This window comes from Hyperolius riggenbachi, chromosome 2 (genome assembly GCF_040937935.1).
Source record: "Hyperolius riggenbachi isolate aHypRig1 chromosome 2, aHypRig1.pri, whole genome shotgun sequence".
In the NCBI taxonomy this organism is placed as follows: Eukaryota; Metazoa; Chordata; class Amphibia; order Anura; family Hyperoliidae; genus Hyperolius; species Hyperolius riggenbachi.
Window position 1 is genome coordinate 250,576,283 of NC_090647.1, and position 144,179 is coordinate 250,720,461.

The window sequence follows — 144,179 nt, forward strand, 5'->3', positions numbered from 1 at the left end:
AATCGATTTCAGCATGAAACTGATCACCGCCCCTCCCCGCCAGCTATACATTACCTGCTCCGGCCGGCGCAACTCCCCCAGTCTCCACTGTCGTCTTCTCCGCGCTGGTCTCCAGGTCCAGCTGGTTGGCTTCACTGAACTTCCTGCCGGGGCAGTGATCGAATCTGCTGTATATCGGTGGGAAAACCAGGATTAGTTCCTGGTAATTCTATTTTTACTAACACTCCAGGACAGTGACTTTGAGATAGGGCTCCACCCCCAGGAACAGGAAACGCCTGCGTGAGCTCACTATAACTTTGTTCCCCTGGTATCCCACCTCAGTTGTGTTGAATGACCGGAACCTTGTATATAGGATACCTTACTTTTATCTTCACCCACATCAAAATTATCTGCTTATGGGCGGGAACTAGGACTGTCCTGGAGGGTTAGTAAAAATAGAATTACCAGGAACTAATCCTGGAGGGTTAGATGAAAAAAACCAGGACAGTGACTTTGAGAGATGATAACTAAGTATCACCCACCTTAGGGAGGGACCACAGCTTGCGGGACCTTTCTTCCAAAGGATTGGTCTCCTGCTGACATCAAATCCAACCGATAGGGTTTGATGAACGTATTCATGTTCTTCCAGTTTGCAGATGTCTGATGCTGATCCCGGCGAGGGCACCGATCGGCTGCAGGGGGCTGAGGGAAGCCCCAGGTGAGTTCATCTCATTTTTTTTCCCATGGATTTAGGTTCACTTTAAGGACCGCGGTGCTAAACCCACCTAAAGACCAGGCCATTTTTCCTAAATTGGGCCACTGCAGCTTTAAGGGCCGGCTGCAGGGCTGCACAACTCAGCACACAAGTGATCACCCTCCCCCCATTTTCTCCCCACCAACAGAGCTCTCTGTTGATGGGGTCTGATCGCTCTAGTTTATTTTTTTTATTATAAATATTTAGGTTGTTTTATTTAAAAAAGTGTATTTTTTTAATGTATTTTCCCTCCCTCCCCCAGCCAGCCAATCATTGTGATCGGCTGTGATAAGCTTCAGCCTATCACCAACGATCGCTTCTGTGTCATACGGCTGTCCCAAGTACAGCGCTGTCTTAGATCGCAGTGCTGTACAGGTATACTAGACGGCAGTTTCGCCGTCTAACAGTCTCCAAGTGGCGATCGCCGCTGGGAGACTGAAGGCGGAGCAGAGTTTCGCCTTCCAAGCGGAGATGTGCGCGTATTAGCACGTGCGCTCTCCTGCTAACCCCATAGGCCGTTCACGCCAATCAGCGTGGAGCGGTCCTAGAGCTGCCGCCACGTTCACGGCGTGGAACGGCTGGCAAGAAATTAACAAGTTACTGCTGTATCAAAGCACCACAGCTGAAGTGTCAAAAATGTCAGGAACCTTAAAGGGTAAAAACTGTGGAACACGAACTGGTAAAAAAAAAAAAAAAAAGCGTAGTTACACATTCACTAAAAATCTATAGAGCCTGTCCACCTCTTGGCCTGTAACTGCTTGTAGGAATTATTGGGTGCATGCCTTTTAAAGTAAATGTATTAGCAAACAACGGGTACAATAAAGCTTTGTTGAATTCTGCTCACATGTATTGAAAAGCAGTGACATTTTAGCATAGCCGTCGACATTGAAGAAAAAACAACTTCTGTGAAGTTCAGTAGTATTTATAGCTCTGATGTGCTCTTAGAACCTAAACTAGAATGGTGAAAACTCTACATGCATTTTTCTAGGCCTTAGGATAAGAAGTAGCAGTAAAGATCTCCTTGACGTCACAGCACTTATATACACTTTATTTTACAGCATACATGTCAAACTCTGGCCCACGGGCCAAATAGTCGCCGAGAGTCATCAAATTTGGCCATCAAGTGGTTTTCACACTTGGTGCATTATGTTTAGCCCACTGTAGATCACTAGGGAAAAGATATGGGGAGGGAGGGGGAAAGCAGTAGACATTAGGGAACGGTATAGGGGAGTCACTAGACACCAGGAAAATGTATAAAGGGAGGAAAGTGACCACCAGACATTTTGGTTGGCCCATGTCTTAGTCCCAGCGTTCAGTTTTGACCCACTTTGTAATTCAGTTTAATACCCATTTTACAGCATCCAAAGCACATTGAGACAATAGTTATCAAGCTCATACTTTTGTATTCTGTATATTTTATTTTTTTTACAAAGGCACATGACCAAAACAAAAGTACATTCTATACAAGGTTAAAACTGGTAGAAATCCATTGACCTAAATAAAGCCAATCAGTGCACCAAATGCGTGATCCATAAACCTGTGCTGCTGGTCCCATAATGTACAGTCTCCATAAATATCCATTATACACATCCTTGGAGTTAAAAGTTCACATGACTTCGTATAGTATTTATTTCTTTCACCATTTCTTGAATAAGTTCAGCCCTAAAATAAGAAGTAAGTGAGAATATAAATAGAATATATAAATAAATGTGCACCCAATATACCAATCAAAACAGAAATGCCATATACAACAGTAGCCTGCAACAACTTTGGGACCAAGGATGTTACAATGACGTCCTCTGTGGCTGCCTGCTGCTGACGGGATGTAACTAATGTCCTTGAACTCCTGCCGCTCCCGATGCGATCACACTCGAACGGGGAGATTAAAGGGAACCTTAACTGAGAGAGATATGGATGTTTCCTTTTAATACCAGTTGCCTTGCAGTCCTGCTGATCTCTCTGGATGCAGCAGTGGCTGAATCACAACCCTGAAACAAGCATGCAGCTAATCCAGTCTGACTTCAGTAAGAGTACCTGATCTGCATGCTTGTTGAGGGGCTGTGGCTAAAAAGTATTAGACACAGGATCAGCAGGAGATCAGGCAACTGGTATTATTTTAAAAGGAAAAATCCATATCCTTCTCAGTTTAGGTTCCCTTTAAGCTGTCATATAACAGCCAACATCTCCCCAGCCATGGAGATTAGCTCCTGATCACGTACGATCGCCACCGATCATAGTAATTACTGAAGTAGCAGCGGCGACAGAAGTTTTTTGGTCAGATTTAATTTTTAAAGATTAATGTAGTTTTATATATCCAAGACAGTTTCTGGGGGTAAGGTGAGGTTTCCATCTGCACAGATAATCTAATTTGTGCACGTTTCCCAGGGCTCCCTACACAAGTACAATTATAACTTGAGGGGGGGAAAGAGACTCAGATACTTACATACCAAATGAATGATCCAGAGGCTTCTCAAGTCCTCATCGACTCCACCATTGCTAGCTGGAACCCTCTTCTTTGCAGCTGCGCTTCATCCTTGTATGAGAACGGCCACATTGCAGACCAGTAGGGATCATGCCTGCGCAGTACACTCCACACCACGTGCAAGTGATTCACAGCGACGCTCACGCAGGTGCTGTAGAGGACGACCTGGCAGGGTCGGCCTCTGCACCTTCGGGGACTGGGAGCCAGCGGCTGACAGCAGAGCTGCGGCGAGGGACATAGCTGCTGCTAGGGGCTGGAGGATGCTCCAGATAAGTAGGTGTCTTTTTCCAGCTCGGATATTACCTTTGTTGCTGGACATGGCCATCCATATATGAGATCCTACAAGCCCCTGAACTGGCCATCCATTACTGGCGGTAACAATCTCTAAAGCCTCATATATACACCAAACTGAACTTACCTTAGACGTTCCATTAAGCGATTTAAGAAAAAAAACTACCCAGCTCATTGGTCCCCTCCTTACTCTACCTAAGAGAAGCTGCTCCACCAAGAACTGCACAACTGTCTACCCTGCCCACATTGCAAAGGTACACGTCACTCAAGTGATGACAAGTGCTTAGGCTATAGAAGCTTGTGACCAGAACGGTCCATTTTCGATCCCTAAAGTTGACAGTTATAGTGTAGTGTATGTACCTTAAATTGTAACTGTCGGGCATACAATCAATTCTTTATTTTTATCTGGTAAACAAGTAATAAGGATGCTAACCAGGCAATTCAAAAGTTAAAAATCACTATTATTTTTAATCTCCATAAATCATAATTCCCCAGTTTCCCTGGCTCTTATTTGGTACATCTGCTGCACAAAGGAAGTTGCAGGGCATGCTGGGTTTTCTTTTTTCGTTCTTACTTTCCTCCCCTTTTCCCCTCAGGCATAACTAATGCAGCCTGATTGGCTGAAGCCTCTTTCCCTCCCGGGTGCTCCTCCCACACCTCTGTTCCTCTCCAGTTAGACAATTTCTCTCATGCTGAGAAAATCACTCAGAGCTAGGTGGGAGTGTCTGAAGACAGAGGAGGGTGGGCAATGAATACACAATCAGGCAGAGGAGAGTAAGGGAGGAAATTACATCAGGATTGGCTTCAAAATAGACAGTTGATTATTTTTTTTTTTACTATAGAAAAAAATCACTAAAATCAAAATGTGGACAGTGCAGTACATATGTTATGTAAGTAGAGCAAGTATTTATCTACTTATATAGATGTGTTTTTTTCTGAGGCAGTATGGCTGACAGCTCCTCTTTAAATCTTATCTTTAAAGAGTACCAGAGCTAGCATAAATGGAGGAATTGAAACTTACCCGGGGCTTCCTCCAACCCCACAAGCACGTGCGAGTACCTCGCCGGCGTCCAGACTGAACGTGACTGAGCCAGTTACCGCGGCTGAATGGCAGACCGCGGGAGGACAGCAAGGGACTGGAGGAAGCCCAAGTAAGTATGAATTCTTTCATTTATGCCAGCTCTGGTTTACTTTAACGGACATTTGTAATGAGAGGGATATGGAGGCTGCCATAGTTAGAGACACTGAAGCGAAAAAAAAATTATATGATTTGTATGTGTAGTACAGCTAAGAAATAAAACATTAAGATCAGATACATCAGTCTAATGGTTTCCAGTACAGTAAAGGTAGCCATACACTGGTCGATTTGCCATTAGATCGACCAGCTGACAGATCCCTATCTGATCGAATCTGATCAGAGAGGGATCGTATGGCTGCCTTTACTGCAAACAGATTGTGAATCGATTTCAGCCTGAAACCGATCACAATCTGTGGAGCCGCCGCTGCCGCCTGCCATGCATTACCTGACGCTGGTTCCCGGGCGTCTTCTCCACGCTGCACCCGCTCCATCCCGGCGCTTCCTGTGTCACTCCGTGACCAGGAAGTTCAAATAGAGCGCTCTCTATTTGAACTTCCTGGTCACTGCAGTGACAGGAAGCGCCGGGGTGGAGCGGGTGCAGCGCGGAGAAGATGCGGAGAAGACGCCCGGGAGCCAGCGTCAGGTAATGTATACCTGATCGGATCGGCCACCGCTAGCGACGCGCTCCCTACCCGCGGGCGAGCGAGGGTAATTTCCCGCACGGCGGGTGCGTTTAGTGCGAACGATTGGCAGCAGATTCGATCCCAGGATCGAATCTGCTGTCGAAACGGCCGCGAATCGGGCCAGTGTATGGCCACCTGAAGAGTTGAGAAACTCCAGTTGTTATCTCTATGCAAACAAGCCATTAAGCTCTCTGACTAAGTTAGTCCTGGAGAGGGCTGTTATCTGACTTTTGCGCAAAAAAAGTGGAATCAGCGCATTACCAGGCCGCCTCTGAATGGCCCCAGCTCAGAGATGCGCTGAGCCCCCCCAGAAACTGCAAACGCACCTTGAACCCAAACAGAGGCTCTGCATATACACCAAAGGAAACCTATTAAGTGGGAGCAGCTGACCAGAAATAAATCAATCAAACATAGCAAAGAAATGAACAGCGCTACTTAAAAACAGATGAGTGCTTACCTGCAAAAAAGTGCACACCCCACTCATGGGATTCAAATACACAATGAGCATACACATGACCTGTCTACCACTTGGAGGATGTTAGTTTCACTAACAATTTGCAATTTGTTAGGTACTTGTCCCTCCCACTGTCGTAGAAGTCTTTCCTCCATGGGAGGGGACCTAACACTAACTAAAACCTACCTGTGCATATGCATAGCCTGGGCGCGCTACCAGTAAAATTGAGAATTGCGCAAAAAAAGTGGAATCAGCGCATCACCAGGCCGCCTCTGAATGGCCCCAGCTCAGAGATGCGCTGAGCCCCCCCAGAAACTGCAAACGCACCTTGAACCCAAACAGAGGCTCTGCATATACACCAAAGGAAAACTATTAAGTGGGAGCAGCTGACCAGAAATAAATCAAATCAAAGAAATGAACAGCGCTACTTAAAAACAGATGAGTGCTTACCTGCAAAAAAGTGCACACCCCACTCATGGGATTCAAATACACAATGGGCTCTATTCTCAAAGAGCCAAAAGTACCGCAAAATTTTACCGGTAAATTCCCGCCAGCGGTAAACTCCGCATTTTTTTAGCATTCACTAACATTTTCCGCATGTTTGCCGCATGCGGGAAAAAAGATGCGGAAACAGCCATTATTCATGCGGGAATCATGCGGTAAAAAGGTCGGATGAAAAAGTGTTTAAAAAAAAAAGTTAAAGTCCAGCAAGCACAGCCTTTAAGCCTCCACACTTCATTAAAGTCAATGGGATTCGGAATATATCACCTACTACTTGTAGGTGATAAAAAAAATCGGTAATTAACGACGAAATGATGCGCCTGAACATTTTTGAGAATTGATCTTTTATTGCGGAAAATACCGACTTTTGCGGAAAGTTCTCCGCATGAATCCCGCACTTTTACCACACTTTTTCCGCATGCGGGAAAAACATGCGGAAAATTTAGAGAATGCAAACTTGACGGTATTTTGGGTGCAAACTTCCCGCATGTACTTTACCGCATGCGGGAAGTCTTTGAGAATAGAGCCCAATGAGCATACACATGACCTGTCTACCACTTGGAGGATGTTAGTTTCACTAACAATTTGCAATTTGTTAGGTACTTGTCCCTCCCACTGTCGAAGAAGTCTTTCCTCCATGGGAGGGGACCTAACACTAACTAAATTCTACCTATGCATATGCATAGCCTGGGCGCGCTACCAGTAAAATTGAGAATTGCGCAAAAAAAGTGGAATCAGCGCATCACCAGGCCGCCTCTGAATGGCCCCAGCTCAGAGATGCGCTGAGCCCCCCCAGAAACTGCAAACGCACCTTGAACCCAAACAGAGGCTCTGCATATACACCAAAGGAAAACTATTAAGTGGGAGCAGCTGACCAGAAATAAATCAATCAAACATAGCAAAGAAATGAACAGCGCTACTTAAAAACAGATGAGTGCTTACCTGCAAAAAAGTGCACACCCCACTCATGGGATTCAAATACACAATGAGCATACACATGACCTGTCTACCACTTGGAGGATGTTAGTTTCACTAACAATTTGCTCAGCTGGGGCCATTCAGAGGCGGCCTGGTGATGCGCTGATTCCACTTTTTTTGCGCAATTCTCAATTTTACTGGTAGCGCGCCCAGGCTATGCATATGCATAGGTAGAATTTAGTTAGTGTTAGGTCCCCTCCCATGGAGGAAAGACTTCTTCGACAGTGGGAGGGACAAGTACCTAACAAATTGCAAATTGTTAGTGAAACTAACATCCTCCAAGTGGTAGACAGGTCATGTGTATGCTCATTGTGTATTTGAATCCCATGAGTGGGGTGTGCACTTTTTTGCAGGTAAGCACTCATCTGTTTTTAAGTAGCGCTGTTCATTTCTTTGCTATGTTATCTGACTTTTATTATCTCAACTGTAAGTGAACTGTTTACTTTTTCTCTGCTAGAGGAGAGGTCATTACTTCACAGACTGCTCTGAAAGAATCATTTTGAATGCTGAGTGTTGTGTAATCTGCATATATTATAGAATAATGCAATGTTAGAAAAGAACACTATATACCTGAAAATAAAAGTATGAGAATATTTTCTTTGCTGCTAATCTTCTAGTAATTATTCATAGTACACAACCAATTCACTATATCATATTTTTTTTTCGCTTCAGTGTCTCTTTAATTCCTTTTAAACAATACCGGTTGCCTGGCTATCCTGCTGATCCTCTGCCTCATACTTTTAGCTATAGACCCTGAACAAGTATGCAGCGTTTCTCATTTTATTGTCAGATCTGACAAGTTTATCTGCATGCTTATTTCTTGTTTGATTCAGACACTACTGCAGCCAAATAGACAAGCAGAACCGCCAGGCAACTGGTATTGTTTAAAAGGAAGTAAATATGGCAGCCTACAGATCCCTCTTGTAACAGTTGTCCTTTAACCTTCCTAGCGGTAAGCCCGAGCTGAGCTCAGGCTATGCCGCGCAGGAAGATATCTCAGCCCCTGGTGGGGCGATTTGTGCCATTTAAAGTGCTGTGCGCGCAGCTAGCACTTTGCTAGCCGCGCGCACAGCTTGATCGCCGCCGCTCTGCGGCGATCGCCCGCTCGCAGCGGCAGAAGAGGCCCCCCCCGCCAGAGCCCTGCGCTGCCCGGACCAATGAGTTCCGGGCAGCGCTATGGGCTGGATCGGAGGCGTCTGACGTCAGGACGTCGGCTGCCGTCCATGACGTCATTCCGATCGTCGCCATGGCGACAGGAGTAGCCAAACAGGGGAGCACGTTATATACGCGTTCCCCTGTTTGCTATTGATGCCGGCGACGATCCCACTAGAGGGACACATGCGCCCTCTAGTGGTGTTTCATGTAGCTACCACTCTGGTAGCTTTACATGAAACACAAAACAATAAAAAAATAAAAAAAAGGATTTTTGCTTATTTGGCAAAAAAAATTAACCGCCAGGGAGGTTAAAGTAATTCAGTTTACCTTAAAGGGGCACTACAGTGAAAAATTTAAAATATGTGCAAACAGACAAATAAGTATGTTTTTTCCAGAGTAAAATGAGCCATAAATTACTTTTCTCCTATGTTGCTGTCACTTATAGTAGGTAGTAGAAATCTGACAGAAGTGACAGGTTTTGGACTAGTCTATCTCTTCATAGGGGATTATCAGCAAGGCTTTTCTTCTTTGTAAAGATATTCCCTAAAAAGGATTTAAACAATGCTGCTGGCCAGCTTCCCTGCTTGCTACACTTGCTACTGTTTTTTGGCAGTTGGACAGAGCAACTGCCATTCACTAGGTGCTTTTGAAAATAAATAAATCCCTGAGAATACCCTATGAAGAGATGGACTAGTCCAAAACCTGTCGCTTCTGTCAGATTTCTACTACCTACTGTAGGTGAAAGCAACATAGTAGAAAAGTAATTTATGACTCATTTTACTCTGGAAAAAACGTACTTATTTGTCTAGGTTTGCACATATTTTACATTTCACAATTTTTCACCATAATGCAAAAACATTTAATTTAGACTTATTTCACCTTTTCTAAAAGTTTAAATCACGGGCTACTACAGTTGCATTGTCTGTCTGTAATTCTGAATCTGTTACCCTGATATGTTTTAATGAACTATGAAGCACCATCTTCACATATAATATCACCCGGATTTCCTACAGCTCTGGTCTAATTATCAGATCAAGCAAAAATGACTCATATACAGAGAAAAAAAGCCTAGCTCAAGCGACTCCAGTGATCTACTTCTCATCCACACCCTAAAGTGCAACTTCACTTCAGTTATAAAAAAAGAAAAAATACCTGTTATACAGGTTATTTTGTAACTTCATACTATTAAAAAATATTAAAAAATTGTCTTTTTCATTTGCAGCCTGATACAATTTTCTAACACTGTCTGGGAACTGGGCAATGCTTGCCTTCGGTTGTTTTTCAACCAGTGTTCCGCGGCACACTAGTGTGCCGCGGAACGTTGCCTGGTGTGCCGTCCTCTTCTCCCCCTCCCGCCCGTGCCGCCGCTGTTATTAGCATAGCAGCGGCCGCTCTCCCCTCTCCGGCGCCTGTATATTCTAGCAGCGTATCTCCGGCTGCTCTGTCTGTGTGATGCGGAAGGAGGGAGGGCTCGGTTCCCATAGTAACGGCGATACATATCGCCGTTACAGGAAGCCGCTGCCCGGATGCTTCCTTCCGCATCACACAGACAGAGCAGCCGGAGATACGCTGCTAGAATATACACGCGCTGGAGAGGGGAGAGCGGCAGCTGTTAAGGTAATAACAGCGTTGGCCGTGGGGACGGGCGGGAGGCACTATACTGGCTATCCTGGGGCACTATTCTGGGGCACTATACTAGCTATACTGGGGCACTATTCTGGCTATACTGGGGCACTATACTGGGGTACTATTCTGGCTATACTGGGGCACTATACTAGCTATACTTGGGCACTATACTGGGGCACTATACTAGCTATACTGGGGGGCTATACTGGGGCACTATACTAGCTATACTGGGGCACTATACTAGCTATACTGGGGCACTATACTGGGGTACTATTCTGGCTATACTGGGGCACTATACTAGCTATACTTGGGCACTATACTGGGGCACTATACTAGCTATACTGGGGGGCTATACTGGGGCACTATGCTGGCTATACTGGGGCACTATACTAGCTATACTGGGGCACTATACTAGCTATACTGGGGCACTATACTGGGGCACTATACTAGCTATACTGGGGGGCTATACTGGGGCACTATGCTAGCTATACTGGGGCACTATACTGGGGTACTATTCTGGCTATACTGGGGCACTATACTAGCTATACTTGGGCACTATACTGGGGCACTATACTAGCTATACTGGGGGGCTATACTGGGGCACTATGCTAGCTATACTGGGGCACTATACTAGCTATACTGGGGGGCTATACTGGGGCACTATGCTAGCTATACTGGGGCACTATACTAGCTATACTGGGGGGCTATACTGGGGCACTATGCTGGCTATACTGGGGCACTATTCTGGCTATACTGGGGCACTATTCTGGCTATACTGGGGCACTATACTGGCTATACTGGGGCACTATACTGGCTATACTGGGGCACTATACTGGGGGGCTATACTGGGGCACTATACTAGCTATACTGGGGGGCTATACTGGGGCACTATGCTGGCTATACTGGGGCACTATACTAGCTATACTGGGGCACTATGCTGGCTATACTGGGGCACTATGCTGGCTATACTGGGGCACTATTCTGGCTATACTGGGGCACTATTCTGGCTATACTGGGGCACTATGCTGGCTATACTGGGGCACTATGCTGGCTATACTGGGGCACTATTCTGGCTATACTGGGGCACTATACTGGCTATACTGGGGCACTATACTGGCTATACTGGGGCACTATTCTGGCTATACTGGGGCACTATACTAGCTATACTGGGGCACTATGCTGGCTATACTGGGGCACTATGCTGGCTATACTGGGGCACTATTCTGGCTATACTGGGGCACTATACTAGCTATACTGGGGCACTATGCTGGCTATACTGGGGCACTATGCTGGCTATACTGGGGCACTATGCTGGCTATACTGGGGCACTATGCTGGCTATACTGGGGCACTATGCTGGCTATACTGGGGCACTATACTGGCTATACTGAGGCAACTAAACTCCCTACACTGGGGCAACTATGTTAGCTATGCAGCCGCAACTCCGCCCGTCGTCATCGCCGCCGCCCCCCCCCCCCCGGTCAGGCAGTGTTCCCCGGGCCGGAAAAGGTTGGGAACCACTGGTCTAGAAACATACACTGCCCTGGATAGCAGGAAGTGACTTTGGCCTCAATTCACTAAGATCATGCTGGAGATAATAAGGCAAGAGAAAACTTACCTCCACTAGTAAGAGTTATCTTATCTCTTAATTCCTTACGTTACCTCTTCTGTAGTTAATTTACCTCCTCTGTAGTTATTTTCACACGCAGTTAATGAACAGCCTGTCTTTAACTCTGGAGTTATTTTAAGGATTAAAGAGTTAACTTAAAGACAGAAGAGTTAACTTTAGGTTTGCCTGAGGTAAAATGTTTCCTGAATACTACTACATGCCTTATCACCATGGTAACAACTCTAGAAGAGTTATTAAAGACAGGAGATAAGCTTAGTGAATTAAGGCCAATGTCTGTTTCATGAAGCCACAGGAAAGTGAGGGATGTTGCAGCAAAGGCACTGACCAGACATCTGAACAGAGGAACACTGGCACAGGTGTGGGACATCTTGGGTCATTACAGCTGCATGAATTACTTCTATGCAGAACCACCAACCATGAGAACATAATCCTTTTTTTTTTTTTACAACTACACAATAAGAAAAATAAATCCAGCTAATGTATGTATTCTCTTATCACCTACATTTGGTGTCCATAGTCAAAAACAGGAAAAGGGGGCGCAGGAACCCTTGTGGAAAAAAGGGCGCCGCCAGAGGCACCCATTATAAGAGGTGCAAATTGTGGCAAAGGGAAATATGGGCAACAGATAAAATCGTGGGCACCGAGGCATACCAATATGCAACTTGCGGCATTATATAGTGGGCGCAAATCGCGGCTTTGAGTTTGGGGGTGTAAAGCATCGGCAGAGGGAGGTCTTGGGGTTAGGCATCGGCAGAGGGAGGTCTTGGGGTTATATGTGTGACATTAATAAACTAGCAATGGTTTTCTACATAAATAATTTCACTGAATAACTAGTTTACAGCAAGAATAAAATGGTTTGTAGTATTATAATTTCAACTGTATGTACTTACTGTCCCTTTAACACAGTCTGGATGGTCTTTTTCTGGTAATCACTGAGCGTTAGGTTTGATGCCCTTGGATTTTTCCCCTTTTCCATCTGCTTCTCCTGATAAGCTAGTTTCATTCTGATCTGTATTGAAATGGAAACAAACGTTCTTTAAGTAAATAATTAATGTTCAGCTACAGTTGCAATCATGGAGAAACAATGTACAGACCTGCTTTATTGCATTAGCCAGGTGGTGCAGCTGTTCAGACATTGCCTGCAGTTCTTTCTTCATGTCTCGCTCACTGTCTGATAAAACCCGGAGTCGCGTTCGGAAGCTGCGCAGTACTGCCTGCATCCTAATAAAACACGTTACCAAATGTTTAATTCGCCTCAAAATGATCAATATGATGATGTGGCTGATAAACAGAAACACTTTTAAAAAAAAGGAGCAGTCTGGTGCAATATCCCAGTACAACCAGCTGAGGACTTGTATGACAACAATCCAGGGAAGAAGGCAAGGGATGACATTCAAAATATGGCCTTTGCTCAATTAGGGGGAAAAAAAAAAAAAAAAGGAAATGATCGTTCATTGTCATGTCATTACCACATCATCCATAGTGCTGTACCAAATAAATACAAGACATGGTTGCATGATTTAACCCCTTAAGTACCAGCGGTCTCTGTCCCTGCCCCCTTAAGGACCAGAGATCGCTGGTACAATGACAACGGAATACAGACGAATCGCCGCATATACCCGCCGCAACCACTATCACCGCCGCACGCTGGGATCCTTAGGACATCCACTCTGCTGTCTCTATGACGCCAGAGTCATGTGAGTCTGTCAGGAGCCGCTTTCATTAGCTCCTGATCATGTCTATCAATGTAAGCCTATGGGAGTTGCTTACATTGATAGACACAGCCAGAAGCCAATGAAATCGGCTCCTGACCGGCTCACAGGGCTCTGCCGTCATAGCAACGGCAGAGCAAGTAAGCTGCGACGGGACACGGCGAGGATTTAGCGGTGAGATCGGTGGGAGTGACGAAGACGGCGGATGCGCGCCGTGGCGGTGATTGAAATCTACGCCCTGCCAGCCAGATAACCACCAAAACAGGGCATAGATTTCAATCACCTTGGTCTTTAAAGCGGATCCAAGATGAAAAACTAACTGTAACAAGTAACTTGTCTATTTATCCTATCTACAGTTAAGATAGTTTACACAGCAAATCTAGCTGCAAACAGCTTCACTAGAATATGATTATTTCTTCCTGTGATACAATGACAGCCGGCTTGTTGTTTGTAAACTCAGCCTGTGTACTCAGCCTGTGAAAAAAACCTAATCCACCCTCCTCCTCCCTTCTGCCTCTGAAATCTCTGGCTAGTAATACCTCCCCCTCATCCTGCCCAGACTGAGCTCCCATGAGCCCTTGCTACTGTCTGAAAATGCCTCGGCTCTCTGAAAACCTGTGGGCGAGGCTTGTTTAGTTTATAGGGAATTAGAGTATTAAAACAAAAAAAGTATTTGGCTTGAGGAATGCCCTATAAACAATAGGAGAGGAACACAGTTAAGCAATGAGTAAAAGTTCATCTCGGATCCACTTTTAGTTAAAGGGGCTATACAACATAAATGTGTCAGTAACCAATAAGGTTGTATAGAAATAATTTTAGATACATGTGACTGCAGGGAGGCATGAAACTATTCAGACTCTGTTTACTGCAGCCTCATGCTAAATAACGGTTTATAAATAAAGTTGAATAACGTGAACATATTACGAAGACATAACCGCATTAAAGGACATCCGAGGTGAGAATAAACTAATGAGAAACAATTGTATCTGTCCTGAGCATACTTTTGCTAGGGGCCTGATCGCACCAGGGGGTGTTACCAACCACCCTAATCTTCTTGTTGGACATTTAACCACTTCCCGACCGCCGTATGTACAATTGGCGGCCGGGAAGTGCACCCCGCAAGGACCGCCGTATTGACAATTGGCGGCGGTCCTTGTAGGGGCATGGGCGGAGCGATCGCGTCATCAGTGACGCGATCCTCCGCCTCCGCCTGGCGCCGCTCACCCGCCGCAACATCCCGCCGGCTATACGGAAGTGCCGGCGGGATGTTAACCCCGCGATCGCCGCATACAAAGTGTATAATACACTTTGTAATGTTTACAAAGTGTATTATACAGGCTGCCTCCTGCCCTGGTGGTCCCAGTGTCCAAGGGACCACCAGGGCAGGCTGCAGCCACCCTAGTCTGCACCAAAGCACACTGATTTCTCCCCCCCCCCTGCCCCAGATCGCCCACAGCACCCATCAGACCCCCCCTGCCCACCCCCCAGACCCCTGTTTGCACCCAATCACCCCCCTAATCACCCATCAATCATTCCCTGTCACTATCTGTCAACGCTATTTTTTTTTTATCCCCTACCCTGCTCCTTGCCCCCTCCTGATCACCCCCCACCCCTCAGATTCTCCCCAGACCACCACCCCTGTTTACTGTATGCATCTATCCCCCTGATCACCTGTCAATCACCCGTCAATCACCCCCTGTCACTGCCACCCATCAGCCAGCCCCTAACCTGCCCCTTGCGGGCAATCTGATCACCCCCCCACACCAATAGATCGCCCGCAGATCCGACATCAGATCACCTCCCAAATCCATTGTTTACATCTATTCTCTCCTCTAAACACCCACTAATTACCCATCAATCACCCATCAATCACCCCCTATCACCACCTGTCACTTTTACCTATCAGATCAGACCCTAATCTGCCCCTTGCGGGCACCCAATCACCCGCCCACACGCTCAGATTGCCCTCTGACCCCCCCTTATCAATTCACCAGTGCATTAATTACATCTGTTCTTCCCTGTAATAACCCACTGATCACCTGTCAATCACCTGCCAATCACCTATCACCCATCAATCACCCCCTGTCACTGCCACCCAACAATCAGCCCCTAACCTGCCCCTTGCGGGCAATCTGATCACCCACCCACACCATTAGATCGCCCGCAAACCCGCCGTCAGATTACCTCCCAAATGTATTGTTTACATCTGTTATCTTCTCTAAACACCCACTAATTACCCATCAATCACCCATCAATCACCCCCTATCACCACCTGTCACTGTTACCTATCAGATCAGACCCTAATCTGCCCCTTGCGGGCACCCAATCACCCGCCCACACGCTCAGATTGCCCTCAGACCCCCCCTTATCAATTCGCCAGTGCATTAATTACATCTGTCCTTCCCTGTAGTAACCCACTGATCACCTGTCAATCACCTGCCAATCACCTATCACCCATCAATCACCCCCTGTTACTGCCACCCAACAATCAGCCCCTAACCTGCCCCTTGCGGGCAATCTGATCACCCACCCACACCAATAGATCGCCCGCAGATCCGACATCAGATCACCACCCAAGCGCAGCGTTTACATCTATTCTCTCCTCTAAACACCCACTAATTACCCATCAATCACCCCCTATCACCACCTGTCACTGTTACCCATCAGATCAGACCCTAATCTTCCCCTTGCGGGCACCCAATCGCCCGCCTACACGCTCAGATTGCCCTCAGACCCCCCCTTATCAATTCGCCAGTGCAATATTTACATCTGTTCTCCCCTGTAATAACCCACTGATTACCTGTCAATCACCTATCAATCACCCCCTGTCACTGCCACTCATCAATCACCCCCTGTCACTGCCACCCATCAATCACCCGCTGTCACTGCCACCCATCAATCAGCCCCTAACCTGCCCCTTGCGGGCAAACTGATCACCCACCCACACCAATAGATCGCCCGCAGATCCGACATCAGATCACCACCCAAGCGCAGTGTTTCCATCTATTCTCTACCCTAAACACCCACTAATTACCCATCAATCACCCCCTGTCACTGCTACCTATCAGATTAGACCCCTATCTGCCCCTAGGGCACTCAATCACCCGCCCACACCCTCAGAATGCCCTCAGACCCCAGCCCTGATCACCTCGCCAGTGCATTGCTTGCATCTATTCCCCCCTCTAATCACACCTTGAGACACCCATCAATCACCTCCTGTCACCCCCTAGCACACCTACCCATCAGATCAGGCCCCAATTTGCCCCGTGTGGGCTCCTGATCACTCGGCCAATCCCTCAGATCCCCCTCAGACCCCCTTGCGATCACCTCCCCAGTGCATTGATTGCATCTATTTTCCCCTCTGACCACCCCCTGAGACACCCATCAATCACCTCCTGTCACCCCCCTAGCACTCCTATCCATCAGATCAGGCCCAATACAACCTGTCATCTAAAAGGCCACCCTGCTTATGACCGGTTCCACAAAATTCGCCCCCTCATAGACCACCTGTCATCAAAATTTGCAGATGCTTATACCCCTGAACAGTCATTTTGAGACATTTGGTTTCCAGACTACTCACGGTTTTGGGCCTGTAAAATGCCAGGGCGGTATAGGAACCCCACAAGTGACCCCATTTTAGAAAAAAAGACACCCCAAGGTATTCTGTTAGGTGTATGACGAGTTCATAGAAGATTTTATTTTTTGTCAAAAGTTAGCGGAAATTAATTTTTATTGTTTTTTTTTCACAAAGTGTCATTTTTCACTAACTTGTGACAAAAAATAAAATCTTCTATGAACTCGCCATACACCTAACGGAATACCTTGGGGTGTCTTCTTTCTAAAATGGGGTCACTTGTGGGGTTCCTATACTGCCCTGGCATTTTAGGGGCCCTAAACCGCGAGGAGTAGTCTAGAAAACAAATGCTTCAAAATGACCTGTGAATAGGACGTTGGGCCCCTTAGCGCACCTAGGCTGCAAAAAATTGTCACACATGTGGTACCGCCGTACTCAGGAAAAGTAGTATAATGTGTTTTGGGGTGTATTTTTACACATACCCATGCTGGATGGGAGAAATTTCTATGTAAATGGACAATTGTGTGTAAAAAAATCAAACAATTGTCATTTACAGAGATATTTCTCCCACTTAGCATGGGTATGTGTAAAAATACACCCCAAAACGCATTATACTACTTCTCCTGAGTACGGCGGTACCACATGTGTGGCACTTTTTTACACCATAAGTATGCTAAGGGGCCCAAAGTCCAATGAGTACCTTTAGGATTTCACAGGTCATTTTGCGACATTTGGTTTCAAGACTACTCCTCACGGTTTAGGGCCCCTAAAATGCCAGGGCAGTATAGGAACCCCACAAATGACCCCATTCTAGAAAGAAGACACCCAAAGGTATTCCATACGGAGTATGGTGAGTTCATAGAAGATTTTATTTTTTGTCACAAGTTAGCGGAAAATGACACTTTGTGAAAAAAAACTATTAAAATCAATTTCCGCTAACTTGTGACAAAAAAATAAAAACTTCTATGAACTCACCATACTCCTAACGGAATACCTTGGGGTGTCTTCTTTCTAAAATGGGGTCATTAGTGGGGTTCCTATACTGCCCTGGCATTTTAGGGGCCCTAAACCGTGAGGAGTAGTCTTGAAACAAAAATGACCTGTGAAATCCTAAAGGTACTCATTGGACTTTGGGCCCCTTAGTGCAGTTAGGGTGCAAAAAAGTGCCACACATGTGGTATCGCCGTACTCGGGAGAAGTAGTATAATGTGTTTTGGGGTGTATTTTTACACATACCCATGCTGGGTGGGAGAAATACCTCTGTAAATGACAATCTTTTGATTTTTTTATACACAATTGTCCATTTACAGAGGTATTTCTCCCACCCAGCATGGGTATGTGTAAAAATACACCCCAAAACACATTGTACTACTTCTCCCGAGTATGGCGATACCACATGTGTGGCACTTTTTTGCACCCTAACTGCGCTAAAGGGCCCAAAGTCCAATGAGTACCTTTAGAATTTCACAGGTCATTTTGAGAAATTTCGTTTCAAGACTACTCCTCACGGTTTAGGGCCCCTAAAATGCCAGGGCAGTATAGGAACCCCACAAATGACCCCATTTTAGAAAGAAGACACCCCAAGGTATTCCGTTAGGCGTATGGTGAGTTCATAGAAGATTTTATTTTTTGTCAAAAGTTAGCGGAAATTGATTTTAATTGTGTTTTTTCACAAAGTGTCATTTTCCGCTAACTTTTGACAAAAAATAAAATCTTCTATGAACTCACCATACTCCTAACGGAATACCTTGGGGTGTCTTTCTAAAATGGGGTCATTTGTGGGGTTCCTATACTGCCCTGGCATTTTAGGGGCCCTAAACCGTAAAGAGTAGTCTTAAAACGTAATTTCTCAAAATGACCTGTGAAATTCTAAAGGTACTCATTGGACTTTGGGCCCTTTAGCGCAGTTAGGGTGCAAAAAAGTGCCACACATGTGGTATCGCCGTACTCAGGAGAAGTAGTATAATGTGTTTTGTGGTGTATTTTTACACATACCCATGCTGAGTGGGAGAAAGATCTCTGTAAATGGACAATTGTGTGTAAAAAAAATTAACAAATTGTCATTTACAGAGATATTTCTCCCACCCAGCATGGGTATGTGTAAAAATACACCCCAAAACACATTATACTACTTCTCCTGAGTACGGCAATACCACATGTGTGGCACTTTTTTGCAGCCTAACTGCGCTAAGGGGTCCAAAGTCCAATGAGCACCTTTAGGCTTTACAGGGGTGCTTACAATTTAGCACCCCCCAAAATGTCAGGACAGTAAACACACCCCACAAATGACCCCATTTTGGAAAGTAGACCCTTCAAGGTATTCAGAGAGGGGCATGGTGAGTCCGTGGCAGATTTCATTTTTTTTTGTCGCAAGTTAGAAGAAATGGAAACTTTTTTTTTTTTTTTTTTTTCACAAAGTGTCATTTTCCGCTTACTTGTGACAAAAAATAATATCTTCTATGAACTCACTATGCCTCTCAGTGAATACTTTGGGATGTCTTCTTTCCAAAATGGGGTCATTTGGGGGGTATTTATACTATCCTGGAATTCTAGCCCCTCATGAAACATGACAGAGGGTCAGAAAAGTCAGAGATGCTTGAAAATGGGAAAATTCACTTTTTGCACCATAGTTTGTAAACGCTATAACTTTTACCCAAACCAATAAATATTACACTGAATGGGTTTTTTTTAATCAAAAACATGTTTGTCCACATTTTTCGCGCTGCATGTATACAGAAATTTTACTTTATTTGAAAACTGTCAGCACAGAAAGTCAAAAAAAATCATTTTTTTGCCAAAATTCATGTCTTTTTTGCTGAATATAATAAAAAGTAAAAATCGCAGGAGCAATCAAATAGCACCAAAAGAATGCTTTATTAGTGACAAGAAAAGGAGCCAAAATTCATTTAGGTGGTAGGTTGTATGAGCGAGCAAAAAACCGTGAAAGCTGCAGTGGTCTGAATGGAAAAAAAGTGGCCGGTCCTTAAGGGGTAGAAAGCCCTAGGTCCTCAAGTGGTTAATATAATCGCACTTAAAATGAGGAGGGTGGGATGAAACCTCAAAAAGCCCAAGATCCTCCATTGGAAACATCTCAGGAGTATCAGAAAAACTCTAGTGGAAAAGGGGTATTATAGCGACAATATTTTATTTGGCAATAAAGGTGCATCGGTGTTCTCATTAGCCCTAATTTGCAAAACAATACACCTTCATGGCATGCATATATAAAAAGCTAAGTCCCTGATGTAACAATATATCTATTCTCTTTTAAATTCCATAACTTTTTTTTTTTTAGTGGGCAAATAAAATAGTGTAGTTCACTATTATACATGTTCACTAGAATCACAGCTTTCTATACAAAAACAAGTGAAAGACATGCATGGTACACACAATGCAATTTTCTGACAGTTTTACTGTCAGATCGATTATTTCCAACATGTCTGATCTGATTTCCGATCGATTTTTCATAGAAGAGAACAGAAAATCGGAAATCAGATCAGACTTGTTGGAAATAAATCGTTCTGACAGTAAATCTGTCAGAAAATTGCATTGTGTGTACCTAGCATTCGATACTCACGGACTGAGCGCTACTTCTACATTCTAAACAATATTATATTCTTCCAAATGCAACCATATTTACAGAACAGAACCTGCCTACAATAAACTATACATAGATATGCAACCTGTATATCAAAGTTGTCTTTTATACCAACCTGTTGATAAGAGCTTCCTGTTTGTCTTTAGCCTCTTCATATTTCTCAGCAAGGCGTTCAGCTGTTTCTTTAAGGCTTTGTCTAAAAATGTAAAAATATTGTTATATAGCCCCACACAATTCCAGACAATTAATTTAGGTTTCCCATTAAACCCCCAGAATTACAATAGTAAATAAAATGATGACTATCTCAAGAAAAAAAAAGTCACACAAGTCTGCCACTGCCGTCTGCAAAGAAGCCTCCTCTGTAGCAATAAGAATTAGTCTGATTACTGTCACTGAGCACGCTATTCTGGGGCCTAAATCATCGACGCAGCTTTGAGCTGAAATTAGCTGTCTCGCCAGGAACGTTCCTGCCAAATTAACATTAGTCAGATTCATCAGCAACAGCTGCAGAACACAAAAGCTCCATAAGGGCTGGAACCCACAGGAGCGCTTTTGGCAGCGTTTTGGCAGCACTGCGATACGCTAGCAGTTTGCCAAAACGCTGGGCTAATGTTAATGGATGGGGCAACTTCCACAGGAGCGTTTGCGTTTCTCAGAAACGCAAACGCAGGACATGCAGCATTTTGGGAGCGTTAGCGCTTCAATGTAAAGTATTGAACTGCTAGCGGAAACGCTCAGCAAAACCTAAACTGAGCGGTTTTGCTAGCATTTTGCGGTTCAGCACACTAACAAAATGAAAAATAATTCACAGGACCAATCAGGATAAAAACGCAAAACGCTAGGCACCCGCTGGGGAAAAAAATACAATGTTGCAAAACACGACCAAAAACGTGCATGAATCCGCTTGCAAACCGCTCAGACAAAACGCTAGCGGTTGCGTTTTGCGTTTGCGGTTTTCAGTGGGTTCCAGGCCTAAGAGAGCAGAGGGTTAAAAGGAAGGTCCAAGCAAAATAAAAAAAATGAGTTTCACTTACCTGGGGCTTCTACCAGCCCCATGCAGCAATCCTGTGCCCTCGTAGTCACTCACTGCTTGTCCAGTCCCCCGCTGGCAGCTTGCCAACCTCGGAGGTCGGCGGGCCGCATTGCGTACATTTTTACGCATTCCCGCTAGTGCAGGAACATTAACACATACATTTTTTACGCATTGAACCAGTAATGCGTAAAAATGTATGTGTTAATGTTCCTGCACTAGCGGGAATGCGTAAAAATGTACGCAATGCGGCCCGCCAACCTCCGAGGCCGGCAAGCTGCCAGCGGGGGATTGGAGCAGCAGTGAGTGACTACGAGGGCACAGGATTGCTGCATGGGGCTGGTAGAAGTCCCAGGTAAGTGAAACTCATTTTTTTTATTTTGCTTGGACCTTCCCTTTAAGAGAATCTAGCAAGGCTGCAATTTATCCGTGTCCTTAGGAATTCAGGTGAATTGGCCTAGAGGTCTTCTTTAACATTTCTCTTCACTCAACAGCCTGCTGAACTCAAAAGGCCCGGAGACTGGGTAAGGAATGGTAGCTATACTAATGCCTTTCCAGCATACACATTGAGCACACACTGCTTTATCAGAGGACTGGTGGAGGTGGGCTGAGACAGCACTGCCGATAGGACCAGAAAAATTGCATTTTTAACTATATATGGTATACAAATGAGCAGAAAATGTGAGCAAACATGTTAAAGCTATCTGACAAAAATTAAATGACAGACTATGATCCAAGCAGCAAAAAAAGTTAACTGCTGCTAGATTTAACACCTTTCACTTGTGGAAAGACATGCTAATCTGCAACATCCATCGATGCCTGTAGCTTGATTTTTTTTATAACAGTTCAGCCTTATCAGGTTTCTGTTTGTTCAAAGCACTATGATACAAGTGAATGCAACATTGTGACAATACATTAGTGCTCAACATAGAAAATAACTTACCGATCTTCTTTACAGTGGCGCAAATCCTCCATCTGTTTCTCTTTCTGTACCATTAGTAACTTCACTCTAAACAAAAATTTTGCCAATGCAAAATTCTCCATCAGTATCCAAGTTTTTTAATCCAAAGAGATGGCGTTTAGCTAATCATAGTATAAAATAGATTTAGCAAGCTCTAAAAAAAAAAAAAAAAAACAACTAGTAATCACCGTCTTTGGATCTCTTCCCTTGCCAGATCCTGTTTGAGCACATACTCCTCTCGGTACACCTGAATTGCTCTACTCAGTAACTGCAGACATTCCTCAGGTGGAGGAGAAGAATCCTTGTTTGATGACCTATAAAAAGTAAGAATTGGACATGGTTATGTTGTGTTTGTCTCAGTGTTGAGACAAATGTTAGACCTAACCAAGAAGTAACAGAAGACTTCTACCAATGGAAAGTTACCTGCTTGTAAATGTCAATTCAGACATATCTGCCACAAACTGGCTAGTTTTCAAAGTCTACCAAGGTTATACATTTCTTTCAATAGACTACAGGTAGCCATACACATGGATCTTCTTTCAGTTCCTTGCAGATTTGATTCATCTGCTGGGAATCTATTCTCCAAAATGTCAGATTGATTGATTTTTTTTTATCGATTTTGACACCAAAAAAATAAATAAAATATTGGTTGAAAATAGACAGCATGGAAAATTTAAAACAAATCAGGGGCAAGAGCATTGGCAGATGGATGACCTGTAGCTTTGCACTACATCAAACAGTGCAACTCTGCAGTTTGATCGATTTTCAATAGATTCCCTGCTGGGATTTATAGGAAATTGATGTGCAGTGTATGGTAGGAATGGATTCCTTCTAAATGAATTCTTTTCAGAAAGGAATCAATCGTCTTGGAACATTTGCTGGAAATCTATAAGTGTTTGGCCATCTTAAGAGACTTAGATTTGCATACACAGGCCTCAATTCACGGAGCATTATCAAACGTTTATCAAACACTTTATCAAACGTTTGATAATTTACCTCATGGGTAAAATCTCATTTTGAATTCACTAAGGTGTTATATATTTGTTGAACGTTTTATCGGTAAAACATTCGATAAATATATAACACCTTAGTGAATTTGAAATGAGATTTTACCCATGAGGTAAATTATCAAACGTTTGATAAAGTGTTTGATAAACGTTTGATAATGCTCCGTGAATTTAGGCCACAGTGTCTAGAGTCTTTATTTTCCACACATCTAGTATAAACTGTGCAACTTTTAGGAAAAAGCTACAGAGAATCAAGTTTCAATCCTGCACAGTATGTGGATAAGGTATGTCCAAATCTTTATAACTGAAAAATCCTTTATCCCACTGGAGAGATTACATCTAAAAATGTCAAGGACAAAGTCGATGCAGACGTAGTGAGATGTGGGTGTCAAAAACACCCTCTAGTGAGAAGATACAGAGACAAAATTGGAAGCCCAATGGTGTAATACGTCAAAAACAATTGAACGTAATAAGAGTAAGACACTACTCACAAAGGTGGGTTGCAGAGGGGCAACTGACCACAGGAAGCAGGTGGAGACAACAAACCCGACTCCACTCGGGGTGGTCCCTAGGGACCTGGATGCAGTCGCTCTCCTTGGTAAAAGGGGACAGATGTTCACCGTGGTCTGTCTCCACCCCTCAGACGGATGAGGTAAGGGGGTAGGATTGCACAATAAGGGTATAAGAGGCGCCCTGGTGTGATATAAAAGCATCTAAAAGCAGTTTAAAACGGGAAATAAAATTTGAGGTAGTAAGCTACCTCAAATTTATTTCCCAGTTTTAAACTGCTTTTAGATGCTTTTATATCACACCAGGGCGCCTCTTATACCCTTATTGTACTTTCTTAAAGAGAACAAGAAGAAGAATATGGAGGCTGCCATCTTCATTCTCTTACAAACAATGCTAGCTGCCTGACTTCTGTGCTGATGCTCTGTCTCTATTACTTTAATGCTGGCCATACACTAGTCGATTATAGGAGAATAAATTGACCAATCTAATCTTAGAATCAATTCAAAATAACTTAATCGATCGAACATGAATAGATTTTTTGCCCATACACTAGGGTCGATTTTTGTTCCATTTTTCCACCTTTAATCAATCAGAGGCTATTTTTGATCACAAAATAAGCACCCTAATCAAACGACGATCAAATACATAATGAAAAGATCTCGATTCTTTGAGTTTAAAGGTGGTCTGGAGCCACCTTGTGGCAGTTTTCTATAGATCATATAATGGTTGATTAGGTTTGCTAGGTTTTTCTCTAGGCATTCCAGTTTCTGCCACATCCTAAAAACACACTGATAAGTTCTCTCCCAAAACCTGAAGAGAAGTCTCTGTAGGGATATTGGACTGGCTGTGGTAATGATTAACCACTTGAGGACCACAGTCTTTTCGCCCCTTAAGGACCAGAGCCTTTTTTTCCATTCAGACCACTGCAGCTTTCACGGTTTATTGCTCGGTCATACAACCTACCACCTAAATGAATTTTACCTCCTTTTCTTGTTACTAATACAGCTTTCTTTTGGTGCTATTTGATTGCTGCTGCGAGTTTTACTTTTTATTATATTCATCAAAAAAGACATGAATTTTGTCAAAAAAATGACTAACTTTCTGTGCTGACATTTTTCAAATAAAGTAAAATGTCCTATACATTTGAGCGCGAAAGTTATTCTGCTACATGTCTTTGATAAGATAAAAAAAAACATTCAGTGTATATTTATTGGTTTGGGTAAAAGTTATAGCGTTTACGAACTATGGTGCCAAAAGTGAATTTTCCCATTTTGAAGCATCTCTGCCTTTTCTGAGTACCTGTCATGTTTCATGAGGTGCTAAAATTCCAGGATAGTATAAATACCCCCCAAATGACCCCATTTTGGAAAAGAAGACATCCCAAAGTATTCAGTGAGAGGCATGGTGAGTTCATAGAAGATTTTATTTTTTGTCACAAGTTAGCGGAAAATGACACTTTGTGACAAAAAAAAAAAAAGTTTCCATTTCTTCTAACTTGCGACAAAAAAAAAATTAAATCTGCCACGGACTCACTATGCTCCTCTCTGAATACCTTGAAGTGTCTACTTTCCAAGATGGGGTAATTTGTGGGGTGTGTTCACAGTCCTGGCATTTTGGGGGGTGCCTAATTGTAAGCACCCCTGTAAAGCCTAAGATGTTCATTGGACTTTGGACCCCTTAGCGCAGTTAGGCTGCAAAAAGTGCCACACATGTGGTATTGCCGTACTCAGGAGAAGTAGTATAATGTGTTTTGGGGTGTATTTTTACACATACCCATGCTGGGTGGGAGAAATATCTCCCTGTAAATTACAATTATTTTTTTTTTTTTTTTTTTACACACACAATTATACATTTACAGAGATATTTCTCCCACTCAGCATGGGTATGTGTAAAAATACACCCCAAAACACATTATGCTACTTCTCCTGAGTACGGCGGTACCACATGTGTGGCACTTTTTTGCACCCTAACTGCGCTAAGGGGCCCAAAGTCCAATGAGTACCTTTAGGATTTCACAGGTCATTTTGCGACATTTGGTTTCAAGACTACTCCTCACGGTTTAGGGCCCCTAAAATGCCAGGACAGTATAGGAACCCCACAAGTGACCCCATTTTAGAAAGAAGACACCCCAAGGTATTCCGTTAGGAGTATGGTGAGTTCATAGAAGATTTTTTTTTTTTTTTTTTTGTCACAAGTTAGCGGAAATTGATTTTAATTGTGTTTTTTCACAAAGTGTCATTTTCCGCTAACTTGTGACAAAAAATAAAATCTTCTATGAACTCACCATACTCCTAACGGAATACCTTTGGGTGTCTTCTTTCTAAAATGGGGTCATTTGTGGGGTTCCTATACTGCCCTGGCATTTTAGGGGCCCTAAACCGTGAGGAGAAGTCTTGAAACCAAATGTCGCAAAATGACCCGTGAAATCCTAAAGGTACTCATTGGACTTTGGGCCCCTTAGCGCAGTTAGGGTGTAAAAAAGTGCCACACGTGGTACCGCCGTACTCAGGAGAAGTAGTATAAAGTGTTTTGTGGTGTATTTTTACATATAACCATGCTGGGTGGGAGAAATATCTCTGTAAATGACTTTTTTTTTTTTTTTTTTTTTTTACACACAATTGTCCATTTACAGAGAGATTTCTCCCACCCAGCATGGGTATGTGTAAAAATACACCACAAAACACATTATACTACTTCTCCTGAGTACGGCGATACCACGTGTGACACTTTTTTGCAGCCAGGGTGCGCTAAGGGGCCCAACGTCCTATTCACAGGTCATTTTGAGGCATTTGTTTTCTAGACTACTCCTCACGGTTTAGGGCCCCTAAAATTCCAGGGCAGTATAGGAACCCCACAAGTGACCCCCATTTTGGAAAGAAGACACCCCAAGGTATTCCGTTAGGTGTATGGTGAGTTCATAGAAGATTTTATTTTTTGTCACAAGTTAGTGAAAAATGACACTTTGTGAAAAAAACAATACAAATCAATTTCCGCTAGTTCTTCTATGAACTTGTCATACACCTAACAGAATACCTTGGGGTGTCTTTTTTCTAAAATGGGGTCACTTGTGGGGTTTCTATACTGCCCTGGCATTTTACGGGCCCAAAACCGTGAGTAGTCTGGAAACCAAATTTCTCAAAATGACTGTTCAGGGGTATAAGCATCTGCAAATTTTGATGACAGGTGGTCTATGAGGGGGCAAATTTTGTGGAACCGGTCAAAAGCAGGGTGGCCCCTTAGATGACAGGTTGTATTGGGCCTGATCTGATGGATAGGAGTGCTAGGGGGGTGACAGGAGGTGATTGATGGGTGTCTCAGGGGGTGGTTAGAGGGGAAAATAGATGCAATCAATGCACTGGGGAGGTGATCGGAAGGGGTCTGAGGGGAGTCTGAGGGTTTGGCCGAGTGATCAAGAGCCCACACGGGGCAAATTAGGGCCTGATCTGATGGGTAGGTGTGCTAGGGGGTGACAGGTGGTGATTGATGGGTGTCTCAAGGTGTGATTAGAGGGGGGAAATAGATGCAAGCAATGCACTGGCGAGGTGATCAGGGCTGGGGTCTGAGGGCGTTCTGAGGGTGTGGGCGGGTGATTGGGTGCCCTAGGGGCAGATAGGGGTCTAATCTGATGGGTAGCAGTGACAGGGGCTGATTGATGGGTGATCAGTGGGTGATTAGATGGCAGAACAGATGTAAACAATGCACTTTGGAGGTGATCTGAGGGTAGGACTGGGGCAATCTGATGGTGTGGGTGGGTGATCAGATTGCCCGCAAGGGGCAAGTTATAGGCTGATTGATGGGTGGCAGTGACAGGGGGTGATTGATGGGTGGCAGTGACAGGGGGTGATTGATGGGCGATTGACAGGTGATCAGTGGGTTATTACAGGGAAGAACAGATGTAAATATTGCACTGGCAAACTGATAAGGGGGGGTCTGAGGGCAATCTGAGCGCGTGGGGCGGGTGATTAAGTGCCCTAGGGGCAGATTAGGGTCTGATCTGATGGGTAACAGTGAAAGGTGGTGATAGGGGGTGATTGATGGACAATTAGTGGGTGTTTAGGGTAGAGAACAGCTGTAAACACTGCACTTGGGAGGTGATCTGATGTCGGTGTGGGTGGGTGATCAGATTGCCCGCAAGGGGCAGGTTAGGGGCTGATTGATGGGTGGCAGTGACAGGGGGTGATTAATGGGTGATTGACAGGTGATTGGCAGGTGATCAGGGGGGATAGATGCATTTAGTACACGGGGGGAGGGGGGGAATCAGGAGGGAGCAGGGGGCAGTTTAGGGTTAAAAAAAAAAAAATTAGCGTTGACAGAAAGTGATTGATGGGTGATTAGGGGGGTGATTGGGTGCTAAAAGTGGTCTGGGGGGTGGGCAAGGGGGGGGTCTGAGGGGTGCTGTAGGCGATCAGGGGGCAGGGGGGGGGGGGGGAATCAGTGTGCTTGGGTGCAGACTAGGGTGGCTGCAGCCTGCCCTGGTGGTCCCTCGGACACTGGGACCACCACGGCAGGAGGCAGCCAGTGTAAAAGGCTTTGTATACATTACAAAGCCTTTTATACACTGTACGTGCAGCGATCCGGGTGCTAGTAACCCGCCGGCGCTTCCGAACGGCCGGCGGGTTACAGTGCGAGGGGGCGGAGCCAGTCGCCGGCGGCTGATCACGCCACGAATGACGCGGCTGATCGCGTCATGAATGACGCGATCGCCGCATAACCATGCCTGCCGCCACCTCCGCCGATGGGCGTATTGTGGTCGTTTAGGCCCAGTCTTTGCCGCCGCCCATCGGCTGGAGGCGGTCGGCAAGTGGTTAAGGGGCCCATACACCTAACGATTTTCCCGCCGATACACAGCCGTTACGATCACAGTGATCGAAACGGCTGTGAAATCGCCGCGCACACCGCTGACAGAACGATGGATTTCCGTCCAAAATCCATAGTTCCCGTTGACTCCCGTCGATCCATCCGTGCAGAAGATTTTTTTCGAGCGCCGGCGGGTCAGGAGTGCGTCGATAGCGGCGTTCGAATGCCCGACGCAATACAGCAGGTATACATTACCTGCTCCGCCGGCGCAAGTCCCGCTGTTTCCACTGCTCCGTCTCCGCGCTGGTCTGGTCTTCGGCATGCTTCACTTCTTCCTGCACGAAGTTTAAACAGTAGAGCGCCCTCTACTGTTTAAACTTCCTGCCGGGCAGGAAGAAGTGAAGCATGCCGGAGACCAGACCAGCGCGGAGACGGAGCAGCGTTGTCCAGGGGACTCGCGCCGGCGGAGCAGGTAATGTATGCGGGGCAGGGAGCGGCGGCAGCACCACCACCACCACCAAAGATTGTGAACGGTTTCAGGCTGAAATCGGTTCACAATCTGTTTGCAGTACAGGTGGCCATACGATCCCTCTCTGATCAGATTCGATCAAGGAGGGATCTATCTGTTGGTCGAATCTGATGGCAAATCGACCAGTGTATGGCCACCTTTAGACTGTAAACCCCTCTGGTAAACAGTTAGCAGCATGACCTTGTAAGTACTGCAGATGTCAGCAATGTCTAAATAAAAATTTTAAGAGATGCTCATTTTCCAACTGTCTTCCTAATAAAATGCAACCTGAAATTGAATGCCCACACATAAGCTGAAATTATTTATGAATGCCCCCCCCCAAGACTGCACAGGCTTTTGCTATAGACTTATTTCTGCGAGACAACTGTAACTTAATACCTTTATGCATTTGTGTAAACAACAGTTGTCAGATTCATAATTCATGAAGTCTGACATCAGACCCCTTTTGCCCCAGATACACTAGGTACTTTGGTTCATACGCTATGACACTGCCCTAAATTGTTCCAATCCTGGTCTCAGGTTTTACATTTACTGTATTCTATCCAACTATTCATATTGTCAGAGATAAACTGAATTGCATTCTGGGATGCTTTACACTGAAGATTTACATCGCTGTACTCAGATGGCAGTCGCTAGGGCTCTTTTTCATGCCAGAAAAGTTATTCTTCACTGGAAGTTCCCCACTCTAAAATTGTGGCTTAGACTCACTTAGCTCAATAAATAAATAAATAAAAAAAAAATAAAAAAATAAAAATGGGAAAACTGGTTAATCTCCACCGGAAACCCCACTCTCAATTTGATAAGATTTGGGGGCTATGGTTAGACACCAGGGACATTCTTGATTTTGATATGGTTAAAGATCCGCTGGGTTTATAGTCTATGGTCCCTATGACTCAGACTTATATGGCAATTTGATTTGACTGGCTATACTGAGTAAGCTATATCTGCTTTACAAACGTATGCTTTATCTCTGTAACCCTAATAGGTGTCCGATTATATTAATGTATGCAGCGCTTTAAGGTTTTTCCCCATAATGATTTTTGTGACTTTTTTTTTAATAAAGGCTTTCCCATTTAAAAAAATATATTGTCAAGACACGGATTGCATATAAACAAACTTCTGTCATTCTTTAATCTCAAAACAAATAAACCTACCAAAAGTACTAGAACAGAATATCTGCACTTACTTCAGTAAGGAAGGGTTAGCAGTGTTATGGCTCAGAATGCCTCGGATATGGTTTTCAAAGGACCCCTTCACATCTGCCAGGACATGGGGTATAGACTCTGAAACACTGTGCTCTACCTGAGGACATATCAGTGGGGGTGAAGGCTGACGGAGAGTTGTTCTGCAAAACAAAGAAAAAAAACAAAAAAAAAACAACAACAAATTTCAGCATAAAGAATTAGAAGAAACATTAGCACAAACCCAATAGGTAGCTGCGTGTCTTAGGCCATCAATTTTCCATAATGTTTTTGTATAGCATTGTCTAACCACTTCCTGCAAAACATACATTTAAGGTCCGTACACACGCCGGACTGGAGGCAACGACGGGTTCGTCATCACCTCCCGCTGGGTGGGCGTTCCAGCGACAGTCCGGCGTGTGTACAGTCTGTCTGCAGACTAATACGGCTGTTTGAGCGATCCGCCTGGCGGATCGCTCAGAAACAGCCGTATCAGTGCGCCGACCAGGGCTGTGGAGTCGGTCCAAAAATCCACCGACTCCGACTCCTCAGTTTAGGATTCCACCGACTCCGACTCTGACTCCACGACTCCGACTCCTCTAATTTGCATATTACAATTTTGTTGATTAAAAGTATGTAACATGAAATTCGTCTCTTAACTGCCAACGCTTAGGAATTTTACAAGACAACTGAAGTGAGAAGGATATGTAGACTACTATATTTATTCCCTTTAGACTAAAACTAGTCCTTGGTAAGAGTACATGTAAAAGGTACAAACCGGAACAAAGAACATCTATCAGGCCCTAGGCAATGTAAGTGTGGGTACATGTAAGAATGATGTGCAGGTACTCTGCATGATGAATGATGTGCAGGTACTCTGCAGGGGAATGAGGATTCCCTGCAGCTCTGTGGGGAGTGCATATGTAGAGTATAGTACTACTGTGTAACAAAGTAAACCTGAGACAGATGAAATTAAAGTTTTATACATACCTGGGGCTTCCTCCAGCCGCCTTCAGGATAATCAGTCCCTCGTTGTCCTCCTCCACCACCTGGATCTTCTGCTATGAGTCCAGGTACTTGAGCCAGTCAGGTGTAGTGCGCATGCACACACTCCGCCGCCAGGAGCATACTACACCTGTGCAGCACTATTGCGCAGGTGCAGAATGTTCCTGGCTGTGGGAGCGGCATGCGGCCGGACAGCGCTGACTGGCTGAATTACCAGGACTCATAGCAGAAGATCCGGGTGGTGGAGGACAGCGAGGCACTGATTAGCCTGAAGGGGGCTGGAGGAAGCCCCAGGTATGTATAAAACTTTACTTTTCATCCGTCTCAGTTACTCTTTAATTTGTAGTCACCAAACCAAATTTTAATAACATATCAAATTATTTGATTTCATCAGCAAAGGGAGTGCATACATTTGCATAAATCAGCATCAATGCAGAATTATTTCCATCTCGTTGACCATCTCTATTAGTGACACAGCTACACATCAGGCTTTATTCTTACAGCATAGATGTTATTTAGTATATATAAGAGATTCCTGTGTACACATCATATATACAGTCACAATCAGATATGTATATCTGACCTTAAAAATACGGGGACTGCTTTATTGAAGCAGCACAAGTAACTAATTTTGATTGGTTTATTTCATTTTTGTGGACTAAGCACAGCTATTACTGTATATATACTGTATATATACATTATTTTTAATGACTATTATCTGAGAAATAGAACATTATCATATTTTCTATTTTAATTACAGTTACAAATTCATTAGGAGTCGGTGCATTTTTTCCCGACTCCGACTCCAGGCACCCAAAATTGCCCGACTCCACGACTCCGACTCCACAGCCCTGGCGCCGACAGACTGTACACATGCCGGACTATCGCTGGAACGCCCACCCAGCAGGAGGTGACGACGAACCAGTCGTTGCCTCCAGTCCGGCGTGTGTACGGATCTTTATAAATGTCCTTGGGATAAACATCTTTTGTGAATATTATATCTTTCTGAACAAAACACTTTATTACTTTGCTGCCGATTTGGATACATTTAAACATTGATAAATATTGAATGTTGATTATTACAGATGCAGTGTTATCGGCTAAACACTGCATCATCATAAACTATGTAATTTTATAGCTGCTGATGCTGTGAACAATTATTTAGTTGGTACAGTGCACTGCGACTGACAGTGTTTGTTCAAATACCAGGCATCCAATTACTGTTACCTTTTGGAACTTTTTGGAACTGGTTAAGAATTTTTTTTTTTTTCTGATGTCACAATAGCCACGTTTTGATTTTAGTTTTAACATGTTACAGTTGTTTTATTAAAAGGGAATTCTTTGTTCAGTATGTACCTCTATGAGAATTCATTTTCTCTGGTTAGAGATTAGAGGATTTCTTGATTTTCCCTCATCACCATAGAAATATATCCCCCATGGTGGGTGGGTGCGTGGGTGTGTGTGGCTTAGTAAATCACAGTATAAAATGATACAGAGTCTGCAAAGTGCACTTATCTAGTTTTATCATATTTAAATGAAATATACATACACCAATGGTCGGGTGATGCACTCAAATTCACTAGTGATACATATCATAGCTGTCCCAAGAGAAAGATCAGAAATGATCCAAAATCCTTGAATGGGAGCCGGAAGCCTGGAGGATAAAGAGAGGGAAAAGAAAAAAAAAAAAAATAAGCGTCTTCACTCGATACAAACTCAGACTGATTTGTTGATTTGTACTGTCCTTACATACATGTGAAATAGAAAGCAGAGGATTGTCACTAGTAGAATATCGGTATAATGACCAATATTCTACCATTTACTTGCAATAGTTAAAATATCTGTAATCTTCTAAGCCTACTCTCACACAGAACCCTCCTACTGATGCCCCCTCCCAGTGGTGCCTTTTTCTCCAAATGCTGGTGCCTAACCCTTAACCCTCCATCATCCTGTGGCGCCTGACCCTTAAACCTTCCCACCACAAACTAAATTTTCGACAAATATGTAGCCTTAAATGTTACTATGACCACTGAAATGCACAACCAGCTCTCTACCCCACTTTTCATTCAAGTGGAGTAGAGATTACATAACCTAGCTGGAAAGTAAAACAGCAGCTGACATCAATGAGGTCTTCCAAACAAACTTTCCAGCCCTCCAGATACCCCAAGCACAAATCTTAAAAAATAGCAGTACCCTCACTTTTCTTGGATGGGCAGGATCTCAGTCATAATGATGAACATGGTTCCATGCCTACACTCTTTTCCAGCCCCTGACAGCGTTTACACCCACATCTTTTCTTAAAAGAGTGCAGATAATCTTCAATAGATCTATCTGGAAGGGGAGACCACTGAGACCCCATAGACAAATCCTATTTAGACTCCTAGACTCCGACTCTTCTAATCTGCAAATTACAAATTTGTTGATTGAAAGTATGTAACATAAAATGCATCTCTTACCCGTTCACATCACAGAACGCAGGCGCGTTCCGTTCAGAACACAACGCACAGGAACGCACATCATGTGCGTCTCTGTGCGTTGCGTGGCTGATCCCATTCACTGAAAGTGAATGGGACAGCCACGCGTTTTTACAAAAAATGCGTGCAGCATGCGTTCCCGGACCGCACAGGTCCGGAACGCATGCAGTGTGAACATCAGACATTGCACTCTATGCAATGTCTGATGTCGTGCGTGTCGGCCACCTGCACGCGTTTCCAAAACGCGACTGGAAACGCGTGCAGTGTGAACGGGGCCTTAGGAGTTTTAAAATACAACTGAAGTGAGAAGGATAAGGAGGCTGCCATATTTATTCCCTTTTAAACAATACCAGTTACCTGGCTGGCCGGCTGATCTTCTGCCTCTAATACTTTAGTCATAGACTAAAACTAGTCCTTGGTAGAGTACTTGTAGAAGACAGGAACAAAGAACATCTATCAGGCCCTAGGCAATGTAACTGTGGGTACATGTAAGAGTGATGTGCAGGTACTCTGCAGGAGAATGAGGCTATTCTTCCTCTATTACACATTCTTCATGCACAATCTGAAACAGGTTTCTGGGTAATAGACAACACCTCTGTGTTCAATGTGCACAACATTTTCAGTGGATTCCATGCAGCTCTGTGGGGAGTGCATATGTAGAGTATAGTATTACTGTGCAACAAAGTAAACCTGAGACAGATGAAATTAAAGTTTTATACATACATGGGGCTTCCTACAGCCCCCTTCAGACTAATCAGTCCCTCGCTGATCTTCTGCTATGGGTCCAAGTACTTGAGCCAGTCGGGCGTAGTGCGCATGCACACACTGCACTGCTGGGAGCGTATTACACCTGCGCAGCACTATTGCGCGGGTGCAGAATGTTCCTGGCTGTGGGAGCGGCACACGGCCGAACTGCGCTGACTGGCTGAATAACAGGGACTCCTAGCATAAAATTAAGGAGGCGGAGGAGGACAGCGACTGGATTAGCATGAAGGGGGCTGGAGGAAGCCCCAGGAATGTATAAAATAAAAAAAATTAAAAAAACACTTTTCTTTTCATCCGTCTCAGGTACCCTTTAATTCGTAGTCATCAAACCAAATTTTAACAACATATCAAAATTGATTTCATAAGCAAAGGGAGTGCATAAATTTGCATAAACCAGCACCAGCGCAGAATTATTTCCATCTCATTGACCATCTCTATTAGTGACACAGCTACACATCAGGCTTTATTCTTACAGCATAGATGTTATTTCGTATATATTTATATATATATATATATGAGATTCCTGTGTACACATATATACTGTAGTCACAATCAGATATGTATATCTGACTTTAAAAATAGGGGGACTGTTTTATTGAAGCAGCACAAGTAACAATTTTTTGATTGGTTTATTTCATTTTTGTGGGCTAAGCACAGCTATTACTGTATTTATAAATTCTTTATGATGACTATTACTTGAGAAAGAGCATTTTCTACTTTATTTACAGTTTAAATTCATTAGGAGTCGGAGCCGGTGCATTTTCTCCCGACTCCGACTCCAGGTACCCAAAAATTGCCCCGACTCAGACTCCTTGACTAGGACTCCACAGTCCTGCCTTGCTGCTGTACTTATGGCAATAATCTACGGGCATAGACACTACGAGACTAAACAATGGGTTGGGGTAGGCAAGCAATGACTCTCTGCCCCTTGGTAAATCTGCCCTGATCGTCTCATGACCCTGGTTGAACGCTAGCCTAGCCCTCAATGCACTAAAAAAGTCTTAGCTAAAGGACGTTAACCAGCCAACCCTGGCCATTGCCACATTAGACCAACCCTCTGCTTACTCCCCTGGCTACCGATAAAATGGATAATTCTGTTTAAAGGGACTCCGAGCAGTGCAGAAACTATGGAAAGATGCATATCATTTTAAAGCTCTCTTTCTCCTCTTTCGAATGATATATAAACCGCCGCCCTACACCTTTTAGTTTTCGCGATCGAAATTGCTGCGGCCGCAATTTCGATCGCGAAAATAGAGAAATCTAAAAACTATACAGTCTGGGCCTTGGATAGCTGAAGTATTTGTTGCAACTGCATCACCCCCCCACAATTTTAGGTCAAAAGGATCTAATAACTTGGTCATCCCAGAGTCCACCTCAAAACTTTTGGATAGAACCTTCTGTCATGCTGCCCCTACACTTCGGAACGTTCTGTCACAGCCAAACAAGACATCTCCATCCCTGGTAGCATTTAGGTCCAAACTGAAAAGCCACCTGTTTAGTTTGACATTTATGCCCATTTCCTTTGTAAAATGGTGCAGCCTGCAAACCCTGTATTGATCTGAGACATCAATGTGCTTTGAATCCTATGGGAGAAAAGCGCTTTACAAATGTTATTGTATGACGCAAGAAAGTGGGAAGAGGTTTTTCCCATGGCCCTTGCCACTGTTACCAACATTATATAACTTAAACTAGAAACAAGCACTCAGGGGATTTAAATCACAATAGTAGTCACAAAATAACTTTTTTCCCCCTAAACGCACAATTACAATATAACTTTTATTAGTTATTTAAAAGTAAGGCCAACGAACAAGCAGCATTATACAGACACAATGCAGAGTGAGGTGGGGAGTCAAAACCCTCTGTATGGACACCAGTTTGTCTGTACCGGCAGCCGTTTAGGCCAGATACTTTTTGTCTAGCCTGGTCCTTTCATATAGGGTTTAGCGTTTCAGAGCCCAGATATAAAAAAGCTACTCGTAATGAGAACACATGAGACTTGGGCGCAGCCGGCGCCAATATAGGCCATAATAGGAAGTACGGCTATAGCAGCGCACAGGGAGTAACTTCGGCGTCATCAGAAGACGGAGCTGAAGTTACTTTTAAAACAAATTAATTCGGCTTCCAGCAATTGCTGGAAGCCAAATTATTTCATTCCCCACCATCCATGGCGGCCTGGAGGGGGAATAGTATTTAACACGGCCAGGAACTTGTGCAGCAGCAGGATCAGCCATATACCGGCTGTATCCTGCGCCCAAGTCTCCTGCATGTAGCATCTCACCAGGACTTTAGCGATATGGTGAGCAGCTAATTATGAACACAAGATCAGTAATTCATATGCATCAGAAACCAATGGAATGAGTTGACAACACAGGTCTAGAACAGTCTGCAGATTGTAAACCTGCAGGCACCTTATGCAGACTAACTTTTACACCAGTATGAAATCCAGGAAACTTCATTCTTTAAATGGAGATAAAACTACTTCAGGTTTTGTTTAAAAGATAGTCTACAACCCAAAAAAATGAGACTGACAGATGCAGCTATGCTACAACTTATCCTAAGAAAAAAAAAGTGATTTAAAGTGATTTAGGAATAACTTCAGTGGTAGGATAAGTGCAATTACCTGCATGGCAGGGGCTTAGTACACAGGATATGTTCCACTAGGCACTTTTGTTCTGTTGCCAGTTCCGGCAAACTATCTTTGTCTTCCTCACCTGCAAACAATTGCATGAGGTTAGCAACATCAAATACATAAAATGGGGACTAAAATGTCTAGCATAATAGTATAGTATTAGGATTAGAATATACCTGCAGCAAGAAAATTGTCCAGCTTACTGAGCCAGGTCAGGCCTACACTGTGAACACCTGCCATGTGTGTGCAATGATATCTTGCTGGGCAGATCGGGTCTGAAAATCACAAGTAGTCCATTAGTTAAGTAAAGGCATGCATTATGTTATCAAACTACCTCTATATTACATTAATAGAAAGTAGTCTTGCCTCTGTGAAGTTTAATAGGACATGAGAAGTCTAAATCTAGAGTGCCTTCATCTTCTGTTGCTGTTATCTTCAAAGCTAGCTCCAGTTCGACGCATTCAAAAACATGCAAAGAGGGAATGGGCTCACTGTCTGCGCTCCAGGCCTTATGAAACTGCAAAAAAGGAATTAGGGTAAGACTACTAGAATACACGCAAAGACAGCCATTACCCAATACAACTAAATGAAAGCAAGATTACATGCATGAAACCAGTAAGATATTCAGCTATACCTTTCAGCATTTACCTCTATCCAAACCCTCCTCAAAAGTTTGTTGATCCAATCAAAAAGAAGTGCATTGGATCGGTCCAATAACAAGTTGCTTACAATCTACATCAAATATGTATATTGGATTATTTGCATATAATTGATCATCTACTTCTCACCCACCAGATACGAAGGTGATGTTCTGAGCGGGTGCTCAAACTTTCTACAGTCAATTTATTATAAGATAAAAAAAAAAAAAAAAAAACTGCGGCCAGCTGAAGTTAACCTTTATACAGGGCTGTGGAGTCGGTCCAAAAATCCACCGACTCCGACTCCTCAGTTTAGGATTCCACCGACTCAGACTCCTCTAATTTGCATATTACAATTTTGTTGATTAAAAGTATGTAACATGAAATTTGTCTCTTAACTGCCAACGCTTAGGCTAGGTCCACACTAGACACGTTGCAGGACGGACACTGCAGTCCGGATCCGGGGAAGATTAGGGGAAGTACCCACCGTACTGCAAACTGATGAAAGTGCATCAGTTTTGTATCAGTTTCCGTTCAGGTTTTTCCCTGACAGAAAACGTCTCTATCATTAGGAAGGAGTGGGAGGATTTTTTGGGCCAATCATAAAGCTCAGGCTATCCGTTTTCACATCCGTTTTTTGCCTGTGGAGCTGGAGATGCGTTTTCTCATTGTTTTTACTACCCCTGCGTGTATCCGTGGTCCTGATCCGTTGCGTGAAAATGCAGCAGGTCCGGACCTTCCGTTCAGGTTTTGAAAACGGATCCCCGCAAACGCAGACGGATCCGTTTTTTACTTGGGTGAGGCTGGCTGCTATTTTAAACATTAGTATCCGGGACTTCGTTTTTCATCAGGTTTGAAAAACGCAGCCACGGATACGTTTCCGGACCTAGTGTGGACGCAGCCTTAGGAATTTTACAAGACAACTGAAGTGAGAAGGATATGTAGACTACTATATTTATTCCATTTAGACTAAAACTAGTCCTTGGTAAGAGTACTTGTAAAAGGTACAGGCCGGAACAAAGAACATCTATCAGGCCCTAGGCAATGTAACTGTGGGTACATGTAAGAGTGATGTGCAGGTACACTGCAGGGGAATGAGGAGATTCTTCCTCTATTACACATTCTTCATGTACAATCTGAACAAGGTTTATGGGTGATAGACAACACCTCTGTGTTCAATGTGCACAGCATTCTCAGTGGATTCCCTGCAGCTCTGTAGAGAGTGCATATGTAGAGTATAGTACTACTGTGTAACAAAGTAAACCTGAGACAGATAAAATTAAAGTTTTATACATACCTGGGGCTTCCTCCAGCCGCCTTCAGGATAATCAGTCCCTCGTTGTCCTCCTCCACCACCTGGATCTTCTGCTATGAGTCCAGGTACTTGAGCCAGTCGGGCGTAGTGCGCATGCACACACTCCGCCGCCAGGAGCATACTACACCTGTGCAGCAGTATTGCGCAGGTGCAGAATGTTCCTGGCTGTGGGAGCGGCATGCGGCCGGACAGCGCTGACTGGCTGAACTACCAGGACTCATGGCAGAAGATCCGGGTGGTGGAGGACAGCGAGGGACTGATTAGCCTGAAGGGGGCTGGAGGAAGCCCCAGGTATGTATAAAACTTTACTTTTCATCCGTCTCAGGTACCCTTTAATTTGTAGTCACCAAACCAAATTTTAACATATCAATTTATTTAATTTCATCAGCAAAGGGAGTGCATACATTTGCATAAATCAGCATCAGTGCAGAATTATTTCCATCTCATTGACCATCTCTATTAGTGACACGGCTACACATCAGGCTTTATACTTACAGCATAGATGTTATTTAGTATATATAAGAGATTCCTGTGTACACATCATATATACAGTCACAATCAGATATGTATATCTGACCTTAAAAATACGGGGACTGCTTTATTGAAGCAGCACAAGTAACTAATTTTGATTGGTTTATTTCATTTTTGTGGACTAAGCACAGCTATTACTGTATATATACTGTATATATACATTATTTTTAATGACTATTATCTGAGAAATAGAACATTATCATATTTTCTATTTTAATTACAGTTACAAATTCATTAGGAGTCGGAGTCGGTGCATTTTTTCCCGACTCTGACTCCAGGCACCCAAAATTGCCCGACTCCGACTCCACGACTCCGACTCCAACTCCACAGCCCTGCCTTTATACCGTATATACTATGACCTGGATAGATGGGAACCTTCACAATACTTGTCTAGTTCTGCTAAATGTAATTTGAACTCTGATGTTTATTCTAACACCACTACCAAAAGTTTGCATGTTCTAGTTTTGTTTGTGTGGCTTTCTTGGCAATACTTCAATGTTTTTACACTACCTATAATGGCAGAATTCAGTTAGCCAATCAGTACTGACAAAAGACAAGCAGATGTTCTAAACAAATCAGAATTTTTCCCAAATATTTCTACCAGTGGTAAGTTAACAATGGTACAAAATGTATCTAGAAGACAGCAGTTATGAGATCCACTGCATTTCCACTTACTGTTTGTTCATCATCTTCTTCACCCTCTAACACCATGCAGTGATACAACAGCCCAGATTCAGTGGCTATAACAAGGATGTTGGGTATACAGGGTAAGCATAGCACTGCACAAGCATCATAGCCGTAGTTATCGTCTGCAGCTGGGTGCATCGGAAGTGGGCCCAGGAGTTTGCCAACACTTTTGCTGCTAAAAAAAAATAAATTTGGGATTGCCACATTGCCAGACAACACTATTTAGAACTGTAGGAACATGCAAGTAAAAAGCGGTGTATGGCACTCTATAGGAGTGATCACACTCATAGTGTACTACTTGTGATGAGTAACTGTAAATTACGAGCTCCAAGTTAGTAGTGCGCCCTGGATCGCACTTGAGCAAGTGTCTGAGGATGGTAAAGGTAGTTTGGATGCACTGACCCTGACAGCAGTTTATTCTGCAGGAGAAAGAGCCCTTTTCCACTATAAAATGCGATCGCGATTGCGATTGCAATTGCGATCGCAATCGCGTTTCAATTTCCACCATGCGATTGCGATTGAGCTACTATACTCATTATAGTCCAGCTCAATCGCATACAAAACGCGGCAGGACGACGATTGCGCTTTGACCAAAATCGCTTCGCAATCGGATCGCACTAATGGAAATTGCTGCTGCAGTTTCCATTAGTTTAATGTACCTTGCGATTTGCGATCAGAAGCAAATCGCAAATCGCAGGCTAGTGGAAAAAGGCCCTAAAAGGCTCCTTACATACAGATTCTACTACCTGTTTTTATGCCATTCACAGAATATATAATTCCTGCAAATATTTTCGGAATCTGTGATTAATACAGAACACCCTCAATCCTCATTATAAAAAAAAAAAAAAAAAAAAAAAAAAAGGCCTGTAGGTATTATTTTAAGAAGTGACTGTGGGTGATGGTTGCTGACATGCTCAGTTTTGATTTATATTAAATAAGTAAAATCCCTATTTCATGGGCAACTGACATCCAAGTTAAAAGAATGTCACTAGCAAGTCACTCACAAATCCTCTATGGGAGTCAATAGTGGTCATCTGTACCATCAGCACATCATCAGTGAATAAAACCTCATCCCTCTCCCAATGGCCTGGGAATAAACAGGCATAACCAGGAGCCCACACTGCCCCTACAAAAATAAATACACTGGTGGATTTTTTTATTTTTTTTTTTTACAAGGGCCAATTTATAAAAGCAGCAAAAAAATAAATAAATAAATATGGCTGTTATTAAGGTTACCCGAAAGGACATAAGTCTCTAATGTATAATTAGTAATGGAAAAGGTAAAGACAGGTTTACCTGTTTTGAAGATTGATGTACATAACAAAAGTTTCTCCATTTTCATAAAGTATGTACAGGGGATATGCCACCTCTCCTTTTCCCTGAAACGCATTTCCTTTAGAAAGTGCAACCAAGGGACCAAAGTCACAGGCAACAGCTGTTTCACCAAGAGATGCTTTGTAAGATTTTCTGAAACCACAAGATATCTCTGTCATTCAAGTTAGTAAAGACAGCTTTGCTATAAATGGCAAATAAATACATGTTATTTATGTATTATTGATATACAGAGTATATAGCTTTGTCACTAACTGTACCCTCAGAGGAGCTCATAATCTAATCCTTACCATAAGTCATACATCATTCATAGTCCTAGGTCAAATCTGGGGAAGTCAATTAAAGTTAATGTTTAAGGGAAATAATTAACGATAAACACCATTAAAAAGTTGAATGTCTGCAAGCACCAAGGTCAGGATTTAATTTCCGAAGTCATTAAATATTAGGCACCAAATTGTCTATCTTTGCATAAAATTAGTGAGATTATACACTGGTATCAGGGGTGTAACTATAACCTTCGCAGTCCCCTCGACCAGCCTGATGGGGGCCCAGCCAGGGGTTGCCTAGCGCTTGGCAGCATTATAAAAGGGGGGGGGGGATATCAGGGCAGACGTGAGCGGGCCAGCGATGTGCAGGCACATGTTTTTTACGGCAGAGCAGAGGCCCAGTCAGGCGCATAAACAGTCATGATAATCCTTGGCTGCCCTGGCACCCGCCTGTCTAGCCAATCAGGATTCTCCTGGTACTGCTGGAGTCACTTGTAGCAGCACCAGGGAGCCAGTCATCACCCAGATTAATTAAATCTCCTACAACATAGCATCTTTCAAGCCACAGGAGATCAGCTGTTTCAATCCCCCCTCCTGCTGCAACAATGCCCTGCCCCTAGCCCCCACTCAAGGAAGGAGGAAAGCGCTGCAGGTTTGAGGAAGGTACAGAGCCGGGGCTGTGCACTGCCTGGCCATAGGAGCACCGCCTCCTGGAAAGGAAGAGAGGACAGTGGGAAGTAGGCCTGAACGATTTCAGGAAAAGATTGAGTTGCACGATTTTTGTCAGAAATTGAGTTTTCGATTCTGTACACGATTTTTGCTATACAACAATGGATCAGATCGCTCCGACCATCCAGTCGCTCTCTACCTTGCGGGGGACAGTCTGCGACAATTACTATTACTGCGTGCCCCTCTCTGCCTGTCCCATGTGTGCTGCTGGTTAGAGAATGATAGTGACCGACGCTGAAAATGTCACCTCGCTGCTGCTGGCTGGACAGCTTCTACTAATCACCCAACCACTGGCTATTTCACACAACTGTTACACTCATCATCTCCCCTCAGCACTGATAGGTTACATGTGGAGTCACTGCTGTCATGCCACACAGTACTGAGCAGTGTATAGATAAGAAGGCAGCTAGATATATGTATATGATTTATACCCCTACCTCTACATAATATATCTAGCTGCCTTCCTATCTATACACTGCTCAGTACTGTGTGGCATGACAGCAGTGATTTCCCATGTAACCCATCAGTGCTGAGGGGAGATGATGAGTGTAATAGTTGTCTGAAGCAGTGGTTGGGTGATTAGTAGAAGCTGTCCAGCCAGCAGCAGCGAGGTGACATTTTCAGCGTCGGTCACTATCATTCTCTAACCAGCAGCACACATGGGACAGGCAGAGAGGGGCATGTAGTAATAGTAATTGTCGCAGACTGTCCCCCGCCAGGTAGAGAGATCGGACAGAAGTTTTAGTTACTGCGTTAATCGCTCCCTAGGCAGCACCGCGCCTCCGAATCTTTTCATCTTCCGGGGGTAGGGGCGGGACCAGCCTTCCTTCCCCCGTCTTCCCATTCACCAGCCTGACTGTCATCCTGAGAGGGGAGGGGGCATGGTCTTCCTCTCCAGCGCCTACAGGGGAAAGTTTCTGTTTTGTTTACACACTGAGGAGGGAGCAGAGTAATGTACCAGCGGCAGAGAAAACCGCAGCAAAACCGCAGCAAAACCGCAGCTCTGACGATCTCAAGATTGTCTTACCCTTGATCACGATTTTCGGTTTAAAAACGAAAATCATTCAGCCCTAGTGGGAAGAGAGCCAAGGTGCGTGCACTCTGCCTGGCTTCAGAAGCCCTGCCCCCTTACAAGAAAGAAAGGGCAGAGGCAATGGCGACAGGAGAGAAGACAGCCAGGTGCTTGTGCATGCCTAATCACAGAAGCCCCACCCCCCTTCCAACAAAGACAGTACAGAGGCACCAGTGGCAGGAGGGAAGAGAGCCAGGTGCTTGCGCAGTGCCTGGCTGCATAAGCCCCACCCCCTTGAAGAAAGAAGGAGCAGTACCAAGGGTATGAAGGAGGAGAGCATGGAGTTCCTGCTGATCCACCTGCTACCATTTGGAATTAGACAAGAGCCTACTGGTCTTATCGGAGACTACTCACCACTAACTATCTGTCTCTTTCCATCATCTGCTGTCTGTCACATCTTGTCATTCGCTAGCTGTTGCTTACCATCAGCTACCTGTCACTACTTGTTATCCACTACCTGTCACATGGGGATGGGGTACGAGTAGTTACTAACTACTCAGATTCGAAATGTTAAATTACTCCAGGTGTGATCACGGGAAAACGGGAGATTAACTTACCCAAAAGTCCACGGGGTCCTGTGCGGTCCATCGCGTCATATGCAACCTATGGGACCCGTTCCATTACCTCACTTCCTCCTTGCGGCCAGAAGGATTATCTGCTTGTCATTTGCGGCGGAGCATGGTGACATAGTGGGTACCACATTTACTTTGCAGCATTGAATCCCTGGTCAGGAGACTGGCTGCATAAAATTTGTATTTTCTCCCAGTGTTGTGTCTAGGTTTTATAAGGGCACTCTGATCCCATCAGTGTTTTGCATGTGTCAATCAATAGCATTTGCCTATCTTACTTTCCTAGTAAATTACTATACATTTTCAGTGTTTAATTTCGCTATGTCTTGATGTGTGACACTATGGCATTAGAGAGAACCTGTACTGAGTAAAATTATTGAAAATAAACACGAGGTAACTTCAAATGAACATTACATAGTTACCTTGCCATCAGTTGCTCTCAGAAGCTCACCATTTTCTTCTGACGATAATCCCTTCCAGTTCTGACAACATTTTATCAGAACTGAAATATACCAGTTGCTGTCAGTTATATATCAGTTGCTGTCAGTTACAGCTGAGAGGAACGCTGATGTGTCCATGTTTCCCTATGGCTCAAGTGGGCGATACTACAGTTTAACTGTGTGCTGAGCAGAAAGCAGTTATGGTGTAATGGCCATTTTCAAAATGGAGGACGGAGAAATTCATTGTTCACAGTGGACAAACAGGACGCAGGAAAGGAGAAAGATTGAGGAGTAGACTACACAGGAGGTAAGTATGACTTGTGTATGTTTATTTTGACTTTTAATTTTCAATTCAGGTTTTCTTTAAGGGAAGTGATGGTTGATGATGGCCTAGTAATGGACAGATAAGGGAAATGTGACATTACTGTAATCACTTATTTTTATGTTATGCTCAACATTTGGGCCTGCTCACAGTCCAGATCATAGAGGAGGCAAGGCTTCAGTCAGTGTGGTGGTAGTATGTTTTTTTTTCTCCCTAATTTATATTTGGTCTAATTTCATTAACTCAGAGGCAGCAGTCTTGACTTAGACAGTCCAGGGAGGGGAGTATAGGGGAGCTTTAGAGGCACAGAGGGGCTTGATTTAAATATGCAGGGTGTTAGGGGGCCTTAGATGGCACAGAGGGGCTTGACTTAAATATGCCTCTGACTCTCTCAGCTGTTTGATGGCTAGTGCCTTTTTTTTGGGGGGGTGAGGGGAGAGGGGCATCCAAAGGTTGTCGGACTGGAGCTCAGTTATTTCTAGTTACACCTCTGACTGGTATTCCTGTCTTTTTGAATCATTTCTTTGTAAGGCTAAATGAAAATGATTTAAAAGTCCTTAAAAGACAAAAACAGAAGCCTCTGAGAGCAGTAAGTAGATATTAATTATAAATAAGGATAGTTCCTCTCATAAATTAACTGACAAGTCATAACATACATCCAGTGCTCCAGATAAAATGGACAGTACAATGATAAAGAAGAAGAAGTAGGAGACGCCCAAAAATACAATTAAAATAATTAAAACATAATGGAGTGTAAGCGCACTTTCTTCCTGAAATAAAAACTTTGGTTGGTTGGTAGAAAATACAGAATGTATGTACTAAAAACTCATTTCAAAAGAGATAAAGCACTTCTCCAGGTATAAGTACCACAGAGACGACTCTGTGGTGTGAGATCAAGCCAATCGCTCTTCAACTAGGTAAGTGCAACCCTTACACACTTTGAGGTTTAAGTTATTCAGGGACGCCCCCTACACTCACTGTACTTTTGTGTTGTATTAATAATGATTACATATGAGAATGCACGTATAGCAACATGGATTTGACTTGAATGGCTAAATTAGAAAAAAAATAAATAATGCTGTACATCTTTTTATGCACTTATACAAAGTACTTACCCACCACGTGGAACAGAAACCTCCTCTTCAGAATTAGAAAGGGGGATAATCTTTACTGGTGTTAAATGATCATGAAGGCTATAAATTCTGAAATAAAGACAAATATTTGACTGAAACTGAATCCAAAAATAATAGTTTTGGCTGGAGAGGAAAAAGGTTAGAATTCCCACAAGTTTTTATTGACATTGGCGTCAATTCACCAGAGAGGATTTACTAAGAGAAAAAAAAGGTAGGTAGTTTATCTCATGAGGTATTTTAACACTCTGGAGTCAATTCACCAGTGTGAGAGGACAGAGAGAAAAGTGTTCGATAGCAGGGGATAATGGAGAGATATGCATGAGGAAAGTGTGAGAAAGCAGAGAGTTAGGTAATCGGTATTAATGATTTACATGGGATACTTTTCCTCTCTGTAAGCTTGAAAGTGAAGCATTGTGGGTAGGAGGCGGAGTTTTACCACTACCTGACCAGAGTATTCCCGTCTTTTACTGCCGGATCATATCCTAAATCATATCACGAGTGAGTCTGAACTTCTTCACCACCTCTGTCTCAGTAAAATTATCAAGAACTGTTCTCTCACGAAAAATACGAGGGGCGATTAAACAGACCCTCCTCCTGCGCCTTCGTCTCCTCATAATAAGAGCAAGCTCTAAGGCCTAGTGCACACCAGAGCGGTTCGGCTGCGTTTTGCGATCCGCTTACAGCTGCGGATACGCTTGGGTAATGTATTTCAATGGGCTGGTGCACACCAGAGCGGGAGGCGTTTTGCATAAACGCATACTCCCGGGCTGCTGCAAATTTTGGATTGCGGAGGCGTTTCTGCCTCAATGTTAAGTATAGGAAAAACGCAAACCGCTCTGAAAAACGTCACTTCAGAGCGGTTTGCCAGGCGGTTTTTGTTACAGTAGCTGTTCAGTAACAGCTTTACTGTAACAATACATGAAATCTACTACACCAAAAATGCTTCACAAAACCGCAAAATGCTAGCTGAAACGCTACAGAAAAATAAGAAAAAGCGTTTCAAAATCTGCTAGCATTTTGCGGATCTGCTAGCAGTTTTTGGTGTGCACCAGGCCTAACAGAGTAAGCTCAAAAGGCTCCATCTTCCACAGCAGCAGCTGCTGTGTGAAAACCATGATATCTCCAGGTTCATTCAGGGGATAAAGAGATGAAAAAATAACGAATGGCCACACCCCCTTTCTTCCCTGGTGAATTGTGATTTGGAGAAAAACTAACTACTAACTATCACTTATCTCACACTTATCTCGCATTTCTCTCTCGCATTTCTCTCTCGCATTTCTCTCTGTCGATATTTTCCCCTATACTTCTGGAGAATTGCTATTTGGAGATATCACAGGAGGTAAATTACCTCCCAAGAGATAAATAGGTTGGTAACCTCTGGTGAATTGACGCCATTGAGTTTCCATTCAAGAGAGAGTTCTCTTACTCCCTATAGTAAAATTCATAACACAGCTATGACATGATTCTCAGTCTTCCCCTTTTAATATCATTACGCAACACAGGAACAAGCGCGGGCGTGTCTAAATAATTACAAATATTCCAGGTTGAAGAAGGAAGCGTGGTAGTGACTGGAATGTGACTTGAAACGCAACGTGAATGAAGCGTGGGTAAGTTAACCTTCTCTCACCTGCCCCCACAGCTGCTGTAATGAACTTTGATTCCGAGTAGCTACGAGTAGGTAGCAACTCTGAAGAGCATCCCTGCTAGCTGTATTATGACTGTACCACTATAAGCATTTATAGAACTTTTGTACTTGTCTTTATAAAAAACAAAATTAGTATATGCTGACAGTTTTTTTTTGTTTTTGCTTCCGAACACACATTTTTCATTTCGGGCGCAAGAACAAAAATCAGCCAAAGACGCAAGAGGACAGTGATTTTTCTCCCATGAGGCAGGGTTTCAGCAGGAAGTGGGCGCAGGCAGAGACGGGAGTGCAAAGAGCATCATACACATTTTATTCTTAAAGAGAATAAGACACAAGCAAACTTTACGCCCGTTTAAGGCTGGGAGCACACTTGTTTAATCACATGCATTTTGCTGCAGAGCAGAAACTGTACATTAAATCATAATGAAAGTATGCGTCACAGCAATGTACAGTACGTTAGTTCTTCCCGTATACTGTAAATAACATGCAGGAGAGCTAGTAGGTATTACCTTATTGTATTATCAGATGTTAACAAAATCAGATGAGGTTCTTGTCTCTCACTGGGGTACCATATTGCTTGCTTTAGCACTAATGAAGTTGAACTAGAAAGAATTCTTTCTGCGATAGGGATGGTTCTGAAATGTAAACAAAAAAAACCAAAAAAAAAAAATTGTTAAAAACTGACAATGGGCTCTATTTACAAAACTGCTCATAAATGTCTTATTTATCACCTAATTGATAAGAAATAACCTTTCAGCACATTTACAAGTAAAATAACCACTCAAAGTAAGTTGTTCCTGATTAACTTCATTATCATTCAGCTCTTTGGGAGCTTAAAAATGTAACATAGATAAGGTGAAAACAGGTGAAAAAGCTTTGTGAATAGAGCCCAGGAAAGGGCCCAAGCCCGCTAATAACCCAGTTGTGTCTGCTTCTGTCTGCCTTTCAGAATCTCTAACATTGATGCGTTGCTGACAAGCAGACAACTGCGTTAGTGGGCTCAGGCCCTAACAGATTCATTTTTAGAGTACCTAAACCACTCAGTAAACATCCACAAGTGATGCATATCTTCAAAAATGCCCAATAATACACAAATGAATAAAAGTTCTTAGAGAGGAGAGAGTATATTAGGTACAGTTCAATAGTAGTTCAATGATGAGTGTAACACAAGTGGAAAAAAAGAAGCGGAGTCGGCACTACAGCTAACTAGGTGCGCTGGGAGGGAAACGGCAGGAAAAACAGTCTTCTAAACCTTCGGTGCAGACAGCGTGCTCAGGCTTGCAAGTGGATAGTGGATGCATACATAGTAACAAAGTGGGTAAGCCGGCACTTGCTGTGTAATGTCATTTATTCCAAAGGTGGTATAACATCATATCACAAAGACAATATGAAGAAAGTGGACATACCATGTAAGAAGGCTGTTGTAGGTGGGTGGGTGCTGGGCACAGAGGAGCCTGACAGCCGTTTCGCGCTATGTACGCGCTTCCACGGAGGCTATGGGCTGTATGCTGGCTGGCCGGACTAAAATAGTGGCACTTGCGGCGTGCGGCGGACTTCCGTCGCTTGGAGCCGCCCATCTTGCTCCCTACAAGCCAATCCTGTGCCGGGGCGCGTGTACGCCCTCCAGCGCTGGTTGATGAGGGAGTGTGACGTCAGATGGAAACGGAGGCTTACGCAGACCACACTACATTAGGTGGCTGCTGTTGCTATTGCAATAGATATCCTCCGTTCCTGAGTTGAGCGCCATCTTGTGGCGAAAGGCCTAACTGCAGCCCTGGATAGGATACAGTGATGTAGTGACAGTTTCTATTGTGAACGGGCCTTAAATAATTACGTGTAATATAGTGTAAAAAAATATTAATATCACAAGTGCATGTGCATTTGATAAGAATGGTTCGCAGCCCTAATATAAATTAAAGTGCTGGGTTGCTCCATAATTACATGGGGTGACTATGCTGTCGTGGTACACGTGTAGTTAAAAATGCACATAAAGGATGGGCATGAAGGGAAAGGGGAGAATGAGAAGTAGGCATTATTACTCTTACACTGGACAATCAAGGTTTATGGACGTCTTTTCACGGGGGAGAGGGGGAAGGGGGGGGGGGGGGAAGGGAGAGGAAAGGGGGGGGTTGGGAAAAGGGAAGAACAAGGGGTGGAGGGGGGAAAGACAAAGGGCGGGAAGGAGGGGAATGGGGGAAAATAAAAGGGGAGGGAAGGAAGGGAAAAAGGGAAGGAATGGGAGGGGACGGAGGGTGTTCAGGAACCAAATGGAGGGTTGCTTGAATCACATCAACACTTTATACACATTTCATGGATCCAGGAAACAGGAAAAGTCCGTATAATCATTAAGGCCCAAAGGGCCCATGGCATCAGTCCCTAAGATAAGAAGCACCTCCTCTCTCTTGAGTCTCTTCTCACGGTCTCCTCCTCTCCTTAAGGAGGTGTTGTCTGTCATTGTGTTCAATGTGCACAGCATTCTCAGTGGATTCCCTGCAGCTCTGTGGGGAGTGCATATGTAGAGTATAGTACTACTGTGTAACAAAGTAAACCTGAGACAGATGAAATTAAAGTTTTATACATACCTGGGGCTTCCTCCAGCCTCCTTTAGGATAATCAGTCCCTCGTTGTCCTCCTCCACCACCTGGATCTTCTGCTATGAGTCCAGGTACTTGAGCCACTCAGGTGTAGTGCGCATGCACACACTCCGCCGCCAGGAGCATACTACACCTGTGCAGCACTATTGCGCAGGTGCAGAATGTTCCTGGCTGTGGGAGCGGCATGCGGCCGGACATCGCTGACTGGCTGAATTACCAGGACTCATAGCAGAAGATCCGGGTGGTGGAGGACAGTGAGGGACTGATTAGCCTGAAGGGGGCTGGAGGAAGCCCCAGGTATGTATAAAACTTTACTTTTCATCCGTCTCAGTTACCCTTTAATTTGTAGTCACCAAACCAAATTTTAATAACATATCAAATTATTTGATTTCATCAGCAAAGGGAGTGCATACATTTGCATAAATCAGCATTAATGCAGAATTATTTCCATCTCGTTGACCATCTCTATTAGTGACATGGCTACACATCAGGCTTTATACTTACAGCATAGAGGTTATTTAGTATATATAAGAGATTCCTGTGTACACATCATATATACAGTCACAATCAGATATGTATATCTGACTTTAAAAATACGGGGACTGCTTTATTGAAGCAGCACAAGTAACTAATTTTGATTGGTTTATTTCATTTTTGTGGACTAAGCACAGCTATTACTGTATATATACATTATTTTTAATGACTATTATCTGAGAAATAGAACATTTTATCATATTTTCTATTTTAATTACAGTTACAAATTCATTAGGAGTCGGAGTCGGTGCATTTTTTCCCGACTCCGACTCCAGGCACCCAAAATTGCCCGACTCCACGACTCCGACTCCACAGCCCTGGATTCTAGGCATGTTTAGAGACGTTTTCTAAACATGCCTAGCGTTTTTGGGAGCGTTTTTGTGTAGCAGATTGCAAATATTGTTACAGTAAAGGCTGTTACTGAACAGCTTCTGTAACAAAAACGCCTGGAAAACCGCTTTGATGTAGCGTTTTCTAGAGTGGTTTGCATTTTCCTATACTTTACATTGAGGCAGAAACGCTTCTGCAAACTTGCTAAAAACCTCAAACCGCTGGTGTGCACCATCCCATTGAAATACATTAGCCAAGCGTTTTCACAGGCGGATGCGGTTGGCGGATCACTGCTAAAAAACGCTCTGTGTGCACTGGGCCTTACTCATCAGCAAAATTATTGTAAGAAGAAACGTGTAATGCAGAGATTTATATAGGTTACGGCCATAACCCAAAGTTTGGCCACTTCGCGTTCTGGCTGGCCAATGTTCGCAGTGCCCGCTGCGCGGCGGCCAATGATAGAAATGACATTTAATTCTGAAAGATTAATGTCTTTACATGCGGGCAAAACTTAGTCAATTGAATGGAATTAAGCCGGCGGCAATGTAACAGATCAAGCCGCCGGCTTCAGCTCGCTCTCCTCCCCCCTGCCTTTCTCCTATACTGGGCAGCCGGTGAGGACATGCGTGTCCCCCTAAGAGTAGTTTGTCGCGGCAGGCAATCCTGCCGTTCGTTCCTGCAGAGCAGGTGCTAGCAGAAGTGATGTCTGCAGCCTCCCCGCTCTGCTTCCCTGCAGCCACGAACGACTCTCGGGGACACGCGTGTCCCCCCGGCTGCCCGTAGGAGAGAGGGAGGCGGGGGGGGGGGGGAGGAGAGGAGGCAGAGCAGAAGCCGGCGGCTTGATCTGTTACTTTGCCGCCGGCTTAATTTCATTCAATTCACTAAGTTTAGTTACATTTGTCCGCATGTAAAAACATTAATCTTTCAGGAATAAATTTCACCCCTAACATTGGCCGCCGCGCAGCGGCCACTTCGCACATTGGCCGGACAGAACCCGAAGTGGCCAGCCAGATCGCGAAGTGGCCAAACTTTGGGTTCTGGCCGTAACATATACATGGAATTTTGCTTACCCAATAACAGCAAAGTACAAACTAACTTGTATGGCAAGTGCATAGGTCAAATCATGTTTAAGAAAATCTTAGAAATGAACTGCAACAATATATAGAAGACTAATAAATTAATCAGGATACCCAATACTTTAGAGCCTGGTACACACCATACAATTTCTCTTCAGAAAGATGGGTCGAATAGATAATTCCCAACAGATCCAATCTGATTAACAATCGTTTCACCGATCACCTTTATACAAAATCGATCAGAAAAATTATCGGATATCAGATCAGGCCTGTTGGAAATGATCTATTTGACACTTCAATGTGAAGGGAAATTGTATGATGTGTACCAGGTATTAGGTTGATGTGGGGGAGGGAGAGGGAGAGAAAAATACTGTAGGAACTTCTACTGTAGGAAATTTGAAAATGTTTCATTCAGTGCAGTTAATTCTCAGACAGTAAAAGCATTTCCACTTAAAGAAAATAGCACAATATTAATTTCTTTGAATAACTGTAAAACCTAAGAAAGGATACCTGCAATTCACCTCTTGTCCACCTCCTTCAAATTCAGATTTTTTCCCCCAGCGCTCAGGAACCTCCAGCACCATCAATCCTTTGCTTCCAATAAGAGCAATATGATGCTGTGTTGGACTCAGCAAGACTTGAGTGACTTCAAAAACAGGGTTGTTAATACACAGGAATTTCTGCTGGATGAGAAAATACACAGATTTGGTAAGTCAGAGTAAAAGAACACAGGCTAGAAAGGTTAGTAACTAACTGTCAAGTACTTATGTTCAACACCAACAACTTTTATAAAATACTGTATATTCTGGCTTATAAGACTACTTTTTAACCCTTGAAAATCTCCTGTAAAGTCAGGGTTCGTCTTATATGCCTGGGCCATATGCAATTAAAGTGGACCCAAATTAAAAACACAAGATTTCAGAAGTAAAATCTATTTTCTAAATTATAATAATAAATAGCAGCCTTTTTTCAGCTGCACGATGACAAATATAAGATATTTTACATTTATTGGAGGAACCCCTCCCTTCCTTTCATATTGCCGGGACAGAATCCGGCAAACTGGTGGAGTAGATGGTGTCCAGAAAAGGAGGAATTGCTAATGGCTGCCACCTGTATAACCCTAGTTATGGAAAGAGAAGGGTGAAAAGCATGCACTGAAATGCTCATAGGCTTGAAGGAGAGTTTATTTATCTTTGTATGTGTCAGAGTGGTGCAACTAAATATTTTGAATTAAAAAAAATGTTTGGTTTGGGTCCGCTTTAACTTTTTCTCCTGAATTTTCTCCTAGGAGATAATTTTTCATCTTCTATTTAGAATAACTTTTCAGCACTTAGCAATTAAAAAAGTACCAAAAAGCAAGTGGAAAAGCACTATCAAAACTATTTTAAGTATTTTCTTGCTTTCTGGTGATTTAAATCACATTTTATCGAGAAGTTTGAAAATATCACTTAGGAGAAGACTCAGGTGAAAAAATGAATTGCATATGGGCCCGGGTGTCATTGATGTCGGGTGATACGCCCTATACTGTTACCAACTCTCAGATCTCGCTGCTGAGGACAGTAGTGAAGCGGTGCAGGCGCACATGTGCGAGATCTGAGAGGCAGAGAAGGAGGTAAATAGGATACAAGGGCGGGCCAGACGGTTGAAAGAGGCGTGTTTTATGGGCACAGCGCAATCTATTCTTCCATACTGCTCTGATAAACATGGAGAGCTGACTAATCCGCTTAAAGAGAGTTGTCCAATCCAACCATTCAATCCCTGTATAATGTTATATACTGGGTACCACATACAGGATCTTCTCAAAAATGTAGCATATTGTGATAACATTCATTATTTTCTGTAATGTAGTGATAAACATTAGACTTTCATATATTTTAGATTCATTACACACAACTGAAGTAGTTCAAGCCTTTTTTTGTTTTTCTTATTGATGATTTTGGCATACAGCTCATGAAAACCCAAAATTCCTATCTCAAAAAATAGCATATTTAATCCGACCAATAAAAGAAAAGTGTTTTTAAAACAAAAAAAAAGTCAACCTTCAAATAATTATGTTCAGTTATGCACTGAATACTTGGTCGGGAATCCTTTTGCAGAAATGACTGCTTCAATGCGGCGTGGCCTAGAGGCAATCAGCCTGTGGCACTGCTCAGGTGTTATGGAGGCCCAGGATGCTTCGATAGCGGCCTTAAGCTCATCCAGAGTGTTGGGTCTTGCGTCTCAACTTTCTCTTTACAATATCCCACAGATTCTCTATGGGGTTCAGGTCAGGAGAGTTGGCAGGCCAATTGAGCACAGTAATAACATGGTCAGTAAACCATTTACCAGTGGTTTTGGCACTATGAGTAGCTGCCAGGTCGTGCTGAAAAATGAAATCTTTATCTCCATAAAGCTTGAGAAGTGACCAATCAGAGCAGACCAAAAGAACAGAGGACCTGATGGGGAACTTCAGTACACAGGAAGTACAACCCACAAGTGACCTCACTGCAAGAAAACACTCCCATAAGAAAAACGGCTGCTAAACCACACCCAAAACGGACCTGATGGGGAACTGCCGTGTACGCGTAAAAATCACCTAATGCGTAAAAATGTACGCATAAACCCCAAACGCGAAAACGCATGAAAACAGTATGCTAAAGGCATCCACAATGAATGCCAACAAGAAAAGACGCGTACAAATATACGCAAAAAATCTAGGAACGCGTGGAAGAATAATGCATAAAAACCTCTGAATAAATGCTAACAAAGCGTACGCGTAAAAAGATGGGAGTGGCGTATAAACATACGCAAATAGTTAAAGTAAACTGTGCATAACACTACATGTAAAGAAATTACAAAAGACAAAAACCAGTAAAATATATATATGCAAAAATGTACAAATATTGATATGCTCTGATTGGTCATCGCTCATGCATAAACATAAAGAACCTTAATCACATAAGATATAGAAAAGTACAGGAACAACCTTAAGAAAATGTTATCTCAGAATATAAATACTAGATACATCCCATAAATTATTCCAAAAATTGCCGAAAAAACCCCAAACCTATGTTGCTGGTCCTGATTGCCACCCAGATCCGAATCTTCTTAAATACAAAACGATAAATCGTACTCCCTATTTAAACCTCCTCGACCTACAGTTCCTAAACGTCTAATCCATCCTGCTTCACATTTCAGTAATGCTTTCAATCTATCCCCACCACGTAATGTCCTAGGTACACTATCTATGACCTGTATCCTAAGTTGTGACACTGAATGTCGAGACTCGACAAAATGGGACGACACTGCTTGTTCTCGATTCTGACCACTTATCGAACACTTGTGTGATGAAAGACGTAAACGTAAAGATTGTATCGTCATGCCAACATAAGCTAAGCCACAAGGGCATTTAATAAGATACACTACATATGTTGAATCGCAAGAATAGCGTCCACGGATCTTAAACTCAGTTCCCAAAGATGGGTGATTGAAACTATCACCTTTGACAATATGGCTACAAGCATGGCAACTTAAACATGGATAAGTGCCAAATCTGCTCGCCGAGTCAGTAACTACAGGTGTTGTCCCATACTTGTCTCGTCCCATTTTATCTCTAATTGTGGGAGGTCTTTTAAAAGACAGAAGTGGGGGATATCTGAACTCATGAATTTGTGGGAAGGACTGGCGTAAGAGGCCCCAATGTTTCCGTACAATGGACCCCAGCTGAGCACTGCAGGCATTGTAAGTGGAAACAAAGGGGAGTCTAAGGCCCTGCTGGCGTCTAGGTCTACTATCCCGTTCTTTAAAGGTATGGTCAGGATAACCTCGTTGCTTAAATTTAGTAACAGTCTCCTGGAGTCGTTGGTCACGCGATACATCGATGATGTATTTTGCGTGTGGAGGGGCCACGTTCTGAGCTCGACCTGTTCATATGTGAGTTAAGTAGTAAATGTCCATCTATTAGATTGACTGCCCACTCAGATTTGGAGCGGGTTCCATTTCTGGATACTATCGTGATCCGTCAGGGTAACCATTTTATCACAGACCTTTACGTTAAATCTACTGACCGTAATTCCCTCTTAGAATTCTCTAGTTTCCACCCTCGTTCTGTGAGAGAACACATCCCACGAGGACAATTTGCGAGAATTTCAAAGATAGTTACTGACCAGGCTATGCGTGACCAACGACTCCAGGAGACTAAAAAATTTTTTGTTACTAAATTTAAGCAACGAGGTTATCCTGACCATACCTTTAAAGAACGGGATAGTAGACCTAGACGCCAGCAGGGCCTTAGACTCCCCTTTGTTTCCACTTACAATGCCTGCAGTGCTCAGCTGGGGTCCATTGTACGGAAACATTGGGGCCTCTTACGCCAGTCCTTCCCACAAATTCATGAGTTCAGATATCCCCCACTTCTGTCTTTTAAAAGACCTCCCACAATTAGAGATAAAATGGGACGAGACAAGTATGGGACAACACCTGTAGTTACTGACTCGGCGAGCAGATTTGGCACTTATCCATGTTTAAGTTGCCATGCTTGTAGCCATATTGTCAAAGGTGATAGTTTTAATCACCCATCTTTGGGAACTGAGTTTAAGATCCGTGGACGCTATTCTTGCGATTCAACATATGTAGTGTATCTTATTAAATGCCCTTGTGGCTTAGCTTATGTTGGCATGATGACACAATCTTTACGTGTACGTCTTTCATCACACAAGTGTGCGATACGTGGTCAGAATCGAGAACAAGCAGTGTCGTCCCATTTTGTCGAGTCTCGACATTCAGTGTCACAACTTAGGATACAGGTCATAGATAGTGTACCTAGGACATTACGTGGTGGGGATAGATTGAAAGCATTACTGAAATGTGAAGCAGGATGGATTAGACGTTTAGGAACTGTAGGTCGAGGAGGTTTAAATAGGGAGTACGATTTATCGTTTTGTATTTAAGAAGATTCGGATCTGGGTGGCAATCAGGACCAGCAACATAGGTTTGGGGTTTTTTCGGCAATTTTTGGAATAATTTATGGGATGTATCTAGTATTTATATTCTGAGATAACATTTTCTTAAGGTTGTTCCTGTACTTTTCTATATCTTATGTGATTAAGGTTCTTTATGTTTATGCATGAGCGGTGACCAATCAGAGCATATCAATATTTGTACATTTTTGCATATATATATTTTACTGGTTTTTGTCTTTTGTAATTTCTTTACATGTAGTGTTATGCACAGTTTACTTTAACTATTTGCGTATGTTTATACGCCACTCCCATCTTTTTACGCGTACGCTTTGTTAGCATTTATTCAGAGGTTTTTATGCATTATTCTTCCACGCGTTCCTAGATTTTTTGCGTATATTTTTACGCTTTTTACGCGTCTTTTCTTGTTGGCATTCATTGTGGATGCCTTTAGCATACTGTTTTCATGCGTTTTCGCGTTTGGGGTTTATGCGTACATTTTTACGCGTACATGGCAGTTCCCCATCAGGTCCGTTTTGGGTGTGGTTTAGCAGCCGTTTTTCTTATGGGAGTGTTTTCTTGCAGTGAGGTCACTTGTGGGTTGTACTTCCTGTGTACTGAAGTTCCCCATCAGGTCCTCTATTCTTTTGGTCTGCTCTGATTGGTCACTTCTCAAGTCTCATTTGTGGATTGGCTGACATTTGAATGTGTGGCCATATTTAAGAAGGTATGAGAACATTGTTTGTCATTATGAGCTTGCAACTTGAAGAAGAAGCATGTCGCTTCGAAACAGCAGGCTGTAGTTGCCTCCAGCTCTATCTTTGCCACATGATTTTACTGCACTAATAAAAGAGCTAACTTTTTCACTGTAGCGGTGCTGCTGATATCTCCTTTTTTGCCATTTTTGAACTTGATGAGCAACAAGTTCTGATCAGCTATAGCACGCTTGTCTCCATTGAGAGTGCTGGGTCAAACCACTTGTTTGCATCTCCATAAAGCTTTTCAGCAGATGGAAGCATGAACCCACTTTTGAACCAGAAACAGCAGCAGAAGCGCCTGACCTGGGCCAGAGGAAGTAGCCATTTTTTGGAGAGGCAGGAGAGCCCGACCCGGGGCGTGGGGTCAGGAGCCGGCCCGGGGGGGGAGGGGGGGGGGCTAATGAGCGGGGGGACCCGGCGGATCGGCACGGAGGGCGTCTTCCGTGCCTTAAACGTCGATGCAGGTAAATAACTTTTTGTGCTCCGTTGGCCTCGTAAATCCTTTAAAAACAATGAAAACCCTGAGAATCCCCCATGAGGAGATAGACTAGTCCAAAACCTGACTGCTGTCAGTTTTTTTACTGCTTACTTTTTCTTGCTGTAGTGTCAGCTGGAGCACTCTTGTCCACTGTGAAAAATGCCAGTGCCAGCTCTTATTAACCTCCCTGGCGGTAAGCCCGTGCTGAGCACGGGCTATGCCGCCGGGAGGCACCGCTCAGGCCCCGCTGGGCCGATTTGCATAATTTTTTTTTGCTGCACGCAGCTAGCACTTTGCTAGCTGCGTGCAGTGCCCGATCGCCGCCGCTACCCGCCGATCCACGCGTTGCCACAGCCGCTGCCTGGCCAATCAGTGCCAGGCAACGCCGTGGGGTGGATCGGAGTCCCCTTTGACGTCACGACGTCGATGACGTCATCCCGCCCCGTCGCCATGGCGATGGGGGAAGCCCTCCAGGAGATCCCGTTCTTTGAACGGGATCTCCTGATCTCCGATCGCCGGCGGCGATCGGAGGGGCTGGGGGGATGCCGCTGAGCAGCGGCTATCATGTAGCGAGACCTCGTCTCGCTACATGGAAAAAAATTAAAAAAATTAAAAACGTATTTGCTGCCCCTGGCGGATTTTGCCAAACCGCCAGGAGGGTTAAAGGACACCTGAATAGAGAGGGATATGGAGGCTGCCATATTTATTTCATTTTAAGCAATACCAGTTGCCTGGCAGTCCTGCTTTTCCTCTCGCCTCTAATAATTTTAGCCATAAACACTGAACAAGCATGCAGCAGATCAGATGTTTCTGACATGTCTGTCAAATCTGACAAGATTAACTGCATGCTTGTTTCTGGTGTTATACAGACACTACTGCAGCCAAATGGATCTGCAGGGCTGCCAAGCAATTCGTACTGTTTAAAAGGAAATAAATATGGCAGCCTCCATATTTTTCTCTCTCAGGTTCCCTTTTATCTAGAAGCTCTTCTCTGCTTGGCTAATGCTGCTGCTGGTGCCTGTCTGGAGAGACTACTTCTCATACAGCTCGTAGAGGTGAAATGATACGATGCCCTCGGTGCTGTACCTGGTCACTTCCCGGTGGGCTATCCGTCCCCAACCTGCGGAGGATTACAGTGTGAAAGCATTTCTCCTCCGGGTTCCACACCAGCAGATCGCCGTCCAGGGTACAAATCAGGTTCCTCAGCTGAGCCGGACTCCGCTGACGCGTCTCCTCCCGGAGCCTGGCGAAGACTGGCTGTTCCCTCAACGCGTTCTGCCACTTCTCCCCAATCCTTCCATCTGCCGCCATCGCTACCCAGCCGCCAGCTCCTCTGACGTCTGTTTCCTGCGACGGATGGTCTATCAGTCGACAAAAGTAACGCTGCTTCGCAATGCGCCCTCTGCTGATAATGATGAATGAAGTGAACGTTGACTTCGGAATGGATGCAAAATGAGCGACTTCATCTGAGACCAAAGTGGGCGTGGCTAATGATGTTTCCACAACGTAGACTGTGAGCCGAGTGGTGTGGCGCTGGCGGGAAAAGGAAGATGGAAGTGGAGATGGAGGTTACCCCGAGCGGGGATCAGGGGGCTAAAGACCAGCAGGCTGCGGGTAGTAAAGGCCCCGCTGGAACTTACGAGCTGCCATGGTGAGCGGGATAGTAGTTTGTGATGATAATCGCTTGTGTGTGAGGCTGTACTGTCACTGGTGCGATGGGAGACTGCAGTACAGAGCAGGGGCGTAACTGTGATGCCTCCCCCCTAACCACCCTTGCCTTCCCTCAGTGACCCTCACAGCCTGGGGGCCCATCGGTCAAGGGTCATAAAACAGGTAAAGCTATCATGATATTCATATCCATAGCAAGTGTAGCCACAAAAACACCTGACTTGGAGGATGGACCCCTGTATCAGAGGGAATGAAGTTTAGTATTTGGGGGGGGGCTCACTCCTCTGCATGCAATCGCATGGGCTGCTCCTTTAGAGTTATGCCCCTGGTACAGACTCCTCCACTTATTCTGTTGTGCGGCTGCATACAGACATCAACACAGTGATGCAGCTAACCATGTGCAAAGAGTAGAGATGCTATAGCTGACACTGCACATGTCAGTGAAAAATATCAGAGTAATTTACCTTTTTAAAACAGAAGGTATTTGTGATAATTCAGTTTTAAAAGAAAGGTCCGAGGAGGCTAAAAATAAAAAATCCACTTACCTGGGGCTTCCTCCAGCCCCTGGCAACCGTCCTGTGCCCTCACCGCAGCTCCTGTGGCTCCCAGTCCCCTCTGGTGGAGAAGCCGACCTCGCCAGGTCGGCTTCTCATGCGGCTCACTAAGTAGCACTGATGTCAATCTGACTAAGGCGCAGAGCTACTGAGGCTAACCTGGAGCTTCTTCCAGCCTCTAGAAGTGTCTGTGTCCCTTGCCACAGCTGAGGTCTTCTCCAGTGTCCCACTGTCAGCCTGTAATGGATCGCCAACCCCATAACGTCAGCGGCTTCTGCGCATGCATGGGGACACGCACTGCCTGTGATAACGCTAATATTACCTGGAGGGTTGTGTGCATGCAGTGTGGTCAGCGATCCATTAAAGGCTAACTGTGGAATGCTGGAGAAGAACACAGCTGCAACGAGAGACACATACACCTCTATGAGCTGGAAGAAGCCCCGGGTGAGTTAAAAAGCATATGGTTAGTTCACCTCGGAACTCCTCTAAGTGAGCAACTGTAGTTCCCACAATGCATTCCTACTGAATATGCAAATTCTCTCTTAATGCCCCTGAAGCCAGGCTTACATGCAGAACTGCTGGTGTATAGCAAGCCTATAGCTCGTAACTTTTACAAAGCCACACAAACCCAACATGCAGACAGCCTGTTTTGGGCTGTTGGTTCTCATCAGTGCATGGCAGGGATTGAAATTACTCCATGGGATAGGGCTTAGACCAGAACAGAATACTCTAGCAGCTCAGGATGACCCAGAACCACTAGAAAGTGTGGGGACTAAAAGAGACTGAAAAGCCCTTCAACTAAAAAGATACATTATTCTTTTGAGAATCAGGGGTTTCCTTTGTGACAGGATTAGACCGGCACCATCCAGTATATTCTGCTCTTTTATTTTCTTCAAATTGTCATGACAGCATATATGGCAATGGTTCAAAGCAGCTGCCTCTTTATGAAGCTGATCTGTCTGCGTACAAATACTAACTGACACAATGCACCTTTTATATACACAGCATGATATGACAAATGACCAATCACAGTACTCTATGTGAATACACCAATCAAATGGTCCCATTCCTAGCGGACCTGATGGGGAACTGTCAAAGAAACTTCTCATAGGTCAGTTTAAACATGGGCCCATCCCACATCCTACACCCCACCAATGTCGACACTTACGCCCAGCACTTACCCAGGTTGCACTGACTGTTACTCCCTCCAGGCCGCCGCAGTGGCGAACCTGATGGGGAAGTAGTCTGTGTGACGCGGGTGGGCTAGGGGAACGTGGGCAGCGCCGCCCACCCGTGTCGCACAGACTAGCTCCCCATCAGGTCCGCCGCTGCGGCGGCCTGGAGGGAGTAACAGTCAGTGCGACCTGGCTAGAGGGAGGCGCTGGGCATACGTGTGGACATTGGTGGGGTGTAGGATGTGGGATGGGCCCATGTTTAAACTGACCTATGAGAAGTTTCTTTGATAGTTCCCCATTAGGTCCGCAAGGAATGGGACCATTTGATTGGTGTATTCACAGAGAGTGCTGTGATTGGTCATTTGTCATATCATGCTGTGTATATAAAGGTGCATTGTGTCAGTTAGTATTTGTACGCAGACAGATCAGCTTGATAAAGGGGCGGCTGCCCTGAAACGTTGCCATATATGCTGTCATGACAATTTGAAGAAAATAAAAGAGCAGAGTATACTGGATGATGCCAGTCTAATCTATTTGGACTACTAAGGATCCAGAGTGCAGCTGGCTCTACCGAGGCACAGCCACCATTTTTACTGAGGAGTGCTCCACTACCCTTATGCAATTTGTGACAGGATTAGCATTAATAGACCAACTCTGTAGAACTGTATTACCCAGTATGAATTTAAGTGTTTTAAAATGCAATTTGTGTGAAGGAGATAAACCAGTATACTAAACAATACTTTTTTTTTTTTTTTTTCTAGGGTAGAGAAATACAGGCCATTAAAACTTAATGAAATAATTGGCAATGAAGAAACTGTAAGCCGACTTGAGGTGAATTCCTTTATTCTTTCTTTTTTACGTTTAGGTGAAGTGGCCAGCTGATTAGTGTTTGTAAAATCAAGTATCAGAAATATTTGGAAGTTGTCGTTTTCCAGATATAGCATGTCCCTGTAACCTTTAGTATTAAAACTCAAATTCCAGCTAAAACTTTAGTTTTTTTTTTTTTTTTTTTTATTGAAAAGGTGAAAGTCATTCTTTGTGTCCCCGCTGGATCATTCTCTCATTGTGTGGCATATAACAGAGAGTAGATAGAAATTGACAATTGTTTTTGGTAGTTTAGGGGAAAATTTTTAAAATGTATATCAAAGTTACTGCTGCTTGTGCCCCCATTGGGAGATTCCCACCTGTATCCTGTTGTCTCCAATGGAGTGCTAACCAAAATAATAACCTGACATACAACCTGAAGTATGCCGCACAAGAAAGATATGGAAGTGCCACTGCTCACCACTTTATGAAAAATAGCTAGATTTCTTACCCGTGTGCTGCTCATCTGCCTAGAGTGTTTTGTGAGTCGCTCACCTAGGAAAATTGGTGTTAGTCTACTTTAGGGGACCCAGCAGGAAACCTCATAGGGAAATTCCACTAATGTGATTGGATGGATGGTTGACACCCTCTCAAACTTTTAGGTGTCAGATAGGTCATAGTAAACCACGCCTACACTATTCGGCCAATCACAACTCTTCATGCTGTAGATCAGGGATCCCCACGTTTTGGGTTGAGGGCCGGGTCAACATACTTCAGACTGCTGGGGGGCTGAAGTATACATAAAATGATGTCTTTGCGGGCCAGACAGTGAAGCATACCCAGGTGACAACCTGCCGTTCAATTGGACAGCAATGTCACCTGATGTGGAATTTGATTGGAAACCAGCGAATTACTGCTTTCTGGCTTCCATGTGGATGGGTGGTGCCAGCACTGCTATTCTATATGTGGACCACCAATATTTAAAGATGTAGCTGACCGCATCTATAAGTAATACATTTTGTGTGTGGGATCCGGTAAAAAAAAGCCTCGGGGCCGCATTCGGCCCGCGGGCCTTAGTTTGAGGACCACTGCTGTAGATGGTGTTGTGATTGGATAACTCTTCCCTATTTGGTTTCCTGCTGGATTCCCTGAATTAGACTAGCGCCAGAAAATTATCCAGATCAGATATTTTTACTGTTCTAACTTGACTTGCTTGTCAGACTATCGCTATTGGATCTTGGTAGCTTAACCTTGCCAGAAGGATGGCAGTGGCAACAACGTCTGTATTTCTATCATAACTAAGGAAGGGCCACAGTAACACACATTCTCTAGCAAAACAATGTATTTTTAAATGTGATAGTAATACCCGAAAAAGGACATAACTGGCATTATTGGGCAGCACGGTGGCGTAGTGGTTAGCTCTCTCACCTTGCAGCGCTGGGTCCCTGGTTCGAATCCCAGCCAGGGCACTATCTGCAAAGAGTTTGTATGTTCTCTCCATGTCTGCGTGGGTTTCCTCCGGGCACTCTGGTTTCCTCCCACATTCCAAAAACATACGGATAAGTTAATTGGCTCCCCCTAAAATTGGCCCTAGACTACAGTACTTACACTACATAATATAGACATATGGCAATGGTAGGGATTAGATTGTGAGCTCCTTTGAGGGACAGTTAGTGACAAGATACATATATATTTACACTGTACAGCGCTGCGTAATATGTCGGCGCTATATAAATACTAAATAATAATAATAATAATAATAATTATGCATTTTTTCTAAATATTGAAATTCTCTTTTTAGGTATTTGCAAGAGAAGGCAATGTTCCAAATATCATAATTGCTGTGAGTATTGTAGTACTATATACACCTGTCTACATAACATTATAAATACATCAGACCCTGGAGTGAACATTAATGAAGTGAAGACCTCTGAAATGCTCTAAGGTCTTTTGACTTGTTGCATGTCCAAAGCCTAGGTACCAAGGATAGAAGATTAATTCCCTTTATTCAGACACAGACAATGCTAAAAGCCTGATGCAGACAATGCCTTTTCTCCACCGTGAGAAAATGTACAGTACATTGTTTTGATTCACAGTTGGGAAGACTTCAGTTCACCTCATGTCCTGATGACCTCTGCTTATGGAACTGTGAAGAAAGGCAGGAAGCAACAAACGATAGAGACTCTAACCCAGTGGTTCCCAACCTCTTTGAAGTTGTAACGCATCACGCCAAATGCTCAGATCTCTGTGACACGTCACATATGTATAGGTAGTAGCTGCCCCAGTATAGGTAGTATAGATGCACCAATATAGGTAGTAAATCCACAGTTTGTAGCAAGCACCAATGGCAGAGAATTAACACAGACGTACTATGACTCCAGTGATCTGTGCACTTCAGATCTCTTAGTTGCAAAAGTGTGACATCATGCTGTTTTAACCTATTACTAATAAAATAGCTAATTTTACTGAAGACGGTGCTTGCTCGTTCTGGACTGTTCCAGTATGGGGAGTATAGCTGCTCCCAGTATGGGGAGTATAGCTGCTCCCAGTATGGGGAGTATAGTAATTCTCTAGCACATTTGTATTAGTGAACAATCTATCCGTGTCTATTTGCAACTATATAGTTTCAGGTGTCAGCAGATAATTTGTATGTGTTCTTGCAATATTATACATTCCGGTGTTGTTAGAATTTGTTTTTTCCAACTAGGTGGACCAAAAGTGAACGTGGTCTATAATGGACAGTTAACTTTCTCTGCGAGGACCCCAAGCCACTATTGGGCTGGTTCAGTTTCACGGAAGGCAAAACTGTTTCCCTGCTGTTGAGTTATTAGGCAAGGTATACACCTGGCGCAGAATTTAGACTTGGAGCATGTGAAGATTTATATTTGATTCTGTGTCCTCTGGGTGGCACACACACTCCACATGCAATGCCATAGATGTCTGTTTAGCAGTTCATCTACAATGTGGAACATAAATAGGACCAAACCTGCATCTCCTGTTTTTTTTTTTTTTTTTTTTACCTTTAAAAAAAAAAAACCCTAATGCCAATGCTTTCGCAGGGTCCTCCTGGAACGGGAAAAACAACAAGTATTTTGTGTTTGGCTCGTGCACTGTTGGGTCCAGCTCTGAAAGATGCCGTTCTGGAACTTAATGCATCCAATGATCGGTAAGTAAAAATTAATTTTGAATGCTACACTTGAATCTTGTTTCTTTTAGATATCAAGCCAATGTTGATCACCCCTAAAATGTAATTCTATATAGACGACAAATCTTCTGCTATATTACCTTTGTTGATTATACATGTCGTTTTCAGTATTTTCTCAGTATGCAGTCAGTCTTTAGCCAAAGCTTCCCAAGTTATCTTATAAATCCCATGTGCTAACTTTTATGTAACTTTGTTGTTAACATAACCCCACTAGCCTTTTTTTGAAGGGTCTCATATGGGTCAAGTCCAATAGTTTAGATAGGGACTTAAAGAATAGCTCCTCAACAGGGACAAAATAAAAACTTACATTTTCCCAACCTATCCAAATCTAGGCTAAAGGTTTTGGGTTGAGTTTTACTGTAGCTTTAAAAGTGTTCACATAAGGTCTACTACAGGAAGGTTAGACTATCGCTGGACTTTAGTTGAGCTGTGTTTGCTTCCTTGAAAGAATGGTGTATTATACTGAATCCCTGCTTTTTCTCTATTTAATTTAGAGGCATTGATGTGGTGAGAAACAAAATTAAAATGTTTGCACAGCAAAAAGTCACACTTCCAAAGGGTCGGCATAAAATAATCATACTGGATGAAGCAGACAGGTGATTATCCTATTCAAATATTAATATGCAACCTTCACTTTTTTTTTCCTAAACGATTCAACCTTGTTATATTACAGGTAAAATTATGCTGTGATTTTAGATTTTCCTTCTACAAAATTTAAGATAGATCCTTTTTTTTTTTTTTGTTAAATGTCTAGCATGACAGATGGAGCCCAGCAAGCTTTAAGAAGAACTATGGAGATCTATTCTAAAACAACACGCTTTGCTCTAGCATGCAATGCCTCTGATAAAATTATAGGTAAGTCCAGTCTTTGTTTACTTGAATGCAAAGCTAAAGCTGGTTAAAGATGACCTTAATTTTTCTGATTTACCATCCTCAGAACCCATTCAGTCTCGATGCGCGGTGCTCCGCTACACAAAGTTAACTGACGCACAGGTTCTTGCAAGGCTAATGATTGTGGTAGAGAAGGAAAAAGTTCAATGCACAGATGATGGTTTAGAGGCCATTGTATTTACAGCACAAGGAGATATGAGACAGGTACTAGTGAAACATTTGGACTTGCTAGCAAATAGAGGGTGATGGAAAATGTTAACAATTGATGTTTGTTAGTATCTGCAGGAAGCTTTGTCTTGTGCACCTAGCAATCACCCAAGGTTCTCTGTTATGTTGTCTTTTTTTTCCCTGTCATTGCCAAGTTAGAAAGCATAGATTTCTAGTAATTTTTTTTTCTAGTGTTAAATAGATGTAGGTACAAAAATAAGTTATGCTAGACTGCTTCCCTGTTTTACAGTTACATCACTTCCATATCCCATTTGGCTTGACTTTTATATTGTTTTTTTTTTTTTTGTTTTGTTTGTTTCCAGGCTTTGAATAACGTGCAGTCCACACATGCTGGGTTTGGGTACGTGAACAGTACGAATGTGTTTAAGGCAAGTAAATCATTTTGTGTGGTGACTGTTCATTTAGGCACACTGAAGTAACATATGTTAGTTCTAATATGTACCATACAAAGATTGAAACAGTTTAGCTAAGTATAACAAGCTTCTGAATTCTGGCAGCTGCTCTGTCTCCTCTGCTCTTATAAACTGTACAGTATATGCTTATATCTGCAAAATTGGCTACTGCATCAGGTTGCACCACATTAAGTCCTTCACAGCCCTCAATCCAGTCCTTTGTTAGTGTCTGGTCATTGTAGTGGTTTAAATTAATGATTAATTTATATTGTATAGGGGGAGAAAGTTAAGACCAAGCAGCATCTAACTTGTATTTGTAGGCAGGAAAGGCTTACCAGCAAATTTAAAGGCATACTGTGCTATTATTTCTCCAGCATAAATACACCAGGAGCTGAAAACTAAATGCAGCACAGACATCTGTTCCACATATTGCATTTTATTAAGCACTATAAGTCCTGGAACCCACTAGCAGTGCTGTTCTAAGCACTTGTGATTTGAAAATCTCTTGCTAAAGTAATTCTTTAGGTGATCCTTTAAAAATCAAATCCCTCTATTGGGATCACACACATAGCATTACATTAGCAAGAGCTTTTCAAATCATAAGCACTTAGAAAAGCGCTGCTAGTGGGTCCCAGGCGTAAAGACCACTTTAAAAACCAGTCACTTTAATGCCACTTATGAATATTGGCTATCTTTAGAAAAAGCATATGCTGAGTCTAGCAGTTCTTCAGCTTCTTGGCTTCACTTTTTGAGGAAGGGAGGTTATTATTGGAAGAAGTAGTTTGGATTTCTCCTGCCCCCCTTTCTCTCCCTGTCACGTGTTTCTTATCTCTCCGTTTTCAAAGACCTAATTGTTCATTAAAGTGAAGCTCCAGACTAAAAATCGACTCAGCAGCACTGAAAAGGCCTGGTGTTTAACAGTTTCACAGCATCAGAACTTTGTTTCTCTTATACAAGCCTCATTTTTAGCTGCACAGAAGAAAACTGCCCGGGCAGTTTTTCCCTTATGCTGTGCAAAGCATGATGGGATTTCTGATGTTCTCGTTCTGCTGTTTTAGTGCAATTGTTTTTTTTTGTTTTTGTTTTACATTTTGAATTTGACATTTGAAGCCTAGTGTGTGCAGCTGGGAGGGGTTATCAGGACAGTTGGAACTGTGTCTTGTGCTCCCTGTCACCTCCTTTCAACCAAAAAGATGGCTGCCCCCATGACAAAGATGGCAGCTCCCATGAATCACAAACATTTTCCTGTTCTTTCAAAACAGGGTGGGTAAAAGATTATATTACCTATCTATTCTAATTAACATAACTAATGTAACTTAATAACAGTATGTTTGTTTAGGCTGAAGTTCCCCTTTAAGTAATTTTTTTTATAAAGGAAATGTCTGTCTTACAGCTTCATCTGCATGTCAGAACATTGCATGTGAAATATGTTGCTGATGAACTGATTACATTTCATTTGATTTTAGGTTTGTGATGAGCCACACCCACTGTTGGTGAAAGAAATGCTACAGCATTGTGTTAATGGAAACATAGATGAAGCATACAAGGTATGTTTCCTAGAATATTTTTTCTGATATTCCATAAATGATGTACTTTGCCTAACCAGATTCCAGAATAGAAATTAAATGACCATTAAGGCCCAAATGCAGGAAAACGTGTGTTTTATTAGTAGAAGGAAAAGGGATTCGAACCTTTCTTTAATGTTTTACTGCCGGGATGCTGATTTTTTTCCTCTTTGTTCCTGAGATTACTCATAGTGCTTACCAATAAGAGGTACCATTGTTCACACATGAAGGGTAATGGGCCGCCCAAGCCTTATTGTGGATTTATAAATCCGTTTAACCAATACCTGTGATTTTATTGATGATTATAGACAGTTTGTGTACAGACTTACTAGAGGTTTAATCATCTCTAGATACTATTCAGCTGCTCTAGCAAGATTCATGTAAATATTGCTCTAGAAGCACATGTTCAATTTAGTACACATGATGACAGAAATATGCTATTTCTATCATTTTTTTAAAAAAGGAAAGGGGGGGGGGGGGACACACGTCAGCATTGCTTATCTTATGACACAGACAGACGCAGAACATTTATATTGCGCTTTTCTCCTGGCAGACTGACTAGAATAGTTTGCAAAAATGCCCACTTTTTAAAAACTAAAAGCACAGTATCTGTATCGCATTGCGGTAGTCAGCATTTTAAAAGTTAGGGCTGGTGCACACCAAGAGCGGTTCTGAGAGTTTTTTTAAAACACTTGCAGGCTGAAAACCACTTGGCAAATGTATTGCAATGGGATGGTGCACACCAGAGCAGTTCGTTTTTTCCCCAAATGCAAATTCGGGTCCTGCACCATTTTTGATGATTTCTGAGGCGATTCTGCCTCGATGTTAAGTGTGGAAAACCACTCTGAAAAACCGCTAGATCACAGCAGTTTTCCCTTTTTTTTTTTTTTTTTTTTTTTTTTTTTTGTTACAGAAGCTGTTCAGTTACAGCTTTACTGTAACAAAAAAAATCTGCAACACAAAAAAACGCTCCAAAAAACGCTAGGCGTGTTTAGAAAATCTCTCTAAACATGCCTAGAATCGCTCTGAAAAACTGCTTCAAAAACTGCTAGCGTTAGTGGATCTGCCAGCGGTTTTTGGTATGCACTGGCCCTCACAGAATGTCAGCTTTCACAACTGTATATAGAGGAAATAATCAATAATGCCCCAGAAGGCAAAAAAAACTGCGCTCCACAGCACTATTGATAGGACCTGTATAAATATACAACACAAATGTCACCAATTGTATAGGGGATCCGCAGACTTTACTTGAGTACACACTCTTCCGTTACAATCCAACCAGAGAAAGAAGTTGCGATCACAATCCTGATCTCAGCATGAGTATAGGATTTCCCTGCAAAGAATCCAAATATAGTGCAATATTGTTTTCAATGAACCACCCCGTGATTCACTTCACACAGCTGTGCAAGAGATAACCTCCACCACAGAACAGAAGAAACGGGGGTATTATTTCACCCCCTTAGTGAGTCTCACTCACCGGAAAGTTTCTTGAGTTTCAGCATATAAGCCCTCCAACCTGGGCAACAACTGTATGGAACCAGATTGAAGTTTTTCACAAGCGTTTTATCTATGGTGCCAGCACCGCCGCGGTCGGATCTCCGCTGCACGCCACAGTCCCGCGGGACTGTGGCGTGCAGCGGAGATCCGACCGCGGCGGTGCTGGCACCATAGATAAAACGCTTGTGAAAAACTTCAATCTGGTTCCATACAGTTGTTGCCCAGGTTGGAGGGCTTATATGCTGAAACTCAAGAAACTTTCCGGTGAGTGAGACTCACTAAGGGGGTGAAATAATACCCCCGTTTCTTCTGTTCTGTGGTGGAGGTTATCTCTTGCACAGCTGTGTGAAGTGAATCACGGGGTGGTTCATTGAAAACAATATTGCACTATATTTGGATTCTTTGCAGGGAAATCCTATACTCATGCTGAGATCAGGATTGTGATCGCAACTTCTTTCTCTGGTTGGATTGTATATAGAGGAAACCTGTAGTGAGAGAGGTGTGAAGGATGACTGAAATATTCCCTTTTTAGAAATGCTACTTTCCTGTCTGCTGTTCTCATCCTCTGTTCATAACACCTACTGAATAGAGATGGTGTATGAGATACTGTAGTTTCATCTTGCATGCACATTTTAACCCTTAGATGGCAAGCAAATTATTTTTAAAAAGTTACAGCCAGTGGCATCTTGTTTTGTGTTTTATTAAATGTCTTGCCCAAATCTACATGTGCCAAATAGTGTTGTTCACTACGAGTACGAAGCTACTGATAATTGAAATTTAAGTTAGATAACGCTGCCTGCAGCTGGGGGGGGGGGGGGGGGGTTAACATACCTATGCTGCCTATTAGGCCTGAAAGATAAATCAAATTTAAATCGAAATCGCGATCACTAAGATCACAATTTCAGAATCGTCAAAGCGTTGAATATCGCGATCACGTCATTTCCACATGGGGAAGTTTGAAGAAGTACCTTCAAATTTTCCCAAAGTACCAGTGCGTGCGGCCCGCAGTGTTGGACATACCTTCCATCCTCTATTGCCCTCTGCCGCCTCTTGTGCTTGGCAAAACTTCGGGTTCCTGTATGTCACATGATATAAAGGAAGTATGCCGTGCATTAGAGCCTGCAGGAGGCAAAGTGGATAGACGGGCATCGCTGGACTCGTGCTTGAAGCTATGTCCAGAACTGATGCAACTTGGGGGACAGAGGAGGCACAGCGAGACACAGAGGAGGCACAGAGACAGAGATAGGAGACACGGAGGGGGCACAAAGAGAGACACAGAGTGGGCACAGAGACACAAAGGAGGCAAGAGAGAGACCCAGAGGAGGCATGAAGAGGCAAAGGGGGCACAAGGAGAGACAGGGGGACAGAGGGGGAACAAACAGGCACAAAGGGGGGGAATAAAGCTTGATTTGAAGGAAATCGTGAATCGAATCGAAATCGTAATTTTGGACAGAAATCGCTCAATTCAATTTTTTCCTAAGATCGTTCAGGCCTACTGCCTATAGCCAATGCAGTCCACCTAACACTACTACTTCGAGTTTGAAGAAGGAAGTAGTGAAGTTATATGGGCTGGGGGTTAAACGCATCAGCTCTATCTATAATTTAACCCTCCTGTCGGTCTAATGTTTTCCGCCAGGAGGCAGCGCAGCAGTTTTTTTTTTTGTTTTTGTTTTTTAAATCATGTAGCCTTTGGCTCGCTACATGATAGCCGCTGCTCAGCGGCATCCCCCCGCCTGCTTCGATCGCCTTCGGCGATCTCCGATCAGGAAATCCCGTTCAAAGAACGGGATTTCCTGGAGGGCTTCCCCCATCGCCATGGCGACGAGGCGGGATGACGTCACCGACGTCAGTGACGTCTTTGGGATTCCCGACCCACCCCTCAGCGCTGCCTGGCACTGATTGGCCAGGCAGCACACGGGGTCTGGGGGGGGCAGCGGCGGAGCGGATAGCGGCGATCGAGCGCGAGCCGGCGGCGATCGGTGTGCTGACGCAGCTAGCAAAGTGCTAGCTGTGTTCAGCAAAAAAAAAATTAAGCAAATCGGCCCAGCAGGGCCTGAGAAAACTACGTTCGGGGTTACCGCCAGGAAGGTTACATTTCAACTAGGGGTAGATAGGTACTGGTAGTGCACAACACTAGTGCCAAAGTCCACATTAGTCTGTAGGGTTTGACATTGAGATTCAAATACATTTAAAGAGACACTTGAGCCTGAAATATAAAAATCAGTTTTACTCACCTGGGGCTTCTACCAGCCCCCCTGCAGCTGTCCCATGCCCTCGCAGTCACGATCGAATCCTCCTGTCCCCTGCCACCAGCTACTTTCACTTTGCCGGCAGGCCTGGCCACGCATAGCCTTCTATTCCTTCCTGTCCGCAATAGCGTCCTGCATAGGGCGCTATTGTGAACGAGAACCGTAGGAGACGTGTGGCCAGGCCTGCGCAGGTGCAAGAAAGCCTGTCGGCGATGTGAAAGTAGCTAGAGGCGGGGGACAGGAGGAACCGCGAGTGACTGCGCGGGCAAGTAATGGCTTCAGGGGGCTAGTAGAAGCCCCAGGTGAGTAAAACAGTTTTTTTTTGGGGGGGGGGGGGGGTTCATAGGCTTTAGGATCTCTTTAAGATTACAGAGAATGATGCTAATTGTTATTAAAATCTAAGATGTCAATAGCTTATCAAATCTTTGCAGTCAAAGCATTTGATTCATTTTTGAGCTGTATCGATTTGTAGTAATGTGCATAATTCTGAATCAACTTGGAATTATTTGCATATTTCAAGTAGAAAGGTGGCTCTGACCCCAAACTTGATAATTATCAGTGTCAGTGTGGATGTTTGCTATTGTTAGGCAAACGATCCTTCTGTCTGTCTGTCCCTGCTAGTCCTGTTCCTGTGAACGTAACTATAGGCTGCGGTTGCTATTAGTTACGCTCCTACTTGTTTGTCTTGTCCAAGTCAGTGTGGATGCTTGCTATCATTGAGGCAGCGATTAGATTGGCAAGAATTCCGTCTGTCTCTCTATTGTCAGTCTTGTTAGTCACTCAGAAGCTCGGGGCTACGGTCGCCCTGAGCAACCAGTGTGTCTCGTTCGCTGTCAACCAATCTGTCTGTCTGTCTATTGTCTGTCTTGTTACTCAGTCTGAGGCTCAGGGCGGCGGTTGTCCTGAGCAACCATTGTCTTATTTGTGGCGGTTATCGGAAGCTCAGAGCTGCGGTTGCTCTGGGCAATCTTGCTCCCTTGCCCATAACTCCTGGGGTGATCTGTGTAGCCTCTTCCATCACCCAGCTGCATAGTCTTGTTTGTTCTGGTGGTACTCTGGCTTTCTAGGCATCAGCTGCTATACCTTGCACCTCCAAGGCCTGGGTGGTACCGAAGTCGGGCAGGTGTTATTTCCTCACCTCCCGTTCAAGCGGGGACGGGCCACATAGGGTGAAGAAGGTGGTGGTAGATTGGGGCATAGCAGCTGAAAGAAAGCCGATCTGCCAGGCATTACAGGGAGATATTTAAGTCTGAGTTCTAGAACTGTAAATAAATTCACCCACCAGTGTTTTCTGTCATATGCCTGCAAAATAGTCAACTGTTTTTTTATTAATAGACTTGTCTTCATCAAAAAAATAAATATTCCAAGACTTATTAGCTATTCCTTGAGTTCAGATATTCAGATTAACAGAGTTTACAGTTTCCCAAACCTACCTACCAGCAGAGCATGTTTTGTGGATACCCATACAGGACTTTGTAATCTGTGATAATTGTCAGCAAAACTTTTTAGTTCTACTTAAACCAAGATGTTTGAACTGTTGCAGTAGTTGCAAGGTTTTAAAACCTAAGGGACTTGAGTGAACAATAAAGAACTACAGTATTTTAAATTTTATTAATGTGTTCCATGTATCAGTTTTTAGCAGTAAATAACTCTTACAACTATAATGGTGTAGATAGTGTTGCGCCCTTTTACACTATAAAGGTAGCCATACACTGGTCGATTTGCCACCAGATCGACCAGCAGATAGATCCCTCTCTAATCGAATCTAATCAGAGAGGGATCGTATGGCTGCCTTTACTGCAAACAGATTGTGAATCGATTTCAGCATGAAATCGATTCACAATCCACCCCCACTCCCTCCTCCCCCGGCAGCTATACATTACTTGCTCCGCCGGAGCGAGTCCTCCGGTCTCCGCTGTCTTCTCCGCGCTGCTCTCCGAGTCCGGCTGGCTTCACTGAACTTCCTGTGTGGGGAACAGTAGAGGGCGCTCTACTGTTTAAACTTCCTGCCGGGACAGGAAGTTCAGTGAAGCCAGCCGGACTCTGAGCCCAGTGCGGAGAAGAAGACCGCGGAGAGAGCGGTGATGCGGCGGTGGAACAGGTAATGTATTGCAGCTAGTGTCAGTCATCGGGCATTCAGACGCCGCTATCGACGCACTCCCGACCCGCCGGCGATCGAGCAAAATCTTCTGCACGGGCGGATCGACGGGAACGATTGATTTCGGACAGAAATCGATTGTTCTGTCAGCGTTTGTGCAACGATTTCACTGCAGATTCAATCAGTGATAGAATCTGCTGTATATCGGCGGGAAAATCGTTAGGTGTATGGGCTCCTTAAGCGGTCTGTTGTGTCGCCGAAACTTGACAGATACTGTCGCAGAAGTAGTTTTAGCCCTATGAGGTGATCACACTGAATGCGTTGCAGCGTGTCTTGTCGTGGCACCGCAAGTGTAACTCTTATTTGTGGCAGCGTGGTACTCCTGGAAGTGAGGCATACTTTCAACGGACAGTATGCCTCATTGATTTGGTTGCACCGCAACTGTAATGCATTGTGTGACTTCTCTGGTGTGATTGTTAAAGTTCACACCACACCAAGTGCGAAAGCAGCATTATAGTGGCTATCGAGTGTTCAGTTCTTATTGTTCTTTATTATTTTTGTGGGAGGGGGTTTAAGTGGGAACATATATCTGATGCAGCTAGAAAGAAAATTCTAGTTATCTCAATTTGCAGATAGTGGCTCCTCTGGAATGATATACTGTAACATTTCACAGAACATCTACAGTGTTCAACAGAACAAAATCAATCTTTGTGTTGCAGATAGTGGCTCACCTGTGGAAACTAGGTTACTCTCCGGAAGACATCATGAGTAATATTTTTCGTGTGTGTAAGACTTTTCAAATGCCTGAATATCTCAAGCTGGAATTTATTAAGGTAACTTATGTTGTCCGTTGTGGCGTGTGAACCATGAACATATCCATACAAGTCAGACTTATTGTACAGTGAACAGGATTTGGAAGTATCTTGCAATCCTTAAAGAGACCCTGTAGCAAAAAAAACTCCCCTGGGAGGTACTCACCTCGGTAGGGGGAAGCCTCAGGGTCCCAATGAGGCTTCCCCCTCCGCTGTAGCTGCAGGCTCCCCTGAAGTGTCCCGGAATCCTCCCTCGACAAGTCTGATAAGCTCTGATTTATTTACCTTTCCTGGCTCCGGCCGGGGCACTGTTGCGGCTCTCCGCGCGGAGATAGGCGAAAATAGGCAATCTCTGTCGGGTCCACTCTACTGTGCAGGAGACTTGTGCCTGCGCAGTAGAGCGGACCGACAGCGATCGGCTATTTCCGCCTATCTCCAAGGCAGAGAGCCGTTACTGCACCTGCGCTGGAGCCCGGGAGGTAAATATTTACATCGCCGCTGCTCCCGTAGCGTTTTCGCCGGGACCGAGGAGGACGGGGAAGCCTCAATAGGATCTGGAGGCTTCTACCACCCGAGGTGAGTACCACCCAGGGGAGGTTTTTCTCATTACAGGTTTTCTTTAAAAGGACAACTGAAGTGAGAGGGATCTGGAGGCTGCCATATTTACTTCATTTTACACAATGCAATTTGCCTTGCAGCACTACTGCTCCTCTGCCATAGCCATAGTCCCTGACCAAGCATGCAGATCAGATGTGTCTGAAGTCTGGCTGGATTAGCTGCATGCTTGTTTCAGGAGTGTGATTCAGACACGACGCAACCAAAGATATCAACAGAACTGCCAGGCAACTAGTATTGTTTAAAAGCAAGATATGGCAGACAACATATGCTTCTCACTTCATGTACTTTAGTTTTGCAAATTTATCACAGATTTTTGTTGTTGTTTATTGTCCTGTATAGTTGCTATTTGCTTACTGTAGCTGTGTATCCAGAATTCACTTAAGTTAGTTGAAAAATAGATGTACTAAACTTCCAGTTTGAATATATGTTGCATGTGATCTTTGTGTGCATCTTGGGTGTATCGGAAATATGCATCCAAAGGTAATATAGCATTTGTCTTTTGATAGTTGCTGGCAAATTCGCATACACTTGAGGTGTATTCTTTAACCACTTCGCCATATCTGGACGCATATATCCGTCCAGATAGGCAGTGGTGCTGCAGCCGTGTGGTGCGCGCGATCGGGCGCGCGCCCCCGCTGCCTCCCGCTGCCCCCCCCGATCAGTGAATGGGAATATAATTCCCATTCACCGATCCAAGTCCCCGGCAGAAATACCGACGCTTTCTCATCAGAAAGCGTGGTATTTCTGCCCCCAGGAAACAACTTCTCTTCATTTTAGTTCCTAGATGCGACATCGTTCGCATCTAGGAACTTTTTGAATGTGGCCATCTTGTGGCCAAATAGTAAACTGCACCCACATACCTGTATTGAATAAAAAATACATTATTTTACATCTAAAATTGGCTATTTACCTCCCAAACTAAAATTACCCAAATACATTTTTGTATTAAAAAAAATAATAAAAAAAAATTACAATTAAAAAAAAAAAAACTACATAAATAGTTACCTAAGGGTCTGAACTTTTTAAATATACATGTCAAGAGAGTATCTTATTACATTTTTTAAAATTATAAGCTTGTAAATAGTGATCGACGCAAATTGAAAAAATGCACCTTTATTTCTAAATAAAATATCGGCGCCATAAATTGTGATAGGGACGTAATTTAAATGGTGTAATAAGCGGGACAAATGGGCACATAAAATGCATGGGTTTTAATTACTGTAGCATGTATTAATTTTAAACTATAATGGCTAAAAACTGAGAAATAATGTTTTTTATCCATTTCTATCTTAATCTTCCTGTTAAAATGTATTTACAGTAAAGTGGCTCTTAGCAAAATGTACTACCTAAAGAAAGCCTAATTAGTGGCGGAAAAAACGAGATATAGATCAATTAATTTTGATAAGTAGCGATAAAGTTATTAGCGAATAAATGGGAGGTGAACATTGCTTGGATGCATAAGATTTTCGAAGCTGTAGGCTGAAGTGGTTAAAATTCACTTCATTACTCTTCCACATATTTGTATGCCAACCAACAATAGAGTATGCATATTAACCACCACTAAAGTATATCTACATCCTCTGTGACTTCATCTAAGCCACGAGGATGTAGATAGGTCTTGTAGATGAAGCACAGCTGTGCACGATTGGGCTTGCTCCTGTGCACTCCTCCGGCACTATCGATGAAGCAGTAATTGGTGAATTGGTGAAATGTTCCCTGAGCCAATAAGATTGATTTTTACCAAAAAACATATTTTGTTTTCTCAGTTCATAGTGAAACCTACACATTGTAGCATTATTTCAGAATCAAATATCTTCATAATAAATTGTGATAGGAACATAATCTAAGGGTTTTTTTGTGATAAACAGTAAAAATAGCCAAACAAAATTTGTGCTATTTATCTACAGTAACACTTTTTTTTTTATTTTTAAACTGCAATTGGTTAAACTGAGAAATATGTGTTTTGTTTTTTCTATTTTTTTCCTCTTCTTCTCAAAATTGTTTGATTGAAAAAAAAATGCCATACAGTGAAAGCTTAGTTTGTCTAGACAAAAAAATATATATTTAACCACTTGAGGACCACAGTCTTTTTCTCCTTTCAGACCACTGCAGCTTTCACGGTTTATTGCTCGGTCATACAACCTACCACCTAAAGGAATTTTACCTCCTTTTCTTGTCACTAATAAAGCTTTCTTTTGCTGCTATTTGATTGCTGCTGCGAGTTTTAGTTTTTATTATATTCATCAAAAAAGACATGAATTTTGGCAAAAAAATGACTTTTTTAACTTGCTGTGCTGACATTTTTCAAATAAAGTAAAATTTCCTATACATTTGAGCGCGAAAGTTATTCTGCTACATGTCTTTGATAAAAAAAAACCATTCAGTGTATATTTATTGGATTGGGTAAAAGTTATAGCGTTTACAAACTATGGTGCCAAAAGTGAATTTTCCCATTTTCAAGCATCTCTGACTTTTCTGCGCACCTGTCAGGTTTCATGAGGGGCTAAAATTCCAGGATAGTACAAATACCCCCCAAATGACCCCATTTTGGAAAGAAGACATCCCAAAGTATTCAGTGAGGCATGGTGAGTTCATAGAAGATTTTATTTTTTGTTACAAGTTAGCGGAAAATGACACTTTCTGACAAAAAAAAGAAAAAAAAAAAGTTTCCATTTCTTCTAACTTGCGACAAAAAAAAAATGAAATCTGCCACGGACTCACTATGCTCCGCTCTGAATACCTTGAAGTGTCTACTTTCCAAAATGGGGTCATTTGTGGGGTGTGTTCACTGTCCTGGCATTTTGGGGGGTGCCTAATTGTAAGCACCCCTGTAAAGCCTAAAGATGCTCATTGGACTTTTGACCCCTTAGCGCAGTTAGGCTGCAAAAAAGTGCCACACATGTGGTATTGCCGTACTCAGGAGAAGTAGTATAATGTGTTTTGGGGTGTATTTTTACACATACCCATGCTGGGTGGGAGAAATATCTCCGTAAATGACAATTGTTTTATTTTTTTTACACACAATTGTCTATTTATAGAGATATTTCTCCCACTCAGCATGGGTATGTGGAAAAATACACCCCAAAACACATTATACTACTTCTCCTGAGTACGGCGATACCACGTGTGGCACTTTTTTGCACCCTAACTGCGCTAAGGGGCCCAAAGTTCAATGAGTACCTTTAGGATTTCACAGGTCATTTTGAGAAATTTCGTTTCAAGACTACTCCTCACGGTTTAGGGCCCCTAAAATGCCAGGACAGTATAGGAACCCCACAAATTACCCCATTTTAGAAAGAATACACCCCAAGGTATTCCGTTAGGAGGATGGTGAGTTCATAGAAGATTTTTTTTTTTTTTTTTGTCACAAGTTAGCGGAAATTGATTTTAATTGTTTTTTTTCACGAAGTGTCATTTTCCGCTAACTTGTGACAAAAAATAAAATCTTCTATGAACTCACCATACTCTTAACGGAATACCTTGAGGTGTCTTCTTTCTAAAATGGGGTCATTTGTGGGGTTCCTATACTGCCCTGGCATTTTAGGGGCCCTAAACCGTGAGGAGTAGTCTTGAAACCAAATGTCGCAAAATGACCTGTGAAATCCTAAAGGTACTCATTGGACTTTGGGCCTCTTAGCGCACTTAGGGTGCAAAAAAGTGCCACACATGTGGTACCGCCGTACTCAGGAGAAGTAGTATAATGTGTTTTGGGGTGTATTTTTACACATACCCATGCTGGGTGGGAGAAATATCTCTGTAAATGACAATTGTTTGATTTTTTTTACACACAATTGTCCATTTACAGAGAGATTTCTCCCACCCAGCATGGGTATGTGTAAAATACACCCCAAAACACAATATACTACTTCTGAGTACGGCGATACCACATGTGTGACACTTTTTTGCAACCTAGGTGCGCTAAGGGGCCTAACGTCCTATTCACAGGTCATTTTGAGGCATTTGGATTCTAGACTACTGCTCACGGTTTAGGGCCCCTAAAATGCCAGGGCAGTATAGGAACCCCACAAGTGACCCCATTTTAGAAAGAAGACACCCCAAGGTATTCTGTTAGGAGTATGGTGAGTTCATAGAAGATTTTTTTTTTGTCACAAGTTAGCGGAAAATGACACTTTGTGAAAAAAAAAAACAATACATATCAATTTCCGCTAACTTGTGACAAAAAATAAAATATTCTATGAACTCATCATACACCTAACAGAATACCTTGGGGTGTCTTCTTTCTAAAATGGGGTCACTTGTGGGGTTCCTATACTGCCCTGGCATTTTACGGGCCCAAAACTGTGAGTAGTCTGGAAACCAAATTTCTCAAAATGACTGTTCAGGGGTATAAGCATCTGCAAATTTTGATGACAGGTGGTCTATGAGGGGGCAAATTTTGTGGAACCGGTCATAAGCAGGGTGGCCTCTTAGATGACAGGATGTTTTGGGCCTGATCTGATGGATAGGAGTGCTAGGGGGGTGACAGGAGGTGATTGATGGGTGTCTCAGGGGGCGGTTAGAGGGGAAAATAGATGCAATCAATGCACTGGGGAGGTGATCGGAAGGGGGTCTGAGGGGGATCTGAGGGTTTGGCCGAGTGATCAGGAGCCCACACAGGGCAAATTAGGGCCTGATCTGATGGGTAGGTGTGCTAGGGGGTGACAGGAGGTGATTGATGGGTGTCTCAAGGTGTGATTAGAGGGGGGAAATAGATGCAAGCAATGCACTAGCGAGGTGATCAGGGCTGGGGTCTGAGGACGCTCTGAGGTGTGGGCGGGTGATTGGGTGCCCGCAAGGGGCAGATTAGGGTCTAATCTGATGGGTAACAGTGACAGGTGGTGATAGGGGGTGATTGATGGGTAATTAGTGGGTGTTTAGAGGAGAGAAGAGATGTATACACTGCACTTGGGAGGTGATCTGATGTCGGATCTGCGGGCGATCTATTGGTGTGGGTGGGTGATCAGATTGCCCGCAAGGGGCAGGTTAGGGGCTGATTGATTGGTGGCAGTGACAGGGGGTGATTGATGGGTGGCAGTGACAGGGGGTGATTGATAGGTGATCAGTGGGTTATTACAGGGAATAACAGATGTAAATATTGCACTGGCGAATTGATAAGGGGGGGTCTGAGGGCAATCTGAGCGTGTGGGCGGGTGATTGGGTGCCCGCAAGGGGTAGATTAGGGTCTAATCTGATGGGTAACAGTGACAGGTGGTGATAGGGGTGATTGATGGGTAATTAGTGGGTGTTTAGAGGAGAGAAGAGATGTATACACTGCGCTTGGGAGGTGATCTGATGTCGGATCTGCGGGCGATCTATTGGTGTGGGTGGGTGATCAGATTGCCCGCAAGGGGCAGGTTAGGGGCTGATTGATGGGTAGCAGTGACAGGGGGTGATTGACGGGTGATTGACGGGTGATTGACGGGTGATTGACAGGTGATTGACAGGTGAGCAGGGGGGATAGATGCATACAGTACACGGGGGGGGGGGGGGGTCTGGGGAGAATCTGAGGGGTGGGGGGGGTGATCAGGAGGGGGCAGTGGGCAGGGGGGGGGATAAAAAAAAATAGCGTTGACAGATAGTGACAGGGAGTGATTGATGGGTGATTAGGGGGGTGACTGGGTGCAAACAGTGGTCTGGGGGGTGGACAGGGGGGGGGGTCTGAGGGGTGCTGTGGGCGATCAGGGGGCAGGGGGGGGGGGAAATCAGTGTGCTTGGGTGCAGACTAGGGTGGCTGCAGCCTGCCCTGGTGGTCCCTCGGACACTGGGACCACCAGGGCAGGAGGCAGCCAGTATAATAGGCTTTGTATACATTACAAAGCCTATTATACATACGTGCAGCGGCGATCCGGGTGCTAGTAACCCGCCGGCGCTTCCGAACGGCCGGCGGGTTACTACGAGCGGTGGGCGGAGCGAGTCCCCGGCGGCTGATCGCGTCACGAATGATGCGATCGCCGCATAGCCAATCCCGCAGCCGCCCCCGCCGATGGGCGTATTGCGGTCGTTTGGGCCCGGACTTTGCCGCCGCCCATCGGCTGGGGGCGGTCCTCAAGTGGTTAATTTAGATGTCATAAGTAAGGATAAAGTTACTGCTGGTTAAATAGGGACACCGCTAAACTGTCAAAACTGCTCTGGCTTTTAAAGGATACATCCAAGCTTTTAAAAAAAAAAAAACTTACCTGGGGCTTCCTCCAGCCCGTGGCAGCCGTCCTGTGCCCTCACCGCAGAAGAAGCCGAACCTGACCTGACGAGGTCAGCTGCTCCAGCGGAGAAGAGCAGGAGCCACCGGAGCTGCGGCGAGGGCACAGGATGGTTGCCACAGGCTGGAGGAAGCCCCAGGTAAGTGGATTTTTTTTTTTTAAAGCTTGGAACACTCCTTTAAGGCGTAAACAAGGTCTGGATGTGAAGTGGTTAATATATCTACTTTCTGCAGGGCAGAACCACATCACAGTTCAAAATCAAAAGTTAACATAGTAACGTTGCTTTTAAACAGCTTGCAAAATTGTCGAAAATGTCAAACCTTTTAGAAAATCTGCTTCTGATAGCCAGTTACCATAATTTAAGTCAATATATGTTAAGGCGATCCTTTAAATGTACTGCCTGTTTGCTTGACTTACTAGGAAAATCAAAAGAAATTATCCAGAATCTCAGTATTGAAAAAAAAAATGGTCCCGTCCCCCCACAAATCTGATTCATCCTTAGGAACAAATTCAAAGTACCTGAAGGTTCCATGTTCATCTCTGCATGTAATATATGAGTCTAAGGGACTATGCTGCCGTTACAATTCTCAGGAAGGAGATGTACTTCATCTCCTTGAGAAGAGCGAACTTTGACCTAGAAATCAATCTTAGGACATTAAAGCTATCCCAAGTCGAAGCTCGGGATCAAAATAAGATACCTGAAGAGAGGAAAGCCTCTTGGATCCTATTGAAGCTTCCCTCAGTGGTCCAATGTCTTCCGTCACTGAGTGAGGCCCCCCCCCCCCTGGAAGATTAGCGACAAGACATTGTCGCTAATCATATAGTGGCCGCGCAGACATGCCACACGAGCATGTCCACACTTGCGCAGTAGCACAGAGCCTGTGGCTCCGGCTTACTGCACATGCATGGGCTCGTGTGGCCATGCTGCAAGGAGAGGAGCTGCACGGTCACTATATGGTTAGGGGCAATGCCTTGTCGCTAATCTGCTGGGGTGGCCACGCTCAGCGACAGGGGACAACAGACCACTTAGGGAAGCCTCAATAGGATCCTGAGGCTTCCTTGTTTTTAGGTAAGTATCTCAATTTTTACCCTAGCTTCAGCTCAGGTACACTTTAAAGGACCTTGTGAAGATGCTGAAGGAAATCTATATCCACAGTAAAGCAAATCCTATGTTTACATAACCTGAAAGGCTGCTTACCATGGAAGAAGCCATTGATTCATAGAATATTTGGAGGAAAATGGTTGAGGCTTGCAAACCAAAGAACACAATTCCAACCATTAGGAATGGGGTTGCGAGCATAATGTGTGAGGATACTTGCTGCAGTAGAGACTGATGAGCATATTTAGGCCTCTTTTGCACAGGAGCCTGAAGGTGGGGAATTAATTTCCTGTCACCTGCCCCTCAGTGGAGTTGCATCTAAGCATAGCCTGTTGCATGTCCACACACTACTATTCATGTTTTGTTGCCATTGGGTAGCAGCACGGTGGCGCACGTGGTGTTGCAAACCCTGCAATTCGTCTGCATGAAATGCAGACGAAAGGTGCTTGTGGATGGCAGTCAGACAAATACGCAGTTCAGATGCTTGTGGAAAAGAGGCCTTAAAGGAAACATCAGGCAAAAACCATAAAATCAGCTTTACTCACCTGGGGCTTTCTCCAACCCCTTGCAGCCGACTGTCCCACACTGATTGCTCTGCTCTCCTCCGCCGTCCCAGGTTCCCCGCACGCTGTTCAGGCTGACCTCGAGGTCGTCCTTAGTGCGGCTGCGTGAAGCGCTGCTGTCAATCATGGTCACGTGTTCCGCAGCATTCTGCGCAGGCTGATTTTACCGTTTTTGCCTGATGTTTCCTTTAACCACTTGAGGAACCACCCTTTATCCCCCCCCCCCCCCCTTAAGGACCAGCGCTTTTTTTTTGTGATCTGTGCTGGGTGGGCTCTGCAGCCCCCAGCACAGATCAGGGTGTATGCTGAGCGATCAGATCGCCCCCCTTTTCTCCCCCCTATGGGGATGATGTGCAGGGGGGGCCTGATCGCTCCTGCTGGCTGTATTGTTGCGGGGGGGGGGGCACCTCAAAGCCCCCCTCCGCAGCAAAATTCCGCTTCTCCCTCTCCTACCTTGCCCCCTGGTGATCGGGGCTGCACAGGACGCTATCCGTCCTGTGCAGCCTGTGACAGGACGTCCCCTGTCACATGCCGGCGATCCCCGGCCGCTGATTGGCCGGGGATCGCCGATCTGCCTTACGGCGTCTCCTACGTTTACATTTAGTCTGCGAGCCACAATCAGCGGCTCGCAGGCTATTCACGGAGACCTGCTCCGTGATCTGACAGGAAACGGGCGCTCGCGCGAGCGGCCTTTCCTGATTAATTAGGGAGGCACCTGGCGACGCAGAACTGCGTCGCTGGTCCTCCAGCTACCACTTTGCCGCCGCACGGTATCAGTGTGCGGTCGGCAAGTGGTTAAGAAGTTAAATCTATCACAATTGGGTCTTCCAAATAGACATTGACTACAACCATGCCTTTAACGTTGCAAAATGACTTATGTCCAGCAAGATCAAGGTATTGGAGCAGCCATCGCAAAGTCCGTAGCTCATAAGGACTGAAAATTTGTGAGCAAAAAAGGAGACTGTACAAAAAATCATCCAACTCCTCCGGTTATGAAACTACCGACTCCAAGTACCCCAAAATTGCCCCGACGCCTTAGTCTAATACTTAACAGGGCTGTGGAGTTGGTACAAAAATCGTCCAACTTCTCAGTTTATGAAACCTCAGACGACTCCACAGCCCTGGGCAAAACAACAAAAAAAAAAAGCATGTGTCAGTAACAAAGCTTGTGAACCTGTCTCGTTATACCTGAAAGAACTTTGATTTTCAAAGTAATGCCCATGTTTTCCTATGGCTCAGTCCCCACTACACGCGTTTCAACTGAAAGCTTTTTCACAATGCACTGCTATGGAAATAACGCATACTAACGCACACTGATGCATATCAGCGCATTAAGTGTAAAAGGGCCCTAATACACCAGTTAAACCATTTTGAAGACAGTCCTACCAAGTATTACTAGTGTATTTAAAGAGAACCTGAGCCGAAGCTTGGATTCAGAAACACATGCTTGCCCAAGGAGAGGGAAGCCTCTGGATCCTGTTGAGGCTTCCCTCACTGTCCTTTGGTCCTCCGCTGCTGCTCATGGATGGACCGTCCAACTGAATGAGGCTGCTCCTACGCAACAGCATGGAGCTGCTCATGCATATTCCAAGTGCAGTAGAAATTTGGCTCTGAGCCAAAACTTTGTACTAAATGCCTTTAAACTTTTCAGGAAAAGAAATATGGGGACACTAACGCCTATAGACGACCACCTCGGATAAAGTAGTTTTTTACTAAGCCACCTTTAGACGTCAACAGTGTGTGAATGCAAAAAAATGCTTATAGATGTCCATAGCAGTTTAAGGGTTGAGAAGAGAATTATATACTTTAATCTTATAGCTGGTGTTCTAAAGTGGGTTTTAAATAATTTACTCTTAATTTATGTAAACTCTTCTGATGTCAGCTGTAGCAACCCTGCTATATAACACAGATTAACCAGCTGAGCGGTCTGGACGAGCTCAGCTCGTCCAACACCGCCAGCGGCTGCCGCTCAGGCCCTGCTGGGCCGATTTTGATGAAATAAAAAGCAGCACACGCAGCCGGCACTTTGCCAGCCGCGTGTGCTGCCTGATCGCCGCCGCTCTGCGGCGATTCGCCGCGAGCAGCGGCGAAAGAGGGCCCCCCTAGCCGCCTGAGCCCTGCGCAGCCGGAACAAAAAGTTCCGGCCAGCGCTAAGGGCTGGATCGGAGGCGGCTGACGTCACGACGTCGGCTGACGTCGATGACGTCACTCCGCTCGTCGCTATGGCGACGATATAAGCAAAACAAGGAAGGCCGCTCATTGCGGCCTTCCTTGTTTATTCTGGGCGCCGGAGGCGATCGGAAGATCGCCTCCGGAGCGCCCTCTAGTGGGCTTTCATGCAGCCAACTTTCAGTTGGCTGCATGAAATAGTTTTTTTTTTATTTAAAAAAAACCCTCCCGCAGCCACCCTGGCGATTTAATCAGAACGCCAGGGTGGTTAAGTAATTAATGCTGCCTTGAAAAAAATCTTCCAGGTAAAAACCTAGAATCTGAAGAGCCCTCTTTTTTTCTTCTTTTGCTCCCCGAATAATGTGCTATGGAAATACTGACTGCTTTTCTCTGTTGCAGGAAATTGGTTATACACACATGAAGGTCACAGAGGGAGTGAACTCCTTACTACAGATGGCTGGACTCCTTGCTCGCCTTTGCCAGAAGACTACAGTTGCTGCAAGCTGATGGATGCATTTGTTGTTTTTTTGTGCTGACTATACTGCTTCATTAAGAATGTTAATGTTTTATAATATAACTCTCGTCAAATCTTTCACAATGGGATTTGTTTTTTCTTTATATTTGTTTCCACCTTTTAACATTCATCCTTGGACTCAAAATTAGTGATGAGTTTTTGCATTTCTTAAAGTGCATATTCGTTCTTTTACTAAGCTCTGGCTTTTTTTTTAGCATTCTGGATTTTTGAACTGTTTTATGTGTATGAAGTGGCATAGCCTGTAAAAGTCGTAAGGCAATACTGTAGCAGCATTTCTGTTGCAAGCTAACTAACATGATCTATAAAAAAATACTTACAATTATGATACCTATTTGAAATACAGACCTCATTAAACAAAAGGTAACTTATAGGGAAAAACTAAACAACAAATCATCTCAAGCAAATTTTCTTTTTTTTTTTGCCTTTGTAGACCAGTCATACATCCAGTAAACACTGGTTTATAGCGTCCCTTTACTTTTTTAATCCGTTGATATAATTTGTCTACATCTGTTTTATGGTATTTCCCATTTGTCAGAGCAAGGTTTGACTCGAGATGCAGGGATTTAGATTCACTTCAACCTTCTATATTGTGGTTGTTTTTTTTTCCTGCTTTTCATATATTACATATCACTTATTAGGTTGTAAAGTCTCCATAATACCAGCTTCACATTGTAATGTGCTTTTAAAGTGTACCTGAAGTGAACCTAGGATCCAAAAACGCACACTGACCTAAGAGGGAGATCTTTGGATCCTACAGAGGCTTCCCATGCTGTCCTCCAGTCTTGTCGGTAATAATATCAGGGCCGTGCTCTTCAGGCACAAGCGCGGCCGTACTGCACCTGTGTGTGTACACTATCGGCTCCATGCTACTGCGCAGGTGTGACCTTGCTCGCGTAAAAGCACGTCCATGGTGTTCCAGAGGGTCCTGGGCAGCGTTTTTAATGCCTCGAGTTCTTTTTAAATTGCCAAAAAGTGCCTTTTTAATCATTTCTATATAGCAGTGATATGGCCTCATGGCACAGTCATTACTACCGGCTCAGTCAATTCACTAGTGAAATCTTTGCCATGCTGAAGCAAACCTTGAAGGATTTAAAGGGGAAAAATAGATAGCCATTAGGTGAGGCAGCCTGCACTATGGGGCTGACTGCTGCTTTATCTCTTCTGGTTTAGTGAAAAGTACTTTACCACCTACTTTTTCCATTGCAAAGTCCTGAAAAGTTATTCTAAATCAAAGATGAAAAGGTATCCTTTAGGGAAAAAGTTAATAGCATATGGCCCCTAGTGGAGAGAGGGTGTATGTTCTCAACATGCTTACATGCTTTTCCCACCGTTTAGGTTTCTTCACACATCCCAAATAAAATTCTTGTAGCCTAGCCCCACTTGCTTTTGAAGATGTCAGCACTAGATTAATTAAAGATACCTCCTTGGTAATTAACTAGATCCTGGCAAAATAATCACCATCTTCTGCCTTTATTTCAATTTCTTTAATTTCAGCACATGCGATTTTCTGCACAAGGCATACATAATAGCAACTGTAGATAATTATAGCCATGCAATTAATGTTTTTTTCTTCTGAGTGTTCTCCCAGGTGATATTTTTAAACTTAATAACATGCATTTTGAACTAAAGCAAAAAAAAAATCACATTTCAATAGTACTTTTTCATCTACTTTTAGGCATGCATGTAAGTCAGGTGACGGGAAATTTGGGTGCATTTCAAAGCCAAAAAAGGCTCACCCTGCTCCTGCAAAATCCCGGCGTGGTTCATTACTATTCCCTCTAGAGGCCGCCGTAGACTAGGGTAAGATGTAATTTGGATGCTAGCTATTTAGGGCTGTGGAGTCGGAGGTTTCATAAACTGAGGTGTTTGCCGTGATCTGGATGATTTCTGTACATACTCCACACTCCACTCCCGGTAAGTATTAGTTTAAGGAGTCGAGGAGTTGGAGTAAGACCAATTTTGGGTACCTGGAGTCGGTGGTTTCATAGACTAAGGAGTTGGATGATCTTTGTACTGACTCTACAGCCCTGCAGCTATTGCTGGTGTCCGAATTATGCTGTTTTTATAGTAATTTGTGCTTTGTTTTTTGATGGTGCCCAAATTACTGTCTGAGCGCTGCTATAGCTGTAATTCACATTACGGCCTATGGCGTTGCATGGTGTGCCCAAATTTCCGAGTACTTTATCCATTGCAAAGTGCTGAAAAGTTATTCTAAATAGAAGTAGAAAAATGTATCTCCTTAGAGAAAACTCAGGAGAAAACTTTAATTGCAAATGGCCTGTGTCTTAAAACTCTGTGGGCCATATGCAATTCACATTTTCACCCGAGTTTTCTCCTAGGAGATAATTTTTCATCTTCTATTTAAAATAACTTTCCAGCACCTAAAAAAAAAAAAAATAAGTAAACGAAAAAGTACAATCAAAATTATTTTGAGTGTTTTCTTGCTTTCTGGTGGCTTAAAAGGCATTTTATTTAGTTTAAAAGTATCACCTAGGAGAAAACTCAGGATAAAAAGTGAATGGCATATGGCCCTGTGTGTGAATGGCCCTAAAGTCCACTAGCTACTCTTTGCAAATGTAGTGAACAGACTGCATAACAGATGTGACCATGTTTGGTTCTGTTAGGAAGGAATAGAAAGCTCAGGCTCCATTGGGCAGGTTTATTAAACTGAATAGTTCAAACCCCCAAAAATGGCAACTCTTACGGATGTGTATTCACTAGTAACAACACACTACAGTTGAGGTAAATAACTGTACATTTCACAGCTTAGAAACAAATATTGCACAGAGATCATAAAAATAACTGGTCTTTGAGTAGCTAACACAACTGTGAGATATTTAGAACTGCTAATTTTACTTATGTATTTTTTCTTGTAGCATTCCATGATACATTTTTAAAACTGCAGTGTAAAAAATAACAGCTGGAACCAGGACAAACAGGTCGGGGGAACCAACACTCATTTTCACATATGCTCAAGAGGGCAACTGCTAAGACAAATGCACACACAATGCATAAATAGAAAAAAATTAACAAATCATTTATATTTCCCAGATGTTTCAGCAGTAGTTTTTTTTCAGCTCTTGGTAATGGGTGCAAGAGCTAACATGGCTGGTGTTATTTGTAAAACGATATGCAGCTTGGAAATGTTTGGTCTATTTCCCAGCTGTATTTGTATATGAATATGTAGTGAGGAAAATCTCAGTGGTAGCACATTCAGCAGTTAAAGGGAACCAGAGAGGAACAGGCTGAAAAAATAGAACAAGATTTTATACATACCTCGGGCTTCTTCCAGCCCCATAAGCCTGGATCGCTCCTATGCCGCCATTCTCCGCTTCCTGGATCGGCGGTACCGGGTCCCGTCACTTCCGGCAGACGCGGACAAATGTCTGCATCACACAGGGCTCCCTCCATACCCATACGCATGTGGCTGCGCAGTAGGCAGCCTCATGCGTATGTGTATGGAGGGAGCCCTGTGTGATGCAGACATTTGGCCACATCTGCCGGCCGACTAGCCGACTCACGGCAATGACGGGACCCGGTACCGGCGGATCCAGGCAGCAGAGAACGGCGGCGTGGGAGCGATCTGTGCGTATGGGGCTGGAGGAAGCCCCAGGTATGTATAAAAGCTTCCCCCCAACCTCTGGTTCCCTTTAAAACCCCACCAATGTTTTTAGTTCTCTCCACACTTCTTTATGTAAAACTTTAATTTCTGTAAGTACCTCCATTGGAGAATTTGTGTCAGGTCCCTTCAGCGCCTGACTTGGGTGCCTCCATAGACTGTAATGTTAATTGCTGGTATAGAGCGCAGGGGGGCAGAAACTATAATTTGTCTGCTAGCAATAGCCAGACCCTGAATTATGTTACCAAAGGTGTTGGCTAGGTAATCGATGGGTAATTTAATATATCCCTCTACACTGACTTGCACAGAGAGAGTTGTCTCTCAGCTTCTTTCTGTTGCCGGAATTTCCCTTTGCTTCCTGCTCTCAGAATGTGAGGGGAAATCTTAAAGAGGAACTGTAACGCCAAAACGGCCCCTGGGGGGTACTCACCTCGGGTGGGGGAAGCCTCAGGATCCTAATGAGGCTTCCCACGCCGTCCTGCGTCCCTCGGGGGTCTCGCTGTAGCCCTCCGTGCAGTCTGGGCAGCGGTGGCGTCATTATTTACCTTCCTGGCTCCTGCGCAGGCGCTCTGATGCCTCTCGGCGCCGAAGTAGGCAGAAATACCCGATCGCCGTCGGGTCTGCTCTACTGCGCAGGCGCAAGTTTCCGGCGCCTGCGCAGTAGAGCGGACCCGACGGAGATCGGGTATTTCCGTCTATTTCCGTGCCGAAAGTCGCCACAGCGCCCCCGCTGGAGCCAGCAAAGGTAAATATTGAACTGACAGTCGGCACAGTCGCCGGCTGTTCGGAGGGCTGCGGCGAGACCCCCGTGGGACAGAGGATGGCGTGGGAAGCCTCATTAGGATCCGGAGGCTTCCCCCACCCGAGGTGAGTACCCCCCAGGGGAGGTTTTTGTTGTTAGAGTCTCTTTAAAGTGGCCACTAATGGTCCAATTTCTAGCAAAAAATTGTTCGAGCGATCAGAAATTCTCACTTGATGGGCACAATAAATTATGAACGATTTTAAAAAATAGTTGTCCAATTGGATTTTTGTTAAACCAAAATTTGGATTTTCTTGATTGGTTGTGATAGGAAGCAAAGATTGGTTCGTTGATGGTGTAGTGAATAATTTTTCTTCTGATCAGAATTTCTGATTGCTCGAAATTCGATCGTTAGTGGCCACCTTTAGATCGGAATAGTAGAAAAAAAACTTGCTGCAACTGGCTTTAAAACTGTATTGAAGAATTTTTAGGAGACAGGTGGTATCCAATAAAAAACATGTTTTATAGCTTATCGGATTTTATCCAGTTGTCTTCATTCATGGGACATTGTTGCACAGTAGTAGGACAGCATGTCTTGAGGCCATTTTGCCATGCTTCAAAGGCAAGAGTTGTAGCACTGCACAGACACTATAATTCTTGGTCAGTCTGTTCATTCCCTGTGTTGAAGAGAGTACAATGTTTTGTTTTTTTTCCTTGCTCAGATACAATGGAGCTAGAAATGTAGGTTTTCAGGACAGTGTTGACAGAGTTAATTTGTGCTCTTTCACACCCATACACATTCACCTTCCTTTTGAGTTAAGCTTTATTTGGGCAAAACCATTGCATAAAAATGTGAGGCAACTTACAAAGTTGCCTTACAAAGATTGTTTACTTACCCAGGGCTTCCTCCAGCCCCATGAGCATGGATGTGTCCCTCACTGTCTTCTGTTTGTCCGCAATCAGCCCTGGTAACTGGACTCAGTCAGGTCCAGTCTGGGTCTTGTGTGCATGTGCGGAAGACCACGGCTGACTTTACTGAGCTAGATACCGGGGCTGATTGCCGCTAAACGGAGGACGGGGAGGGACGCATGCTTATGTGGCTGGAGGAAGCCTCGGGTAAGTAAGTAAAAAAAAAAAAAAAAATCGCTCCACCCCACTCCTTTGGACATTCACACCCCTCCCCCCCATGTGTCTCTTCCCCATATAGATTGTAAACCTATTTGTCAGGGCCCTGCTCCCCGTGTGCTGTTTTCTGCCACCGTATGGACTCAGTAACTCATCTGCTAATTATTTGTTACATTACTATTTTGTGAAATAGTGTTTGTTTAACATTGTAATGTTCCTGTGTTACATTGTTTAGCGTGATCCTGCTCTGTGGATCTCACATCTACATGTGTCATGCAGGCTTGATAAGGGTCACTTTTTTCCACCTTGTTTGGGAATGGAAATTGGTAGAGACACGCCTTTGCCCCTTCCTTTTCAAGCTCATCCATTCATGACATCATTAAAGGTATAAAGTGACTAGTATTGCTAAAAAAAAAAAAAAAAAAAAAGTGTTTTATACCTGTATCAGAGCTGCACAGATGTTTGTTCAATTTAATGTTATTAAAATGACCTTTCTGTATTAGTGTGCACCCATTTATCAATTCCCAAAACTGATTGTTAGCACAAAGTGCAATTATTTTCTAGCTCGAAACCTATTCTGTGTCAGTACAGAGAGCCCAGGTATGTCCTCTACCTGTATAAGTAATCAACTAAACAAAGTAGGAAGCCTTGTTGGTTATTTTCCATGCACACCATCTGCACTTATTGAGTGACAGCAACATCTACTCTCCTACATTAACAGGTTGTGTCAGGATCACAATGGAAGTGCTGGGTTATGATGTGCTCACAGTCAAGGTATGCAGATCGGAATAATGTGTGGTATTAATCCCTGCAATCTGTAGACCTGAACTGGAGGGTTTGCTTATTTCTAAAAGTTACTTAACCCTCTGCACACTCCCAGCTCTAAATATTTTCCAATATCAGCTGCTTGATATGAAGAAATATTGCAGTAAGATTGTTTAAAGTACTCCTGAACTGAGTGCTGTTGCTTAAAGCAGGGGTCCCCAACCTTTTCCGGCCCGGGGACCACTTTCTGACCAAATTTTTCTCCGTGGCCCGCGGGGGGAGGGGTGTAGCGTCCTAGTGGACAGTGTCGTGCACAGTGGGTTACCCGGGGGGGGGGGGGGGTCATAGCTAGCATAGTTGCCTCAGTATAGGGAGTTTGGTTGCCCCAGTATGGCTAGTACAGTTACCCCAGTATAGCTAGTAGAGTGCCCAGTAAAGCTAATAGAGTGCCTAGTGTAGTGCCCAGTATGGGTAGGTAGTGCCCCAGTATAGCTAGTATGCCCCAGTATAGTTAGTATGCCCCAGTATAGCTAGTATAGTGCCCCAGTATAGCTAGTAAAGCCCCAGTACAGCCAGTATAGTGCCCAGTATAGCTAGTAAAGCCCCAGTACAGCCAGTATAGTGCCCAGTATAGCAAGTATAGTGCCTCAGTATAGCTAGTATGCCCCAGTATAGCTAGTATAGTGCCCCAGTATAGCTAGTATGCCCCAGTACAGCCAGTATAGTGCCCACTACGCCTAGTATAGTGCCCCAGTATAGCTAGTATAGTGCCCCAGTATAGCAAGTATAGTGCCCCAGTATAGCAAGTATAGTGCCCCAGTATAGCAAGTATAGTGCCCCAGTATAGCAGCACACTCCTCCTCCCCCTCCGCCCCCCACGCGGCCGCCGCTGCAGTTACCTTGGCCAGCGGTCTCTCTTATTCCCCTCTCTCTCTCTTCCCAGCGTGTGAGTAACAGCGCGCCCTGCGGCTGCTGTGAAAGAGAGGGAGGAAGCAGGAAGGAGAGAGCGGTTCCCATAGTAACGGCGCGCCGCTACAGGAAGCCGCTCTTTCTCCTGTTTTCCTCCCTCTCTATCACAGCAGCCGCAGGGCGCGCTGTTGTGACACACATTGGGAAGAGAGAGAAGGGAGAATATAAGAGACCACGCAGCCGCCAGAGGTAACGGAGAGGGGGCGGGGTGGGCAGACAAGAGGACAGTCCCGCGGCCCAACTGGAAACGTCCTGCAGACCACCAGTGGGCCGCGGACCACAGGTTGGGGATCCCTGGCTTAAAGGACAACTGAAGTGAGGGGGATATGGAGGCTGCCATATTTATTTCCTTTTACACAATACCAGTTGCCTGGCAGCCCTGCTGATTTAGTTGACTGCAGTAGTATCTAAATTACACCAGAAACAAGCATGCAGCTAATCTTGTGATATATGACAATGTCAGAAACATCTGATCTATATATGCTTGTTCAGGGTCTATGGCTAAAAGTATAAGAGGCAGAGAATCCGCAGGATAAATCCTATTTTATGTATGGTGCTGTGATGTATGTCACAGTACCATCCACACAGTCCAGCGCCCACTGTGGTCTCTGCACTGATCATCCATAATATTCTACTGAGCAGAACAACAATTATGGACGGGAAGGATGAGGCAGTTTTCCTTCCCTATGAATTCCCCTCTCACTTCCCATTGGTTCCTGTTATTACTGTTACTGCACAGTGCGCAGGAGAGCTGCGTGTGCGGGCTTGGGTAAATTGAGCTTGGAAGTACAATAGTGTACTTATAGCTGTATTAGTACACCATCATTCTGATAAACACTGCTATGTTACTTTGAGGCCTCTTTCACAGTAGGACATTGCGTTTTGATGCAATGTTAAAGTCGCAACGTGATGCCCCAAAAAAGTCGCAAAGCAACTTACTGCCTAGTTAGAGCATACAGGCAATGAAAAGTATGCTTCCAATTCATTACTGAGCATGTGTAAACCGTCCAACGCATGTGCAAACCGTCCAACAACCTAAAATGGGATAACAATACGGCCTCTATCGTCAAGAAAGCCCAGCAGAGGATGTACCATCTACGGCAGCTGAGAAAGTTTGGCCTAACTAAAAATCTAATGGTGCAGTTCTACACTGCAATTATCAAATCCACCATGACATTATCTATGACTGAATGGTTCGGCTCCTGCTCAGTATTAGAAAAGGGGAGGCTGCAGCGCATCATCCGAATAGCGGAAAGGATAATTGGCTGTAGCTTACCTTCCCTGCAGGATATTTACGCTAGCAGGTGCAGAAAGAGAGCAACCAAAATTGCCTCTGACCCCTCTCACCCAGCTCACTCCATCTTCCAGCGCATGCCTTCAGGAGTAAGATTCCGGCCAATCGCTACCAAAACCAGCTTTTTTCCTCAGGCGGTAGCCATACTTAATGCTGAACCACCCTAGAGCTGCTAGGACTTGAAAGTAATCAGCACAGAACTGAAAATGAACAATTCTCACCTTACTTACTGCCACTATACTCACATACATGACTTGTAATATACATAATGTCTGTCCTTGTATTGTTTTTGTTTGTTTGTGTTTGCGTTTGTTAAGCAACTGCCAAGACAAATTCCTTGTAAGTGCAAACTTACTTGGCAAAATAAATTAATTCTGATTCTAATAACGTGTATAATGCACAGCATGCAGCACTCTCTAATAACGTTACACAAACGCAACGTGTGCACTGTGACTTTCGCACTGACTTGGTATTGCTGTGCATTAGTTCGCGTTGAATTTGTTTCTAACGTGCGACTTTAACGATGCACTGTGAAAGTGGCCTAAGACTTATTTATACTTCACTGAAGCTAAAGGCTCGTACACACGACAGGCCAATGACAACTGCCTCAGCCGATAATCAAGCGTGTGTATGGCAGCCAGCAATCTGTTAACCCAGGAGTGATCCGCCCAACTTCTTCTAAGATGCCGCTCCGTCGTCCCTCCGCCAACCCCCCTCCCCCACACAGTAACAGTACGTGTTGTCAGCTACACAACTGATGTGTCTGTACTGACCGACGGGTGATGTAAGTCAAAGGTGTGTGTAAGAACCTTAACTGATAACACAGCAGGTTTGCAGAACAGATCAGATTGACTTTCAATTAATCAATTGCTGTTAATTGATAGGCCTAATGCAGTGGCTGGATGATGCTCCTATTGGGCCTCCAGGGACCCTGGTGCAGTTACAACCTCTGCATCTCCTATTTCTATTGCACTGATCAGGCCAGTATTGGCCACTAAACCAGTGACTAAACAATTGACCATCCCTACTGGGGATGCTGCAACTATACCATCTTCTTCCTTTCATTGGTTGCTGTTGTGAGTATATTTATGATCTATCATTAACTTAGCTTACCTGTCTGTTCTAATCCTGCTTGTGGAACATTCCTGATGGTACTCCACTGTTTCATATACTACTTCTTTGGAGAAAAGGAAACACCACATAAAAAATAAACAGACAACATTTAGTAGACTACTAAAGTATTAGAATAGAAAGCCAGTTTGATGAAATTGTATTACATATGCATGTATTATACTGGAATATATTTTTATAAGTAGTATTTTTTACTGAGCCTGGGAACAATTAAAACATACATTTCTTGTAGTGCTTAAAGTGTACCCGTAGTGAAATGTAGAATGATGAGGTAAACATGTATATACATTGCTAGGGATGAGATGCCAATACGAGCTCATTTCAAACTGATGCAGATTTTATACTTTTTTGCCGCTTGAAAATGGACCAATAAAATTAAGCAGCTCTGTATCTATTCATAATTATTAGCATCTCCAGTCCTATTGAAAACTTGCTTGAACTCCCATTTTCTTATTTTTCATTGTAATAGTTAATAAACCAGTGCTCTATATCTCAGCCTCTCAGCAGTTGGATAAAGCCAGGCTGCATCACAATTCTTTATGATTGCTAAGGAATAAGAGGTCATACAACCACTTGTGCGAGAGTGTGACAGACATTCTTGACAGCAGGAAAGAAATTTAATGGCTTAACACTCTGCACCATAGGTGAAAAAATCCACTGTGAGCAGAAGCAGCAGATGACTGTGAAGAGTTACACTTTCTAACCTAGATTTTTAACCCTTAAAGGGAACCAGAGACGAAGCACCCTTGTGTATTTTACCATATATATCAGTAAGAACATTAGAGAAAACATTTACCATGCTCTCTGTTTCATCCTCACTGCTAAAAGTGTCTGTTATCAGCTGTGATACGAATCCCAGACTGAGCATTCAGTCTGGCTTTCCAGGGAATAATTATAGCTGAGTCATTATAGCAGAGCCACAAGCGGGCAGGCTTGGGCTTGAAGAGACACCAGAGAAGACAGGCTCAGCTATAATCTTTCCGTAGCAAAGCTAGATTGAGTGCTCAGTCGGGGATTCTTATCAGAGGTGATAACAGTCAGATTAAACAGAGAACAATGAAACAAAGAGCAGATTAGGTGTTTACTGTCATGTTCCCACTGATTTATAAGGTAAAATACAAGAGGGTGGTTCATCTCTGGTTCTCTTTAAGACCAGAATAAGAAAGTGGGTTTTCAGGAAAGTCTTAATTAAGATGTCCATACACAAATTTTTTTTGTTCCAGGCAGATTTGATCACTTTGATAAAATCTGCCAGAGATCGATTTCCCAACATGGCTGCCAGATTGTTATTTCAATCGCTCTGGACAGAAGATCTCACATGAAAGGGGGGGGGGTGGAGTATGGCAGTAGACCCCAGGTCTCCCCCAAGTTTAATAGTGCTCCCCAGGACCCCATTCCGATGCAGAGTACTCGCTGCAGACTGCTCAATCCCCATGGCATCTCGGCTCTCAAGCCCTAGCAGCTTTATATATGAGTACTTACAATCTGCTGGATCACTGACCAGACAGGTGAGAGCGCTCTGCTGTGAGCACCCTGCAGGGGCCACAGAGGGAGCACAGCTAATTTGGTGAGATTTCAATTCGTGAGGGGCCTATCTTTTGGGCACATCGAGAAGCCATCTGCCAGTGTATGGCCATGTTTAAATACAATTGTTTATCTCACCAGTTTGTGTACAATTAAGGTTACTTTGACTCCTTGCAGATCCTTGCTATGCATATCTACACCCCAGGTAACCTTCAGTTGTGGATCAGGGGCGTAGATATACGTATTTGTTTACTTACCGCCGCGTCGCTCCCATTCACATTTGTTGCAGTCCCTCCGTTCCATGATCAGTGACTGGGAAATAGCTGCTACCAAAACTGATCACAGTGCCTGTGATGAATGAAAGCTGGTGTCAGCGAGACACCAGCATTCATTTTCAAAGTGAAAGTAAACAGATACACATAATAGTTCCTGTGAACTGTTCATAGTATACGGAAACTAAGTGTGGCACCATCTAGTGGGCAAAAAGTAAAAATACACCACCACAGACCATTACATATAATAATAAATACATTTTTATTATTTTTTTAACCCCTTTCACCCCTACCCCATAGTTACCAAAATAAAACACTTGTAAAAAAAAATGCATCATTAAAAAAAAAAAGTTAACTTAGGGACTTTTTAATATACTGTATATGTCACAAGGGTTATATTACTACACAAAGGGAATATTACTGTTATTTTTGTAAATAAAAGCTTGTAATTATTGATATAGTATTAAATAAACACTAACTGGAAAAAATACACCTTTATTTCCAGATAAATATATTTTCAGCATACATTGTACTAGGGACATAATTTAAATGTAATAACTGGGACAAATGGGCAAATGAAATGTGTGTTTTTTGTCTACAATAGCACTTGACAAAGGTCATGTAGCCCAAAACGTGCTGGTCCATGTATGCTGTATAACCGCTGAAAATAAATATAAACATCTGAAGAATTGCTCTCATATGATTGGTCGAGTCCGGATTGGTGCTGCATACATCGTACTGGGTTTTATCTACAATAGCACATTTTATTTTCCTAATGCCTCCATGGCAGCACCTATGGGTAGTAGTCCCGCCCCCTACCCTGATAGGACAGGTATCTAGATAAATCAAAGGTAGTAGGACTCCACCCCGTCTAATTTTTTCGTCCTTACCTCGACAGGTGTTCTAGGAGCTGTGCACCCATATCTGCAGTGTTTTCCCCCAGGTTCAGCCTCTCCTGGGTAGTGGGCCGAATAACTCTAATAGAGTCTTATGGCTGACCCCGTTTCTGCTGGTCTTTGGGGGTCCATTATATGCGACTTAGGCTTCCGGATAGGGCTGTCAGGTGGGAGGCTAAAAGCTTCTCTTGCCGCTTGTCGCATAAGTTTAACAGCTGGCTAATAGCTGGTGAGAAGGGCAGAGGGTCCAAGCGCGTCTTTCGCCGCCGCAGCGGCGGTTGTTCTGCACAGATTGGGCGGCCGGAGAGCGGCGTGACGTCACTTCCGGTTGCGCTCCACGCACCCGGAAGTAGGAAGTTGTCCGTCCTGGGTCGCTCTCCGGTGCGCTCCAAGCCTCCAGGAGAGTCTAGGAGGTGGAGACTGCCTAGGGGAAGGGCTGGGAAAGCCTTTTACAGGCAGACAATGGCGGTCTCGGCGTCCTACGTGCGGGAGCGAGGTCTGCTGCTGCTGGAACCGAGCTGCCACTGTGGAACACTTGAGAGTGTAACTTCTCCTATTAAGGTGGGTGAAAGAATTGATTTATTTTGCCCCTTTTACACTCTGCATACCAATCAGCCTCCTAGTATTCCGGAGACTTAGTTTGGTTTTGTCTCTCTGATCTGTTGCAGATTTACTCTTTCTCTGATCTCCAGAATGGACCCTCTAGCGCCAAATACAGACCAGCCTCACACTGACAGGTATGTGGTGCTCAAGGTAGGTTTGTCTTTTGGTTTAGGAAAAGAGTGCGAAGATTCTAAAGGCATATAATTATGTCTCCTGACAGCCCGAGAAGACTGCAATCAAGCCATTCCTCGGAGGTGGCCAGTACCTCGAAGAGGAAGGATCATCCCGAGAGCGGCTCTCCTAAAAAACATCGCAAGAAGAGATCGCACAAGCATTGCTGGGCATGTGGAGAAGATACTTTGCCAGGAAAACTTGTTTGTGGAACGTGTTTCATGCAAATGTCTCGGGAAGAACAACCACCGGTGGAAGTATCGCGGTTAATTAAACAGGCGGTACAAGAATCCATGGCGGAGTATATAGCAAATCTGCCGCAAACAGCGCCTACCTCAGAACCGGTACCTTCTACCACTCAGCAACAGGCGGAAACAGAGAGCCAGGAAACAGAAGTGGGGTTCAACTTCGCCCTGGTAGAGCCTTATGTTAGGGCGGTAAGACAAGCCATCGATTGGGAAGAGGAATCAGATGAGGATTCAAAACAGGATAAGAAAAGAAGGACTTACTACAAGCATCTTAAAAAATCTTGTACACCATTTCCAGTTATGGAGGAGATAAACCAAGTCATACAAGATGAATGGGAAAAAACAGAAAAGAAGGTAGCGATAGGAAACAAACTGGCCAAGCTCTACCCGTTACACGAGGAACATTCGAAATCCTTGGACAATGCTCCCATGGTAGATGCCTCAGTAGTCAGGCTGGCCAAACACGTCACGCTTCCGCTTGAAGATGCCATATCGTTCAAGGACACTATAGATAGAAAAATGGACTTCGACCTCAAGAAAGCGTACACAGTCTCTGGCGGAGCAATGAAGCCTGCAATCGCATTGACGTCGGTAGCGAAAGCCATACATGCCTGGACAGACAATCTGGAAACTGCGATTGCAGGTGATACCGATAAGGAAACCCTAATCGATTCATTACAAGAATTCAGACTAACAGGAGACTTTTTGGGAGAAGCAGCGGTGGACATCATACGCTCAACAGCAAGATCTATGCTCCTCACCGTGACTACTAGACGAGCTTTGTGGCTTAAATCGTGGGCGGCCGATCTCAATTCAAAGCAGAATTGGTGCAAGATCCCGTTTGACGGAGGCAACCTATTCGGCGAACGCATGGATAAGGCGATAACCAGAGTCACTGGAGGGAAGTCCGGTCTTATTCCGCAGGACCGAAGACCCAAGAGACCATTTACGGGTCAGCAAAATAGAGGTCAGCAAGCGCGCTTCAGAAGCTCCAGATCCTACCGGCCCGGAAGAGATTATAAGAAGACCTGGCAGGGGGGTCAGGCGGCCCTTACTAGGCTGAATAAACAAAAGGCCTCAACCTCTTCAGGCACATCCGCGAAGGGTTTTTGATGGTGCGCTCGCCCAGGTGTGCCCGGTGGGTGGAAGACTTCAGGCCTTCGGGCAGATCTGGGCGGACAACTGTCGGAACCCTTGGGTGATATCCACAGTGAGAGACGGTCACAAGTGGACATTCAAGCAAGATCCTCCAGAATCCCTATTTGTACCCATGAGAATTCCAAACTCGCAAGAAAGAAGAACTATCCTAATGACATATATCCAGGACTTACTGCAGAAGAAGGCAATTCTGGCAGTACCACCTCAGGAGAGAGGACAGGGAGTCTACTCACCACTATTCTTTGTTACAAAGAAAACAGGGGAGCTGTTACAATCTGCATCTGCTGGTAGATTTCTGTATGTACTACCTCTGCTTCACCAGCAGATGTCACCAGCCTCTATGAATTTACAGCCTGAACTTTCCTCTGCCCACCAGCAGAGGGTGGACTCTCTGGAGATGTCTTCACAGACAGGGAGGAGGCCTGGACTATCACATGGCCTTTCAGCATGGTATTTAGGCCACACCTGAACACTCAGAGCTTGCTAGCTCTTTGTTCCTGATCCTAGCCATCCTGCCCTGAGTTCCCTGTTCCTGGTGTTGTTCCTTGATTCCCCGCTGTATTGATCTCCCGTGTTTTGACCTTGTGCCTTGTACCGACTACTCTTTGCCTAGCGATTACTGTACTGTTTGATCTCCTGTGTATGACCTTGCTTGCCTGACTATCCGTGTGTCTCCTCCTCGATTGTTATCCTGCATATATATCTATTGTGCTTATTATTTGGATCCAGGGTCCGTGTGCACACAGTCTATACACTGGACCTACTCTGCATAACTCGCTTATGCAGAGAGGTCCTTGTATAAACCCTGATTTTCAAACCTTTCTGTATGCTTATTGTTTGTATCTACCTGTATTATTTGGTTGCAGTGCGTGTATGTGTATAGAATACATTGCCTGCTAGTCTATGCTGATTGGTTTCATGCATGAGGTTAATGCACAGCATTATTCTATTATTTCATAATAAATTCTTATTATTCATTTATTCCTGGTTTGTCAGTCTTTTCCTAAACAGTGACATCTCTGCCTGGTTGCGGGTTTGTGCGTTGTTTCTGTTTGCTCCAGGTGCAGCGCACAAACTCCATGCAAATTATAACAGAAGAGCTAGCCAGTTAAACTTGTCACTAGGAAAAGGTCTGAGATCCTGTTTCTCCAGCCATGATTGACATGGATTTAATGCACCTGTCTGAATATGCTATTCTAGCAAGAGACAAAAGGAAACTTTGCTATTATACGTTTGCAGACGATTCCTATGAGGATCTGCAGCAGCTGACTTCATGGGTTCAGTCCGTGAGTAATGAAAGAACCTTTCCTTATGATTTAAAAGACTTTTTGTCGGTTTTGCATGAATGTTGTTCTGAAGCCCAACAAAATTCGGTTGCTTATTCCACAATACATGTTCCGGGTAATTTATCAGGCCCCATTAATTGTCCTGCTGCCCCTTTGAATCAAGCCAAATCCTGGCCAATAACTAACCAGATTCAATCAATTAAGCCCACTCATGATCCTGCTACTTCCATTAATACTGGAATCTCATTTGTTTCAGCTATGGAAGTTGATTGGACTATTCAGCACAATAACTACTACTCCTTGCTAGCAGAGGAAGACCAAGATGATTGTTATAAGAAATTGTCAGCATATTCCCGTGAAGAGCTAATGCAAATTGTTATGCATGTTAGATCTTTTATGCAGCAAGGCAACTCTGCAGAATCTGAGATGCAAGCATTGTTGCAGATTCTGCAAACCCTAATTGCAGTAAGAGATCCTTCTACCTCCTGGACTCAAGTTAGATCCCTGCCTGTCTATTGCAATAACTCACCCTCAGTAATAAACCAAACCAAGCCAATTAAAACTAATCATATTCCTGTCACTTCCAAACAGACAGTTCAATCCTGCAATTATGCTCAGGGCAATCTGCAAGCTCCCATTAAGAGTGATTGGGATCCCCCATTCAGTAGATGGGAAATTAATGCACTGAATGATGAATTAAAGTATGATTGGGAATCATTTAATGAATTCTATTCCACAAAAGAAAAGACATTTTTGGATGCATGTATAAAATCTGCAACTTCTCTGATGAACCTGAATGTTTGCAAATCTGACCGTATACTTCCCTTGATTGATGAATGGAAAAAGATTTTGCATAAAAAAAATCCTTCTGAGTTTTCTGGTACTCAGTTTGTACAGCATTCAGCAGCCAATGTTAACCCTGTCATTTCCAGCAATAAGTTTGTCAGCTTTGATCCAGTATTCCATCCTGAACAGATTGATCAGATGTTTGGTTACCTTAAGAGTGACTGGGATCGATTTCTTGAGTTCTATCTAGAAAAAGGGGATTCATATATATTTGCATGCATGCGTGCTGTCCAGTCTATGGTTGATCACAAGACTTGTAAATATGAATCAGGTTCTGGTCTAGTAATCGCTTGGCAAAGAATTTTGTCTCATTCTTATGATTTTCAGAACACACCACCTGTTAATTCTGCCCCAGGCATCAAGGGAAAGACATGCTCTCTGTCCTCAGTAACCTGTTCCACGGACTCGGAATTGCCTGTATCCAAAAATCATAAAAAAACTGCTCCTTTACAGACTGCGGTTAGATCCACTCCGTGGTCATTCCAGCTACCTACATCATACCTGCCCTGTTCTTCTGCACATCAGGACTTTGCTAAACTCACCCCTGCTTCTAGACGGAGTCAAAAATCTAAGTTTAAACGGAAATATTTTCCTACAGCCTCCATCCTTCCAGTTACCACCGCAAAGACTCCAACAGTTATGTTGCCGGTTTCCGCAGATCTACAAACTGTATCTTTACCGAAACATAATCCATCTTCACTCCAGCCTGCTGTTCCTGTTATGCCAGTTACCTCAGCTCTGCCTGTGCCACTTACCTCAGTCGTGCCAGTTACTCCTGTCATGCCAGCGCCAGTCTCCTCAGCCCTGCCTGTGCCAGTCTCCTCAGCCCTGCCTGTGCCAGTCTCCTCAGCCCTGCCTGTGCCAGTCTCCTCAGCCCTGCCTGTGCCAGTCTCCTCAGCCCTGCCTGTGCCAGTCTCCTCAGCCCTGCCTGTGCCAGTCTCCTCAGCCCTGCCTGTGCCAGTCAGCTCAGCAGTACCAGTGTCCGTCAGTCCAATGTTTTCCCTTTCAGAAGATTTGGCAGTGTCCTTGTCGGTCGGCCTGGCAGTGTCCCTGTTGGTCAGTTTGGCAGTGGCCCAGTCAGACAGCTTGGCAGAACCTCTGTCAGTTGGTCCGGCAGTGGGTCCTCCAGACGTCTCAGAAAGTCTCATGCCAGCCGCTCCGGCAAAGTCTCAGTCTGCCGTTCCAGCAGAATCATACTCCACAGCTCAGTCAAAGGCCCAGCCGGGTGCTCGATCAGTTGGTCTGCAGGTTGCTCGATCTGAGGTTCAGCTAATTGCTCTGCCAAAGGTCTTGTCAGCTATGCAGCCAGTGGTCCAGCCAGTCGCTCAGCCAAAGGTCCAGCTTTCTCGAGTCTCTGCTGATGCCCTTTGCCCTTCAACTTCTGCTAGAGCACAGACTTATGCTGAAGTTCAACCCGCACAGATGTCTGACACTCAGGCACCACAGACCCCTGTTACTGCCCTGTTTCCACAGACTCCTGCTGAGATCCAGCTCCCTCAATGTTCTGCTGAAAGAGGGCTCCCACAGTTTTCTGCTGAGACTAAATGCACACTCATCTCTGCTGATGGCTTGTCCTCAAAAACATTTTCTGGTACTCAGTTCCCACAGATTCCTCCAGATATCCTGCATTTACAAACTGTTATCCAGTCTGCTGCTTTGCCTGCTCTATTGGAAAATGACTTTCAGTTTATCCATCCTGATGACCTACAGTCTGCTGTTCCTGCTCCTGATAACCTACAGTCTGCTGTTCCTGCTCCTGATAACCTACAGTCTGCTGTTCCTGCTCCTAATAAACTACAGTCTGCTGTTCCTGCTCCTAATAACCTACAGTCTGCTGTTCCTGCTCCTGATGACCTACAGTCTGCTGTTCCTGATGACCTACAGTCTGCTGTTCCTGCTCCTAATAACCTACAGTCTGCTGTTCCTGCTCCTAATAACCTACAGTCTGCTGTTCCTGCTCCTAATAACCTACAGTCTGCTGTTCCTGCTCCTGATGACCTACAGTCTGCTGTTCCTGATGACCTACAGTCTGCTGTTCCTGCTCCTAATAACCTACAGTCTGCTGTTCCTGCTCCTAATAACCTACAGTCTGCTGTTCCTGCTCCTAATAACCTACAGTCTGCTGTTCCTGCTCCTGATGACCTACAGTCTGCTGTTCCTGATGACCTACAGTCTGCTGTTCCTGCTCCTAATAACCTACAGTCTGCTGTTCCTGCTCCTAATAACCTACAGTCTGCTGTTCCTGCTCCTAATAACCTACAGTCTGCTGTTCCTGCTCCTGATGACCTACAGTCTGCTGTTCCTGATGACCTACAGTCTGCTGTTCATGCTCCTAATAACCTACAGTCTGCTGTTCCTGCTCCTAATAACCTACAGTCTGCTGTTCCTGCTCCTAATAACCTACAGTCTGCTGTTCCTGCTCCTGATAACCTACATTCTGCAGTTCTTGCTCCTGTTGCCTCCAAGTCTGCAGTTCTTGCTCCTGTTGCCTCCAAGTCTGCAGTTCTTGCTCCTGTTGCCTCCAAGTCTGCAGTTCCTGCTCCTGTTGCCTCCAAGTCTGCAGTTCCTGCTCCTGTTGCCTCCAAGTCTGCAGTTCCTGCTCCTGTTGCCTCCAAGTCTGCAGTTCCTGCTCCTGTTGCCTCCAAGTCTGCAGTTCCTGCTCATGCCCTCCCGTCTGCTGCTCCTGCCGATGCCCTCCCGTCTGCTGCTCCTGCCGATGCCCTCCCGTCTGCTGCTCCTGCTGATGCCCTCCCGTCTGCTGCTCCTGCTGATGCCTCTCCTGATGAGATCCTGTCTGGTGCCTGTCCTGGTGGTATCCTGCTCCTCCTCCTGTTCATGGCCATTATGCATCCCTTCCTGATGGCATCCAGTTTTCTGTTTTATTTGATGACCTCAGATGCCTTGCTCCTATGGATGTCCAATCTATGGCTCTTCCTGGTGTCCTTCAGTTTTCTGTGTCACCCAAAGGTTTTCAGAGTGACTTGCAACATGTCCTATTGCCTCTGGGTCCTTTTGTCCAGTCAGCCTGGTAATACCCGGGTTGTGGCCTCATTTGCTGACCGATTTATAGCCTGCCTCTTTGCCAGTATTTTCTGGGACCCAGGTGGGCATAAGTCCAAATGGAGCATCCGGAGGCTGCTCCTTGAGGGGGGGGTAATGTTACAATCTGCATCTGCTGGTAGATTTCTGTATGTACTACCTCTGCTTCACCAGCAGATGTCACCAGCCTCTATGAATTTACAGCCTGAACTTTCCTCTGCCCACCAGCAGAGGGTGGACTCTCTGGAGATGTCTTCACAGACAGGGAGGAGGCCTGGACTATCACATGGCCTTTCAGCATGGTATTTAGGCCACACCTGAACACTCAGAGCTTGCTAGCTCTTTGTTCCTGATCCTAGCCATCCTGCCCTGAGTTCCCTGTTCCTGGTGTTGTTCCTTGATTCCCCGCTGTATTGATCTCCCGTGTTTTGACCTTGTGCCTTGTACCGACTACTCTTTGCCTAGCGATTACTGTAATGTTTGATCTCCTGTGTATGACCTTGCTTGCCTGACTATCCGTGTGTCTCCTCCTCGATTGTTATCCTGCATATATATCTATTGTGCTTATTATTTGGATCCAGGGTCCGTGTGCACACAGTCTATACACTGGACCTACTCTGCATAACTCGCTTATGCAGAGAGGTCCTTGTATAAACCCTGATTTTCAAACCTTTCTGTATGCTTATTGTTTGTATCTACCTGTATTATTTGGTTGCAGTGCGTGTATGTGTATAGAATACATTGCCTGCTAGTCTATGCTGATTGGTTTCATGCATGAGGTTAATGCACAGCATTATTCTATTATTTCATAATAAATTCTTATTATTCATTTATTCCTGGTTTGTCAGTCTTTTCCTAAACAGTGACATCTCTGCCTGGTTGCGGGTTTGTGCGTTGTTTCTGTTTGCTCCAGGTGCAGCGCACAAACTCCATGCAAATTATAACAGGAGCTAAGACCAGTCTTAGACTTAAGAACTTTGAACAGCCTAATCAAGTTACCACGGTTCAAGATGGAGTCGCTGCAGTCGATTATATTAGCCACCAGAGTAGCAGATTGGATGCTGTCGATCGACCTAGAGGACGCATATTTGCATATCCCCATAAGACCGGATTATCAGCGTTTTCTGCATTTTGCTATAGGAGAGAGACACTTCCAGTTTGCCTGTTTGCCCTTCGGAATAAGTACTGCCCCGAGGACTTTTACAAAGGTGTTAGTCCAGGTAATAGCCCTACTACGTCTGAAGGGTCTTCGAGTTTATCATTACCTGGACGACATTATCCTGCTAGCCCAGAGTCAGACACAGATAATGAGACAGAGGGAGACCTTGATACAGACTTTACAACAGTTTGGATGGCTGATAAGTTGGCGCAAGAGTCAGCTACTTCCAACACAAGATATAATCTTCCTAGGGGCGAGATTCCAAACAACCTTCAACTCAATCAGTCTACCAGAGGAGAAAAAGGCAAACATAATCAGGAAGGTGGAACACACAATCTCGTCCCCTCATCTTCGTGCCAGACAATGCTTAAGTCTACTGGGGACATTGACAGCAACTATACCCATGTTGAGATGGGCACAATGGCACACCAGGCCATTCCAGTGGTACTTCTTGAATCAATGGCGCAAACAGGAAATGCAACAGTGGATAGAGATTACTCCTACAATGAAAGGCAGTCTAACATGGTGGATGAATCCGATGAATCTGTGCAGATACCAACTGATAGAGGAGGGGAAGCAGTTTATGATAACAACCGATGCAAGCTCCAGAGGTCGGGGAGCACACTCAGCAACCCAATCGATACAAGGTGTATGGAAACAACAGCCATGCAGGGAGCCGGCGAATATCTTGGAACTGAGAGCTATTCTACAAGCACTACGCTATTTTCTTCCCCAGATCATCAACAAGTCTGTCCTTATCAGGAGCGACAACCGAACAGCTGTAGCTTATATAAACAGACAAGGGGGAACTCGCAGTCTCAGACTACTACAACAGACTGCACAGCTAATGCAGTTTGCAGAAGAACATCTGAGCAGTCTCAGAGCGTTGTACATTCCGGGTCCATCCAACAAGAGAGCGGATTATCTGAGCAGAGTGTCTATCGACAACAACGAATGGACCCTGAACCAGAAGGTGTTTCAGACCCTATGCGACCGTTGGGGCAGTCCGGAAATAGACCTGATGGCGACAGCACAGAACAGGAAATGCATACGATTCATCTCCAGGAATGCATGTACGTTAGCAGAGGGTACGGATGTAATCACAGCAGCATGGAATTGCAGACTAGCCTATATGTTCCCTCCAATCCCGATGATCAACAGAGTGCTCAGGAGACTTGCGAGAGAGAAGGTGACTGTAATCACTATTATACCATTTTGGAGCCATCGACCCTGTTTCCCACTGTTATGGGAACTAAAGATCAGACCCCCGTGGACGTTGCCGACAACACCAGACATTCTGATGCAGGGGCCCATTCGGCATCCGGATCCTCAGAGACTCCATTTAACGGCCTGGCTCTTGAGGGGGAGAGGCTAAGGGAGGCTGGTTGTTCTGAAAATGTCATTAACACCATTCTAAAATCTCGGAAACCTTCCACAAATAGAACTTACCATCAGATCTGGAGCAAGTTTATCGATTACGCAAAGGACCATAGTTTTGATCACAAGTCCCCAGAACCCTGCAACATACTGGCGTTCCTACAGACCGGTCTTGAGAGAGGGCTCAGCTACGCGGCACTAAAAGTGCAAGTGACAGCTCTGTCGGCCCTAACAAATGTAAAATGGGCCTTCAACCCCCTAGTAATCCAATTCTTGAGGGGCGTAATGAAAATCAAGCCGCCTAGGAAGACTGTTTTCCCAAAGTGGGACTTGCCAGTAGTACTACAAGCCTTATCAGGTGCTCCATTCGAACCACTAGAGTCCTGTTCGTTGTGGAACCTCACTATGAAGACGGTATTCTTGACTGTGGTATCATCCGCGAGAAGAGTATCTGAACTGCAAGCAATCGGAACTAAAGAGCCATATCTCTGTTTTTTCCCGGATAGGGTAGTTATTCGACCTTTACAACATTTCATACCCAAAGTCTCCACAGTGTTTCACTATAACCAGGACTGGACGCTTCCCACTTTCCAGGAGGACCAGTCATCAACACCTCACAAACTAGATGTGGGACGTATGCTCAAATGCTACCTTGAAGCAACTTCGGAGTTCCGCAAAACAGAAACATTGTTTGTAATACCAACGGGTTACAGAAGAGGGGAGGCCGCCTCTTCAAGAACGATTGCATCTTGGATAGTAAAAACGATTCAATCAGCATACAGGGCTGTCGGTCAGGAACCTCCAACAAATATTGTGGCGCACTCGACCAGGTCCATCTCAACCTCTTGGGCAGCGTATTCAGGAGTGTCGGCGGACCGAATATGTCAAGCGGCCAATTGGAAAACGATTAATACGTTCATGCAGCACTATAGGGTGGACCCAGCTGCAAATTCCTCTATAGATTTTGGAAGGACAGTATTGTCTGTTAATTCTTCAGTTAATCCCTAATGACATAAATTTTGTTTGATTATGCTGTGAAGTAATAAATTGCTTTGTTTGGTGCACAGGCAATGTTCTCCCTCCCTCTATTCTTTTCTTGTGACTAGTTAGATCCCATAGGTGCTGCCATGGAGGCATTAGGAAAATGGAAAATTGTATACTTACCTATCGGTAATTTTCCTTTCCTGATGCATCCATGGCAGCACATAGGGCCCACCCATATCTCGGTAAGTCCGACAGGTTAGACGGGGTGGAGTCCTACTACCTTTGATTTATCTAGATACCTGTCCTATCAGGGTAGGGGGCGGGACTACTACCCATAGGTGCTGCCATGGATGCATCAGGAAAGGAAAATTACCGATAGGTAAGTATACAATTTTCCGTTTTTAAAGCATAATGGCTGAAAACTGAGAAATTATGTTTATTTTTTTTCAATTTTTTTCATGTTCTCTGTAAAATACATATAAAATAAAAGAATTCTTAGCAAAAAGTACTGCCCAAAGAAAGCCTAGTTTGTCCTGCAAAAATATATAGATCATTTCAGTGTGATAAGAAGCAATAACGTTATTGGCAAATTAATGGGAGGAGTGTGATGTGAAAAATGCTCTGGTTTTCTTCATGTTTATAGTTTGGTAAAATTCTAAACAGAAGTTGTAGTTTAATAAGTTGTTACCTGATTGGATGCAATGGCTGTCAGCATTGAAGACGTTCCCATATGTAGGTGATGTCCTGAAATCTGTGAAAGAAATGTACCATGATCTTAGAGCCCCACTTCAGTATGCATTTAAAAGAAAAGTATTTTAAGTTAATTATACATACAAACATTTTGCAACATAAAAAAAGTTTTAGAAAAATATACTCTGCTTCAGGGTAGAGAATCTGTCTGTCTCTATTCTTTCCAGAAATGTATCAATAAGAAAAATTCAATGAGAAGCAAATAATTCCAGCTTTCATGAAAAATGCATGCAGCTTACAATTGGGCCAATCAGAAAGGGCAGGAAGTGCATTTGATTGTCCCAGTTCCAAATTGCATACAATCAGCATGGTGAGCCAGAATTATTTGCATCTTATTGACCATCTCTAGTAGCAATCAAAGACTGAACACCATATGTAGCAATTATGATGGTGGTGCCAAATGCCAATCTGACCTGCCCTCATGAGCCACGCACTTTATTAGGAATCTTAAAGAGGGAGATTGACCTCCCTTGTACCTTTTTAATACCTGATGATAGAGACATGAAACCCCTAACTTGGGTGGCAAAGATGCTTAATAAAGTTTCAGGAAAATGGCCAATGGGAGGTGCCCTGAAGACAAATGGTAACTCGGGGTCAAACAGCAGGTCAAACATTGGATGGTGAGACAAGTTGTGGTCAGCAACGGTTGATAAAGGCCTGAGCCCACTGATGCAGTTGTATCCGCTTCTGTCCGCTTTTCAGCATCTCTAACATTGATGTTTAACTGAAAAGCGGACACAACTGTGTCAGTGGGCTCAGGCCCTTAGATAGATCATGGTGAAGCTGGAAAAGCAGAAGGACGAGCAGAAGCAATGTCAGCGAGCCAATGTCAATCAGTCACAGTAACAACACTGGCACAGGACAGGAGCTGCATCACACAGACTTTCCAGTCTTCTACTCTAAACTGAAGGTACAGTGAAGGCTGTTTTGAAATCATCATCTCCACTGCTATTGTGAATGGGAATGCTTTATGGCCCCCTTAGTTCCAGGCACATTCCCTATGTGCTGCACATCACTCTAGGGGACATTTGAGAGTGCCAGGCTGTTTGGACACTTCTGTATCAATGAGATGCTTATTGTAGGAACTGTAACTGAGCCAATCAAATGTACTTCCTGGTGTATTTACCACAGTTACATCATTCTTCTGACTGGATGTTTGAAATAAGTAGAATAAAAGTTCATCCTAATTTTAAGCAATGACTGTGCCTGTTAAGCATCACAATACATGTTCTTTTAATAAATTGCTAATTATGGGCTGACAATTCTTTATAAATCAGTCATTGGGCCACATCCAATTAGCACATTCACCAGCGATAAGTGTTGGCGACTTCTTAAATCAGGCTATGGAAGCATCGCCTAATACAATTACATTTAACACCCCCCCAAGCGGTAAAGAATTTGCTTGAGTTCTGTACACTCTATCCTATTACATTTTCATGCTGCTGAGGCAGGCACCCCCCGCCAATTTACCAGCATCTCCACCAAACATCCGCCGCTCCCCGACGCAAGTCCCGTCATAATTCTCACAGAGCCCTGGCAAACCATCTTTGAAGCTCCCACCTGGGCTCACAATTGGTCCACTGTCTGGGCTGTTTTCATTGGTCCAAACAGTGGACTAATGGGTAGCCCGGGCGGGAGTTTCAAAGATGCTTTGCTGGGGCTCTGCAAGAATTACAACGACGGGAATTGTGGCGGATGTTCGGAGGAGATGCACGTAAATTGGGCAATGGTGCCTACAACAGCTATGGGGGGCTTTGGTGATCTGTGAATGTCCTGACGGGAAGCTATGGGGGTCCTTATTAAGGGCTGGTTCAGACGGACGTCTGCGTAGCGTCGCGTCTGGGGGCGTTGCGGCGGCTGCGCGGTCAGGCTTTCAGTAGCCTTCGGTCGCGTCGTGATGCGGTCGCGTTTTTTTTTTTCCCGTAGGGGAACATTAGCCGTCGCGGTTGGCCTCTCCCTGGAAGCTACATGTTGCTTCCAGGGGCAGCCCGAACGCTCGCAAAAAATCGGGACCCGAACGCCGCGTTCGGGTAAAAGCGCGCAAAAGCTCGGTGTAAACGTTCCCATTAACTTGAATGGGAGCGTTTACCGCGACGGTCCGAACGCTTGCGGTAAACGCTCCGCAAGCGTCCGTCTGAACCAGCCCTAAAAGAGACTTCCAGATGTCAAGGTGGATGTTTGGCGGGTGCGCACGCATCTCCTGGGGACCAAGGGAGCAGTGCTGTGGTGCTGAAGGACAGCACCACAGTGGAAAACCTTGTTTCCCATCACCCAGGACATGGGAGCATCGCTCAGGCTTTTGTCTGAATAAATGCTCCCTAACAATCGGCCATCGCACAAGTGAAACTTGCGATATAATTTGCCGGGAATCCCCGTGCAATGGCAAGGTGATAAGTAGGTCGCATCTGCAAGCTACTTATCACCTCAAATAGGATATGGCCCATTGGATCTATCAAAGATCTAAAGTGTATTAATCTTACAAGTAGATGAAAATATGTGCTCCAGCATGGTGCTAATAGCAAAACCCAGCAAATGTGACAGTTAATGCTAGACAAAAATATCACCACAGAAAAATGGTATTTCCTGCTATAATGCAACGTCACAAATACATTTTGTTTTTCAGATATAGAAGAACTCATGGTGAAGTATATGGTCATGTGGATAGATTTGTAAGAATGTGATTTGCTCTGGTCTCTTTCTGTTTAGCCTTAAAAGTAAGCAGATCAGTAAACCAATCAGCAAGTCCGAGCTTTCCAAATGTATCACCTGATCAGATTGATCATATACTGCTCCTTGAGTTTTCCACACAAGCAACTCTGCAGTTAAAGAGAAACCAAACTAGAATAATAAAAATAAATAAAAATAAAAGCATGGTCAATGAACCCACAGTGATATACACATAAATACAACAATACTACCAAGCCACTCCTCCACCAGCGTTTTAAATTTCTGATAGTGGGTTGCTACATCAAATTCAGGCTGGCGCCATCTTTAAACATGCAAAAGCATGTAAACCAAATGGAAATCAGAAAACCGCAAACGCATGTAATTTTGTTTCGGTTTCTGATTGTGGGTGCCTGTGTAGTAGTTAACCATGACTGCAACACAAGCCTGCCTCAGATGCCCTGGGGGGGGGGGGGGGGGAAGAGAAAGGGAGGGAGGATGCTTCTACCTGCAATTCTTTAAATTAAAGGAATACTGAAGGGGGACGGGGGAAAATGAGTTGAACTTACCTGGGGCTTCTAATGGTCCCCCACAGATGTCCTATGCCTGCGCAGCCACTCACTGATGCTCCGGCCCCGCCTCCAATTCACTTCTGGAATTTCCGACTTTAAAGTCAGAAAACCACTGCGCCTGCGTGGCCGTGTCCTCGCCTCTGCTGAGATCACCAGGAGTGTACTGCGCAGGCCTAGTATGGTCTGTGTCTGCGCAGTACACTTCTGGTGACGTCAACGGTAGCGAGGACACAGCTGTGCAGGCACAGTTGTTTTCCGACTTTAAAGGTAACCTTAAGTCTGCCCAAAAAAATGACATTTACTCACCTGGGGCTTCCCTTAGCCCCCTGCAGCCGATTGGTGCCCTCGCCGTGTCTCGGAGATCCTCCCGTCCTCACCGCCGACCACTTCCGGTTTCGTCGTCAGGAAAGCAGTCGGAAATTACAGAAATGTGGACCGGAGCATCGGTGAGTGGCTGCGCGGGCACAGGATTTCTGCGGGGGACCATTAGAAGCCCCGGGTAAGTTCATTTTCCCCAGACCCCCCTACAGTATTCCTTTAATGTTTTATACTTACAAAAAATATAGTAATATTTTATATTAAAATGTAATATCTATTATTATGCAAGGCATGGTCAATGTTTGATCTGTGTCTGCTTTAAAGAGAAACTCCAACCAAAAATTGAACTTTATCCCAATCAGTAGCTGATACCCCCTTTTACATGAGAAATCTATTCCTTTTCAGACCATCAGGGTGCGCTGTATGACTGATATTGTGGTGAAACCCCTCCCACAAGTAACCCCTCCCACAAGAAAAGTTCGAACTTTTGTGGGAAATAGCTGTTTACAGCTGTTTCCAACTGCCAAAAACCATGCAGTAGCTACATCACCTGCCAATAGTAAAATGTTCACTGGAGTTCCTCTTTAACCACTTGAGGACCGTAGGCTTTACCCCCCTTAAGGATCCGACCCTTTTTTTCCATTCAGACCACTGCAGCTTTCACAGTTTATTGCTCGCTCATACAACCTACCACCTAAATGAATTTTGGCTCCTTTTCTTGTCACTAATAAAGCTTTCTTTTGGTGCTATTTGATTGCTGCTGCGATTTTCACTTTTTATTATAATTATCAAAAAAAGACATGAATTTTGTCAAAAAAAATGATTTTTTTAACTTTCTGTGCTGACGTTTTTCAAATAAAGTAAAATTTCTGTATACATGCAGCACGAAAAATGTGGACAAACATGTTTTTAATTAAAAAAAAAAACCCATTCAGCCTATATTGATTGGTTTGGGTAAAAGTTATAGCGTTTACAAACTATGGTGCAAAAAGTGAATTTTCTCATTTTGAAGCATCTATGACTTTTCTGACCACCTGTCATGTTTCATGAGGGGCTAGAATTCCAGGATAGTATAAATACCCCCCAAATGACCCCATTTTGGAAAGAAGACATCCCAAAGTATTCACTGAGAGGCATGGTGAGTTCATAGAAGATTTTATTTTTTGTCACAAGTTAGCGGAAAATGACACTTTGTGACAAAGAGAAAAAAAATAATTTCTGCTAACTTGCGACAAAAAAAAAAAATGAAATCTGCCACGGACTCACTATGCTCCTCTCTGAATACCTTGAAGTGTCTACTTTCCAAAATGGGGTAATTTGTGGGGTGTGTTTACTGTCCTGGCATTTTGGGGGGTGCCTAATTGTAAGCACCCCTGTAAAGCCTAAAGGTGCTCAATGGACTTTGGGCCCCTTAGCGCAGTTAGGCTGCAAAAAAGTGCCACACGTGGTATTGCCGTACTCAGGAGAAGTAGTATAATGTGTTTTGGGGTGTATTTTTACACATACCCATGCTGGGTGGGAGAAATACCTCTGTAAATGACAATTGTTTGATTTTTTTTTTACACACAATTGTCCATTTACAGAGATTAGGATTTCACAGGTCATTTTGTGTTTCAAGACTACTTCTCACGGTTTAGGGGCCCTAAAATGCCAGGGCAGTATAGGATCCCCACTAATGACCCCATTTTAGAAAGAAGACACCCCAAGGTATTCCGTTAGGAGTATGGTGAGTTCATAGAAGATTTTATTTTTTGTCACAAGTTAGTGAAAAATGACACTTTGTGAAAAAAAACAATAAAAATCAATTTCCGCTAACTTTTGACAAAAAATAAAATCTTCTATGAATTCGTCATACACCTAACAGAATACCTTGGGGTGTCTTTTCTAAAATAGGGTCACTTGTGGGTTTCCTATACCGCCCTGGCATTTTACGGGCCCAAAACCGTGAGTAGTCTGGAAACCAAATGTCTCAAAATGACTGTTCAGGGGTATAAGCATCTGCAAATTTTGATGACAGGTGGTCTATGAGGGGGCGAATTTTGTGGAACCGGTCATAAGCAAGGTGGCCTTTTAGATGACAGGTTGTATTGGGCCTGATCTGATGGATAGGAGTGCTAGGGGGGTGACAGGAGGTGATTGATGGGTGTCTCAGAGGGTGGTTAGAGGGGAAAATAGATGCAATCAATGCACTGGGGAGGTGATCGGATGGGGGTCTGAGGGGGATCTGAGGGTTTGGCCGAGTGACCAGGAGTCCACACGGGGCACATTAGGGCCTGATCTGATGGGTAGGTGTGCTAGGGGGTAACAGGAGGTGATTGATGGGTGTCTCAAGGTGTGATTAGAGGGGGGAATAGATGCAAGCAATGCACTGGCGAGGTGTTTAGGGCTGGGGTCTGAAGGCATTCTGAGGGTGTGGGCGGGTGATTGAGTGCCCTAGGGGCAGATAGGGGTCTAATCTGATGGGTAGCAGTGACAGGGGGTGATTGATCGGTAATTAGTGGGTGTTTAGGGTAGAGAACAGGGGCTGATTGATGGGTGGCAGTGACAGGGGGTGATTGATGGGTGCACTTGGGAGGTGATCTGATGTCGGATCTGCGGGCGATCTATTGGTGTGGGTGGGTGATCAGATTGCCCGCAAGGGGCAGGTTAGGGGCTGATTGATGGGTGGCAGTGACAGGGGGTGATTGATGGGTGATTGACAGGTGATTGACAGGTGATCAGTGGGTTATTACAGGGAAGAACAGATGTAAATAATGCACTGGCGAATTGATAAGGGGGGGGGGGGTCTCTGAAGGCAATCTGAGCGTGTAGGCGGGTGATTGGGTGCCCGCAAGGGGCAGATTAGGGTCTGATCTGATGGGTAACAGTGACAGGTGGTGATAGGGGGTGATTGGTGGGTGATTGATGGGTAATTAGTGGGTGTTTAGGGTAGAGAACAGATGTAAACAATGCACTTGGGAGGTGATCTGACGTCGGATCTGCGGGCGATCTATTGGTGTGGGTGGGTGATCAGATTGCCCGCAAGGGGCAGGTTAGGGGCTGATTGATGGGTGGCAGTGACAGGGGGTGATTGATGGGTGATTGACAGGTGATCAGTGGGTTATTACAGGGGAGATAGAGGCATACAGTACACGGGGGGGTGATCAGGAGGGAGCAGGGGGCAGTTTAGGGCATAAAAAAGAAAGAATAGCATTTACAGATTGTGACAGGGAGTGATTGATGGGTGATTAGGGGGGTGATTGGGAGCAAACAAACAGTGTTCTAGGGGGTGGGCAGGGGGGGGGGGTGGGTCTGAAGGCTGGGGTGGGAGATCAGGGGGGCTGTGGGCAAAAAAAAAATGTGTGGTGTATACTTACTACTGCTTCCTCCTCGCTGGTGGTCTCTGGAACAATGAGACCACGAGGCGAGGAGGGAGCGTGTATAAAGCACTTTGTTTAGCTAGCAAAGTGCTTTATACACTTAATTTAGCTGAATTCCGGATTTCCTCCGCCCGCCGGCGCTGCTAATTGGCCGGGGGCTGGAGTCTGTCCCCGGCCATCGATCCCCGGCGGAGGATCGCGTCACGGATGACGCGATCGCTCCGCCCATGCCCGTACAAGGACCACCGCCTCTGTGCATGCGGCGGTCCTTACGGGATCCACTTTCCGGCTGCCCCTGTGCAGTGGGCGGTCGTTAAGTGGTTAAAGAGAAACTCCAACCAAGAATTCAACTTTTTCCCAATCAGTAGCTGATACCCCTTTTACATGAGAAATATATTGCTTTTCACAAACAGACCATCAGGGGGCGCTGTATGACTGATTTTGTGCTAAAACCCCTCCCACAAGAAGCTCTGGGACTGTGGTACTTTAGGCAGTTTGTTACAATGTAACAAGGTTCACAGACAGGAATTAGCTGTTTACAGCTGTCTCTAACAGCCAAAACAGCTAGCAGCAGCTACATAACCTGCCCACAGTAAAAATGTCACCATGTAATAAATGACAGAATGTAAATCGGGGAGAGGAAAGATTTTACAATGAGCAAACACTGACTAAATCATTTATACATAATTATGGTAAAAATGAAGCACTTTTTTATTACATTATTTTCACTGGAGTTCCTCTTTAAATATCAGCTTCTTACCAAAGTTGTAGTAACACGATGAAACAGGAACACTGAAAATACATTTTTAAAAAATCAGTTGATGAATACAGTTCATTGTGAATATAACCACTTGAATAATATTTTAGTTATTTTTATCCATTACGGCTAAAACTGAAATGTAACTTTGGGGAAAACTTAATTTGTAGTATCGAATTAAATGGGGAAGGATTCAAACCTCTGGAATGTTTTTACTGCTGTCTGTGTTGCTGTTTTGGGGAGATTTCTCCCACTATGTCTCACACTATCATTGATTGGAATTCTACCATAAGTCAGCTCCAAAATTTAAACAACATGCCTGGATGTGGTAAGCCCCACCTCTTCCTGGGCACCAGAGTTGCGTAGGAACCCCCTTGTCCCTGACATCAACAAGGGTGTTTTACAAGGAAGTACATCTCCTCAAAGGACATTCTTAAAATGTCCTTTGTTCTCCTGAATAACAAGCTCTGAAAAGGACCTATGCATACATTCTGTCCAGCCTGCCTACTGGTGTGCTCACTGGTCTGGCAGTTTGCTTGCCACTGCTGTCCAGAAAGTACTCTTGAAAGTAAAGAAATTCCGGGGGGCGGAGCCAACCATGGAGGAGTAAGGACGTGCGTGTGCTGAGCTCCCGGCCTCGTGTGCTTCTAAAAGCTATTCTAGCTGAGAAAATTCTCTTTCCTAGCCTCCAAAGTGGTATGAAGGGCGACAAGAAAGCTCCTGCTGTTGACCGGTGCCCTCCAACTCCGACTCAAAGACCGGTGACCCGTTATTTCCAGGCCCTTGGCCCGGCTCCAGAGGCCTCTAACATGGCGGATGCCGCACCCTCTGCATCACAAACCTCTTTGTCCTTCAAAGCAGGCCCTGCAGCACTGTGTAATTTAGAAGATATATGGAAGTATCTCCGCAGCCTCCCTACGAAGCAGGACCTTGACGAACAGACAGAGCGGATAGTCACTTCTACAAAAGCGGAGATAGCCGCCATCCGCACAGACATCACAGGCCTGTCGGTTAGAGTCACCTCGGTGGAGAGTGGCCTGGAGACTTTACGCGCAGAAGTGGCGCAGCTGAAGGTAGCAAAAGAAAAACAACTTACCCACAATCGCGTCCTGAGAACGCAGATGGAGGACTTACAGAACAGGAACCGTCGCAATAATATTAGGGTACGTGGAGTGCCGGAATCGGTCCCTGCTGAAGACATTACGTCTACCCTGCGATCCATCTTTAATGGCCTGCTGAACCGTCCACCGGAGCAACGCCTGAAGTTTGACCGAGCGCATAGAGCATTAAGGGCCATGCCTGCTGATGACGAAGCTCCAAGGGATATCATATGCAGAATGCATAATTTCACGGAGAAAGATAGCATCATGAAGGCCGCGCGTGACGCAGGAGATATTTCCTGGCAGGGATCGGAGATTAATCTATATCAAGACTTGGCGCCTTCCACCCTGATACAGCGACGAGCCTTGAAGCCTTTGATCCAGGTACTACAGAATATGGGAGCGGCATACTACTGGGGCTTCCCCTTTCAGCTAGTCATGAAACATGGCTCCAAGTCTTTCTCCCTTCGTCACCCGACAGACCTGCCTGCTTTGTTTTAGGCCTTTTCGATGGACTCCGTGGCACTACCTGAATGGGACCCGGACACTCTGGAAGTTACCCGACCGCAGAAAAAACGCGGACCTCGCCTCTAAACTTACATGAGTACTGTCGCATGCTGTCGCTCTGCTGCCCCCCAGCCCCCGGACTGCTTTTCCTACCCCATTGTACGGGACCCTGTCGTTTTGCATCAAGGTCGGATTCCGCGGATTACAACCCTTGCTTTAAGCAGAGATTGGCGTGATCTACTCCCTCTGAACATCTGCACAGATCCTTTGGGCCTGGCTTCAGTGCTCCTCACGAGGCCTCGTACTACCTCACGCTCAGGCTGTTCGGCCATTGATCGGTCTCTGTTCCCGGTGAGCCCTGCACCCTGAGATTTGAACTGGACACGATATATTGTACACTGGTCCTCGAGCACCTTTTTGCCCCCCTACCACCCTGAGAGTATGCCTACCCACACCCACTGTCCTCATGTTGAAGAAGTTTAGAGGAAACAGTGATATCGCTCTTTTCATAACCTTCCCCTGTTACAATGTCTGGTATGGTTAACATTCAACATTAACGATAGGGTATTCACATATCCGCCTTCTCCTAATGGTTACGGTGATCCTTTATTGCTAGGTATAATTATAAGTCTTTCTAGAATACATGTGTTTTATTATGCAGATCATAGAAACTAAGATCATCATTTAGTCAGACAGGGAGATGACCCTTGTGCGAACTCACTGGACTTGATTATAATCGAGTTGCTGCGTAATATGCTAGTGGAAGTGGGATCATTCATGGGGAGAAATTTGGAGAGGTTTATGGCTTTTTTTTTAATGTTATCTTCTTATTCTATGTCTAATGGTGCTTTTTGCTAAACTCATGTCACTCTGGGGTGCTGCGGGGGGGTGTTTGTATATGCCCCCCCGGCCTCTCCCTAGACGCAATGATGGGCTTCCGCGCCCTCCTCCCGGGGGTGGCCCCCCCTCCCCCCTGGGGCGCGCGTTTGCGGGCTTCCGGGGGGGTTGTGTGCTGCCGCTGGCTTGGGGGGTGCGGTACTGGGCACCTAGCTTGGGGGGAGGCCCGGGGAGGGGGGGATTGCCGGGAGCGGGGATCCCTTCATGGGAGGTGGTCGGGATAGCTTCTTTCCCTGCAGATCCTTAAAGTCAGTGTGTCCTCTGTGCTGCTAGAAATCTCAAGCAGGGTTTTTGTATTTCCATATAATATCCTACTTATGCAATATTTTCGAGCACAGGGTTCATATATAGCCCACTCCTGGGGAGGCAAGGGGATGGAATAAGTGGAGGGGCTGGTTTAGGGGGGGGGGGGGCGGTGGGGGATCACACTTTATCTCTCTTTCTGGTTATGGGGAAGGAGTTTAATGGTTTAATATTTTCCCCTATGAGAGAGAAAATAGAGTATTGTATAAGTAGGCTAGTTATACTGTTCATAACCTCAATAAGGTGCACACGAGCAGGCTGGGGGTTCGGAGGAGAGCAACCTTCTTGGGTGTAGCCTTTCTTACCCCACGGCAATTGCCAGATATTCAGGAACCTGTGTTTCCTGTCAGAAGTGATAATACACATTGACACATAAGCCATCATGTGTCTTAAAGGTAATTCTTGTACTTCTTGTTTAATCCTACTACTATTGGCTTGGTTTCTTACACGCCTTTTCTTATCTATAACTCTGTCATTTTCTATCTCATTTCTACCCATCTCTTTATTTGTTTCTATTCTCTCTATTCCAAAATGTCGAGGGGACCGCCTCATGCTGGCTCGTATTCCAGCAGTCACTTAAGATGTTGTCCCTGAATGCCAGGGGACTTAATGTACTTGAAAAGAGATCCTCTATCCTAAATATGTGCCATAAAGAAAAAGCTCATTTTATATGCCTTCAAGAAACCCACTTTAAAGGGCCCTAAGCCTCCTAAGATGCACAACAGATATTATAAACAGGCCTTTTACAGCATCCCACAGGACTCTAAAACAAAGGGTACAGCCATTCTGATCTCTAGGGACACCCCTTTCCTCTTGGCCGCAGAATATAATGACCCCACAGGCTGATTTATCCTAATTAAAGGTCCAGCGTTTAATCATAAAATTACAATTGGCTCCTACTATGCCCCCAACACCCAACAAGTCTCCTTCCTTCAGGCCTTCTTAGCTAAACTCTCCACATTTGCTGAAGGGAGCATAGCTATTGGGGGAGATCTCAATCTAACTTTAGACCCTACCCTAGACTCCTCCTCTCAAAAATCCCTGATCTCCCGACGGCTCCTTCATAAGTGCAAGACGCTTCTCCATAGCATGCAACTGATAGATGTCTGGCAAATGCATAACCCATCACAAAAAAGACTACACATTTTTCTCATTCCCTCACAATTCTTATTCAAGGATTGATTATATATTTATCTCTCACAACTTATTGTCAGTTTCTGCCTCCCCCTCGATTGGCAACATCTATCTGTCAGATCATGCACTGATATCGGTGGATCTTGCCCTAGGGGAATGCAGACGAGGCTCTGCTTCCTGGCGCCTTAACAATTCTCTGCTCCAGGACCAAGTGTTCTTAAAGGGAATGTCCAAGCAAAATAAAAAAATGAGTTTCACTTACCTGGGGCTTCTACCAGCCCCATGCAGCCATCCTGTGCCTTCGTAGTCACTCCATGCTGCTCCAGTCCCCCGCTGGCAGCTTGCCGACCTCGGAGGTCGGCGGGATGCATTGCGTACATTTGTACGCATTCCCGCTAGTGCAGGAACATAAACACATACATTTTTACGCGTTACTGGGTCAATGCGTAAAAATGTACGCATTGAACCAGTAATGCGTAAAAATGTATGTGTTAATGTTCCTGCACTAGTGGGAATGCGTAAAAATGTACGCAATGCATCCCGCCGACCTCCGAGGTCGGCAAGCTGCCAGCGGGGGACTGGAGCAGCAGTGAGTGACTACGAGGGCACAGGATAGCTGCATGGGGCTGGTAGAAGCCCCAGGTAAGTGAAACTCATTTTTTTATTTTGCTTAAACCTTCCCTTTAAACAAGTTCAAGAGCGATCTGGAGGAATTCTTCCTAATTAACAACAAAGAGGACACTTCCCCACTTATATTGTGGGAAACGCATAAATGCTATGCAAGAGGCTTATTGATCAGGGAAGGAGCCAGAAGGAAACGGGTACGGGAAAAGGAAATACATGACACTTTAACCTCCATTAAAGGTCTGGAGTTGAAACACAAACAAACTATGTCCTCTATGATCTTAACTGAACTCACTAGACAGAGGGAGTCCCTTAAAAATCTTCTATTCCACAGGGCTAATTATGCAGCAGAACGATGCCGTCGCACTTTCTACGAATACGGACATAAATGTAGCTCTATACTAGCAAGAGCCCTTAAAACCCAACAGAACTCTAACTTTATTGCAGGTATTAAGGATAAGAACTCTAAGCTTCTCCACAAATACGAGGAGATAGCGGGGACTTTCCGGGAATATTACTCCAAGCTATACATTCTACCCCCTTCTACTTGTAAACTTCCTCATACAAATAATAGAACTATGGCGCATGATTATATACAACAATCAGGTATGTCTTCCCTATCGAATGTGCAATCTAAGGATCTTGAAGATTCTTTCACTGCAGACGCATTGTGTATTGCCTTGGCCCAGGTTCCCTCAGGCAAAGCACCGGGCCCTGACGGGTATACCCCTGACTATTATAAAAAACTCAATCACATCTTAATGCCCCACATGTTAAAAGCTTTTAATGCCATTACTGAGTGGCCCCCCAAACAAAATCGATTCCCACCCCAGATGTTGGAATCTCATATATCAGTCCTACCAAAACCGAGAAAAGACCTCTCTCAATGCCAAAGTTATAGACCCATATCTCTCTTAAACGTGGATCTCAAGCTCTATGCGAAAATGTTGGCTAACCGGTTAGCTCCTCTTTTACCTGATTTGGTACATCCGGACCAGGTAGGCTTCATCCCGGGGAGGGAGGCGATGGACAACACAATTCGCACGCTGGATATCTTACACTGGGTGAGGTCCCGGTCCACCCCTACTCTGCTATTATCCACAGATGCTGAGAAAGCATTCGACAGGGTGGACTGGGACTTAATTGATCAGACTCTGAGTCATGTGGGTCTAGGGGACAAAATGCGAAAGCGGGTATTGGCATTGTACACCGGCCCCCATTCTAAAGTAAAAGCAAACGGGGTACTTTCTGAGGCATTTTTTATCCGCAATGGATCAAGACAGGGGTGCCCACTCTCTCCCCTAATTTTTGCCCTTTCCCTGGAACCTTTCCTGTGTACTGTACGTAATAACCCCGACATTTCAGGTATTTCTCTTCCTTCTTCATCACACAAAGTAGCTGCCTACGCAGATGATCTGCTTTTTTATCTCACCAATCCGCATATCTCTCTGCCCAACTTACTAACGGAATTTAAGAGATACGGCCAACTATCTAATATGTCCATTAATTATCATAAGAGCGAGGCATTGGGTGTCCTTCTCCCAAGGGACCTAAAGTCCTTATTGCAATCAAATTTCCCCTTCAAATGGCCCAAGGCAGCTCTGAAGTATTTAGGGGTACAGATCACTCAGAACCCAAAAGACCTGTTCCAGACTAATTTTATACCCACCCACGAACGCATTAAGAAAGACCTACATCAATGGGATAAACCACATTTCTCATGTTTTGGGCGAGCGAATCTTATCAAAATGACTATTATGCCTTACTTACTTTATTTATTCCAAACCCTCCCGATTTTTATCCCTACCCAATTTTTTAAAGCAGTTACTCAAACATCTTCGAAATTCATTTGGAACGGCCGTAAACCGAGACTTAAATATGCCCTTCAAACAGCCCCTAAAGAATCAGGTGGGATGGCTGTCCCAAATCCTAACCTCTATCACGCAGCAGCTATCCTAATCAGAATCATAGACTGGCACAGACATGCAAAACTCAAACGTTGGGTGGGCTTGGAAGATGAGATAATGGGGGGTCACCTGGTGCAATCGACCTGGTCTGCTCCGCTATCAACGGGGCTGGACCCTGCAGCTGCCTTAATAACCCAGACACTTAAGACCCTTGCAAAATATAGACAAGACTCTGCTATATCGCCTTGGCCCTCTCCCTTGCTTCCTGTGCTGGACAATCCCAGCTTCCCCCTTGGACTCTCCACTAAAAGCTATCCTACATGGCGCAAATGTCCTAACCTACGAGCGCAAAGCTTTTTATCCATGGGAGAGTGGGTTCCACTACAGAAACTACGGCAAGATTTGAACTCCACAACTTTAGATCACTGGTCCTGGCTCCAATTTAGACACTTCCTCCTATCCCAAGGCTCCAAGATAGGCTTCAGTAGAACTTTAACACCATTTGAACAAGCCTGCCAAGGGGAGGGCCCAATGCGGGGTATGATTTCATTTATGTATTCACTCCTTAACAATCCAGAAGCTCCTGCCTTAACATACAAAGAGAAGTGGGAACATGACCTGGGATTAACATTATCTGATAAGCAATGGGAGAAAAACCTCACTTTCTCTCATAAATCCTCTATTTCTTCCAAAAATCAAGAAGCAGGGTATAAAATCTTTACGAGATGGTACCTCACACCTAAGTTACATCAAATGTTCCCAGGGTCGTCTCCCCTTTGTTGGAGATGTGGGCAGGATACAGGATCTATCTTGCATATATTTTGGTCATGCAGTAGGATTACCCAATACTGGGCAGACATAAGGGACCTTATGCACGAAATTACAGATTTCCTCCCACCAGACTCACCAGCCTTCTTTTTACTACACCACAACTCATGGTCTAATCGAAAATATAAGAAAACTCTTACAAGGCATTTAGTAAATGCAGCCCGGGCTTTGATAGCAAGAAAATGGAAATCCCCGGACCCTCCCACATCTTTGGAGTGGTTACGCGAAGTTGATCAGACTAGATGTATGGAAGAGCTCACTGCAACCATACATGAGAAACATGAACAATTTTGGAAGACATGGTATGGCTGGTTTGAGTTTAAAGAGTCTGACCGCTATCGGACCCTTGTGCTTGCCCAGGGCACTAACTGTCTTGGTCAGAGGTAAGAGATATGAGTATAATCTGTAGGTATAGGATCTAGAGCTACATCTCTGCAAGTTGGTTCATATTTTAACTGTCCCCCTCACGATATTCCCCTGGCAGTTAGGGAATAGAAGTTGGTATTAGGGGCGGTCCTTCGACATATCTTATTCTTACTTTTTCTGTCTACTCTAAACTCATTCTCTCTGTTCTTTCTTTCTTTCTCCTTTTCTTTTCCTTTTTGTCAATCCTTGGGTCATAGATTTCCAACGCAACCCAAGGGATTTTCAAGACTAAGGGGATTGCCTACTGGTCCGCTCTTATGGACTGACATTCCCCCTCCAAGCTTAGTCTGACTCCTTTATATTGGGCCTGGAGAAGTGGGTGCTACTTGCCCTCCATCTTAAATCTAGTGCTATGGTGGCTCCTGGTGTAAGTTCCCTTAGGGCCCAGGACCACCCTTTTTATATAAACAACCAGGTGGACATCCGCACCCACACACCTGCATCTCTGGTATACTTCTGTTAGCCTATAAGATTTCCAGGGTACACTATGTGGTTAATGCCGGTCACGCTGGTTTGTGACTTGATTTGATATTTAATATAGAATGACATGAGTGTACCGATTCGAGTTCTCAGTTATGATGTCTTACAGTTCCCTTGATGTACATGCTTGTTTTGACAAACCCTCTGTATTTTCTATGTGTTTCATATATCTTGAATGTTGTATCTCATATACCTAATTGAAAATCAAAATAAAATAATCTTTAAAAAATAAAATAAAGAAATTCCAGCGGATCCCCATGAGGAGTGGGACAAGTCTAAAACCTGTCAAATTAATATTGGGTACTGTAAGTGACAGCTGCACAGAAAAAAAGGTAATTTATAGTGCATTCTACTCTGGGACAAATTTCCTTCCTATATGTATGTATTTACAGTTTTACAATATTTTATGACAGTGGTCCTTTAATTTAATCAAGTGAATACATATTCCAGTGTGTTAGACTACCGTTGGCCCTAAAACACTAGTGATAGCTGCAAATGAAGTGAGCCCTTTGAGTCTCTTCATACCTTCTGTTTTTTCCTGCTAGAGGAAGTGTAAAACATTAATATACACAACATTTTATTTTCTGGTTTAAAGGACACATCCAAGCTGCTGTTAAAAAAAAAAATAATCTACTTACCCAGGGCTTCCTCCAGCCCCTTGCAGCCGTCCTGTTCCAGCGCCGCAGCTCCGCTCCCCACTGGTGGCCCGCGGTCCCCTCCGGCGCAGGATATCCACTGCGCCTGCACAAGCTGCTCTCAGAGTGGCACTGACATCATCTGGACTGTACTGCACAGACGCAGTAATTCTGTGTCTGTGCAGTACAGCCCGAACGACATCAGTGCGACTTCGAGAGATGGTATCTGCACCGGAGGGGACCGGGAGCCACTGGAGGGCACAGGACGGCTGCCAGGGGCTGGAGGAAGCCCGAGGTAAGTAGATTTTGATTTTTAATTTCCCTGGGCCTTCCCTTTACATTGAAGAATTCACATAATTTTCCAATGTCAAGGCACATGAACTGTAGAAGAAGTAAAATCATTTGAATATGTCATACTTACATATAACATCTGTCCAAGTCTGTGCTGACTCCTGTAAATAAAGTCAGTAGTGTATATCAATTGTTGTTATCTGTCAGCATGGAATCAACAGTACTGCAGCAATCCAGCTGGTTGTTGTACCCATCTATGCTTACATTGATTCTTTTTTCCACATGTGGCCCTTTTCTCCATTTACAGGGAATCTGGAGTGAAAATAAACTTATGAAATAATGCATTGTATGTGTAGTACAGCTAAGAAATAGAACATTAGTAGCACAGAAACTTCATATTGTTTCCAGTAAACGAAGAGTTAAGAAATGTCACTTGTTATCTATGCAAAAGAGCTTCTCTGAGCTCTCTGACCCAACTTGGGTTGTTGTTTTCTGAGGCATGATATGATAGAATGATGCAATTCTATGAAAAAAAAAAAAGCTACGGTATATACTTGAAAATAAAAACGAGACTCTTTTCTTTGCTATTAATGTTCTATTAATTATCTGTACTACACATACAATTCATCATATCATACTTTTTTTTTCGCTTCAGTGTCACTTTAAGGAAAGACTTAAAGTAAACCTTTAGCCACTTGCCGACCGCGCACTCATAACGCGCGTCGGCAAAGTGGTAGCTGCAGGACCAGCGACGCAGTATTGCGTCGCCAGCTGCAGGCTAATTAATCAGGAAGCAGCCGCTCGCGCGAGCGGCTGCTTCCTGTCAATTCACGGCGGGGGGCTCCGTGAATAGCCTGCGGGCCGCCGATGGCGGCTCGCAGGCTAAATGTAAACACAAGCGGAAATAATCCGCTTTGTTTACATTGTACGGCGCTGCTGCGCAGCAGCGCCGTAAGGCAGATCGGCGATCCCCGGCCAATCAGCGGCCGGGGATCGCCGCCATGTGACAGGGGACGTCCTGTCACTGGCTGCACAGGACGGATAGCGTCCTGTGCAGCCCCGATCACCGGGGATGACAGGTAGGAGAGGGAGGGGGGGAATTTCGCCGCGGAGGGGGGCTTTGAGGTGCCCCCCCCCCGCAACATGCCAGCCAAGAGGAGCGATCAGACCCCCCCTGCACACCATCCCCATAGGGGGGAAAAAAGGGGGGCGATCTGATCGCTCTGCGTGCTGCCTGATCTGTGCTGGGGGCTGCAGAGCCCACCCAGCACAGATCACAGAATACTGCGCTGGTCCTTAAGGGGGGGTAAAGGGTGGGTCCTCAAGTGGTTAAGGGAAAACATCTCCCCTTTGGGCTACTCACCTCAGCAGAGGGAAGCCTCTGGAAACGAAAGAGGCTTCCCTGTTGTCCTCCACAAAACCCGTTCCACCACGGGAACCCCAGGACAAAAAGGCAACAAAACCAATCCCAAACAGACACAGTAGCAGATTTCCCCTCTGGCAAAAACAGCTGAGCCTGATCAGGTCTGCTCTACAGCACAGGCGCATGACGTCTGTGCTTGCGCATTAGGGCAGACCCGATCGGGCTCGGCTATTTCCACCGTAGCCCATCGGAAAGCCACTAATGTACCTGTGCACTCCGTTGACAAGCCCTTGTCGGTGGATCATTAGGGATCGCAGCGCTGGATCCCCTCTAGTGAGGAGGATAGGGGAAGACTCTTTAGGATCCAGAAGCTTGCCCCTGTCAGAATTCTAGCGGTTTTATTTATGCAGGAAAAAGCTGTCATAAGTGTATGGTTTAAGCTTTAATGTTCTATGCAAAATTTCAATGTGAACTGTAAAGTTATAGTACTTCTTTAATATTGCTAAGTAACTGAGCATATTATTCCAGGCTGTAAAGCTTAAAAGATTTTAACTTGCAAGCTGGAAGATTGTTGATGTACTGGTTACAAGAAGCCAAAACATTCTTTGTTAATGTCAAGGTTAGACTGCACATTATATGTAAGACAGAATGCTGGTTTAAAATTAACATTACTGCAACAATTATTACACACGGATATTATTAATCTAAATATTAATGATCAATACAGTCCTTCTAAAGAAAGAAATAGTTATTGTTAAACCCTATATAATAGAATCTATTACTCTGAAAGATATTTAAAATCTGTAGTCTACCCGTGGAAGATGAGAAAGTAAAACTTTTATAAGATTGTTTCAACTTGTAAGCTAGACAATTGTTGACATGTTCAGTGGCTTGAAGGCCATCACAGCCAGCAAGAATATAATGCCATGTTTTGACTATGATTGTCCTTTGGAATGTCAATAAGTTCCAAGGTTTTTGTATTGTCCCGTATTTAGGACAATGATGCCATCTGGCGGGTTCATACTTTTATAAAATCAACATTATTAATAGATTGTTATTTGTTATGAAATGCTGACCTCTGCCGGTGGACATTATATTTATTTTATAAGAAAGACAAAAATATAGACATTGATTTTATATTATTAAGATTTAATATGTAATTATTCCTTATATGATTCATTGTTTTAAGAAGAATTATATAATAAGTTTTATATTTAAATAAGTATATTAGAAGCCCTGTATGTTTTAATAAGCCTTAAATTGCTGAAGGCTCTTGCAGGTCTGTGTTAGTGTCAATCTGACCTGGGAAAGTACCAAGACATTCCAACATAATTAACAGGGAACACTTTATCAGAAATGCGTCATGAATGACATTGTTTAGTCTCCATGTCTGAGTCAGCCAACAGACAAGATGGCTGTTGACGTCCATTTTTAATTACGTGCGTCAGAAATGACCTAAACAAAATGTCAAGCACTCCAAATGACGTTAATTCCCACAAGATAAGGTAATTAAGAATTTATAAACAACTAGCTGATTGCCCGGCTTTGCCCGGGTATGTATTTGGCTGGTGTTGGCTCCGCCTACTTTTTCTAACCCTAACACACAATTACTCACTGACCAAGTTTGTGAGCTTTGCGGTCTTTGGTATCAATAATCTGCATTGAAATGAAACAAATCTGATTGGGTGTGTGTGGCTCCACCCCCTTTTCTGAATTTGAACCCCAGTCACCCAATAACCAACTGTACCAGGTTTGAGGCCTGTGCCATTAATAGTTCAAGAATGGTAGCAATTAAATATTCCCCTTGAAAAACAACAGGTGAAGTTTGATTCACTTTTGTAGGCTCCACCCACTTTTCTGAATATTAATTTCAGTCACCCAGTGACCAACTGTGCAAAGTTTAAAAACCCTGCCATTAACAGAATGGCTGCAGTTTACATTTTCTCAGTGAAATTTGTATTTGTCTTCACCCACTGATGACCCGGCGTTGCCCGGGTATGTATTTGACTGGTGTTGGCTCCGCCCACTTTCTAACCCTAACGCACAAACACTCAATGACCAAGTTTGTGAGCTTTGGGGTCCTTGGCATCAATAATTTGTATATTCCCATAGAAATTAAACAAATCAGATAGGCTGTTTGTGGCTCCACCCCTCTCCAGCATTTGAACCCCAGTCAACCAGTGACCAACTGTAGCAGGTTTGAGGCATCTGCTATTAACAGTGTAAAAATGGCAGCAATTTAAATATTCCACTTGAAAATCAACAGGTGAATTTTGATTGGCTACTATAGGCTCCACCCACTTCCCTGAATATTAATCTCAGTCACTCAGTGACCATCTGGGCAAAGATTGGGAACCCTGAAATACACAGAAGGGCTGCAGTTTACACTTTTCCAGTGAAATTTGTTTTTGGCTCCGCCCACTTTTTGTAACCTGGACACAAAGTCACTACTCAATGCCCAAGTTTGTGAGTTTTGGGGTCCTTGGCATCAATAATTTGTATTTTCCCATTAAATGAAACAAATCTGATTCACTGTTTGTGGCTCTGTCCCCTTTTCTGAATTTGAACCCCAGTGACCCAATGACCAACTGTACCAGGTTTGAGGCTTGTGCCATTAACAGTGCAAAAATGGCAGCAATTTTAATATTCTCCTTGAAAAGTGACATGTGATTTTTGATTGGCATTTTTAGGCTCCACCCACTTTTCTGAATATTAATCCCAGTCACCCGGTAACCAGCTATGCTAAGTTTGAGAACCCTGCCATTAACAGTGAAGACGGGCTGCAGTTTACAATTTCCCAGAAAAATCTGTTTTTAACTCCACCCACTTTTTGTAACCTTGACACACAGTCACTACTCAATGACCAAGTTTGTGAGCTTTTGGGTTCCTGGCATCAAAATTGTGCTAATATAAGCAGTTTATCCAGCAAAGAAATCTGGCTGTTTTTGGCTCCGCCCCTTTACTGAATTTGAACCCCAAACACTTAAAGGGAACCTGAAGTGAGTAAAATTATTTAAAATAAACACATGACGTCGCTGCAAATGAATATTACATACTTACCTCACTGTCAGTTCCTCTCAGAAGCTCACCATTTTCTCCTTACAGTGATCACTTCCAGTTCTGACAATATTTTGTCAGAACTGAAATATACCAGTTGCTGTCAGTTATATATCAGCAGCTGTCAGTTACAACTGAATGTACAAGGTAATGTCCATGTTTCCCTATGGCTCAAGTGAGCGATATTACAGTTTAACAGTGTGATGAGCAGGAAGCTGTTATGGGGTAATGGCCATTTTTAAAATGGAGGACGGAGAATTCCATTGATCACAGTGGACAAATGGGACACGGGAGAGGAGAAAGAGATTGGGGAGTAGACTGCACGGGAGGTAAGTATGACCTGTGCATGTTTATTTTGACTTTTTATTTTCAGTTCAGGTTCTCTTTAACGACCGACTGTAGCAGGTTTGAGGCCTCTGCTATTAACAGTGTGAGAATGGCTGCAGTTTCAACATTCCCCTTGAAAATCAATAGGTGAATTTTGATTGGCTCTTGTAGGCTCCACCTACTTTTCCGAATATTAATTCTAGTCACCCAGTGACCAACTGTGTGAAGTTTGAGAACCCTGCCATTAACAGTGTAAGAAAAGCTGCAGTTTACATTTCCCCATGTAAAAAGTTAGTTGTTTTTGGCTCTGCCCACTATTTCTAATCTTGACATACAGTCACTTAAAGACCAAGTTTATGAGCTTTGGCATCAATAAGTTGCATTTCACCATTGAAATTAAACAAATCTGATTGGCTGCTTTTGGCCCGCTCCTTTCAGAATTTAATCCCCAGTCTCCCAGTGACTGACTGTAGCAGATGTTAGGCCTCTGCCATTAAGAGTGCATGAATGTCAGCAATGTAAATATTCCCCTTGAAAATCAAAAGGTGAATTTTGATTGGCTGCTGTAGGCTCCACCCACTTTTCTGAATATTAGTCCCAGTCACCCAGTGGCCAACTGTGTCACGTTTGAGAACCCTGCCAATAACAGAATGGCTGAAATCAATCTAACAAATCTGATTGGCTGTTTGTGGCTCCACCCCTATAGTGAATTTGGACCCCAGTCACCCAATGACTGACTGTATCAGGTTTGAGGCCTCTGCCACTAACAGTGTAAGAATGGTAGCAATGTGAATATTCCCCTTGAAAATCAATAGGTTCATTTTGATTGGCTGTTGTAGGCTCCACCCACATTTCTGAATATTCATCCCAGTCACCCAGTGGCCAATTGTGTAAAGTTTGGGAACCCTGCAATGTAAAAAATGAAGTTGTTGGCACTGCCCACTTTTTCTAACCTTGACATACAGTCACTCAATTATCAAGTTTATCAGCTTTGGGGTCCTTGGTATCAATACTTTGTATATTCCCATTAAAAAATATACAAATCTGGCTGTTTGTGGCTCCGCCCCCTTCCTGAATTTGGACCCTAGTCACGCAGTGTCCAACTGTACCAGGTTTGAGGCATCTGCTTTTACCAGTATAAGAGAATGGTAGCAGATGAAATATTCCCTTTGAAAATCAAAAGGTGAATATTTATTGGCTGTTGTAGGCTCCACCCACCTTCCAAAATCTTAATCTGTCACCCAATGACCAACTGTGCAAAGTTTGAGAACCCTGCCATTAACGTAAGAATGGTTGCAGTTTATATTTTCCCAGTAAAAATTGTTTTGGCTCCACCCACTTTTTGTAACCTTGACACACAGTCACTCAATGACCAAGTTTGTGAGCTTTCAGGTTCCTGGCATCAAAAATGTGTGAATGGAAGCAGTTTATCCACTAAGGAAATCTGATTGGCTGTATGTGGCCCCGCCCCTTTAGTGAATTTGGACCCCAGTTACCCAATGACCGACTGTAGGAAGTTTGAAGCCTCTGCCATTAACAGTGTAAGAATAGCAGCAGTTTAAATATTCCCCTTGAAAATCAATAGGTGAATTTTGATTGGCTGTTGTAGGCTCCACCCACTTTCTTGAATCTTAATTGCATTCACCCAGTGACCAACTGTGGCAAGTTTGAGAACCCTGCGATTAACAGTCTAAGAATGGCTGCAGTTTACATTTTCCCATTTAAAATAAACGGCTGAAATTTGATTGGCTGTTTTATGCTCCGCCCACTTTTCCTGGATTTGTAACCTCGGTCACCAAGTGACCAACTGTGCCAAGTGTGGGGACTTTGGCTTGATTACTGTGAGAATGGCAGCCTTTTACATTTTTTCCATTGACTTGAATGGGTGGAATCTGATTGGCTGTTTGTAGCTCCGCCCACATGTGCAGGGGGGCCGCGAGACCCCCAGAACCTATCATCCCAGGTAGTAAGGGATCTGTGTACCAAGTTTCGTTCAAATCGGTCAAGCGGTTTTCGCGTGATCGCGGCACATACACACACACATACACACACACATACACACACACATACATACATACATCCGATTTTATATATATAGATAATATTGTGACTTAGGTAATCAAAACATGATAAAGCATTGACGCACGAAAGCTTTAGCCAATCAGAACCTGGGATCCAGGGAAAGTCCAGATTAGGCAGCCATATTGCCTCCAACCCCTATAAAAGTAGAAGCTGAAAGCTCATAGTTTGCAGAAGCCCAGCAATCTCCTGAGAAGACACATGAGGCAGAAGCTACCTTCCCACAAGTGGTTCTAGATGCTGAAGAGATGACAGAGAAGGGGTAATATGCTTAATATTCTGGTGATTTACTTTATTAATTTTTCAGCATTAAGTTTTATTAAGATGTTAGCAAGAAGTTTTTTTAGAAGCTATTTTTTATGCTATTTCTTTAAGAAGATTACTACAAGTTTTACACAGCTATTATATACACAGCTATTGATACAGATGAGACTACTTTTGATCTTATTCTACATAACACAACCGTTATATTACTTTTTGAATGTACTTAGAAGATTCATAATTGCTTGGCTCTAAAGCCTTGATAAGATGGAATACTGTTATAAGGAAACACTACTTGGAACTGTTCATATTTTGTATATATGCTGTATGATAAGCAAATACAATTTTTTATATAAAATCATATACTGAGTGCTCTGATTCATTTCAAGGTATACCGTCAATCTATAATTACTGTTATAGAGGGGTTAGACCCCCATATGCCGGATTAATATGATAGCAACGCTTTAAGGGCTGGTCCTTTACTGAGTTAGCAATCATGAAAAGGCAAAAACCGCTCAGGTTTTTGACACCCCTTCTGAGGTAAGTAGCCCCTAGGGGCACTGTTTTCCCTTCAGGTACACTATAATGTGCCCACTAATGATACAATCTTGTGTACAATTTTTCAGAAATCTATGTAATAGAAGGTTAAACTGAGTGAATATATTCTTTGGATGAATGCTTTAGGTAGTCTCTTATATTGCATAGAAGTGGTAAGCTTGTACAATCAAGACTGTATCATTAGTGGCCACCTTTACAGTTATTTTCTGCTTAATCTAAGAATATATCCACTTTCACTTTCAGCCATCTTGATGGGCAGTGCCAGTACAATAGGATTCTACATATACAAGGCAGATCGAGGTGCCACACAATTGTCCAAATACCTACAGAACATGTGCCTACACCTGAATCTGCATTCAGCTACACTTTCTAGTAACCTATATAAATACGGATTATGGTATAGTAGAATATTTGGCACCTCCAGGCTGGTGTATTTACCTGCATCTGCTGGATTTTTATAAATTGGCCCACAGGGCTTGATTCATGAAGCTGCACTGCTGCAGCAGCGCGAGCTCCATGACAGCAGCACAACCTAAATCCAGGGAGGTACGCTACGCGTGGCCGTGTAGTAGCATAGTATGCCTTCCTTTGCTTACATAGCAACGCACACTCGCTGCTGTGAAGTATCGTGACTGCGATACTTCACTAGTGTGGCTGCTATTTTAATTAACATAGTTACTAGGTAATTATTGTAGTAACTGTTAATTAACCTACTAGCGGCCGCTCAAGGGAAGTATCGCGCTCCTGATACTTCACAGCAGCATTCAGCATTTAAAGGAGCACGCATTGCTATGGAAGCAGCGCACGTAACTAAGGAGGGCTTGCTACGCTGCACGACCGCGCACAGCGTGCCTCCCAACATTTAGGTTGCGCTGCTGTCATGGAGCTTGCGCTGCTGTAGCAGCGCAGCTTCATGAATCGAGCCCATAGTCTTTAAAGCCCACCTGAACCCAAAAGGCAAATTCTAATAACAATCAGGACGATGAGTATATAGTAGCAAATTGATGGACAGAAAACCCACTTCATAGGCCAAATGTACCTGCTAACTGCACTACAGCTTATTTTCTCTAAACTATTTCCAGTTTTATCTATTATCTACTTACGTCTATCATTTACATAGGTGTCGTCTGTATTACCTGCAATGATACAAGAAAAGGCATTTTTAACTTTGCTAAGAAGATATGTGAAGAGACCTCTGATCTGAAGCCCAGCAAAAAGCATTCACTCTAACAAACACACACGCACAAGTGCCACAATTAGGTTGCTAAAGTTATAGCACTCACATCAGCAAGGTAGTATACTGACCTTCAGATTTTACTTGTCTAATAAAACATGCAAAGGCTACTTATCAGCAGACAGTACCACTATACAATACTACTATAGCAGTGTTGATCTGCAACCAAAGCTGAATTATAAGGATGGGGGGGAGGAGGTGCAGTAAAGCTCCGTACACACATGCAAGAAGTATTGCCCATTGGGGATCTGCAGAAGATCTCTTGGGCAACAATTTGGGGAACCATGCAGACACATCCCAAGCCTTGAGGCTAGTGATGTCTTCTGTTGCTATGGAGAGTGGTGGAGGAACGAAGATTAGCGGACGACAGAGTGGCTTCAATCGGTCGGTGATGGGGGAGGGAGGGGGATACAGATCAGCAATTCTAAGGCATCGAGGGTCATTAAAGATCCAACAGGACGGACCCGTAACAATCCCTGATGCCTGAGCAATGTTAATCGTCTACCGCTGTACACATTTAAAAATCGGCTGAAACGGTCATTATCTGCCATTTCAAGACGACAGTTATCGCATATGTGTCCGTAGCTTTAGTATGGCCCTTCAACTCCAGCCAATGAAACCTGGTGGGTACATTCTTGTTCTTAGCAACACTCTGCCAAAGTGCATACTGCACGTATTCCAACAGCATGGCTATGTAGATAGTGGGTGATAAACTGGCCTGTCTGCAGTCCAGGCCTGTCACCTATTAAAATCATTTGAAGCATTATGAAGTGAGAAACATAACAAAGGAAACCAATGATGAACAGCAGTAATCCTATATCATGCAAAAATAGGGTAACATTTCACTTGTATAACTACAGCAATTAATCTCTTCAGTTTTCAAACATTTACAGAATGTTGTTAAAGAAAAGTGATGCAGCGCAGTGGTGAACATGCTAATGTCCCAGCTTTCTTGAATCATTCATCTTCCTGGTGTTAAACTCTAAATCAGAGGGAACATATACCGGTATATGTTTATTCTAGTTTACTCAGTATTTCAATTTAATTTCTATATTTCAATCATCTTTATTTTAAAAGCTTTAAATTAGTATTATTATGCCATTATTTAGTTATAAATGTTTTTGTCTGGCTTTTGTAGTATATTTTCACTTAAATATGAGTTATTTTTATAATAAACTAGTAGACCTAAGCCAGTTTAAAAATGGGCTCTAGGTCTGTCTCTCACCGCCGCTTGTCAGTGCACATGTGCGCGCACCCGTCCGGCTAACTGGCCCCATCCTCCTGTCCCAACGGTCCGTGCTGCGCACATGCACAGTAGCAAACAGCACGGACCCAGGGACACAGGACAGTTAGGTTTTATTAGGTAGGATGTTTGTTCATTTTGACAAAAAAATTGTTTCCAACCAATTAAATAATTATATTGGCTTTGATATCAAAGTCGTTATGGTATCTTCTGGATCGTGAGGTATTGATTAAATGAAAAATAAGAAATAACTATCTCTCATACAGCTTATTTTATTAAAGAAAACTTTGCCATCCTAAAGCACTAATAGCTTTCCACGGAAACCAAAACGTTAACATTAATTTTCTCAAAAAATATTTGTCACTGCCACTTCTACCTCAACAAATCGTTACTCAGCCAAAAAAGTATTGCCTGCGGCTAGTTTCACAGTGATCAGTTGCCTAAGCACATGTTATAATGAGTGTGAACTGCAATGAAGATTGGACATAGACTTTAATACAAAGCCTGCATGCAGTGATTTAGAATAACACAGTTACAACGCAGTACTGTGAACAGGCCCATAGAATTATATGGGCAGTGAGTCTATATGCAAAATTATTCTGCAACCCAACTGAGCACTGTGAACTAGCTCTTTATGTTTCAAAAAGATCATTTTCAACTTGGCAGTTTGATTTTACATAGGTCCATTCGTTTTATGTACTTATTTATTTTCAAAAGAGCTTTTAACTATGACATTGAAAGGTGTGTTAGACTGTAATATGCTTTGAACAGGTTACTCCACTCAGTTTCTGTTATATGTGTGAATGTTGCTCTCAAATTTATAATTTACTTATTTAATGTATAGAGCTGTGTGATATGTTAGCGCTTTACAAATAAAGCACAGTATGAAAATGGTAATGGTTGTGCAATACCCTGAAACAGCCTCTATGGAGGAAATTGCTTTAGGCTTACAATACTCACAGTTGGTATCCAAAGTTTCTGGTTCATTTCTGTTACTGGAAAAAGATCAGATAAACAATTGTCATAGACATACTGTAACTAAATAATATGCATATAATAGATTTGGATGGCACAATATATGGCACTTTATTCAAGTCATAAACTATAAGCTACAACAACTATATTTGCTTTAAAATGACAAAATAAGGATGATGCTGGGAGGACAGATCAGAGGCTTACCAAGACTATAAAGGTGCATCTTTAGTACACTTAGATGGTGTACTATGAATGGACAAGCACATAAGGTGGCATAGCAAAACATGATAATATTAATTAACTAGTGACCTTAGCCCGTTTAATAATGAGCTCTAGGTCTTCACCGCCGCAACCTGTCAGAACGCGTGTGTGCGCACACAAGCCTGGCCGGCCCCCTGGCTGTCCTGCTCCTGTCCCAACAACAGCTGTCCCTGCGGCACATGCGCAGTAGTGCAAATACAGGGACACACACACGGACATGGGACGCAGAGACACTTAGGTTTTATTAGGTAGTATATTAATAAGTGGATACATACAGGAGATCTCTATTGAGGCTGGACTTTAACAACGGATCATCAATCTATAATACAACAACAACAGCTGATGTCCTGATGTTGGAACAGGCGTATCACATTTTCTACACCAGTTAAAACACAGGAGATTAGTAGCTGAATGCAGCAGAATTTTTCAGCCAAATGCGTTTTCTTCTAGTGCTGCAGGGGACCTTCGGCTTCTCTCTATAGAATACGAGTACTATGTACATCATAGCCAAGACAAGCATGAAAGCATGCATGAACTCTCATTTGGTACAGGCAGTGACAGCCAAAATCATCATCAACAATTATTTTTGCTAGGAAAAACAGAATGTCTCACAAGAGACCCCTATAGAGGCTGGGCTTTAACAGCAGATCATTAGTTCATAATACAACATTTAGGCCTTGTTCACAGTAGTCAGTTGCATTGCAGAATAATTCTGCATGTCAACTCACTGCCCATACAGTTCTATGAGGCTGTTCACAGAAACAGGTGGTGTTATTCTAACTCACTGCATGCAGGCTTTGCATCAAATTCTATGTCCAGTCTTCCTTGCAGTTCGTACACATTTGAACCTAGCCTTAATATTGTGTTTAAGATGTGGCATAATATTTTTCCGATAAGCCCTCATGCAACATCTTGAGCAGCTGTGAGTACATCCATGAATCCCCATTTATTTCTGTGTTTGTATGGTCAGTTCTCACATGCAATAGACATGGGACCCTTGGCTGCTTTTGTGGTAAGAGTGTAATCAGTCACATATTATCCATAATTAGTAAAGCTTAATAAATATAACTAAGTTCCAAGAAAATTATTATAGCATTAATCCTCAGGATGACACAGTTGAATTGGAAAGTGTGTTTTCTCATAATGATATGCATGGGTAATTTTCCATACTTACCTTAATTGATCTTGACTTGTTTTCACAACCTCTGTACCTAAAATCAGCCAATTAATAAAATACATAGTTAACAGTTAATATTTCACTGACACATTTTCTCATGATAATGGAGCTAACTACAGATGCATTATTAAAAGCAATACCTTTCAAATAAGATAGGAAGCTAAGTGCAGACTTAAGATGATAAGAGTGTTTTGAGAGCTATAGATACCAAGGTGATAGTCACTGCGTAGGGACTGGAGACAAAGAGAATGCACAGAATTTTCCCAAGCTGCCACACAAAGTGCTGAACTCACAAACAAGATGGCAGTGTCTAAGGAGACGAAACAAATAAAACGTGGATGTGACAGATGAAAAACAGACAAATATAGAAGTATTTTTCTCCATACAAGTTTTTTTTATTCTACTTGTTGTATCATTAAATAGGTATGGGGTCAAAAGGTTGACCAACCTGCATAGGCGACACAAGGTTAAAGAAAATTTAAAGGGGAGGGGCCATGTAAAGTTTTCTTTTTTGCATACAAAGCATAAGGATGAAATGTACCTGAGTATCTCACATCTAATTCGTATCTGGAAAAAAAGAGAAAGAGAGATTAACAAAAATGTCGCTTCTGAGGTTCTAAAATCGATAAAGATCTTCCTTTACTACTGGATTTATATTAGTTAAAATGACCTGAGATTGTAGCTCCCCCTCAACAACTCAACAAGCCCAAAACAATGCCATAAACAGGACAATAAACCCAACCATCCCATTATAACATGACAAGACAGCTACAGGAGGAACTATCACAGGAATTCTTTGTGGCCTTAAGGTATACATATCAGGATCTCCAAGCAACCTAGTAAGTCCTGCGCATGCTTAGTAGAACAAAACGCTGATGCACGGAGGGGAAAAAAGCCATGCATGATCAGTTTTATTGTGTACGGGGCATCAATGGACCTTATTCACACATGCCCAGCCGGAATACGTTGAAACAGTACACTCGGATCTGGGAAATCCCTGGAATCAGGAAACCTCTGGCTTCCATCTGCTGAGATAAGTATCTCACTTTTACCACCCCCTCTTCCCAATTCGAGGCTTGCTTTAAGGAAGTGCAGTTTACTTGCAGTGTAAGTGAAATACAGTATGCGAGAAATATCTCAAAGGAACGCTTAACTATTGTAAAAAATTAATTTAACATATATCAATACATAAGCTATAATGTATGTAATTAGTGCTATTGAACTTACATTTACTGTACATTTCAGTATGCAGCCAGCTGTGAAAAAGAATTGTACAGCACCTGGAAAACCTCACATACTAATTTCTCATTTTACTCATGCTGAGCTTTCCATCTGCCATCACATTTCAGTAACAATCTCTACAGGTAAGATTATTTTGGACAATGGACTGAATTATCATTCATCTGTGTTATGATCGCTTCTGCAACGTTTACTGCTGGCTGCAGTGGTATTGCAACCCAAGCAGTTCTGATGTCATTACATGCATTTGCTTGCATAGTTTGGTTTGCACTTAAACTAGTTGCTGATTCCATCTGCAGTCGCTCTGAAGTTAATGACAGTTTAATATGCTTTTGTGTAAACAAACATTGTCTGCTGCAATGGAGTGGCAATCCCTTTCCTGCAGGCTGCATATCATTGTCTGCCTTTTCCTGCTGTCAGCCTGTGATTAATTACCATTCACTTGTGTGGGAATCTGCAGGTCTGCTCCCATTGGATGACCTCAGTATAAAGAACTGCTTCCTGCAATGCTCCATGGGCTACCATAGTCTCAGATTCTGTCTGTTACTCTGCTCGTGCCCCACCTCGTTCCTAGTCCGTGTGGACTGCGCTGACTCCTGCGAAGGGGTCAGCGAGTCCTCCTAGTTCTGCTCTTGTTCTAGAAGTTGTTCTCTGCTTGTCTTGTGTCATATATTGGTTCATCGCCAATATATACGCATACTTGCACGTTTTGTTATTTTCCTTGTATTCGTGTTACGTTGATACATCAGTGTCGCTGATATATACGTACACAAACTGTTTATATCCTGTGTTCAGTTAGTCAGCCTTCCAGCACGTTTTGGTAGTTTGTGCGTATCGTGATCACCCGTGCTGAGTTAGTATCCTGCTCCTGGTTCTGTTTGTGGATTGCGTTCATCTCTGCGTAGAGATAGCGAATCCTTCTGAGTCCTGTTCCCTGTATTGCTCCAGTCCTAGTCAGTGTTCCTGCTTATGTCATATATCGGTTCATTGCCGATATATACATATGTTAGTCAGACGTTACAAATAGTTTCATTGATAGCTGTAATTGTAATACGCTAGGAAAACATACTTATTGTATATTTGTCTGTGTTACATTCATCTATCTTGATCTTCCTATTTCCTGACTATCCTGTCCTGTCTTTGTGAGGCACGCCATCGCTGCAACGCATTGGCTGCCTCATTCCAGTCTGTCTTGTTGTGGACGCTTGCTGTCACTAAGTAGTGGCTAGTTAAGCAAGCGTTTATTCTGTCTACCTGTCCTGATCTCCTCAGTCCTGGTTTATGCGCTCAGCGCTACTTTGCGCTGAGACGTTATCACGAAAGTATTGTTTGTGGCTGTTCGGATCTGCACCGGCTCTGTGCACCACAATCTCCTATTGGAGTCAGTCCTCTCCTCCACTAAACTGGGGATATCCTGATTCCTTGTGCTGGTGTGTGTACCTCCTTCACGTCAGCTTATGTGTTGCATGCTGACTGTGGAGAATACACCTCCAAGCCTAACATTATGGTAGCCCCGTTACCAATCCCCATTGTGGGGGGGGGGGGGAGGGTTCCAGCAAAAATGACACTGTTTGTTATGGTTCCTGTTCCTTTAAGAAATTTGAGAAACTTAATTCTGAAACAGAAAATGAGTTTTTTTTCTGAATGTACCAGGTTCCTGGCCAATCCTGAGCTCCAGGCTACTCCTGTTTCAACGTGGGCCCCCCAGCTAGTTTATGTTTTGTTTAAGGGAAATTTGTTTCAGTGGGCTTACGATGTCCTGGACCATACCAATTTGAAAGAGAGACCGCTGGAATTTCTAGCGTTTGTGATCCATAACTGGCTGCGCAAAACTAACTTGCCTTACCCTTTTAATGAGCTCGTGGCAGCTTGTCAATCAGCTGCTCCTTCAATTGCTTGCAAAAATAATCAGCAAGCAGATAATTGTTCTGATAACTTTTCTTCTGCTTTGAATAAATCACCTAAGGCAGCAGGGTCTAAAGCCAAACGTAAACGCTCCAAAAGAAAAGCGTTACAATCAGCGGAGTCGTTGCCCTTAGCGACTGCGCATCAGATCGGTAATGAGACTCCGCCATTAGCAGATAATGAAATTCAGTCACCATTCAGGGGAGTCAAATGGACCTATGAAACTACTAATGAACTTTCAGCTAGCCAGGGAAAATAAAAGTTCTTGTTTAAATGAATTATCTGAATATGATTATGAAGATATATTACAGAGTATTGAACAGATCAATTTATTCGTGCAGCAAGGGAAATTTGCATACACTACAGTTCAACACTTGCTACAGGTATTGGAGATCCTTAGGAATAAGAAATCGGCCAATCGCCTGCTAAATAACCCAATATATGTTTCTGCCACAAACACATTTGCAAACTGTGATCAGCCTGAATGCTCAGCTGTTAAATATGCATGGGATCCTCCATTTGAGAAAGGAGAGATGGAAGCCCTGGTCTATGAATGGAAGAAAGATTCAAGTTCATTTTGTCAATTTTACAGTGCAAAAAGTGAATTAGTATTGAATGCATGCATTAAGTCGGCTTATAACCTAATAAAGACTGGTGTG

The 144,179-nt window shown here is 44.0% G+C and overlaps 2 protein-coding genes across 4 annotated transcripts; one reads left to right on the top strand and one right to left on the bottom strand.

The window, feature by feature from the left end:
* Positions 1–2,131: 2,131 nt before the first annotated feature.
* On the bottom strand, positions 2,132–60,175 carry NUP88 (nucleoporin 88). 3 transcript variants are annotated; one of them, XM_068268495.1, is made up of 17 exons: positions 59,852–60,175; positions 53,103–53,275; positions 48,568–48,693; positions 46,396–46,482; positions 41,847–42,017; positions 40,539–40,722; positions 37,746–37,896; positions 37,556–37,654; positions 37,371–37,461; positions 33,061–33,165; positions 30,512–30,670; positions 22,671–22,796; positions 22,465–22,530; positions 20,607–20,687; positions 12,705–12,831; positions 12,501–12,619; positions 2,132–2,395 (listed from the first exon to the last, which is right to left on the bottom strand). In XM_068268495.1, exons 1-17 carry the CDS (start codon positions 60,074–60,076, stop codon positions 2,332–2,334), a joined length of 2,154 nt encoding a protein of 717 aa, XP_068124596.1. In that variant the 5' UTR covers positions 60,077–60,175; the 3' UTR covers positions 2,132–2,331. The 3 variants fall into 3 exon arrangements, with proteins under 3 accessions (XP_068124596.1, XP_068124595.1, XP_068124594.1); XM_068268494.1 differs by having other exon boundaries at positions 40,539–40,725; positions 53,103–53,272; positions 59,852–60,174; XM_068268493.1 differs by having other exon boundaries at positions 40,539–40,725; positions 59,852–60,173.
* On the top strand, positions 60,149–87,147 carry RFC2 (replication factor C subunit 2). Its single transcript, XM_068268496.1, has 11 exons — positions 60,149–60,416; positions 62,924–62,993; positions 64,768–64,809; positions 66,026–66,132; positions 66,666–66,767; positions 66,926–67,026; positions 67,109–67,266; positions 67,593–67,658; positions 69,149–69,229; positions 75,811–75,924; positions 86,949–87,147. The coding sequence occupies exons 1-11, from the start codon at positions 60,316–60,318 to the stop codon at positions 87,054–87,056; spliced, it is 1,050 nt and encodes a 349-aa protein (XP_068124597.1). The 5' UTR covers positions 60,149–60,315; the 3' UTR covers positions 87,057–87,147.
* Positions 87,148–144,179: the final 57,032 nt, after the last annotated feature.

Excerpts from the sequence above, each read along its gene's own strand:
- RFC2 (XM_068268496.1), top strand. The coding sequence starts at position 60,316 with ATGGAAGTGGAGATGGAGGTTACCCCGAGCGGGGATCAGGGGGCTAAA. Across the intron at positions 62,994-64,767 it reads AAACTGTAAGCCGACTTGAG|GTATTTGCAAGAGAAGGCAA; the intron begins GTGAATTCCTTT and ends TTCTCTTTTTAG. Across the intron at positions 75,925-86,948 it reads TCAAGCTGGAATTTATTAAG|GAAATTGGTTATACACACAT; the intron begins GTAACTTATGTT and ends TCTCTGTTGCAG.
- NUP88 (XM_068268493.1), bottom strand. The coding sequence starts at position 60,076 with ATGGCGGCAGATGGAAGGATTGGGGAGAAGTGGCAGAACGCGTTGAGG. Across the intron at positions 46,483-48,567 it reads ACATCTGATAATACAATAAG|AATTTATAGCCTTCATGATC; the intron begins GTAATACCTACT and ends TCTTTATTTCAG. Across the intron at positions 37,462-37,555 it reads GGACAATTTTCTTGCTGCAG|GTGAGGAAGACAAAGATAGT; the intron begins GTATATTCTAAT and ends AATTGTTTGCAG.